Source organism: Zootoca vivipara, chromosome 5 (genome assembly GCF_963506605.1).
Source record: "Zootoca vivipara chromosome 5, rZooViv1.1, whole genome shotgun sequence".
Lineage (NCBI taxonomy): Eukaryota > Metazoa > Chordata > Lepidosauria > Squamata > Lacertidae > Zootoca > Zootoca vivipara.
The window spans coordinates 30,803,875-30,948,053 of NC_083280.1; the positions used below are offsets into that span (position 1 = coordinate 30,803,875).

Genomic DNA, 144,179 nt, shown 5'->3' on the forward strand with positions numbered 1-144,179 from the left:
TTTACCTTTCAGGGCCTGGTTAGCGCTTTGTAACGTACAAAACCCACACATTAATACAGTGTTCTACATATGCGTCCGTCTTAAAAGTGGCTAATAATCTGCTGTACCTTTATCTGTTTACGAATTCTGTGATTTTGGAAGCCACCGGTCGGGAGACTTTTAACTAGGAAAGCATTAAGGCAATATAAACGCGCGCACCCGAGCGCGCACCTACCCAAATAATAATGACTAGACTCGCATTGGCTTCAGTACTTTAAAAAAACAAAAACCCACCGTATACTGGACTCCTTTTGCACATGGACTCCTTTTAAGTTATCACTGGGGGAGAAACTGACCCGCCTTTTAAAGACTTCTACCAGCTTTTACTTTATTCCATATTTACGGGTAACTTTTCATTGTATGACTGGAAGAAAACCGGGCAAACATTGTCCGCCCCTCAGAATTATAAAATGTATCATAAGTTGGGGGAGTAGGGTGGGGAGGGACTTGAAGCCTAAAACTCATTGTTTCCTTTATTTCAAAGGGGGAGAAACCTGAACGATTCTCATCCTTTTGATTGATTAAGGTCTTGAATAACTTGAGGCTCGAGAGTGACAGTTACTGAATAGACTATTGCAAATAAAAAAAAAGCCCTGTGGAAAGCCGGGCTGGCACTTCAGAGTGCAAAGGAGGCGAGTTTGCTGGCACTTACTAAGTTATAAATAAAAGGACATGCACAATAGTACCTTCTTTAAAGACAGACAGTCTTTACAACACTCCTGGCGTCATATCCTGCTGTGGTCACTTCAGCGCCTAGTCAGTCTTTTCTCTCCCTCTTTCTTTTTCTTTCTTTTTTTTAAAAAAGCAACCCTTCCCCTCCCCCCAGCAGTTTAGTTTCAATGCTATAATAAATTCCTGGGAAGAACTGCTTCTTAGCAAAGTTCACTTTGGCAAACATATATAGAAGTGTGCAGTGTGTGTGTGTGTGTACTGTATACATACAGCACACGGGCCGGATATATGCACAAAGATCGACTCCTACCTATCTTTTCAGTCTTTAAAAGCAACAATCCGTTTGGGGGATCTAGAAAGATTCCTGTTGCCGCCGTCGCCGTCTTGGTTTTTGTTTTGTTTTTAAAAATACGATTGCACCAAACGCTGGATTTCCACTCGCTCCAAATGCTGCTTTGAAAAGTTTGAAAACCGAAGGGAGGGGGGTTGAGTGGGGGCAGAGAGAGAGAGAGAGAGAGAGAGAGAGAGAGAGAGAGAGAGAGAGAGAGAGAGAGAGAGAGAGAGAGAGAGAGTTTTGCTGGATGCCAGACACACGCCCAGGGGAATCTAGTCTGGAGTTTGAAAGGACAAAGAATAGTCTCGAGAGAAACGCTGGAGTTACTCTTGAGTTTCTCTCGGGCTAACGCTTACAGCTGCGCATTTACAACCTCCCCGCAGAAGAAAGAAAAGGTGGCCCAGAAAGAGAGAGGCAGAGAGGCAGAGAAAGACACTGACTTCAAGCCATACAAGAGGTTGGCCACTTCCTCATTGTAATCTCTCGCACAGTGGCATTGTGCCAAGAGGAGTTGTAAAAAAAAAAAAAGAGCAGAAAAAAGGAAGGGACCGTCCTTCTCCTCCTCCTCCTCCCTCCTCCGCCGCTTCCCTCCCCTGCTCCCCTTGCATTTTCTCCTGTCCAGCCATACTCTAAAAGAAAAGACACTTCATCAAGGGGAGAGAGAGGCAAATCCCGGGTCACCCTCCTAAGCCGGAGCCCTTCGATTGTCAGGAGGAGAAGAGAAAGTTGGCGCTGTCGTCCAATCAGCTCGTGTCTTCTCCAGACGGGACAGTCTCCAGGCTGGCCAATCGCGGCGCAGAGATCCTAAGGAAGCTTGGGGTGAAAGAACTAATAAATACTCCGGAGCGGAGTTTCCTTTCACTTCGTATCAACAACAGGAAGAAATCATTCCTGCCACTCAAGCCCAGTTCGTAGCAAAGTGAGCTCATCCCACCGCAGGGACCAGGCACCTCGCGGCTTCCTCGGCAGCCTTTTTCTCCGGGCAAAACTTTTCCCACCTCCTTTTCCTTGCTCACTCTCTCTTTCCCTCGCTCTCACTTTCTCCCTCGGCCACATCTTTGCCTCGAGATACCACGTTTGATTGAGAAACAGACCAGGGACAACGACCCCCCTTCCCCCCTTCCTATAGCTTTGTCCCTTCCCCCTTTTCTCCTTCCCCTCCTTTTTATTAATATCTTTTTTAACAACAACAAGAACAACAACAACAAATCTACTCGATTCATTCTCTGCGGATCTTTTTCCAGAGCTGATCTGCGTTTGCCCTTTCCTCTTAACCTCCGCCATACCTGGATATAATACGTTGAGAGTCAAGCTGCCTTCAAAATGACAAGTCTGGGCGGAGCTGTCCCAAGGATGATGCGACCAGCTCCCGGACAGAATTATCCTCGCAGCGGGTTCCCATTAGAAGGTAAGACCGTGGAGCAGGAAAATTGGATGTTGGGGTGGGGGTGGGGGGAATCTGTGGCCTACTTTGGTGCCAATGAGGCCGACTTGGATACGCCTGGCTGTGGACCTGAACTCCTGAGTTCGTGGAGTTAAGGAAAAAGAAGCTGATGTGCACACGCTTAAAAAGGAGCGGGTCGAGAGCAAGAGAGAAGGTTTCAGCTGCAATTGTAGGCACGCTTCCTTGGAAGTAGGTGCCAGCGAAATTAACAGGGATTCCTTTCAAAGGAGACTGGATTGGAGTGTAGCCTAGTTTCAACAGCATGGAAAAGCGCAGACAGGAATACCACCCCCCTCGACACACCCACGAATTATACGCATTACCTTTTCGTCAACTTTAATAAAAAAAAATGGGGGGGGGGAGAAGATAGGAAAAGCCAGGAAGGCCACTGGAGAAAGCGGAGGCAGCGCAGATCCCAAACGAGTTTATTTCCCTCTTTGCTTTTCATGTCGGTTTCACTTGGAGGGTGGAATTGTCACCTGGCTGGGCGACGGTAAGCGTTGTAGGTGAGCGAGTCACTAAACCTGGTCGCAGTGTCAGAGCCGGAGGACACCCCAAATTTCTAACTCCGCCAGAAACTCCCTTGCATAAGGGAAGTTTACAGGACTTTCGCCCGGCTCTGCCTTGCTTCCTTTACAAGCACAAGCCGGTAATGCCACCACAAAACTAGCAATTCCAACGACTACTGTTTAGGGACAGTAATAGGTAGAAAAACGCCTTAACTGCTGTCAAGCAACTCAGCTCCAACTCTCACTTTCTTGCATGTGGGCACCGCGCAACACACAGCAGGATTCGTGTGGACATTCGCAATTTGTCCAAAACATGTCAAGAAACTTCCTTCCATTAATTGAATCTTAAGAGCTTTCCAACTAGGATTTCATTATTAAATGTGGGGGACTTTTCTGTTCCCTCTTGCAAGAGAGAGTGAAAACAGGTGGGATCTTTTCCTAGCCTGTTGATTTTCGTATAATCAACTCAGACAGGATGCAAGGAAGTTGGCAACTCTTCAGCGAGTTTATGAAAACGTTAAAGCAAGCGATGAAACAATACTGTACAAATTGTTTCAGGTCAAAACGACTCAGTGTGATCTGGAGAAGGGATGCACAAACAGGTGGGGAAGAAAGCGGACTGATCGGAAACAAGCAAACAAATAAACAAACAAAACACTCAAACATCTTTCGAAATCGGGTTTTCGTGTGACTCTAATATTATTACTAACATTTCTATTCCTCAAATGCATGGTACGCACCACTTCCCTTCCAAAACTGCCCCGACATATGAAACGCTAACAGTATAAGTAAATATAAAAGTTGTGGGTTGTTGTTGTTGGTTTTTTTTAAAAAAGACTGTGTTTATTCAAAATGGGGCAGATTGTCACATTCTAGCAGACTTCAGGAGACCCGTGGTCAAATGTCTAAGATGCTTAGCTTTTTCCTGCAGTGAGAAGGAGGAGCACCAGTTGCAGGAAAGTTGCTGTTACTTGTATTTACCCTCTTTTCTGGATCTTTTTGAATTATAAATTGCTTCTTTTGAGGGGCAATACTCCGATTACTTAGAACACTTGTCAACACTGTATGTTTTCCTTCCGAGGAGAAGAAAGAGCGATTTAAAAGAAGGAAAATACTCGCTGTAGCCAAAGACTTCCAAACGTCAACCACTGCTTGGATTGGGGAGTTTTCAACCTAGGAAGAAATATTTATTGAACTGAAACCCAAAGCACTTTTTCTCGGAAGAAAATTCCGTGGAAGCCGACCGAGAATAAATATAACCTTCGCGGTTCGGTTTTTAAAACAGATTAAAATGCCTTGCACTTCGTCCAGAACAATGTATCTCTTACAGATATAAGAAAGTTCACAGTTTTGCAACGCCTTAGCCTCTGTTTGCTACGACAGAGACAACAAACGGTATCGGGGAGTAACTAACCCGTTTGCTAACCAATCCTGAACACGTGCGCGAAAAGTTCCAAGCAAAAATGTTTCAGGACCCGTGTGCCAGGCTCAAACGATGCCACCAACCGCAAGGGGAAGGGGGAGGTGTCTGGAACGCGCGTCTCTGTGTGTCGTGTGTAACTGTTGCTGTATCTTGCGTGTACGTGAGGAAGGCCGCTCGGATACCTAAGGAGCCTTCTCTTCTTTGTCCCCCCCCCCCTATGTCCAGTGTCGACTCCGCTGGGCCAAGGCCGAGTCAACCAGCTCGGGGGCGTCTTCATCAACGGCCGGCCTCTGCCCAACCACATCCGCCACAAGATCGTGGAGATGGCTCACCACGGGATCAGGCCGTGCGTCATCTCTCGCCAGCTGCGAGTCTCGCACGGCTGCGTCTCCAAGATCCTCTGCAGGTACCAGGAGACCGGCTCCATCCGGCCAGGGGCAATCGGAGGCAGCAAACCCAAGGTGAGGAAGGCGCAGCGCCGCCGGATCAGGCGAGGGGGTTGGGGGGAATTGGCTGGGCAGCTTCGGGCCGCGGACCTGAAGTTGCGCTTTTATTCAGAATCCGGTCAATCCAAAGGCCTACAAAATGGGGCAACCGCCTCTCCGTCCCTTCCAGTGCATGCTCTCTCGCGCTTGGGATCTTGTAGCAAGACATCCGGATTGGGATTATATGGAACAAGAAAGGACTGGGTGGTTCTGTTAATTAAGAGGGGGGTGGGGGGGAGAGGCGTGCAGAACTTCAGCTCTAAAGTTCCAACCAGTTCTAACCCCCCTTGGCTAGCGCACAGGTCCCCGCAGGTCCAGGTTGGTGCACTTCCTTCGCGATCCTGTGTCTGGGATTTGCAGCGCCGACTGCTCCCTGCTTCAAATGGGCCTGGCAACGCTCAGGAGCGCTAGGCTCTGAACGCATTTCTCTCCTCGTTGGAACGCTCTTGGTTTTCCTTGCTTGCACCCCTTTACAACCACCCTAGCCCTGCGGAGATACAGATCCCAACCCCCTTCTAGCGTGTGCATATTGCTGCACACTTACCCGGCCACCCTCAAGAAGCATGCGCCGTCTTTTCTAAATAGGATCTAGAAAAGTAACCCCTGCACTAGTTCAACTCTCTCCTGGCCAGAGTAACTTTCAGACAGACAGTTGTTAGACCTTGCGGATCCCTCGGAGCAGTGGCGGGTGATGGGGGGGGGAGGGAGGGGACTATAGCCCCAAACCGAGACCAGCTAGGGAAGGCTGGGATCCTAAGCGACTTTCCTTAACCATGGCAGGAATCCGCAAGGCTGATAATGGCTTTGGGACAAGTGTGCCAATAAACGCGGAGGTCTAATTGATTTTGGATTACACCACTAACGAGAGTGGACTGTATCCAAGAGAAACTTGAATTTCAGTAATTTACCTTTCCATCTACCCGTCTTTGTAGTCCAACTTCTGCTACTACAAACGTTGCATTCTCATCTCACCCCTAAATATACTTCCTCCTCCCTCTCTGGAAACTAATTATCACTGAATTCAATGTAATCCGGGTAAATGAATTTTGGAGCCAAGCGCTTTTCTCCTTCCTTAGCCTTCTCCTCCGAGGTGCATTGCGCAATCTAGCATATAAATTGCTAGTTTCCCAAACTGTTCATATACAAACGTTAAGAGGTTAGAAAGATACTAAATCTAACAGTCACGTCCCCCGTTTCCAGTCTGATTTCAATGTTAATAAAAGTTTGTCTGCGAAACCGTTTCCCAACTTTGAATTAATTTATTCTGACACTGGGGTTGTATTTTTTGCCCCGTCCTCGCCATTCCCCCTCCCCCCCATCTCCATCTTAAATGGCAAAGGAACAGATAGGTTTGAAACCTCAACGCGAATACACATCATGTGTGTGTGTGTGTGTGTGTTTGTGTGTGTGTGTGTGTGTGTGTATTTATACATAAAATTAAATGTAATCTTATTTCATCTTTCAACGGAAGGGGATAATTCGCGCTTAATAAAAGGCTTCATGCATGCAGAAAATTTTCGTAGATCTTTAGAAATAGGACGTTGGATGCCGTAGCTTCTCGTCTATGTTTTCCGGGATTTGGCTGTTTTTGTTTGGCAAAAGTTTCTATGAACTTTCAGGACTTTTTTTTAAAAATGATATTTTGTTCTAATCATAAAGTGAATGGGACCCCCCTTCCCTTCTCCCCCCTCTTCTCCCTTGTTGGCATTTCATTTTAACACCCCAATACATTACTTGGAAAGGAGTCCTATTCGATTCCGACCGACCTTGATTGCCAACCTTTTAGGAAGCTACCGGAGGGTTTCCTGTCTAATTCTGCTCTGAATCCTTTTGCAAGCCTGTTTCATGTCACACAGAAGGCAGTGTTTCTGGGTTCTCAATTTTCTTTTTCAAACGTGAGTCCTGATTCTTTAGCCCCCCTCCCCCTCCCCCCTCCCCCCATAGCTGCCAAGTTTTCCCTTTTCTCGCGAGGAAGCCTATTCAGCATAAGGGAAAATCCCTTAAAATAAGGGATAACTTGGCAGCTATGCCTCCCCCATGATCAATTCCTTTTATGGGGACTGCTGCTAATTTTAAAAACCCATGTTCGAGTCATTTCACATCTTTGCTTCAGCTGTTTTCTGTCAAATTGGCACCCCAGGGTCTGCAAAGCCGAGGAGATGAAGGACTTGTTCAGGAAGGATCCGGGATTGGTCCTGACTTTCAGCAGCATCAGTCTGAAGGGATTCCATCCCTCCCTAGGCTGAGCCCTCGGTGTTCATTCTTTCTCGTGGGGCGCCAGGTTCTCCCCCCCTTTCTTTGCCATCTCTCTCCACGCAAAGTGTCCCAACTTTTGTTCCTTTCTGGGTCGTTTCTATTAAAGCAGGTGACGACGCCGGATGTCGAGAAGAAGATCGAGGAATATAAACGAGACAACGCGGGCATGTTCAGCTGGGAGATCCGGGACAAGCTGCTGAAGGACGGCGTGTGCGACAGAAACACCGTGCCTTCAGGTAAGTCCGGAGGGGACTCATTCAAAATGCCCTGGGGGTTCACCAGCTTCCGGATCCTGTACCCACTTAAGCCGATTCTACAGATCGATGACGGTCTGATCATTGCAGGAAAGGGCCGTAGCTCAACTGCATCTGCTTGCCATCTCCAAGGAAGGGTTGAGAGCCTCTGCCGGCCAGTGTAGACCATAGGCTACTGAGCTACCAAGGGTCTGCCTAAGGCGATCTATCTTCCTAAAATATATTGATAGGGAAGTTGATTCAGTTGATTCTGGTACACCAGCTCCCAGGTAAGTGCACGAAAGGTGCCATCGAAATTAAGGTAACGCTTCTAAGGAAAGAGGCTAGTGTCCTCGAAAACTTCGCTGGAATTGTCAACCCAGCCCTGAAAATACTTCCTTACAGCCTTACAAATCCTAAGCGGCTTTACTCGCAAGCAAGCCGCACTTAGTTCAGTGGACGAAAGGTCTAAGAAAAGGACCGGAGCTCTCACTCCCATGGATTTCATTGGAACTTCCCCTCACCAAATAGATGCAGACCGGATCGAGGTCGGTTTAAACACCAAATATATATAATTGTTTTAGAAGCTCGCCCTGCCTTCCCCCCAACCCCCGCCCTGAGTTCCCATCAGAGACATCAAACGACGCTGCTCTCGACAGACTGCAGGCTTTCACGGGCCCTGTGGGGCCTTGCGCGACTTGCTGGATGAGTGTCCATGATCTGGCTTTATCTTATAGGCACTGGATGAAAGAAACCGAGGGAAAGAGATCGCCTAGCGTTGGGGGAAAGGCTGCGAGCCGGGTTAGGTAGTGGGACGTAGTAAAAGAAGACTAGCAATCTTCGTGGCTTGTCATTTCCTTGAGTTCTCATAAATCCGGGTGATCCGATTAACCACCATTGAAGCACATGTAGCGTCGAAACATCGGGCTAGGAAGGTTTGTTTTTAATTAACATCCTAGAGCATCTCTTTCCGCCTGCCCCCCCCCTTTCCTCCCAGAGCAACAATCCGGGACGGGAATGTTTAGCAGGCCAGGGATCGGAAAAAATAATCCCGTATTTTTATTTTTTTTAAATGGATCAATGTATAAGAAGCACAAGGACATTCTTTATTTATTTATTTTGCTCATTGGGAATGGGAAAGGGCTTTTGCAAACGGTGCGACGCGCATCCTCTGAGAAAGAAAAGGGGATGGGATCACTCTTCCGAGGAAGAATTCCAGAACTAGTCTATCGAGGCGTTTCGCGCTGAACCGTCGCAAGAAGTGGATTGTAAACTGTCTAAGATCAGGAAGGGGTGGCGGGGAGTAGGTGGGCGAGAAGCCCGTGGGAACGTGGAAGGACTGATTGGTGGTGGCCCCCCGAAATAGTCAAGACCGTTCCTTGGAAGGAATTAGTTCTTAGATGGTTCCAGCGCGGAAAAAATGCGGTGCGCTGAGTTAAAATATCCAACTTTCCTTCCCCAGGCAAGTTCCTGCTTATAGGAAAGAGAAAGGAATTGAATCCGCAACCAGTTTTGGGAAGCGAAAATTTTGGATTTGAACTCAAACCCCAAAACCTTTACAAAGTTCCATTGAGATCGATGGTAGTGAAAATCCATGGGAGGAGAAGGACTTTCACTCCACCCAGCCAGATGTACCCGAGGCATGTACGGTTAAAGTACTGTACATGTATTCTGTTCGCTGCTGTTTTGCAACAAAGGTTGAACCTAACTCGAAATGGCTTCGACGTGAGGATGCATTTCTATGCACGCCTTTTTGGGATGGGAGGTTAAGCCCTAACGAACGCTTTCTTCCAAGTAAACTTGCAGAGGAAAAGGCTGCAAAGCTTCTAGAGCTCCAAGATCCGGATCCTCCACAAGTTTATTCGGAAGTCAATCCGCATTGCGCATTCAGCAGTGTGCTCAGTGTTTCCTCCTCCTAAGGCAGCATTCACACAATTACAACCTTTTACATGATTATTATTATTATTTTTAATGTTGGGTACCAACCTCTCTTCAAATCTTTCGTTTAGTTGGATTGGAGATCCTGATTTCCTAGCGCTTCAGCTGTTGATCTTATTAACGCTTTTAAATGCGCACGGGGTCCTTCCTATTTATTTCTTCGTTTGTTTGTATTGGGGGTAGGTAGGAAGAATTATACATTCACTCCTTCATTTTTTAAAAATTATATGTCAATACTGTTTACAACAGAATCGTAAAAATGCAATAAACGACCAAGCAGTCGTAATCCTTTAAACTACAAATCAGAAGGAGCGCCAAACTTTTCTGTGATGAGCAGGGGATCCGAAAGGATTCGCCCCGAGACTGCCAAACGCCACTAGTCCCGAAGGAGGTTCATTGCCAACCCCTCAGCATATAAGCAAAGGATGCTCTCCATAGTTAGATGCAGCTGCCGCCGCCTCCTTCCAGCTTCTGCCTTCAGTTATATTTCCCCCTCTTTCCCCAAGTGAGCTCCATCAGCCGTATTCTGAGAAGCAAATTTGGGAAGGGAGAAGAAGAAGAAGCCGAGCTGGAGAGGAAGGAAGTGGAGGAGAGCGAGAAGAAAGCCAAGCACAGCATCGACGGCATCCTCAGCGAACGAGGTAAAGGGCGGCCGGCTTCTTCTTCTTTGAGGGGATCGAGGCGCAGTTAGAGAGTGCAAAGATGATTGATTAGGGCCTATAGCTTTATGGGACAGAGGAAGATGTAGAAAGGCCGGACTCTTTGGCTAGGGGAGCCGCCGAGCATGTTGATCGAAGGGGGATGTCGAAGGGGGGCGTCGAAAGGGTAGATTTGGCTGCTCCGTTTCTTTTTAGCGTTGGGAGAATTTCCGGGAGAGACTCTTCGGTGGTGTTTGGCTTTGGAGGGGGAGGGATGGAGATGGGCTTACCCAGGTGTCGGCGGAGAAGCGCTCGTTCGCGATTGTGAAAAGAGGACCCTTTAAGGGTGAGACTTTTGGGCGGCAGCTTTAGGTAGATTCAGGAAAGAGAGAACCACGGACAGGTCCCTAGCCTCTGAAAGGTTTCCTGGTTGAAGAGAAGTTGGTTTAGATGACTGCTCTCCTTGTCTGCCTATCTATTGGTGGTGTATCTCAGTTTCAGCGAGATACTGTGACTCTGTCTGCCAACAAGTGGTGCAGTTGGGTAAATTTTGATTCTGAACTTAAGGGCCTTCGTCACTCCAGCACTTACTTAAAAACATGGTGAGCCCCTTGCTGCGTTTCCCTTGTCTACCAGCTCATTCCACTGTGCGGGGACCCTGAACGTCTGCCCCAAAGTCCCATCCTGGCGGTACAACTGTCCTAAATAGGTTTATTGGGAGTTTTGCTGGATGGAATTATGTATATGGGTTTAGGCCTTGCGTTTAGACAGACTCTAGTCTGGGCCTAACTGTATTTGTGCTACCTTTTGTCTGGGGGTCGCAGTACTCTCTTTGGCGACATCTCCGTCAGGAAGAGGACACCCCCAATGAAGGAACATGTCTTCCGTGGTCATGTCTTCCGCGGTTCCAACAGTAGACAATGATACTTGTTGTACTCCTCTTGTCCTTTTCTTGTGTCTGGCGCCTGACACAGGCAGAAATAAAAGCAGGTACAGATTCTTCCTAGAATGTAGAAAGAGCAGTGATCAAAGCTTCACTTCTGTGTGAGGCGGCTGCCCAAGGCAGGGCCGGGAAGAAAGGTGCCTGATCGACCATCTAGTCAACCTGTAACCTGTAGCCGGGTTGCCCCCTTCAAATGTAAACACATTGACTACAACTCATTTTGATATTTCACATCGGCTTGAAGTCCCACACCCATTCGGTGTGTTCAAAATCTCGGGCTGAAATCTTGAGCACAGTTGCCCAGGGGAAAGCACCTGATGAACTCTATGGGACTTACTTCTGAGGAAACAGGGAGTTGAGATCGGGCCCTAAATGTACTTGGCAGACAAACAAGAAACAAAGTCCCATCCTTTCCGATAGCTCGGGGCATGGGCGTACCCAGGATTTTTTTTTGGGGGGGGGAGGCATGGGGGTGCGTTGTAGGCCTCCCGGTTCTAGTAACGTTTACGCGCAAGGAAGTAACAGGGCGATCCTATCTACGTTTACTCAGAAGAAAGTCCCCCGGCGTTCGGTAGGGCTTTACTCCCTAGTAAGTGCGCCTGGGATTGCAGCCCAAGGGAGTCCCACGGAATCCCAGGGGCGCTTTATTTCCAAGCTGGAGGGCTGAGCATCTTTGCCAGAGAGACAGCGCGATCCTGCGCCCAGAAAGCAAGTAAGCAAGCGAGCAAGATTGAATTTAGCGGGTGAGCAGCATAGCTGCCAAGTTATCCCTTTTTTAAAGGGATTTTCCCTTATGCTGAATAGGCTTCCTCGCGAGAAAAGGGAAAACTTGGCAGCTATGGTGAGCAGGCATAGGAAAGCTTTTCTCTGACTAAAATTTGGAACAGGCATGAATGGACGGAACCGGAGGTTACAACAACAACAACAAAGTTATCGGCATGTGTGGGTTATGGAATGGGCTGCCAGAAACGCTCGATTCAATTCTGTGTATTTCTGGGTGAGACGGAGAAAGAGAAAGAGAGAGAGAGAGAGAGAGAGAGAGAGAGAGAGAGAGGGAGAGGGAGAGAGAGGGAGAGGGAGAGAGATGGATGGAAGGAGACCCAGTTGTGTGAATTCCATGGTCTCTAAACAGCCCCGTTGGAGAGTTCTAGTCTCTTATTCATATTAATTTCATGTTATTAAACAACTTGCGATCTCGCAAATTCGACCCAGAAGTGGGAAGAGTTCTGAGCCTGATGTTCCGATCAGCAAGCGTATGTATGAAATCTAGAAGCAGATAAGGATGCACGTCCAAGACTTCTTTCCCCTCCCCCACAAAGCAAGGCTCCCTCCTCCGCCTTTTAAATCGCACAGTATTCAATTGGCGTTATTTATGAAGAGTTCGCAATCTGGTGGGGGGGGGAGGGAGAGGCTCCCAGTAGGGGTAGGAGTGGGGGGGGGGGGGGAAAGAGAGGAGGTTCGTTGTCTGAACTCGTTGTGAAAAGCTAGTTGCTCAATCGTGTGGCCAGAGCCGTTTAGTCCCTTCCCCCCTGTGTCCTTAAATTTGAACAGTATTTTGGGTTAGTCAAGCTGAAGTCATTAAATAAAAAGGGACAGGGGAGGGAGAGGGAGGGGGGAGGAGGAGGAGGAGGGAGAGAGGTCCTTGAGAGAAAGTCGCGATCCTGCCCGTCCCTCCCTCCCTGGGCTTCACGTCAAACGAGAGATCCTGCCCGTTAAAGTAGGATAGTAGCCTGCTTAAGCCGTCTTGGGCTTTGCCTACTCTGAAGTAAAAATAAATAGGCTTGAGGTGCCAGGAATGCAGGAAGAAAGATACTACCGGTATATCTATATATCAATATCTATATGCTGCTCTCCTCCAAAGGCTACCTGGGTTGTTGATTTATAGAACTTCCAAGTTTTATTTTAGCAACAGCTAGAGGGAAGAAAGTGAAAGGACTAAAGAGTTTTTTTTTATAAAAAAGGAACTCTCTTTCTCCGTGTGTGTGTGTGTGTGTGTGTATAATGTGAAAAACAAACCATAGCTAGATTAAACCACAGTCTGGGGCTATGATTCTGAGTCTATTTTGAACCTCTGTTGTGCATGCTTAGTCTATTGCAAATCCTGCTTCAGTCAGAAAGCTTTGCATGAACACAGTAACAGCAATCAATGGAGCTTACTTCCAAGTAAGTGTATTTTGGATCAGGGTGCAAGATAGATTTCCATCTGCTCCGGTAGGGTTCTTCTTCCCCACCCCCACCCCCACATTAAGAGTCTGTTGCAGTTGCCATCTAAAACAGGGGAGGATGCTTAATCCACTTCTCTACAGGTTGTCTGTTGTTGATGTTGGAGCTGGTTTTCCAAGACCTTGTGGCTTGAGTAGACGGGGCTGTTGCCAGTGCCAGGATGACTTGTTGTTTGAGGTTCCCCTCGCACTCCTCCTCCTCCAAAGCTTGCCCCTTGCACATCCACCCTAGGCCCTGGAGAACAGGAGACAAAAAGTACCAAATGAGCTGGTCAAACATTTGTACAACTTTTCCAGCTTTTACAAAGAAGGCCTTCTATACACAATCTACACTTGGAGATGAACTTGGAAAACAAAGAGGGGAGAGTCCATTGAAACTCGCACTTTAGCTCTGGCCAGACAAAGGTTTAGCTCGCAGCAGCTTGATGTGGACAAAAGAAGGCAACCTTTTTATAATTCAAGGAGAAAAGAAGAGAAAACAGGCCCTACAATAGGGCCAGAAAAGACATTATGGGCTTGCAATGAGGGATGAATTATTCAATGAGCCCCAATAGCCAATGCTCTGAGGAGTTTTATGGACTCTCCACCGTGGAAAAAGTGGCTATTTTCACCTACAAAATGTCTCTAGCCTTTCTAGACGGCTAGAGATGCCGACAGCCATTCAGGAAGGACAACTGAAACCATTCTTTAAGACTATAGCATCCCTCCACATTGTAAAAGGAGAGGGGAGGGGGGGAGGTGACACCCTCAAGCCTACTAGAGATTTAAGGAGAGCTGCATCTTCACAGTGTTCAAATGTATATGTCAAGAAAGAGAGGCACAAATGGAGAAAAACAATGCCGGCAGGTTCATGGGTTTAATTTTTTTTTTAAAAAAAAAGGCAGATTGGTCACTGAACTGGAGGCCTCTGCACTGAATGTAGATTTCCACTCTCTTAAATCTTAGCAGCGGAATAAAATGTGGGGTGAAGAAAGGATGGCTAGGGAAGAAATAGCTAATGTTAATGGCCAGCACATTTTTATTGATGATAATGCCTGTTTTCATTGCATTGTGCCCAGTCTTGAGCTCATTTATTTGAAAATGAACCTTGTTGATTTAAATTTAGGTATGGATCTTTGGATGGAGATGTCTTGGTTCTGGGCTAAGTCATGGTGCCAAACCTCAAGAACACTGAATAACTGTTATTTATTTTATTCAGTCCTTAACAAAACCATCTCAGATCATTTTTGGCAATTCAGAACACATATCCCCCAAAATGGAGGCACTCCAAGTGACAAACTTTTTGTTTTGTTTTGAATTGAACTAGGAAGCTTAATCATAAACATATTCAGAATGGCTATTGGAAGTCTTGCTATTTGTTCCTTCAATATCTGTGAAATAATTGGATGTCTTTTTGTCAGAGCAAAACTTAAAGGATAATCTGTTTTTTCCCTTTTAACTCAAAATGTGTCTTTAATAAGCTGATAACTACTGCAACTAACAACTGTGAGAAAAATGGAATATGGTTAATTTTCTGAGCCTCAAGAACTGGAGATTTATTGTTGCCATTATTTAATATTAATGGCTCTTTCTAAATGCTCAAAAGAATCGGTATCAGTGGATTTGTTTTGAAAACATTATGTATGAAATGAATCTTTAAGACACTTGCCGGAATCTGAACATGTTTGTGCAGAAGTAATTGTTATTATTAAGTTGGAGCTCAGATAACCTTACGAACTGCATCATAAGCTTTCTTTTAGATTTCCTTTATGAAGGCTTTGCTTTATGACTGGTCTTACTCTTGGTTCTGTGTTGGAAACTTTAGAATTATGAACAGAAACTTCTGTGGTAGAAACTCCGTGGTTATGAATGGTGCAATGACCTCTCATGAAATGTTTGTCCAGCGACCTCTATGAAATGTAGGCTTCACAAATTTCAGAAAGAGCTGGCTTTCTGCATCTCCAACTTTTAAAAAAACAAACCAGTTCTGGGAAAATGTAGAGAACTTTGCATAATTCACAGATCAGTTTTTCACTATAACTTTCTGTTCTCAGACATGTTGACATCTAGGGATGAGAGGCGTTAAGACAGAATTTGATTACATATTTTCTTGAAATTTTAAAAGAGTATTATGGTACTCTTCAGTGCTGGGTGTGGTTGAAATATTTTACTAGCAGCACACTAAGAGATTTTGCTGTACACTAGTAGTATTATCCAATCCCAGCTTTAATCTCGAAGGAAGAAGGTATTTGTTAATGTAAGCAGCTGCTAATTTGGGAAAGATTCTTACGATTATGAGTAATTTAAGAAGAATAAATAACAACTCCCGTTCCCAGAAAGCCGGTTTGCCCTAGTGGAGTTGTGATATTTGTTGTGTTGCTTGTTGCAGGAAACTCAGGCTCAAATCTCTGATATGCCAGTTTGGGCATGCTGGCATTACTTTGCATATCCCACCCTGTAGGGTTTTTATGCAAGTAAAATAAAAAAACAATAGGACAGATTTCAAAATTATTTCAAAATACAAGTATTCAGATGCTCCCAGTGAAGTGGACCAGATTATCTGATTATGTGTGAGCCTTCCTAGCTACATTTTTAAAAATGAACACTAGTTGTTGCTGTTGTTACAAGTTTCAGTAGCACCCTTCATCCAAGGATCACAGGGTGATTTACATTATAAAAAATACAAAAATACATAACATAGTAACAAACAAAACAATAACACCCTCCCCCCCAGTTTAAAGTGCCATAGATTGTTTAATTAGCCACAGGCCTGAGAGAAGAGGAATGTTTTTGTCTGGTGCCTAAAGATATGTAATAAAGATGCCATGTAGGTCTTCCTGGGGAGAGCATGCCACAAGTGGGGAGCCACCACAGAAAAGGCCTGTTCTTGTGTTGCCACCCTGCGGATCTTTTGCAGAGGAAGCACACGAAGAAGGGCCTCAGACAATGATCCCAGGGTAGCTGCCTGTGTATTGCAAATAACATTTATTGTTCCCAATCAGACCATCTCATATATAGTTCTAGAACAGGAATGGCTACCTTTATTGGACCTGAGGGCCACATTCACCTTTGCCAAACCCTCCCTTCGAGGGCCACATGTCAGCGTTAGGTGTTGCCACCTCCAGTCTGCACACACAACACTGGGGACGCACATTGTGGACACACACAGTAGAAACACACACACACAGTCTCAGATGTTCCCTCTGCAGCTGAGGTTTAAACCTATTCACTTAGTGCAGCACAATAACAACTTAATTTATTTCCTTTTTGCCAAAAATCAATGGATTCTTGGGGGGCAAGAGGAAAATAAGTTGCCTGAGGGGTCGAATCAGGCCTGTGGACTGGGTTCTCTCCCTACCCCTTCACCAACCTGTTTGAAGGATCCCTGTTCATGAATCGTGTTCTGTGGATAACAGTGCTGCTTCCATCCCATGATTTGTGTTTCTTCGACTTTGCAGTTGAAAGTCTACCCAGGGACCTTTGGGTGTTCTTTCTATAATTGTCTCCTCAAGAAAAATAGTTCTGTGGTATTCTTGGTTGAAATTCTTGCTTTTTTGAAATGCACTCCGCAAATCCTATTTCCTGCAGTTACAGTGTATGAATACATTTCGTTCCTTGGAGGGTTGCAATGTTTCTTGTGGCAGCATCTAAAATTAGATTTCAGTGTCTTCAAACTAATGCTATTGATTGTGAAGGATATGACTAAGATGCCTTACCTAATTATTTGTGTGGACCAGTGTATAGTCTCTTTTTTTAAGCGTATAAGCGTATAACTTTTTTTTTTGAATTGTTATCACTTTTGGCAAAACAGAAGTTCTGATTGATTTCGAGTCAGTTTGTTTAGGGTCTCCATTTGAGACTGCTGCTTATTGGAAGGCCTATCCTATCCCTCTAAACCAGTTGTCCCTAACATGGTGCCTTCCAGATGTTTTGGATAACTCACTGGGGTGATGGGAGTTGTGGTCCAAAGCATCTGGAAGGCAGCAATCTGGGGGTGGCTCCTCTGAACAAAAGCCCCTCCAGCCTGCCTTAGTTCAGGGTGCCAACAGCCTGCAAGGCTTACCCTTGTCTCTTGTTCTGCATGTACTGGGAGGGAGGGGCTGTATACTGGCAATCTACTGGAAGACAAGGCAATTGAATATCCAAGATGGGCAGTCCCCAGCTCCCAATATGTGAAATGTGAGTCACTGGACATGCATGTATGTAAAGTTCCTTTTCAGCAACAATACATGGCTTCATTTCAAATGGCCGCCATACCATTTGCAGGCCTGGGATCGATCAATCTAGATATTTCCTGCCCACTCATTGCTCTTGGCTGGGTAAGGATTGGTGTGGGATCTATAGCAGAATTCTGCTGTAGAAATGTGAAGTGAGTCCCAAATAAGTGGCTGCCATGCTGGTGTTGGTACTGCAAGAATGGCACCTGTGTCAGGGCTGGAAACCTGCTTGTCGGAGTCTAGAGTGGTTATGAAGAAAACTTCATAGCAGCACATAGGCAGGGATGGGGAAGACCCCTGAAGATGTCACTGTGAATTGGTTTACTGCTCATGCATTTCTTTCTGCACCTCTGCAATACATTGCGAACCTGCACATTTTAAACAGATCACCACTAAGATCTCAAAATCCATTGCAATAAGTTTCTAGTGCCCTGCCCCAAAATGTACCACTGTTAGAAAAGGGATGGGGCGGGATCAGCATCACTGCCACCTATGACAATTACGGAGAGTTGCACCATACTAGAATATGCAACCATGGGCACATGTGGTGGTGCATTTGAGGGACACATTGATAGTCTTCTTGCAATTGCTAAGAGTCTCTAAAGAAATAAAGTGGAAGAGAAGCCTTTGTGTTGACCTGAGAAGCATTCAGTGACACATAGTGGTGTTTTTTTTAAAAATGAAAAATTGCTTGACCCTGTGGGATATCTCACTTGTCTGTTTCCAAGTTTGGGGAATGATGTGGTTTTAGCCTGGAATGGAAGCTCTGGTCAAGTGAAAAGGAGAAAGACAACCATCCTCTCTAGGCCTTCTCCTGGCTCCTTCTGAAGCATGTGCTCGGGAGACATTGCTGTTTCTTTTACTGCTGCACTGGGGGACTCCTCCTGCTCAGTGCTTGAATGGCACTCTGTTCTCTGACCCAGTGGAATTGGCCTCTAGGCATGGTCACAATGAATTGTTCCCTAGTCATGTGCACTATTCCAAAGAGCTCTACTCATCCCAACCCTCTACCCTTGGCTTCAGTGAGAGAGCAATTCAGGCTGGAGCAGACTAAATTGCCTCCTTTCTTTCTCTCTTACTTTCATCTCGGCCAAGCCCTCCCTCCCTTCTCTTTATTTCTTCTTTGCCTGAGGCACACATTAGTGCAATTTCTTCAGCCACCGCTATTTTGAAGGGGTGTGTGTTGTGGAGTGGAGGGTTCTTTCTTTCTTTTTGGGAGAGAGAGAGAGAAAAAAGATGCGAACACAAAAGGCCCGCTCAGTAACTAAAAAGCTTAGACCAATGCGGCTTCTCTAGCTGGGTGATGCTTTTCCTGTTTGTGAGTTTGGGGAAACATTTTTTGCTTTGTGCTCTAACAGAACCAGAGGACAGATGCTGACTGTAAATGGGACACGCGACAACCGGCCTCTAGCTTAAATATTTTGAAGCAGCATTACAATTACTGACTTGATACGCCAACTTTGAAGTGGTTGCACATGATCTAAGAGGCTGTTGGGTCTCTATGGATGATCAGCTGTTTAGGGTTTTGTTGCTAGGCATGGGTTTTTAAGGATATTTTTTGGATCATTAAAGCATATAAATATTTTGCAATGACCAGTCAAAGCTGAGATAATGTTGTCACATCCAGATCCCAGACTGTCATTAATCATTTTCTTTATTATCACAGAATAGCTTACTGGTCCTGAATAGCGGAATAGATCATTTTCATTTTCTACTGCTTCCTCTTTAAGGATTGATTCATGTGTACTCCATTCAAGTGGCAGAAGTGATCAAGTGACAAGAGGGGAAGCATATTTCTAGGTGGGAGAGTTGTGTCCCACATGCTAAGATCGCAGAAAGAAAAATAACAGTACAGTCACACCTCAGTTTAAGTATGCTTCGGTTTGAGTACTTTCAGTTTAAGTACTCCGCGGACCCATCTGGAACGGATTAATCCACTTTCCATTACTTTCAATGGGAAAGTTCGCTTCAGGTTAAGTACGCTTCAGGTTAAGTACAGGCTTCCGGAACCAATTGTGTACTTAAACTGAGGTACCACTGTATTTGCTAATGACAGGAGTCCAGAAATAGGGGAACAAGTGGGGAACTGATGGGGTGTGGGTGTGTTTGTCCTTCTGCAAATATGCTGGTAGACCTTCCTTGATACATAAGAAGATCCTGTTGGATCAGACCAAAGGCCCATCTAGTCCAGCAGACTCTTCTCACACTGCCAACCAGATACCTGTGGGAAGCCTGCAAGTGAAACCCAAGTGCAACAGAGTTCTTCCTACCTGCGATTCCAAGCAACTTTTTATAAGAAAGCTCTCTGTCTCTGTGTGTGTGTTGTTACAGGGTAAATCAGCTATATTCTTGACATGAACATCTTCAGAGAAACCAGGGCTGACCCAAAGCATATTGCTGTCTGACTGAGGCTAAGGACAAAACGGTGTCCTGCCGCAGAAGCCGATCCGACTAGCAGTCGAATCCTGTTTCAGCACTGGTGGAAGGTCTGTGTTGTCTTGAGGGTGGCAGTCTAGCCTAGTGGGGATAGGGCACCCTTAGCTCTGTCCTCCGGCACCTTGCTGCCACCCCCTGTTCCTCAGCGTCGGCTGCCTGAGGGGGCTACCTCACTCTGCCTAATCGAGTGAATAAAACTATTTCACAGATCTTCTTTGATAATCTTGGCAACTTTGCTGAACAGGGAGGATTTAAACAAAGCAACACCACTGCTGGAATCGACAGTCTTGACTGTATGAATGATTTTTTTTTTTAAAAAAAAGTTTCTCTACTCCTGATAGAAAGGTACACTCAATGGTCACAACTCCTTGGAGAAATGGCCTTGGTCCAGTATACCACCTCCATCATTTTGCCCGGACACTGAGGTCCAGCACCGAGGGCCTTCTGGCGGTTCCCTCGTTGCGAGAAGCCAAGTTGCAGGGAACCAGGCAGAGGGCCTTCTCGGTGGTGGCGCCTGCCCTGTGGAATGCCCTCCCAACAGATGTCAAAAAGGAAAACAACTACCAGACTTTTAGAAGACATCTGAAGGCAGCCCTGTTCAGGGAGGCTTTTAATGTTTAATAGACTATTGTGTTGTATTTTTCTGTTGGAAGCCGCCCAGAGTGGCTGGGGAGACCCGGCCAGATGGGTGGGGTATAAATAATAAATTATTATTATTATTATTATTATTATTAGAGAGTGTAAATGCTGAGGCAAATCTGTTTTTGCTGCAATGTGAATACCCACCAAGTATTCCATTCAAAGCATTCTAAAGTATTTAAACATTTGCTGTATTTCATTCTAAACATTTTTTGTAAATTCAGCAGTACACAGGATGTAATGTTTTAGGAGTCTGATCAGACTTACACATCAAATCCATTGCAAAACTAAAGGGGTGTGTGTGTGTGTAATTCTAGGAGGTTTCTGAGATGCATTGAAAGATTGAGATATTTCCAGTACCTAGAATACTGTAGGCTTGGCAAGGGCCTTTTCCACCTTAGATTGGGTTTACTTTAGTGTTTAATATTGTAATATGCTTTAGGGAGAAGAGATCAAGCAAAGTTGAGCTTGATAGATCGTCAGGAGTCCCCCCAGGGGCAGTTTATAAAGCAGCAGTGGGAAATGAAGCAGAACTACAAAGTACTCAATGGTTAATTTAAGAAGAAATTGAGTGAAACACCAAGCAATAAATCAGAGCGACCTTGTCAGTGTAGGCTTCTCGTTGTAAAATGCCATCTTCTATTGCACGGAACAAAAGTAAGGACTGAGCAGACAAGCAATCCAATTTGCAAGATTTCGAAATTGCTTGCCAAATTCAGGGATCATTTTGTTAGGAAACATGATATACAGCAAGACAGTGTGTCCCGCAAGGCTTTGTTTAATAGCCAGTGGGGCATCCCTTTCTTGTCTTTGCCCTGAGGTACTCTGTCCTATCACATGCTGTTTCCCTAATTCAGTTTTGAAATTCATGTTACTAGAGAAAAATCAAAGTGAAATATTGTGAAATCAACATTAAAAACTCACCACAGACCTATTACAGTTTAATAGGGTGGTGTGAGATGCCTGTTTAATTGGTTGCACATCAAGATGCCCCATGAAAGGCTAAATGATAATCTTAAGGGTGTGAAAGTTTTCAGAGTGATCCAGAGTTTACACCTGTAACTAAGGAGGCGGTAAAATGCAATTAAGCAGTCAGTTGGATATCTTATCTTTCTGGGTGCTCCTCTTGTTATTTACAAGTAAGAATTATAATCTGAAAACGAAGTTCTGGCATCCCTGGCAAATATTAATTATGTACTAATTTGGGGATAACTTTAAGTGCTACTAACATGGTAGTAGCTCACTCTCTCCTGGCTGTTGATGCTCTATTGTAATTCCTGAGATCAAAGAAGGGTCATTTCGATTTATCTGTCTTGGAAAATCCTTCTTTGTGTCCTTAACCCTCCATGGATTAATGACTGCATTGCCTATGGCGATCCATGAGATTAAAGAGAGTCTGTATACATATCCTTCATTTTAACAGTCAATGTAATTATACATATTTGAGGTTATTCTATTTATATCCAATTCATTTTGGGTATAGATGCAGGGCAACCCAATTAATCTTCAGTTAAAACAAAGTTTCATTGTTACTTATTTTGAAATTACATGAGCAGGCATTTTGTGTGTGTGTATTAGTAGAGTTCTTACAGGAATAACAATGCTTTTAAAATTTACTTTTAACTGATTTAAGCCAGTAATAACGGTAGCCTATAAGTTCAAGAGCCTGATCTTAAAAATGCAGTGAGACTTACTTATTGAGCAAACGTGTTTAGAACTGAGCTGCAAGAAGCTAATGTAATTTTATATTAAAGTAGGTTTGGCATATCATGTGATTAATCCTGGAAGCCAATGAAGCTGCAGATGGCCATAACCACATCATGTGTCCTTTCCATATTGGTTTTGCATTTAGAATGTCAGTAGAGCAGTGTGCGATGAAACCATGTGGTAGGGACAGCAACAGTGCTCAAGCAACTTAAAAACTAACCCTAAGTACAATGTAATGCCCCAAAGCTCCAGGTTTGATCTAATGTGCACCAAGAAAAAGCATCCCTCACGTGTCCAGCAAAGTGCATCCTCGGCCCAATTCTTAGCACATCATGCTGGTAGGGTTGTATCTATGTATGCATTGTGTCTCAGATTAAATAGTGTTCAAGTTCCAGGGCCTTAGAAAGTGCCTGTAATGGATTGACACAGTTTTGAAATATTTATTTCTACCTGGCTGGAAAAGAGTTAATCCACCTCCAGCCTGACTGACATAACATTCTGGTGGGGCGGGACTGTTCCCAGTTTAAAAGGAGGGAGCAGCGGTTTTGTCAGTGGAGGAGAGGGAGTGGGAGTGGGTAGGTGTGAAGAAGAAAGTTGAGAGGCCAGGATAGTGGGGATCTAGATGAGGTTTAGGATGGCTCGATGTTAAATGTTTGACAGAGATTATCTACAACCGAAACGTAGCTTATAAACACATGAACCGTTAAAGAAACAACTATGTTCTAAGGTTAATAAAATTCTTCTCTTTTGTGCCAAGAAGTATCGTCATTATTTTTCCAGCAAGGTATCGGGACTCACAGAAGTGGTAACTCATTAGAGGACAAAACTTACCTCAGGAGAAGAGGTGAAAGTTTGTGTCTTAGAGTAACACTGAGGAGGCTTAGAAAGATAACCTGGGGTGTCAACAAGTTGCCACCGTGGAAAGGGCAAACATTTGCAGTAGGGGGAATCAAGCTGAGTGAGACCCTTTACTGGTGGCAGGAGGTTATTCTATCAAACAGCCTAGAGTTTTTTTGTTTTTGATATCAGGCCACGTGAGCTGGAAGGAGAGTCTCTTTACTTATAAACCCACAAGAATAAAGGGGTTTATTTGGAGGCGGCGGGAGAAGAGGGTGGGTGGCTTCACCTCGGGATTCCTGTGTCGCATTTTAGAGGGGGACATTCGTTGCAGTGCCCATCAGATTCTGACCCTGAGCAAGCAGTGATGATCAAGCAGGTTTCAGGTTTACACTGGGTGGTTCGGAACAGTCAATGCAACTGCTCTAGCATAAGTAGGTTGATTAACTACTGTACTTTTGCAAGTGGACATTAAAAATGGTCTCAGAAGATATAAGCATTTAGAAGTTGGCCTACTAGCCTGCATCCATGATGCTTATTCCTGGGTTAGATGGGGTCATGCAGCTTGCATATACTGGGCGAGGCAGCCCAGATTAGTCTCTTGCTTGCCGTGTTGGGGGCAAGTGCAGAACTGCACACAGGAAGGCTGTGGTTTGCATGTCTAGCATCTTTGTGTGTGGTGTCTTGGCAGGAAGCTCTGCTGCTTTTTCCTAGGGACTTCCAGCATTTCCAATTGTACTCAATGTGACATTCAGGTGGGAATACGAGCACCTGGGTGGTGGATGCGGTCTCAGTGGAATTTTGTCAATGCAACATTCAATACATCCACTTATGTGCTTATGCGTCATTTCCTGAGGATTCATGTACTGCCCCCTTGCAGAATTCTGTGCCACAGCTAATAGGAGCAGTCGTGTGGAAAACAAACAGGTTTCAGCACTGGAAAGTAAGCAATTTCTGAGCTGTGTAACTCAAACAAGCATTTGTCTTATGAAGGATGAAGGATGTGCCTTATGCAATCAAACTGTAAATCTACAGCCTTACACAATGTGTACAGCTTGACTCGTATTTTTGGAAACAATGACACAGAAGCTTTTTATCAGATGGCATCATGTTCATAGCTTCGAGAACACTGTCCAACCATCTCGTCCTCTGTCGTCCCCTTCTCCTAGTGCCCTCAATCTTTCCCAACATCAGGGTCTTTTCCAGGGAGAAAAGACCTTCTCACCTCTTCTCACGAGGTGGCCAGCTTCAGGATCTGTCCTTCCAGTGAGCACTCAGGGCTGATTTTCTTCAGAATTTCTTAGGATGTCCATCTTCAGGGCGGGGCGGCGTGGGAACACAGCAAAACACAGGGTCAAAAAGGATCAGAAAATATGGAGATCAGTTTTTGGTAGTATCTAATAGTGTAGAGAAGTTAGGTTCTAGACAAGTCTGCTTTTACAAACATGACTTTTAAATGTCGTGGTTTTCCATTTGCTTTACTTCAAGCAATTCCTTCAGTGGAATAACACTCCTTACAAACATTTGTTGTGTACGTTTGTGTTCAGATTTAATGCAATCATTAGTTCTTTTCTTGAAACAAAGTATTTATACAACAGAAGGTTTTGAGTGAGGGCCTTCAGTTCCCAAAGTGCTGGATACATCACTGGGATTCACTGGTATGTCTCATTTCCTGATTAAAAATTAGTTAAAGATTCAATCCTCTTATCTGGGAGTAAACACAATTGAATATAGTTTAAACATGAAATACACACTGGAAAATACTTGGGACACAATCCAGTCAAACACAATTTTTTTCCAGTCCCATTTGGATAGATTATGCCATTTTGATTTTATGTTGATGTGCAACATACTTACGTCAATTGGATTTCCTTCTAAGTAAGTGTGCATTGGACTTCAGCGGTGATCCTTAGTCACTTTCCTAGAAATCAATTTAAATAGTTATGCAGAAGCGAAGAGAATGAAATGGCTTCCATCTAGACTTTAGCACAGTTTAACAACTTCATGGATTGAGTTTCCTTTATTTCTCTTTCCCAGATGGATAGGTAATGCATGGTTTCGTTTCTATATTTATTTATTTGCAGTCCTGCACATTACAGTTACAGAGGGCCTTGTTAAGAATTTGTATATCCATTGTGTGTCACTGTGGTGGTTTTCTTTTATAAAAAAAACTTCAAAAATGGATATGCAGCTATCTCTCTGTGAGACTTGTAGTAGCTCATCAGGGTGTTGTGAATATCACATGAAAAGTAAACAATGGGCAATAGACATTCTGGAATTCAGACAGCTTGCTGACTTGATACAGAACAAAGTCTGCTGACTATGACTGTTTTTACAAATGCACTACAAAACACTTTTTATGCTCCCTCTTCATCTTTGTGCCCTGTCTGAATGTTGTTGATACAGGACAGAGAAGAGAACCATTTTATATACATTCTTTTTCAACATAAATTTTACTTTCCACTCCATAATTAATGAATAAATAATAAAAATATAGTAAAAATGCCTTAGGTCAGTTATAGTGAGCAACCTATTTGGATTACTTACATCGGAACATGGATGGAATGAAGGTGGAAGGACCCGTTATTGCCAACAATGGAAGAATGGCTGTTAAAACTAACAGACTTAGCTGAGATGACAAAATCGAATTTAATCAGAGAAAAGTCATTGTTAACTTCTGTTAAATATTGATAACCTCTCATAGACTTTTTGTGTGAAAAAGAAAATAAAAAAAATGACATTTGGATTTGAGGATTGACGATAGTGTTTGCTTATAGAAAGTCACTTTGTTGGGTGTTATATTGGAGTCTACAAAGTGAATACTGTGTATATATAGTGGACAGATGAAGAATCGGAGGTCCCTTACCTTCTGAATTTTATTTGCGCTCCCCCTCTTTTAACCTCTTTTCTATTTCTTTTTCCTTCTTTCTCTCTCTCTCATTCTTTATTCCTTTCTCTCATCTCTTCTTATCTTTTTATCGTATTTAGATCAAAGTCTTAGTTTGGACAAAAATGGGAAAATATATTTGATAATGTTTTGTAGTTTTCTCTATAAACCCTAATAAAATTTATTTTTTTAAAAAAATGGAAAATGGGAAAGTGCTTTATACTGGGTGCATTTGGCTGGAGACCCAGGGTTTCACCAAGGGTCTCCCCCAGTGATATCTGAAGACACTGGGAGCCGAATGTGGGCCCTTTTGTGTGAAAAAACATATCCTTTACCCCTGAACTCCAAGTCTTCTCCCCAAAGCACCAGCCTTAATTCTTCTCCAAGCATTGTCTGATTATCTGAATATAATTTGTTAAGAAACCAACCAGCCAACCAACCAACCATGGTACTTCAAGTATATTAGTACATTTTCTTGGTGTTTTTAGATTACCCATAAGCCCTTGTCCTGCTCCTTTTGAAGATCTATGGAGCAGTCATGCAGAAAGAATGGAGTTTGTACTTCCACCCACATGTGTGCATTTGCCATTTGACGTTCAATGCACAACATATCTACCAGTCAAATTCTGTCCCCCACCCCTGTTTTAAATTCAAAGGGAGATCATTTTCTGCTGTGGTTCAATCTTGACCTCGCACTGGATGTTTCACAAGTATGCCGAGATTGTGGGTGTTATCTCTTGAGAGGCAATATTTCCTGATAAAGTAAAAGCTAATTGGTTCCGTTAGTTGTAAGATGCAAACGCGCCTGACTGTAATGCTACGTCTGAAATAATACTTTATCTATGTGAATGATCCTGGCATATCTACTGTATATGATATCAGCACATTAAGGTTACTCTGCCTGCCTCCCGAAGATGTATTAAGGATAATGTCCTGCTTTCCATTTTTAAAGGGCAGGATGAGAAGCCTGAGGCTCTGCACTTGGCCAGATGAGCAAGTGGAAAGAGGGGGTTGGCCTTTTTTCTTTCCTTGCCAACTCAGCAGTGGAGACCTTTGGGAAAAGTCTACCATTTTCTCTCTCTTCCACTTTTGTCCCGTTTACTGTCCACACACGAAGACATTAATAAAGGACTACAAAGTAAAGTTAGTCTAAATGAGATTGATTTGAAGAAACAGTAACTGCAGGCTCTTCAAATGTCCCTATTTTCCAGTCTCGGATTTGCAGAAACTGTCCCCGTTTATGATTTGATCCCAGAATTTCTTAGGATGTCCCTATTTTCATCTGAGAAATATTGGAGGGTATGGAGTTATGCGACCCCTGAGCCAAGGCGATAAGTAACTATACAACCTTTTGAAGGCAACCCTGTATAGGAATGATTTTAATGTTTAATGGGTGGTGTATAAATAATAAAATTATTATTATAATTATGGAATAGGATGTCCCTATTTTCATCAGAGAAATGTTGGAGGGTATGTAAATGTGATCAGCCATGGATCATGTGAAGTAATAAACAAACTAGGGTGCCTTTGAGCATACTTAAAGTGGTTTCATGATATATTTATTTTGTCAGCTCTGCTGAATGTGGCGGAAGTGTAGCGCCATTGTCCTTTTCACAGTCTGCCTATTGTTCTTCCTCCATAACAACCTTGGGCAGATGGATAGAACCAATGTCGGGTCTGGTCAGGCTGGCATTTCAACTTCTAGCCCTTCTCCTAAGACACTAGCTGCAATGTCACCCCAAGAATAGGGCAATGGACTGAAATGGAAGAGATGTCATTTTTCACTAGGCCTCTGGGCTGCTGAATGAGGATGGAAAGATTCTTTCCCTCCCCCACTGGCAGAGGAAAGGATTGTGGGGTGAGTGCATAGCCCCCGGCAGCACGATCCCGGTGGGGTGCCATCGCAGCTGCCCCCTGCCCGCGCTGGGTCCCACACCCTCACAGGCACCACACCACGCCCCTAGGATGCGCGCCACACCCCTTGGATGCGTGCCATGCCCACGGGATGCACACCAGCCCCACCCCCACCTGCTCTCTGCCCCCCCCCCAGTGCTGGAGCATGAAGCTCTGCCACTGCCCTCCCCTCCTCTGCTGAGCTTGATGCAATGGCTTCTGTGAGATATTGGTTGATGGAAGGAGGAGTTGGGCTTCTCAGCAGTGCTGATGAAAGCCATGCACCCCTTCTCTTCCCACACGTATTTCACATAATTGGGAAATAATTCTTCTGCTAGGGGTTCCACTTACTGTATGTTTTCCACAGGCATCTGGTGGACGCTGATAGGATGCTGGACTAGATGGGTCATCATAGGGCTAATTCAGCAGTCTCTTCTTTAAGGTTCCTATCACATCTCTATGGACCAAAATAGAAATCATGTGATCATTTTCATATTATGGGTTTTTGGAATGCTTTTTTATGTAGATGTGAATAAATCTCTGTACACAAAAAAGGAACTGTTCAGAACGGGGTGTGGTGGGAACACAGAGGTGCTGTTTATGCTTGTTGAATTGCCATGGGAACATATCTGAATCTTCTCTGATGTTGTGATAATGCTCTAACCAAGAACACTAGAAAAAATTTGTGGGGTGGCTTGGGAAATGAGTAAAATCTGTGAGCCTCCAGAATGGAGATGGATATGTACCTGCTCATTTATCAAACACATGTGATAGGCGATCTGTGCATCTAACTACACAACTTAATAGCAAACATTGTGTGCCCCAAAAGACTAAGACTTGTGCTGCATCCAGGGGTTTTTTTTGGTCATTCTCTACCATCAGTGTACAAAATCAAATAGTTTGTTGGTCAGGACAAGCCACAAATTGCCAGAGATCTGCCCACAGTTTACTATGCCCTAAAACGAGGTGTGATTTTTTTTTTTAAAAAAAAGTAGCCTAGGAATCTTTTGTGTTGAGAATAATACACTTGGTACAATGGAATGCTTTTCTTCCAGTTATGTATGGGTGAGTGTCAATCAGTTCCAGAAGAACCTCAAAGACTCACAGGAGAGTCACTAGGCACTTCCATGAATTTCTGTAACTTTGAAAGAGATGCAGGCATGTAACTCTTCCAATGTGAAGAAGGAATAATGCTAAGAAGGAACAATACCCCAAATATTCAACTTCAAGTTCATGCTATTCTCCCCAATTAGATTCAAAATTGAATCCAAACATTTAAACCATTTAATTATGTATTTTATTAGATTTTCTTTTTACTTGCCCTTTACCATAAGGCCCCTGTGATGGGTTGCCACAATAAAATATAAAAATTATTAAACAGTTTAGCCCCTTCCCGAAAACAAGAACTGATTAAAAACATTTCCATATATTAAGAAAGTGCAAACATTTAAAAATGACTCCACATATATATGCAGTTGAAAACAGCTCCAATACAGATGTAGAACAGAATAATGAACTCCACTCAAAAGGCTCGTTGGAGTAGGAAGATCTTCAGTAGGTAGTGAGAAGAAACAGCACAAGCATCTGTTCTAAACCAAGTATCCAATCTAAAGTTGAATGTGTAGTCATTCATTCATAAATGTGGTGGCAAAACTGGAACACAGCAGCAAATATCCATGCTCTTGAACATGGAGTCTTCTTTATGGTATTGGTCTTGAACAGTTTTAACTATCCCCACCCCCGAGGATGCTGTGAATTAGCCTATGCTGTGGGATCTTTGGATGAGAAAGTCAGGATAGAAACGAGCAAACAAATGTCCAGTTATGACTGACTGCATGTTGATAGCAAACTCCCAGAATTTGAAAGCCCAACTTTCTAAAATGGCATTAAAATGGAATTGTATTTTTGTAGCTGGAAATGTGAATTTGGTGGTTTCCAACCTGTGACATTTAATTGAGCTTCACAGGAGGCCCATCCCCACCCCAGTATGCTGATGTCTCATTGGATGAATCAGTAGCTATGACATGCCCCATGCCCCAACTCCTTCTCAAAATTCCATAGGGTGTTCACTTTTACTCATAAAGTGAGACTCCCCTATGGTATGTGGCTGGAAAGAGAAACCACAGTTCAAAAAGGCAGGGAGAAAGGAATTCAATGTGCGTCGACATCCCGGTTTTCACACTCATGCATTTTGCAATATGGGTTGGGGCAACAAGGCAGCATTGGGTAATGCTAAAAGGAGAAGCTGTGGCAAGCAAGGCTCACCCACTGCAACTGCTATGCCATATTATACATAGCACTTCTGACTTGCATATATACCTAGAACACATTAAGGGACAATCTTATGGCAAGATCTGCCAGGATGAGCAGCTTAGGATACAGCAGATCTCTGGCTCAGCCAGCTGTTTCCCAGCTCAGCTGGTGTTACATCCCCAATCTCAGCTCAGCTGAAAATACATCAGTATAACTTGCTCAGCTGGGGCTCAGCCAGCTGAGACAAAGCTATTCGAGCAGAGGCCAGTGCATGTCCTCCCAAAAGGCTGATCATGGGCACGGTGGTGTGGAACAAGAACGAGGGGGGCTTGGGCTGGAAACTAAATCCGTTTAGCTTGGTCACATCACTTGGTGTCATTGCTGGTCCAGAAGCAGGAAACAGAATCATAGGTGCCAAGTTCCGGATTGAAAAATCCGGGATCAGCAGCACTGCGGCACCGGAAGTCGCTTCTACGCACTTCCGGACATGCATAGAAGTGACTTCTGGCACTGCGGACATTTTGGAAATGGGCACAGCGGCATCGGAAGTCACTTCTACGCATGTCCGGAAGTGCGTAGAAGCGACTTCCGATGCCGGCGTGGCACCAGACGAACATGGCCGCTGGCAGGAGCTCCGTAATCTGGGGGAATACGGGGTATTTTGCCATTAGGGACACCTGTGGGAAACAGTAAGAAAATACGGGGGTTTCCCGGGGAAAACGGGGTACTTGGCAGCTATGAACAGAATACAGACAGAAACCTATGGGTAATACTGGCCCTGGTAAAACACTTGCTGGACCTGATTATCTGTGCCTTCCACTTCCCCCTAAGTCTTCTCCCCATCAGCAGTCTTAAACTCCATCAGAGAGGGGCTCCATGCGCTCTCTTAGCTCTTTGATCTGCTGTGTGCAAAGCTCTCCATGCCCTTGGATAAAAGGGAGATGAATACAGTAGGACCGGCTGTGAATCTGTTGAAGCCTCAGCCCCCACTTCCTCCCCAGCTGCCTGTCCTACATCTGCACTGCTTTCTGCCTCTTCTTCTCCTCTGTTACTCAAGCCCATTGCTTGTTCAGCATCCAGCCATTCTGCACTCCCCTGTCATCCTCTGACCTGTCTTCCATCTGCTGCCGCCACCACTCTCCTGGCTCTGAGCCTTCCTCTTCCAAGGCTTTCCTAGGGGAGTTCTCCAGCTAGCGCCTCCCACCACTCCTCTTCATCCAGCCAGTCCCTGACACTTTGCAACTGAGCACAGAACACTGTTTTCAAGGCTTGTTTCCTCTCTGCCAGGCTTTGAACCTGGTGTAACTTTGTGCTGGCTTAACTTACATTGGCTTTCTTTATGCCAGTTTCTTGTGCATAAGTTTGCTCCTTACGTAGAAGGTGTTACATATTTTTCAAGTTGCATTCTTAGTGTATATAATTCACGATTCTCCTAAAATTCATTCTGTTGTCTCACCCACCCCAATAGCTAGTTAGTGAAAGTAGGGAAGTTTGCTCACATCAAAATCTTAAAACGCATTTACTTAGACACTTAGTATAATTACTTATTTTGTTTCATTTATAAATCACTTCCTACAAGGCATCTTGAAGCAATTTCAGAGCACAATAAAAATAAAGAAAACAACTGCATGTGTAAAAAATAAATTACATATATAACAACTGTTAAAACAATTGCATAAAGAAAAACAACCCAAATCCAATCCCACTAATTTTATTGGTTTCAATAAAACTTGCTTCCATGTCCGTATGCATCATAAGTCCTTTATATAATAATATCATGTGTAGCAAACATGCATTGAGATAGTGTTTAGATTTGCCCAGTATATACATAATATGGGTAGGGAAAACACTTCCATAATGTGAAGAGGAAGCTTTCAGCTAGGGGCGTACCCAGGATCAAAACTGGGGGGGGGGCAAGAGAGGGGAAGAGGGAAGGAAGGAAGGAAAGAAGGGGTGAGAGAGAGAGAGAGAAGGGAGGGAGGGAGGGGGAGAGAGAGAGAGAAAGGAAGAAAGAAAGAGGGGGGGGAGGAAGGATGGAAGGAAGGATGGAGCTCCCATCCCCCTCCAGCTCAGGCTGCTCCGTCACCCCTCCCACGTTCCTGTCGCTGGCTGCAGCCGCAGAAGGGGGGGAAACAGCCCAATTTCCATAACCCGCAGTGACTTTTCCCCTTCAGTTTTCAGAGGGAAAAAGTGCGGGTTATGGTCTGTAAAATACGGTATTTTTTTGCTTCTGGGGGGCAGCTGCCCCCCTGCCCCTCACTGGGTACGCCCATGCTTTCAGCAGACTCCTGTTAAATTTGAGAGAGATCACAGAACGCCATGTTAATACTTTACAAGAAAGTAAAGATGATCACATATGGGATTTCATTTACTGATTGTGCTTCTGTTTCAAAGTGCATGTATACATGAGCGCATGCCAGTGGGGGCTGATGCCCAGTGGGACTAGTAGCAGGGAAGGGAGGGAGGCCAACAGGAGATGGAGCCAGAGACAATAACAAGCAACTGATGATTGAGTGCTACTTCCTTGTGAGTTCTACAAAGGCAGCACTGAGACCGAGGAGGAAGTTACGGTAATAGCCAGTGCTGCCCTCTGGACTGGTTGTAAGGGGGCTGGGGGAAGGTTAGTGGGGCAGTGCCCCATTCACCCTAGTGGACCACCCTCCACTGACACATGCATATATATGGGATGTGTACATGTATGATCTTCTGCACTGGTTAACCAAAAATGAGTTGTCTTTGAGGTAAATCCCACACAGCTCATTGGAGACATTGGAGATGCCCCAAAGGTCAGGAAAAAAAAATGATGCTTCCTTTCTCTGAACTGTTTTTAAGCATTTCACTTCTGAACTAGACATTGAAAATGACTGAGCTGAAGTTATTGACTCTGCAACAGAACCTTGCAAAGTAAAGCTATTTACCTGCAAGTCAGTGGTTCAAATCTGCCTGGAGAGTGAACACTGCCGCATTGGCAGAATAAAGACACTTTGCAGCCAAGTAGTTTGGGAACGCAATCCAGCCCTGAACTGTAGCCCTGGTGGGTTCCAAAAGAGGCCACAGACAGACAAACCAGTTTTGAGACACAGCTGCCATTCACGACTAGCCAAAACTGTTATGAAATGCCCTTCGCTGTTTCCTGATGGGTCTGAAACACTTGTTTCACTCACAGTATTAAGGACGGCTTGGCTCTGGCTTTGCACTAGTGACCCAACTGCCTGAGGCGTTGGCTATGTTCTTATTTTGCAACATGTGTTAGGTGTGTCACAGAACTGACTGACTGTGGGTGTGCTTCTTCTAAGGTATTTTTTCTTATTAAAGAAGGCGGATTGCTTGGTTATCGGGAAAAGCCCATCCAAACTATGTTAGTCACCCTTTCCCCCCATTGAAATAAATGGGAGTAGTTAGTCATTATTAACTTAAATCCATCTGCACCATACATTTAAAGCATTATCATACCACTGAAAACAGTCATGGCTTTCCCAAAGAATCCAGGGAAATGTAGTTTAAGAGTGCTGATCATTGTTAGGAGATCCCCATTCCCCTCACAGAGCTATAGTTCCCAAAGTTCCCTGGAAAGAGAGATTGGCTGTTAAATCGCGGTGGAAAAATCTGGGCTCTAATCTAAACCCCTTATTATTTACCATATCAGCCCAGATATGAGACTTCTTCCAACTCCATGGAAATGGCAGGTTTCAGAACTCTTGTTAAGGCAACTGGCAGACTAATTTCATGTATATGTATTTATTCAGAAGTCAGTTTTCACTGAGGACTTACTTTGAAGTAAGTACACAGGGATTGTAGCTTTCGGTTGCAAGACAGAAGTGCAGAAATGGGACATCAGCAAGTTCAAAAAAGATAGTCAACCTTGTTCTTTGCATTGCATATTCAGATTTCATCAGATTTGTGCACTGAAATACAGGAATTGGGAGTCCCAAACTGCATTTCCAGCAGTTACTGATTGCACATAATTAACTCACATATGAATCAGTCATCTGAATGGGAAGCAGAATTACTATTTTCTCTTTATTTTACACTGCAAACTGCAAACCCTAGACTCAATCTAAGTGACATTCCACCACAGCTATATAAAAAAGTATGCATACACAGAGGAAAACTATATTTGCACCTGGAACCATATATTTCTTTGTCATGACAGCAGTGACAGCTGAAGAGACAAACTGCATTTTAAACTGAACGGCGGCTTGCCTCTTTTGTGGTTGAAACTGCAATAGTGTGAGCATCAAACAAAGTTTCAGCCGCATGTATCTTTCTCCCCTGAATCTTGCTTCTGTCAGTCTTGCTGCTACAGCAGAAAAGCTTGAAAATGCTGCATCAAATAAAACGATTGTGCTGTAGCTTAATATAGTGAATTTGTTGTTCATCCCAATACCTTTCACAGGTCCTGAAATATGATTCCTAATGAATTTACTCTTTTTATTTTATCACTCTCATCACCACTGTTTCTCTCACAGATATAAATTTCCAGGTAGGTAGCTGTGTCGGTCTGATGTAGTTGAAACAAACAAACAAACAAACAAACAAACAAACAAACACAAACAAACAAACAACTAAATAGTCCAGTAGTACCTTAGAGACCAAATAAGTTTGTTCTGGGTATAGGCTTCTTCAGGTAGCCTATCTGAAGAAGTGTGCATGCACATGAAAGCTTATACCCAGAACAAACTTAGTTGGTCTCGAAGGTGCTACTGGACATTTTTTTATTTTTTAGATATAAATATATTTATGAAACCTAATTAGGCTATCAGTTAGTGGGATTATATGTAAAAATGACCTTAACAGCTTTATTACAAAAGAGGTTCTCAGCTGCTTTTCAACAAATTACCAGGAGAAACCAGTTCTGAATCATGCTAGAAAACTAATATTAATGGCCACACCCTGGCTTTAGTTACACCATTTTGAATTTGCTGTTGAATCCATTGCTGCATATCTCCGATTTACTCGTATTGTGAGTTAGGTCAGAATAATCTCCTGATATTTGTGTTTGATATAGATTGGACAAGAGAAGTAATTCAGGCACCTTTCCCTAGGGGAGGTCGTATAGCCAAGTTTGAAAACATCCATTACAGGATTTTGTTTCCTGTAATTATTCCTCTTTGGTGTCTCTTATTTTCTTCCTTCAACAAAATGCTGGTAGAGGTTTGAGGATGACTTAATATTCTATTTAACTCCAGAATACATTAAATCAAGTTGTGTACTGGAGCTTCACATGTGTTTTCTGTTAAAATATTTAGAGTTCTTTGTCGTTACAATGCAGATTATATTTGTAAAGTGGTAAAGCCTACTTTAATAGTCTAGAAAGTTACATTTACTGATTAGAGGCTTCGGAAAATTCTGACTACGTACATCAGATCCCTACTGGGAAAGTGTTTTGCCTCGTGATTAAAAGAGGTTACTTTGCGTATAAATAGACAGTCAGAGATTTCAGTAAAATTACACCAGGAATAAATCTGAGTTGATATTAAGTCAGAAGAAAAGAAATAATGAAAAGTAGGATCCAATGATCATATAGGCTGGTGCAACCCTATTGGTATCAATACAACTACTTTGGTGTAATTCGTCACTTAATAGTCCCCTAGGCCTGCTTCAAAGCTTTTAAAAAGATTGTAGACTTTTGCCAAGATCCAAAAGATTTAACAATGCCTCCACAAAAGACAGCAGGCGCACACTCTTGTTGTTGTCTTTGATTTCACTGTGTCTGCTCCTAGACCCGGAATGCAAAAATTCTTTATTCTGCAAGCGTAAAGAGCAGTTGGCTGACGGGATTGGGTGCTGCTGCGTAATGGAAAGCCAAACATAGCACAGATCTGGAGCGTGGGGCTGTGTGGAGGGTTGCAGTTTTGTGATCGCATGCCCGACAAAGTGAACTTGTACATGTTGCACTGAAATCAATGGAATCTAAGTACAGTACAGAACTATGCTTCAAAATTCCCTTGTTTTCGGTTGCACTTAAGTGAGCATTTCTTTGGATGGCAATCACTGCACACCCTGTGCCCTCTTTACTTAATATGTGTTGCATCTTAAAGCGAGACCCATGGAGATGAATGGCTTTCGTAAAGCAGCAGCTGTTAATTGATCGACTGCATCAATACTTGTGGATATTATAATGGCTGTAACAGATATTTTCAGAGGATGCTGCAAGAAAGCAACATAAAAATAAGTTACATATGTATATGCACATCTAAAAGGCACTGACCCTCAAAATCTCTAAAGAATTGACATTTTTGAAAAAGTTGTTAAATACATTTTTGAGTCGTCAGGTTTTTGCAATTAGTAGTATCTTTTTATCGGCCCGCTGATGTTGGGGGTTTGAAATTTTGCGTGTTTCATTTGTGTAGTTGTCTCTTCTCTGTCCATGGATCATTTTGTTTCTCCTCTTCAAACTTTCTTTTATGTGGGACCAATAGATCTTTAAGTGGCAGAGGGGTGAGGCAACAACCAAACTGGGGGGTGGGGGAGAATTCTTGTCAAATGTGAGCATTTTCAGATTTGCATTGATTTCCATTTTAAATCCTTTGCTGCAGAAGGGATCGTTTTCAAATTAAATGCACTCCACTAGAGCCCTAGGTTCAACTAAATGGAGGGGGAAGGAAAGTCCCAAAACTTCCTCTTTTAAAACATTTTGAATTACTACAGTAAAGACAGAAAACAACACTTTATTCTGTTTTTGCATCCCAAAGGATGCATTTAAATATGAATATTAGAGACTTTTAAACAAGGTAAGCTACAATATGAGCAAACTCAGAGGCCACATTTCAGAACCCCTAAACACCTGTGAGTTCTCACAAGAATGTATAGGACTACTCTGAATTAAATAGTTTATAGATTGCAGCCAAAGTATAACACTTAGCAGGTTTGTATAACTTTGCAGGTCTACTCAGGACAAAAAGAGATTCATGAAATACTTCTAAAACATCCATTTACTTCTGAGATTTCTTGGTTTCTTAAAGGCCTGTCAAGATTTATTTAAAAAAAAAGGGGGGGGGAAGGAAACTAAAATTGTTAAGAAGGGACCAGCTCTACAACATTAGTTACATCTAGTTAAATAACATTGTGAAATGACATGTTAATATTAATTCCCTCTGAACTGGTGAACAAAAGTAACATTCGATTAGCAGTTTCTGCCTTTTCTTCTTTAATTCCTTCCTTTAACTCTCTCTTGCCCTCAGAGTTTCTGTAGCGTATCTTTGCGGGAACCTCTTCGGATGATCTCTGAAGAGTCAGGAATTTAATTAAATGCTGTCTGTACAAAGTATTTCAAACAGCTGAAGAAATAGCTGTTGGCATCCTTGTACCAAGTTCCAGGGCAGAGATGCTTTCTGGGGTTAATAAAGAAAAGCACTTCAGAGGGGTGGTGAGGTGGGCCTGAATCTTACATGTACCCCCCCCCAAAAAAACTTTTCTGAATGATGCATATCAGTAAAGTTAAGTTTGGGGCTGGGGGGGGCGGGGAATCGGGATGGAATTCTTTTCTTTATTAGCTTATTATATGCACCATTAGTATGGGGGGGGGAGAGGAAAGCAAGGTGTAACTTTTAAGCACACACTGATTTGTTCTTGTTACAGAACAAAAAGTCTATTTCTTTATCATGTTATCATTCAGTTAATAAAAATTAGCTACACTAACAGCAACTTCTTTTATTTCTTCTTCTTCTCCCCCCTTTTCCTTTTTTTAAAAAATAAAAAACCCCTCAAAGTCCCAGGGATTTTCTTTCACAATGAACATGAATACTGTTCAGAAATACAAACAGTCAAAGGATAACTTTAGCTCTGAAAGAGAAACCTGGCAAGGGTAATTGAATAAGCCTGGATCCCCTGAATATGTCATGGTGAGTGCAGTCAACATGTCATAATTAGGTTTATTGAGGGCCACTCCAACAATCTGCTTCCATTCTTCCTGCCTTATTGTCCACAGCTAGGCAAATAGCCAGGGGACAAAAGGAATCAAGTGCTGACAAAACATGAAAGCGGGAAAAGATTTAGCTGCTTTTATCAAAGAAACTGAGAAGGACTTTGTGTAAATAAAGTAAGTAACTGGCCATCCTGCATTTAAGCAATACCGTTTTCATTAGAATTAATTCTTGACATATTGGAAGGCTTCCAAGGGAAGGATTTCTACTTCTGACAAGTTTAATTTGCAAATTAAAAACAGTCGGTTCAACATGAGGCTCCATCAACAAACCTTAACCAAAGCCATGCACGGCAAAGGCCCAAGCAGGTGAAAAGAGAATGACTCTGAAAACAACAACAACAACAACAACCACAAAGTCTACTTCAAAATGATGCAAATGCTTATTACTTCATGCCAAATGTTTTTCCATGAAGCTTCTAGCGGGATGCCTTTTTGGAAAGCTTTGTATGGTGGATATTTATCTTTTCCTTTAAAGCCCATTAGCTGACCTAACATGAGCTCTGCATTCTGTTTGGTAACTAGGAAAAGGAGCATTACGTCCAGACTAAGGATTTGTTAAAAGAAAGACGGAAGAGTTTGCATAGTATAGAACAATTGCTTTTCTCCATTCTCTCTCTCTCTCTCTCTCTCTCTCTCTCTCTCTCTCTCTCTCTCTCTCTCTCTCTCTCTGTGTGTGTGTGTGTGTGTGTGTGTGTGTGTGTGTGTGTGAACTGTGGCTCTTTCAGTGACTGTGCATTGCTATCTCAGGGGCTACAATTATTCCACCAGATCACTCTGGTGAGCATCTTCTTCCAAGATTTTACCAGATAATTACTCATCGCCATTCTGTTTGCATGGTTTGTTAATTACATTTAGGATATTTGTTTGGATATGGGATCAATACTTTCCATTAATACTACTGTACTAGAGAAGTGAATGAAAGGATGTTAGACACTTATTATAGTCTGTCTACAAGCCAATCTGCTCCCACGGGAGTATGCCTCCCTAAGAGAGGGACTCTATGCAGTGAATTAATGCTGTAAAGTGCATTACATCAGAGCATGCTTTTCCAAGGTTGCACAAAGCTTCCCTTAACGATTTAAGCATGACCGCCTTCAAAATGCGTCTTCTGATTTTCCGTGCTAAAGATCGGGATGTGTGACAATGAGGCTTAGCAGAAGGCACCCAGTATCCACATTCAATATTGTGAAGTTGCACAAATAGCCTTGTATTCAAAATTAGTGTAACTGGTGTGTGTTTTTAAGTATGCATGTCTCACTTCCTTGATTACACTAAAGCAAGTACCTTAGCTGGTCTAGAGGCTAAGAAGAAGCACTAATTCTCCAATATTAAAGGTGTGTGGGCTTGCCCATCTCTCCCATTTGGTTGTTGTAGAACTGACTCCTTTTAGTGAAATTAGCATGAATGAATTTTGCATAACTTTAGAACTGATCAAAACAAAATAAAAAAATCCTTCCAGCAGCACCTTAGAGACCAACTAAGTTTGTCATTGGTATGAGCTTTCGTGTGCATGCACACTTCTTCAGATACCTGTGCATGCACACAAAAGCTCATACCAATGACAAACTTAGTTGGTCTCTAAGGTGCTGCTGGAAGGAATTTTTTTATTTTGTTTTGACTACGTCAGTCCAACACGGCTACCTACCTGTATTTTGAACTGATGTACACCAGGCCACAGAAACCCCACCATCTTTAAAGAGGCACTCTTGATCCACAACAGGTAGGTTGCACAACAAGTAAGATCATGAAAATAAAGCCAGGATTTGGTGATCTACTGAAGAAATGCTTAGTGCACAGGTAGACACATTTCCACCCCCTGCCATAATTGGTTCATAACATATGCAGGTAGAGTCGGTGGCTATATATAAACAATGTCTGCTGCAGCAGTTAGACAGAATGAGAGTGTGTGTTGTCAAGCATGGGTCCTCTTTCCAGGAAGCCATCCAGATGGATTTCTGATGTTTGAGGAGCAGGGCTGCTCTCCATAGCCACAAAACATCATGCACTTCTCCATGTTCATTCTACTTCAGTCTTGAAACTGAAGAAAGGCTTTTTGGCAACAATGCTTGACTATACAAAATTAATGAAGCCACCACTCTACACAATGCAATCATAATATTAATCACGTTTACATTTTATTGCTGCAAAATGGAGATGAAATCTAATTACTTGTGATGAAATGACTGCACGCTGTGGGTTACAATGAACTCTAGGGGAGTGTGCAGGTTGAAAGATTGGCACTATTTTGGCATTTGTACATTTTTAAATATTCAGATGTGTTTCTGAGCCAGTTTGTGCTCTCTCTGCTTCAGTTTGTGTTTTAGGGTCTGAGCCTCTCTCTATGAAACACTTTGTTCCTCAGTCATTATAAATGGGAAATACAAAAATGGATATCATTTTTATCTCTTCTGACCAAAGTGGATGAAATTTACAGACACAAAGCCTCTCTAGAGTGGAGTAATGGCGGAGAATAAGGTCCAGGGACTTTTGTAGGGGACGTAAAAGGGATTCGCTTTCCTCCACAATCCATAGTAGTTTCATGCTTTTGAGGGGGTGGGGAATGAGTACGGTATTTGTCTCTCCATCCTTCTTACCTTAAAAATTTGTGCAAGAGTATATTCTTACCTGTACATTTTCACAATTTTGCATTTTCACACTAGACTTTCTGGTGCTCAGCCTGATAATGCGAGACTGTCTAGGATGCCACCTGTGCAGTTCGTTTGTCCAATGGTTGACTGATGGATTGCATTTGTATTCCACCTTTTCCTCCAAGGACCGCAAGGTGGTATACATGGTTCTCCCCCTTCTCATTTAATCCCCACAACACTGTGAGGGAAGTTAGGCTGAGAGGCAGTGACTGGTCTAAGATCATCCACTGAACTTCATGGCCAAATAGGGATTGAATCCCACTTTCTTTGCTTAATCTCTGGTTTTGCTATGAAGTACTTGATACAACAGGTGAATTATTATTATTATTATTATTATTATTATTATTATTATTATTATTATTATTATTATTATGTTTTCCATTTAGGTTCACCAAGCAGGAGGACAAACATGATTTCCTGATTTATTATTAAAAAAAAAGTAACAATATATAGCAATGTATTTCAAGCAAGGCTCATATTTGAAACCGGGGAATATTTTAGTGATGTAGTCAAAGTGGGGCAATATTTCTACCGTGTTTGATTACCTGCTTTGTTGTGGGAAGAACCAGATGCACAAATATAGGATGGGGGACACCTGGCTTACTAGCAGTGCATAGGGGTCTTGGTGGACCACAAGCGTAAGACGAATCAACCATGTGATGCAGCAGCAAAAAAAGCGAACGCTGCATCAACAGAAGTCTAGTGTCCTCCAGATCAAGGGAAGTAATAGTACCCTTCTATTCTGCCTTGGTCAGACCACACCTGGAATACTGTGTCCAGTTCTGGGCACCACAATTTAAAAAGGGTGTCGACAAGCTGGAACATGTGCAGAGGTAGGCAACCAAGATGATTAAGGGTCTGGAAACTAAGCCTTATGAGGAATGGTTGAAGGAGTTATGTATGTTTAGCCTGGAAAAGAGGAGACTGAGAGGAGATATGATAGCCATCTTCAAATATCTGAAGGGCTGTCACATGGAGGATGGTGCAAGCTTGTTTTCTCCTGCTCTGGAAGGCATGACTCGAACCAATGGCTTCAAGTGGCAGGGAAGGAGATTTCAGTTAGACATATGGGGGGGAAATTCAGACAGGAACCATCTGTCATGGTTGCTTTAGCTGAGGTTCCTGCATTGCAGGGGGTTAGACTAGATGACCCTTGATCATGAATCAACTGCTCCAATGGACGTTTTCTTTTAGAAGATCAAGAAGTGTGAATAGCTAGGGAGGCTACAGGGTGGCTGGAGAGTTTGTCATTGGGAAGAAAAACACACACACTCCCAGTGACCACCTCACAATGGTAAGGGAAGTTCAAAACCCTGTACCAGCCAAAATCCTAAAAAAACATTCTCAAGCACCCAGAGAATGAGGCAGAAAAATGGAAGTCTCTTTCACATTGTGGGGTGGCCATAGGTCTTACTGATTTCAATGGAAGGTGTGTGCTTAACTGCCCATTAATTCCAAAGGGACACAGGTACGTGAGATACACTGTGTTTTATATGGAAGCTCTATGAAATAAGGATCAACCTAATGAGTGGATTCTAAGTTTTGTTGCATGATGATGGAACAAGCATGATTTCTGCTGCTCCAGAGGGCAGGAACCAAACCAATGGGTTTAAACTACAAGAAAGAAGGTTCCAACTAAAGATTGGGAAGAGCTTTCTGATGGTAAGAGCTGTTTGGCAGGGAATGGGCCATCTCAGAAGATGAAGGGCTCTCCTTTGTTGGAGGTTTTTAAGCAGAGGTTGGATGGCCATCTGTCAGAGGTTGTTTAGCTCCGATTCTTTCATTGGACTAGATGACACTCGGGGCACCTTCCAATTCTTCAGTTTTATGATTAAATGAAAAGACTCAAGATACATACCTCTGTACCGATAGGCATAGCTGCCAAGTTTTCCCTTTTCTCGCGAGGAAGCCTATTCAGCATAAGGGAAAATCCCTTTAAAAAAGGGATAACTCGGCAGCTATGCCGATAGGAATGACTCATCCAGGATAATAGAAGCTATGGTAGTTGCATTGGTGTTGCAGTGCTAAACTGCTAGTGCAAATGTTTATGATTGGAATGTTAGTAGCCACTTTCAAATTCTCACAAATTTCTCTTCTGTATTTGTTAAATTCTACATTTTAAAGCAAGCATGCTCAACGGTGGTGCTATACAAGTACCGTAATATAATCTTAGTAACGGTAGGAGTAAGAGTAAGTAAAAGAAAAGATACATGCAGGAAATATTGTATGACATGCACTGGGTTCTACTGATGAAATAATTACAGCCTCCTGGGGTGAAATCTCCAAATCTATTCAAGTATAGCCATTTCTGCACAGTCTAAATAAGTATGCAATGGATTTTTAAAATATATTTTAGTGCACATTGTGTGCTATGATGTGCCCATGAGGACAAGTAAAATGATGCTGAAGATATTTGCTAACGTTGGATTTTTTTTGCTGTCCTGAGGTATGGACCAACTGTTTAGATTCAGAGTGTGCAGGAAGAAGGCAGTGAATGTACTGGGAAAGCTGTATCCATTACTGTGTTTCCCTGTGTTACACAAATGCTTAAAAATGCACATACTCTATAGAACTTGAAAAAGAATGGTTTTGCCTTTTTAGAATTGTTAGTGGATTTATTGCTGGTAGAATGGCAATATATACTGTTCTCATTTTACTGGTAACACAGTATTTCTTCTGATATTCTATCCATTCTGTGTATCTCAACACATAATAATGACTAGCATATAGGAGCCAGATGCAATGTGGTTTCGAGAAGTGCATGTTTAGGGAAGTTTTTAATGTGTGACATTTTAATGTATTTTTAATCTTTGTTGGAAGCTGCCCAGAGTGGCTGGGGAAACCCAGCCAGATGGGCAGGGTACAAGTAATCAATTATTATTATTATTATTATTAATCAGTTAGGGCTGCCATGCATCCAGATTTTTCCAGAGATCACATTTTTTTGCTCAACAACTTTTGGGTTTTTCAAAAAAAAGGGGGGGAGGAAAGGAAAGGGGGGAAAAGTGGTTTCCTAAAAATATATATTTGAAAAATGGCATCAGTCCAAAGGTGGAGGTGCTCATTTTTCATTTACCTGTCTACTCATATATAAGTCCCAGAAAGGTCAATGGGAGTTACTCTGATGTAAGAGAATATAGGATTGCAGCCTTGAAAGTAAGAGCTGTTCAGCCACAAGGACCTCTATGTAGCAATGAGCTGCATTTATTCATCTCAAGCTATTTCACAATGTCTAGAGTTAATGGTGTGTGCATAGAATGCAATTATATCCAAACTTCCTGTATCTATTAATTTAGGGTTGGAGTGATTTTGTGTAAGTAAACATATAGGCTGCTATCCTAAGTACACTTTGTTGGGAATAAGCACCGCTGAACATACGTAATCATGCATAGGATTGCATTGTAAGGATCAGAGAGCAAGACTTTTGGAGTCTACATACACTCACCTTTATGTTGTACACTGCAATTACACTGCAATATCCACCCTAAGAAGTGGATATACTGTGGATACACTCCCCTGAATCACAGCAATTCCACATAATTAACTACTACAGTGGTATCTTGGGTTACAGACGCTTCAGGTTACAGACGCTTCAGGTTACAGACTCCGCTAACCCAGAAATAGTATCTTGGGTTAAGAACTTTGCTTCAGGATGAGAACAGAAATCACACGGTAGTGGCGACGCGGCGGCAGCGGGACCCCCCCCCCCCATTTGCTAAAGTGGTACCTCAGGTTAAGAACAGTTTCAGGTTAAGAACGGACCTCCAGAACAAATTAAGTTCTTAACCTGAGGTACCACTGTACTGAAAATCAGTGCAATATTGCTTGATTGAATGAATTTATGTCTATCTCTTCCTCCTCAAGATGCCCAGGATGCCAAACAGATATACATTTGAAAAATGAAAACATTCCAAAATGGATTAAAACATTCTAAAAATTATTACAATTAGAATCATCTAAAAGCATTTACTACAACAACAACATTAATAATAATAATAATAATGTCAGATAGTTGTTTATTTCCTTGACATCCGGTGGGAGGATGTTCTACAGGATGGGCGTCACTACCAAGAAGGCCCTCTGCCTTGTTCCCTGTAACTTCACTTCTTGCAGTGAGGGAACCGCCAGAAGGCCCTCGGCACTGGACCTCAGTTGCCCGGGCAGAATGATGGGGGTGGAGTCATTCCTTCAGGTATACTGGGTCGAGGCCGTTTAGGCCTAGGGCTTTAAAGGTCAGCACCAACACTTTGAATTGTGCTCAGAAACATACTGAAAATGTTATAAAAGTGGTGTATTCAAATTCCTCCTGCAAGTTAACAATGATGGAGACAGTCAGATCTCACTAGGAAGGACATTCCACAGCTGGGGAACTACCACTGAAAAGGCCCTGTCACAGATCAACACACCAACGGGGCAGCCTCTGGCACTACCAATAAGGCCTCACCTGCCGCATCATAGGGTCTAATATAGGTCTGAGATGGTTTAAGATTAAAGTTTAGTGATCATTTTCTGGCATCACAATCAATATAACTTAATGCACACTTTACTGATCATCAGCTACAGAATTCCTGTTACTTTTCTGTTCTTCTGGTTTTAAAAAGGGTGATAATGAGCAGAGAAACACATTGGAGCTAGATCCAAATTCTTCCAGTTGCAATGCACCCACTTAAATCTGCATGCGCCACCATAACTAGCAGCTGTTGATTAGACAAAATTGTAAAGTCTTAATCCCATCTAAATTAGGGTTATCACCACAGTTTGTGGCAGTGAATTCCACTAATTTCATGGTGTGCTATGCACACAAGTCCTTTTTTTATTTTGGTCGGCTCTGCATTACCTGCCAATCAGTTTCGTTGGATGTCTCCAAGCCTAAGTAATAACATTATGAGAGAGGGAGAAATGTGTCCATCCACCTTCTCTCACACTGTGGATCATTTTATACTTCTCTAGTGTACCTTCTTTTCCAGATGCCAGTACAGACAATAGTGAACTGGCTAGACCAATGGCCTGACTCAATATAAAGCAGCTTCCTAGGTTCTGCTGACAATTGAAAGCAAAACTATTTCCTGGAGCTTTCCCAGACTGTTAACACAGGTTCCCAGCATTGTAATTGATACCGGTGTTTTATTGCCATTTTATTGATATGGTTTGTATAGTTACATTTTGTTATATGATTGCTTTATTGGTCTCTAAACCCCCTTGGTATTTCTTTGAAATGAAGGTGGTATACAAATGATTTTAATAATACTAATGAATTTAATAAGGAAAGTGAGTCAGCCTCCTGAACAATTTGGGCTGCTTTTTATCCATACCTTCCCTAACAATGCATTATATGGGTGGCATGTTTTGGGGACTTAAACCTTTGGCTTTAACCCTAAGTGCACACTCAAGTGAATGTGTTCAAAGTTAGGGTATCTCTATTTGTGTCAGGGGTTTACCCTATATGGAAGTTGAGTTTTATCCATGATGCTTCTAATTTTAATGGTAGAAATCTTGGCCTCTCACTTCCTTAACTCAAGAATCTGAAGGCAACATATCGAAGTCCTGTAATTCAACGTATTTGATACCAGAGTCCCATTTAATTAAGTGACATTTAACTTTCATGTAAACAAGCAAATAGCTGGGTGAGAACTCCCAGCTCAAATCTCATTACTAGAGTTAACTTTTCCTAATTTGGAGCCACTATAATATAATCATTAAAATATTATGTCCTTGCACCTGTTTCTTATTGAAGAAACAAAACAAGGAAAAAAACTTATCATTACATTGTGGCTGAACAGCTTTTAACATTTTGCCCCAAACAACTACCCAGACGCACTTGAAAAGAAAACCCCAGATTTGAACAGAAGCAAATCCTCTGTGTTGCAACGTTTTGCAACAATGCCATTAAGAACATTACAAAGAAACTAAACAAGCACAGTATAAATATTGCCCCACTTGCACTACATCACTAAAATATTCCCCGCTTTCAGATATGAGCTTTGCTTAAAATGCATTGATAGTACATGTTTACTTTTAATTTTATAATAAAACAGGAAACTACTTTTGTGGCTGGTGAACCAAAAGGAAAAAAACCCAAATTCTTTTTTTTTTAAAAAAAATTCACCTGTTGTATCAGGTACCAGATTAAGCATAGAAAGTCCCAGCTGAATAAGAGAAAATTTGAGATAGCTGTGAACAAGGAGGACAAGAGTCAATAAACAAACAGGAACAAGAGAACAGGAGCAGAACTGTAACCCCATGAAGCTATTGAAGGAATTTCAGAGGGTGTGTGTGTGTGTGTGTGTGTGTGTGTGTGTGTGTTTTCTTTGCAAAGGGCTAACAGATTGGCCCCTAGGAGCTACTGTTGTGGTGATTTTTTAACACACCCCGCCATATTAAATTATTTTCTCTTGTCAGAGATGTTTGTTTTCTTTTCTTTTCTTTTTCTTTTAAAAAATGTTTACTCTTGTTTGTTTGAACTAATCGCCACTTAAGCAAGAGTCCCTTTTGCCTTGGCCTGCCTTCTCTTAACGAAGCGTTTAGCCGTGGTGACCACTCAGGCATAAAAACGTGCTTATCTGCAAATGAATGGCAGCTCTTTGCTTCATTAAAGCCTCTTTCTCTGTTGGCACTCGCATTGTGACCCTTTGATATTAATTCAAAGGGCAATTAAAGAATGCGGCCCATCTTTGAAGTCAGGCATTCAGGGCAACGGAGGGGATGAACCTGGGACTCTGATGGACTGTGCACATTCAACAGGCCTTTTCAAGGCAGCTTGAAGTGACTCAAAGAAAATGGGCAGGAGAAGGTCAAAGAGAAAAAAGCGGCTAAAGAAACAGTCTGTATTTGTTCGAAGTATTAGCCGAGCAAACTGCAAATAGCAACAAAATGAAACAGTTAATAGAGCAGCCAGACAGAGGCATGTCAATCACTTAACTTGAAAAGCATTGGGCTAACCAAGGCTTCAGTTCACTGTGTTATCTAATTATCTTGGGAAAGCCACTAGCTGGAAGTAATAGTATTGTATTTCTTTCTGCTTAGTGCTCCGAAAAGGTGATAAATACTCGCGTCTTCATAATTATGCAACATATATACATAAAGGGTTGTGTACTGCCATATTGTAGGCTACTTTGGAGGGGTGGGGGGAGAAGAAAATCCGACCCCAAACAAAGCCGACAAACCAACTGGAAAGCAAATAATCCGAGGCTCTGCAGAGGGGCATTAGCATGTTTGAAATTCTTGCAGCGTTTTCCCTACGTAGCAGAGCAGGGCTTCCAATGGAGCGAGCCTTAAAGGGAAACACATTTTGCAAAGTCGAAGGAAAGTTTGCTAGGGACACGGTTTGAACACCGCATGTAAAGCCAAGGCTTAGATTTTAACCCACATCAAACAATGAGCCCTGGGAGTTTACATGGAGAAGTCCCTTCTGCATACTGATTCCACGGGTGCCATGTTATTGCTCTGCACATATGGTCCGAGATCTCCCTTCTTCTATATATGACCACAACCTGGTAAAATTCCTTTCACAATTTCCATTGGTTTCGCAGATTAAATAAGGGCCCCACGGGACTAGTTTCCCCACCGGCCTCTGTTAGCACATGCGCAAGCTACTATACTATATATAGGTAGGCCCCACAAGAGTCTGATGGGTGATCAATGCTGGCTTTAAAAAAAATAGGCGACTCATGAGATCATTAGTGTTTAAATGTGGCTGGCATGATTCTAAAAACCAATAAGCAACCACTGAGAGCCAGTCTAGATATCTTCTTTGCCACAATGGAGCTACTTCCTTGCAATGAGTTCATTTCTCTGGCAGAACATCTATAAAGGCCCAAGCCCTATGGCATCATCCGGGAAGGACGGAGCAGAGGGTTAGTTAGACATTAAGATGAGCTCCCAGGTCCTTTCCAGCTCTTTGGTTCTACATAGCAATTTTCCTTGCTCCCACCAGTGGCAGCTTTTGTCACAGAGTGAGGGTGGTCAAACCTGACTTACAGGCATTTTGTTCTGAGGTGTATATGCTGGAGAGGCGGTAACTCATTACAGAAAGATGCTAGGGTTTGGGAAAGCTTGTGTCCCAATCTTAACTGCAGCAGCAAAGCATGGCTAGCTCAAGGTACCTTCAGGTGGATCCTCACCCCTTACTTGGGGTGTTAGTGGTATGGCGAGACTTATTCCTTTGTTCCGTCAGGTGCTGCAGCGCCATTGGCTCCCCCACAGTGTCCAATTTATGGAATCCAGGGTCACAGGTTGTGGTGGTGTTATATGGTCTTCAAAGGGGATTAGGAAAAAATCATGGAAGATTGGGCTAGCAGTGGCTATCTGTATGGCTATCTATATCCTCCAAGTTCAGAGGCAGTACGTTCTGCAGAATTGATGTGAACTAATAATGGAGGGCTTAAAATGATATAAGGTATATATGTTTATATTCTTAAATATAAGTTGCTTTGATGTTTGGGTGACAAATGACCAAATAACAGGAGAGAGTGATTGTGCTCATGCCCTGTATGTTGGCTTCCCAGGGGAATCTGGTTGGTTAGAAACAGGAGGACTTAGATGGACATTTGGGCTCTACTTATGTTCTTATGAGACTCTTAACCAGGCACCCCCAAACTTCGGCCCTCCAGATGTTTTGGACTACAATTCCCATCTTCCCCGACCACTGGTCCTGTTAGCTAGAGATCATGGGAGTTGTAGGCCAAAACATCTGGAGGGCCACAGTTATGGGATGCCTGCTCTTAACCCTTCAAAATCTGAGGTGGTATCTGCTCAGAGTTTCAGCCCTTCATGGGGTAAGAACGGCAGTGACCTAGCTCAAGGTTTCTCAGTGATGATGAGAATGTTTCAGATCAATTGCCAGGTATTATCTGACACTGGCTACAGCCAAATTCTGACCTTAGCCAAATGAGCTTCCAGTTGAGATAAGCTCTTACCTGATACATAGTTTCCAAGTACTGACATTCTGTTTTTGAGATTTACAGTTGTGATTTATATAAATTTAAATGCCTTTAATTTGGTATTTGATGTTGAACTTCCTGGAGGCATTTGGAGGATAAGATGGGATGGAAATTCTTAAATTAAGTAATGTTTGTTTAGAAAATTATTTAGAAGAGGAGACATACAGCATACTCATATCAGAGCCAGTGGATTAAATGGAATTTGATTTCTAGTTGTTTCAATGGGTCTCCTCTAAGTATGTTGTAGTTGGACATTGCTCAATATTTCCAAATGATGAATATGCAAGCCTTTTCTTTTTAATTTTTAAAAGAGCAGTGCTGGTTGTTAATACATTTTTTTAATTAGAGTAAAGTCAAAAGTGTGGGGAGGGGGAAGTCATTAACATAGCACTCATGGGCTTGAGGATGATAACTTTACCTGATAAATATTAGCAGTGTGTGTATAAGAGTGGGATTGGGGGCTGGGTAAGTGAACCCGCAGCTGTTTAAAGAACAGGTTTGTAAGTAACAGAGCACAATAGTACTCTGCTATAATTTATGTGGGCTAATAAATGTCAACATCCTTTTTATATAGCCACTGGAATATCAAGAAAGGAATTCCTATATTCATGAGACACACAGGACAATTTCAAAGCTTGTTACAAGATCATTTTACTGTAGCAATGCATGCACACTTCACTGTCTAGGAATTCCAGCTGGGCTAATTATACAAAGCCACTGAATTTGTATGTGTGTGTATGCACGGTTGAGCATGTATTTATCCAGAGCTCTGCAAGGGCCTGATCCAGACCTGTTCAATTCAAAGGTCAAATCTGCACTGGCAATGCCTGTTCTGTAGGAGCAAACAGCACCTCAAAGACAAGACAGTACTATCATGTAATGTTTTGTGTATCCTTTCCTTGTGTAGATGGAATCATCCCCATTATTCCCCCAGCCTGCAATGTTTAGGATTAGAGTTAAGAGGGACCCCTGACCATTAGGTCCAGTCATGACCGACTCTGGGGTTGTGGCGCTCATCTCGCATTATTGGCCGAGGGAGCTGGCGTACAGCTTCCAGGTCATGTGGCCAGCATAATTAAGCCACTTCTGGTGAACCAGAGCAGCACATGGAAACGCTGTTTACCTTCCCGCTGTAGCGGTACCTATTTAGCTACTTGCACTTTGACGTGCTTTCGAACTGCTAGGTTGGCAGTAGCTGGGACCGAGCAATGGGAGCTCACCCTGTCGCGGGGATTCGAACCGCTGACCTTCTGATCAGCAAGCCCTAGGTTCTGTGGTTTAACCCACCCACGTCCCAAGGATCAGAGTTAGTTCTGCACAAATGCTGTGTGGTTTTCAGAGGTTGGATACACAGAATCAGTTGACTGCAGTTCTGAGAACACACATTAGCCTGGCATGCCCAAAGAGAACCTCTCTCCCTCGCCACCCCCAGTGCACTTGGGAGAAATAAACCACTGGCACTGATCAAGCTGGAAAAAAAGGGGGGGCGGATAGCAGATAATTAAGGAATTTTCATGCAAAATACATTGTCCAGGGATTGATAGGTTGTTGGACTTTCAGGGGTATTGGGGCACTTATTATAGTCTTGTCCCTACCAGCCCCAAAGAAGCCTCATGTGGGCTGTAGTAGGATACTCTTTCTGTCGCTCACCTGAGCCTTCTGTACGCTTGCCTTATCGCTGCCTCATTTTAAGTAAGAGCCAAGAGGGTTATTCTTTCAAGCAAGGCATTCTGGGTGAGGTGGAATGGAATATGCCTGTCCTGTTGCTTTGTTGTGGGAAATAAAAGGAGGAAGAGGGGTTGGTGGTGGCAGCTCCCACAAGCCACCTCACCTGACACACTTGCGCTGGGTGTGATCCTGACCTGTACAATTTGTAGTGACCCTTAGATTGATATACATAACTCTCTCCTCCTCCAGCAAAGCCAGAAGGCAGCTTTGCTTTCAGTTTTCGTAAATCATAGCTTTCTGATTCATCTGAATTAGGGATTGTGGTTTGTACTATGGTTAGTTTAAGCAAACCACCAGAATGGAGAGATCCAAGAGGAATGAAAAGTCCTGTGCCCTTTGGGGGGGGGTTAGCACAGTAGGATTTTTGTGTGTGTTTCTCTTCCTGTTCCACTGACAAACACCTTAGTGTCAAGCGTCAGCTGAGCAACAGTGTTGGATACAGCCCATAGTGTTGGAGCTTGACATATCACATCTGGAAGGGCATGCCACAAGGTTGGTGCCACCACAGAGAAGACCTTGCTAACTGCCACTTCCCACTTTGCCTCAAATGGCTGAGAAATCAAGCAGAAGCTGAATAAAAAGCTGAACTAAAGCCCACGGAGAGAAACAAATTTTTCATTGGTCCCCAAACAGTGAAGATGTGAATGAAGCTATCAGAAGGAGGAATTTTAGAGGCATAGTGCCACAGTCAAGAACGTCCTATCTCTATTGATGACCTTTTTCACTTAAGAAGAGGGAAGGGGACCTAGAGAAGGTTTCCTGTTAATGTCCCAGGCAAACAGCCACCAGGGCCCTCATATCCGGAATGGCTTTTTTTAAAAAAGTACCGGTACTTAGAAAGAAAGTCATGAAGCAAGCAGCAGCAGCAGCAGCAGCAGCAGCAACAACAACAACCTGCAGGTAGACTTCTAGGGGATTTATCTGAAACGATCTGTTCGGGGTGCTCCAATCTTTCAGAATTTTAGCCAATGAGTGAAGTCAGTGAGTTATTTGGACACCAGGCAATAGGAATCCCTAGAGTCCTAAAGGGCTGCTGTTTCACCCTCTCTTTTAGCATACTGTACTTTCTCTGCTTCTGTCTCATTTTCTAGCCATTGAAATCTCTGTAGTTTGCCTTTTCTTTTTTCCTAGCACCCGGGATGCATCTTTCCTGTGGTGGGCTCATCTGAGATCAGGTACTCCCTAAAAGATCCAGGCCCTCATTAAGAATTTACTGTATAGCTAACTTATAATACAATGGTATTATACAAAGTCCCTTTGTATTTAATGAAGCTTACTCCCAGGTAAATGGGTACATGATTGCAACCTAGTCTTGGGTTTAGGGTGTCATTGGGGGAAGGAGGGTTCTTGTGCCTTTAACAGCTGTGCAGCAGGCAGAAATTCACCAGGTTAAGCATATTCTAGTATGGAAATGCAGTTATGGGGAAGGCTCACCTGCTCATATTGTGTCTGTCAGACATTTCATTAGATGTGTGGCTGCTGATTTATTTTTGGGCCTTCCACAAAGCATATGCACATTTTATGCAAAGCTATATCCTTTGTTGGCATTCTACTACAACCAAAATAGGTTAGATGACTGGTACTGGTGTGCTTTAGATAGATTTTGTATGCAGCAGGTACAATGTGTGAGTTCGAGATGAGAATGAAATACAATTTTGCTGTCTAGTGGCTTTCAAACTAGACACTTAAGTAAGTGACACTAAAGTAATAAGTCCCTAGTTTTGGCTTTCAAAACTAGGGACTTATTCCTGATCATGTTTTTAAAAAGTTTCCCACCCTTCACCCCTTGCATCTAAGTTTCAGTCTTCTGAGGACACATTTTCCAGCTGTTTTCTATAAAAAAAATGCTCCAGAATTGTATGAGTCGAGGCTTCCAAACACAAAAGTGGGATTTATAAGTGAACTGGAGTTTGTACAAGAATTCCAAACATCATGAGCCTTCCAGTTTCAACACAGCGAATTCTCAACTGAAGCCCTTGAATGTAGCTCCGTAACTAAGGAAACAAATACACCAAAACAATGCTGAATCAGACCAGATGGTAAAAGATAGAGATCAATACATCTTTTAAAAAGAGTGACCATTAGCCAGTATGCATATCCTATGAACGGCAGGGATTTCCACTCAAAGTCCATGGCTCAGAGGTCATGACCAACCAATGAAGAGAGAGCAGCATATTGCCTTATAAGGCAGGCACTTAACCTGCAACACACAGAGTAGTTCATAAGTAGCAGCCCCCACCCTCAAGGCTTCACAGTGTGTGAGTAGGGTTTTTGGGTGTGCACTTTATAGTTATGTTACACTGTGCAGTTATCTATTCCACACTATTGTTATTTCTCAGTGTGGGATTTTTTTTTTACCATATCATTGGATTCCGTATCATTTATCAATCACATTTGACAGGTCCAAAGTGGGTTTGGAAGGATGGAAGGCTAGGCTACCCTAGAAAGCAAGATGAGGCATCCTAAGCACACCTCCAAGTAATTTTTCCCTGCTGACCGGCCTCAAAGGATATTAGGAGAAACTGCCCTTGGACCATGGTGACACCATCACATTTAATAATAATAATAATAATAATAATAATAATAATAATAATAATAAAATAAATAAATGAATTTATTTATTTATTTATACACACCCCTCCTATCTGGCTGGATTTCCCCAGCCACTCTGGGTGGCTCCCAACAGAATATTAAAAACACAATAAAACATCAAACATTAAAAACTTCCCTAAACAGGGTTGCCTTCAGATGTCTTCTTAAAGTGAGATAGTTGTTTATTTCCTTGACATCTGATGGGAGGGCATTCCACAGGGCAGGTGCCACTACTGTGAAGGCTCTCTGCCTGGTTCCCTGTAACCTCACTTCTCACAGTGAGGGAACCGCCAGAAGGCCCTTGGCACTGGACCTGAGTGTCTGGGCTGAACGATGGGGGTGGAGATGCTCTTTCAGGTAAACTGGGCCAAGGCCGTTTAGAGCTTCAAAGGTCAGCAACAACACACTGAATTGTGCTCGGAAACTGCTAGGATAGTGGGGACATGGGCTGGTCAATAATGAGAAATTCTAATCAATTTATGGACTTATGCAGTACTTTGAGTCAGGGTGAAGTTGTCCATCTCTGGGAGATGCTGCCTCCTAGCCCTCTCATGAAGTTGCAGGGACCTGCATTCAGCAAAGTTATACAAGTTGCTATGCTTTGCTGATCCTTTCAGATAATAAGAGATCTCTTTAGCGATCCCACATCTGTCTCATGTCTTCACTCCAGGTGCATGGACAATGCTGGGGTCAGATGGTAGTTCATCAAAGAAGGAAGCAAGGCACCTTAAGAAGGAGCAGCATCAGTAAACACAAAGTAAAAGTTTGGGTCAGTGTGTTCTGGAGTCACCTATTCATTGCGAGGAGCAAAACTCAACCTGTAAATTGGTCTTGGTGCAAGTTGTTCAAGAGAAGACCATTATATTTATCCACACACAGAGAGAAAGAGAGAGGGGAGGGAAGATTAGCTGTATGAAAGTGCTTTGGAGAACTATGGTTGATATCTGATATTGCACTAGTAGAGTTCCACTCGAGTGATAAGACTTCCCATTCCTCTTCTCTCCCTGAAACCCTTTGTGCCCCCATTCTGTTCCATAGGGTCCCCCAACCCTCCAGAGCAGATTTTGGCAGTGCGGCGGATGTTGCAGTGGGGAGGTCCACGGTGCCCATTCCAGTGGTGGACAGACACCATTGGATTTCACCCTGTGACTCAAAGGTGGCACAGCAAGCTTTAAGAAAAGGTTTAGTACCAGGAATGCTTTGTGGCATCTTCCTAGCTGAGGAAGTAAAATTAAGGTGTGCCTTTTTCAAATCAACCGATGCAAATTATCATCCAGTTACAAATATCAAGCCTTTGATGCGCTGACACAGTGCAACTCCTTTTGCGTGATCTTACTGCAAGCACTGCTGCGCCTGAGAAGTAGGCTTGCCAGCTCACCTCGCCTGACAATGCTGCGTCTCCCAATTCCCACAGCCTTTAGTGTGGGAACCCCTGAATTCAGGGTAATGGTGATCGGCAAAGGAGGCCTGGCAGAACTCCCTGCTGTGCAGCAGCCCACAAAGGCCTCCAGCTTGACAAGCCTGTCCTGCAGAAAATCCTCACTCTCTTTTGTGCTCTCTGGTTAGATTCTCTCCATTGAAAATAATAATAGTAATATGAACAACCACCACCACAGGATCCTAACTCCTTTTCAATCATTTTTATTCCAGTCACTTTAACAAAATATTTATTTAGCTTTGGAAAGCTTAAGTTTAAAAGATTATCTCACGTTGCATTTAATTTTTAAAATAATTGTAATTGTTTAATCAAATCATTGCTTTGGGAGAAATGTGAATGGAGAGCATATAATAAGCAGTGCTTAGCACATCCTTGATAACAAGGAGTTTGATATAAAAATCAGCTTCCATTGAAACTTATTTAAAGGCTGATGAATACACCATTCGCTGCTGCTTATTTAGCATTTAACATGATGCTCTGAGAAAACCTGCATTCCAGAGATGACTATTAGCATAATGGAAGCTTCACGGTGCTCATAAAAATGGTAATGTCCTCTGTTGATTTTCAGCAACAGCAGTTGCTACCATAATAACTCCTACTTCTTCAGGGCTCAATTTAGCCGAAGTTAAGCACCTTTAAGTCCAACGCTGATATCAATGGAATAGATTTATGCACGTGCTTAACTTTCCGCATCAACATGAATGAAACTTTAAAATGCTTAACTTTTGGTCTCTTTCAAGGCTGGCCCTGCTAGATTGTGCTCTCTATCCTAGTTATGTGTGTCTGTTTGTCTATCTATCTGTCTATCTATCTATCTATCTATCTATCTATCTATCTATCTATCTATCTATCTTCTATCATCTATCATCTGACTCTTAATCTTAGGATCATCACTTCAAGCCCCACATTGGCCAAATGATTCCTGCATTGCAGGGGATTGTAGTAGATAACCCTTATGGTCCCTTCCAACTTTATGGTTCTATGATTCTGTGTATCTAAAAAGCAGAAAAGGCAATGTAAAAACAAAGTAGCATCCAGACTTTAAGCAAATTAACAATTCGTTATAAAATGGCCTGTAGACGAAATTCTATTTTTCCCTCCTGGATATGTGTTTCTTTCATTCTGATGTTGCCAACAGGATCACACCTATGAATGTAATGGCCCCCGTGATCTGGTAGTTTTCAGCACTGCTGTGAAACAAAAACAAGGATTGCTTGTATGGATTCTTTATTATTATTATTATTATTATTATTATTATTATTATTATTATTATTATTATTATAAAAGGGATATCATCAAAATCACCATCAACTCATAGGCCACCTCTAGATCCACAAATGTGTTCTGTGAGTTGTTGGTTTCATTGTCTTCCTGTATAAATATCATGAGATTCATGATGATCCTTGCCTTGGATCAATGTTTATGTGAGGACAGCAAGCACTGGATCTGTGGTTTTTACCATCCATTTATGCCTATGTAAATTTTAATTTGGGGTAGTGGTGGTGGGACGAGCTGTAAATTCATGCCAATTCAAGAAGATCTATTTTAATTCTTCTGAATCCAACTTTTACCCAGATCTCTGGGCTCAGAGGTCTGGGTAAAAGTCTTGCTGCCAATACTTTGTTGTGGAGCAACAAAATTGCTGTGTGTGTGTGGTGCATTCTGCTTCTATTATAAAACAAAACAAATTACAGTGGGCCAGTTTATATCTTGCTGAGCCTGCCCCTTTTATAATATGGCACAATTTTCTGACAAGGATGCTCATGTTGAATAATATATTGTTATCAAAATATTATGCTTTGAAATGTAGAACTCTAAAAAAAAACAAACCATAGCAGTTTTCTGAAACCCACCAGCAGTTTCCCAGTGGTCCATTGGAGGCAGGGGATTGAGAGCCACATGCCAATATAAAATTTAAAATTACAAGCCTGTTCTGAAGCTATTTTTACCTGCTATTTCTGCTGCTTTTGCCACTACCTGGAGCAATTGCTGCCCCAATATTACTACTGTATCAAAGGTATTTAACTCTAGCAACTCATTTCCACTGCACCCCCCCCCAACTTGTTGTCTCTAGATGTTTTGTACTACAAAAGCCATGCTGGATGAGGCTGATAGGATTTGTAGTTCAAAATGGCCGGGTCTGATGCAACTTAAAGTCCAAAACATGGGAGATCAGTTTGGGAAAGGCTGCCATATACTTTCTTAGGATGGCAATAACTAGACCTGAATGCTGCAATTCAGATCACTCATTTCTTATTCTCCGAACATCTCTCTCTCTCTCCCTCTCTCTCTCTCTCTCTCTCTCTCTCTCTCTCTCTCTCTCTCTTGCCCAAAGTTCCCTCTAAATCATTACCTTGCAATCACAAAAACCAGTTCCACTCTGCATTTCAGTCTCACTTGCTCTTTCACTTCCTTCCATAACAGTGCTTAGACCACTGCATGCCCTGGTTGTTCTTTGAGGTCTGTCTGTGCTAAGGGGTGCCTGTCAAAATACTTTGCCCACTTTCCGAAGGGTAGGAATGGAAGATGCCAACTCGTTTGCATGCCTGGAGGCCTCTGGGGTGGTGGAAAGGAGCCAATCAGCTTGGTGGAATGAAAAGTTTACTTTTCAGGCTTCATGTTTGACTTTGTATTATGGTAAAAGCTTCAACGGGACCCCTTGTGTTTTTAGGCTAAATGCAGAAACCACGACATTCATTTTGATTTTTATCTTTCCCGTAAGAGGAGTTCTTCATTAATGTGTACGTTTTTGAAGCTGCTGAAGCCTGACCCTTGTGGGCTACTATCTTCGCAAATGACGAACTTGTTGAACAAAAAGCATGCAATGCCATTTTTTAAAAGCTGCCCAGCTAGCATCCTTATCTTACCTCACTCCTTACCTATTTTGGAGATCTACAATTTGTGCAAAATATTGTTTTTCTATAAACCAGTTAAGCTAGAATGCTTACATTATGCTGGTTGGTCCCACCTTCCTAGCCATGTTGACTTCTGCTTCCAAATAAGTATGTTTAGGATTATAACTGAAGGCTAAGCACACTGGCGACAGATCCTACTCCAAACTAAATTAACATGGTTAGGGTTGCCCAGTAAGTCAGTCAAGATTTAAATCCGAGTCCTTACTCTGTAGATCAGTGAGAGCAAATGGTGCTAAACTACAATTCCCATCAACCACAACCAGTGGCCATGCTCAGTGAGGCTGATGAGAGTCTAGCAACCCCCTGGGGGGGCCTTTAGGTTCCCCAGACCATCACCCCAATCCAAATATTTCTTATGGAAGTATTTTTGAATCATGGACAGAAGAAAGTAGCTGTAAGAACCCCCCTCCCAAAAAAAAACCCGCCCCCACCAAAATCCCAGCCCCCTACTCCCTGTGTGCAGAACATGGTGCTGGACTTGAGTAAACTGAGGGTAAGTCAGCCCTGTGTTAGGTTGCTGAGACAGAACTGGAGAATCCTGCTATTTTTAAAACCCTCCCCCAAATGTTCTGCAGCCAGAAGGGAGGATGCAAAACAACCCCTTCTGCTCTGTTCCTCCTTTGGTCCAATTACACACTCTCCCCTCCTCCTTTCTGTAGGAGACAGGATACTCATTTTAACCCGATAGGTGGACTACAACTCCCTAACCATTGGCCATGCTGGCCTGGGCTGATGAGAGTTGGAGTTCAACAACATCTGGAGGGGCACAACCCCCCCCACCCTGGTTTCAGATAAATTGTTTGTGCTTCCAGTTTAGATATAAAGTGTGGGTTGGTGGATATGTAAACAGGGCAAAATTTATAGCTAACCTGTGGAAGGTAATACCATTTAAAAGAGAGAGTGCATTCTTATATGATTTGGTCAGTTGGATACCGACATGGAAACATAGGAAGTGAAATAGGATATATAGATCTTTAATGGATTGATAAAGAAAGTAATGTCCTTTAAAGCATTTCAAATCATTAGTTGTTGCAACAATTTAAAATACAACATTGCAAACAGTTTAAAAACTTATAATTAAAAATGCAATCTCAGAAAATAGGTTGGATCCAGAAAATATCTCAGGTGTCAAAAGGCATTGCCATGGGGAAAATATATTACTAATATTTGGGAGGAATTGAACGAGCTGGCAAGAATGTTCTTCTAAATGCTCTGGCTGTCTCTTGAAGCATAATCAACCTCACTTTCTAAGCACTTGGCATGTTAAAACATTATCCCTATTTTGGCTTTGGGAGAGAATCGACTCTGTTGAGGTTATTCCAATGTAAGCAGAATACCCTGAATTCTCTGCCTGTTGACTTTAGGAGTTTTCTGATTCTACTGCAGTAGCTCCTGTAATAAGATTCTGATGATTCATTCAGAATCATGTTTGCTATTTATTTGATTTTACTTGATTGTGTGTACGTTGATTTTTTATAAATTAAAAGCAGTAATGAAGTTTTTAAAATAAATAAAGTGTGAGTGAGGCTGAAGCCAAGATTACTTATCCCAGAATAAAAGGGTGAAGAGACAAGTCTTGCTTTTCCAAAGGTTGCACTCCTATGGACACTTACTTATGAGAAAACTTCTCTTGGATCAAGCTGCAAGCATTCATTCTATGAAAGGTTACCTGAGGGACTACATTGCCCCATATATCACAGTCCATATATTGCAGTGGCCTGGCAACTTCATCCTTCAGGTGGGGCATTGCTGAAAGTATTGCATGCCACGGAGGTGTGCTTAGTTTGTACTAGAAATGAGGTTTTTTAGTGTTGCATCTCCAACTACCAGCCAAAATTAATCAACTACCAGCCAAAATTAGACAGACACCTATGGAATATGTTTTTGTTTAAGAAGGCTTTCCCTGAGGTGTGACCCAGTCATTTATGAAACATTATTGTACATCTGCAAGAATGGTTTTATTGTTTTTAGTGTTTGTAGGAAAGGTTTATAAATTTGTTCAATGAATGAAGAAATAATCTTCAGGTTTTTAAAACTTCTACTGTTAGTCTATCTCGCAGCATACCCTGCTTCCAAATCCAATCCAAACAAGCTATTGTAGGTCAAATTAATACAGCACAGATACACATGGCGGGGTGGGGTGGGTGGAGATGGGGAAGCATTCGACAGCAATATATACCGTAATTGGCAAAGGGATGACTAACTCGGCAGTGATCCTTGGTGTAAGGATAGGGGAGTTGAAAGTGTGCCTAGCATCCTTGTTTAGTGTCTGAGATGTTGGAGAATATGCACTTATATCAAGTTATAGGTTTGCTACTTCTTCATTAATTATAGCCATTCATTCACCTGCTTTTAATTTTCCTTGAGGATTACAAAGATTAGATTTCAAACAAAGGGAAAGAACAGCTCGTAGCATCTGTTTACAAAATGCAAATAAATGGAAGGAAAGCAAAACAGGGATATTAACATTGAAAATGAAGGAAGGAAAGCTCTAAATTTGGGGAGAGAGAGGGGGGGAGAGGGAGAGGTGTGGTTATATTTAATCCAAGTGAGGTTTGATATATTCTTAGCAAAACATTTTTTTTAAAAAAAACTTTTTGATGGAGAAGGGGAGCACATACACAGCACAGTGGCTTAATTCAATTTCTTTGTTTGTTTATCAAAAAGTAAACTTAGAAATGTTGGCATGTCCAACCATCACAACAAAAATCAAAATACCAAACCATTATAATCACCATTAACAATCAAGTAAGACACAGTTCAAAACATTTTAAATACCACCTAGCAGTTCGAAAGCACATCAAAGTGCAAGTAGATAAGTAGGTACCGGTCCGGCGGGAAGGTAAACGGCTTTTCCGTGTGCTGCTCTGCTTCACCAGAAATGGCTTAGTCATGCTGGCCACATGACCCGGAAGCTGTCTGCGGATAAACACCGGCTCCCTCGGCCTATAGAATGAGATGAGCCCCAGAGTCATCTGCGACTGGACCTAACGGTCAGGGGTATCTTTGCCTTTACCTTTTTACCCAACCAATACTTCCATCACCCCAGACCCCATGGTCTTCATCACAGGTCCTTCTCTGTGCCCCAAGCAGAGGGTAACCACACAAACAGGCCTTTTCAGTGGTGACCCCCTCATCTATGGAATGATCCCTGCAGGGAAATGTGCTTAGCAGTATCATTGTCCATTTCTATATGCCAAGCTAACAGATCTTCATTTACCCAAGTCTTTGGTAGTTATGAAAGTTAGCCTCTGCTGTGGTGCTCATCTTTTAGTGGGGTGGTGGTATAGGACCTGCTATTTGATGAGCGTTTTAGGAATTCTGTTTTCAATGTGCACAGTTTTAAATGTTCTGGCTTGTAAGTTATTTTATCTGACGAAATTGCGTTGAGGCTTCTTCTTCTTCTTCTTCTTCTTCTTCTTCTTCTTCTTCTTCTTCTTCTTCTTCTTCTTCTTCTTGTAAAGTAACTAACAAATGTTGCTGCTACTACTAAAAATGCTCAAGATGTCTAGGCAAATAAAAAAAAATTCTAAATACTTTAAAATCCCAATCTAAAGTTAATCATGTAGCTTAGTCGAGATGTTAAACCTGTGTGTGAGTGTTATCATTTCAGGGTGTAGGCCAGGCTTCTGATATCATTCCAGTAACCTGATCATAAGCCACTTAGAGCTTTAAAGTGTTGTAGGTATAAGTTACAAGGGGGCTGAAGAACCTGTGGCCCTCCAGATGTTGTTGAACTACAACTCATGTGATCCTCGAGCATTTTCCATGCTGTCTGCTGCTGACCAGAGGCAGAGTTCAGCAGCTTTGGTTCTTCATCTCTGGTTTACAGTGTGCATGGGACAGAAAAAAAAATAGACTTCTGCACTGATAGACATGAAAGCTAATGTCAGATGTGAGACTGTCATAGTGAAATAGATTCACATACCATACCCTGAGATACTTAAAAAAACCTATTATTCCACCAAACATTGCAGAGCTGAGTCTGGTACTGAACTCACATGCCAGGCTAAGCAGTGGTAAGAGGCAGCTCAAACTCTGTGCTGTAAGCATTTTGTATGGTAGTTTTTTGATGCTTTAATATGGCTGTGTAGCCTTTTAGAAATAAAAACAAAGTTGAGTAGAAGGAAGGAGGCAATCTAGAACATCAGTTTCCTCCAAGAGTGCACCCACTCCAGAACCTTGCTCAGGAAGTATTTAATTAAAACACTTGGGGGATTCCTAGTACAGTAGGGAAAGGAATACAAAACTAGGCCTTTTTCTGTCACTTAGTAAATGCAGCTTAATTGATATGATATAGACAATTGCTAAGAAATGTAAAATAAAAGCTAGATGTCCCTAAGGCAGTAAAAGCAGTTGTTGGGGAGGAGCAAACTCCCCCTCTTCTTCTAGGACAATTCTTATGTGTATATTTATTCAACCAGAAGACATGGTGCTGGTCTTATGTTTATGTCAGGTGTGCCTCTCCACTTGTGTGAATTGATTGGTGGTGATGGGGTATGACATGCTTTTCTGTTGAGGTCCTTTTGCTTCCCTTGAGTTCTTCCCCCAACAATGCTGAAAATGCGCCATGGCTAGCTTTCCACCTTTGCTTCCCATTGGTCTTAGTCTGAAGATGAGTATTGCTGATGAAACCTCTTGTCTCCATTATGGTTAAGGAAACTAAGCATTGAATACATCTGAGAACCTCTGGTCTCTCTCAGTGGGATGATTTCTTTGGCGACCTTCTCTGTTTTTGTGGGAAAACATGCAATTGTGTTTAATTGGGTCAAATAACAAGTGCTTTTAAAATAAAGTTTGTTTTGACATTTTGGAATTCTCGCTCAGCTGCAACAACATCTGAAATCCCATCTAGGCAGGATGACATCAATCATGTATTTCATCCAGACTGTGGGAGAGGACGAAAGAGATCCATCCCAACTATGTACCTCTTCTGGCTGGCAGCACTGCATAAAGGGGAGAGGGAAGGACAGGGCAGCAGTGGTGTGATCACAAGGATAGAGTGTAGCAAGGTAGAGCTAAAAGCAGAGGCACCTGAAGGGCCACTGCACACCTAGAGCTTCCCGAACCTTGGTGCTACCTCCCCCAACCCCATTCCTGTCCTGGCAACCACAGCACCACCAAGTCTCTGTCCAATGTAATGCTGCTGCTTCTGACATCTCAACTATACCTATGTTCTATTCCCCCCCCCCCCATGGCAAAGGCCTTGGGCACTCCAGATGTTGCTGGACTCCAACTCCCAACATCCCTGATCATTGGCAATGTTGGCTGGAGTTGGAGACCAGCAACATAAGGAAGACCATAGGTTCCCTACCCTTCATGTCCAGCTAGACCAGGGGGTCCCAAACTAAGGCCCGGGGGCCGGATGCGGCCCAATCGTCTTCTCAATCCGGCCTGCGGACGGTCCGGGAATCAGCACATTTTTACATGAGTAGAATGTGTTCTTTTATTTAAAATGCATCTCTGGGTTATTTGTGGGGCCTGCCTGGTATTTTTACATGAATAGAATGTGTCCTTTTATTTAAAATGCATCTCTGGGTTATTTGTGGGGCATAGGAATTCGTTCATCCCCCCCCCCCAAAAAAATATAGTCCGGCCCTCCACAAGGTCTGAGGGACAGTGGACCGGCCCCCTGCTGAAAAGGTTTGCTGACCCCTGAGCTAGACCATGTTTCTCAGTGAAATCTACTTGTTTGCTCCCTGCCACCCAACATTACAAACCATTTTCTCATCAATTGATATTGATGTTGAAATGGTCTACTTTCTTGGAGATGCTGTGGAAATAACCCAGAACCTTTTGCATGCAAAATGCATGTTCTCTTATTGAGCCACATGCCGTACTTTTATATACAGTAGTCAGACTTATATTAACAAATGTTACCTGAGAGTTCACGTGGATACAAGAGTTCTAGACAGAACTACCAGTATTGCTGCTACTATTGATACATCAGCATGAGTAGAAATGTATCCTGCTTTGGATTTTTTAAATTGTTTCATTCATTCATTAGGTCCATTTCTCCCTTTCTCGTGTGCTTTGAGGCACACAGAGCAGCACACTTTACATGGCAGGTGAATGTGAGTTTCCTGCAACAATCTCATAAAGTATGAATAATATTTGCACCTCTTTAATCCCCGTTTCAAATCTTTATTAGCAGTAGTGTTTTCTAGTGGAGTTCCAAGAAGTATGAATCATTCATGCTTTTCTTTCTTGGCTATCAGAGTTAACAACAGTGTAGCAATGGCAGTTTTGTTTGCCATGAAGCATATGGAGCCGCTGTTCTGATAGCAGAAAACTAGCTTGCAGATTGGGCTTGTCCTTTGCCATAGCTAAGAACTAGAGATGGGGAAAAAATAATTTCAGTTTGTGTTTGTAGGTGAACCTATCCAAGTCACATTTCCCAAAACAAAGTGCAACCAGAAACAGAGCCATAAACCCACACTCCTCTGAATTTTGCAATGCCGTTTGCCAGCCAATTGATGTGCACAAAAATGCATATACTAGGCAGTGTGCAAAGAAATGCATTACTGAAAATAGCACACAATAATGAATTATATAAGGGGGAAATGCTTTGCAAAAATGTGTACTGTATATCTGTTGGAGAAAGAATTATTATTTTTATTATCTCCTTTAACTTATCATTATTTTAATTGTCAAGATGCTATTGTTTTTTTAAAATAAAAATTATATAAGCTAACTTGAGATTTTTTTTTAAATAACAGAAACACATTGGGTTATTAAGAATAATAAATAAATAAATCTGTTTGTTATTGGCATTTGGTCATCACTGTATAAAATGTGTAGCAAAGCATTCATACAGAAGCAGCCTGTGGATTGCTGAGAGGGTGAGAAATTATTAGAATCTTGCAGTTATCATTTTCTTCTTGTTCAGAATTCTCTTCTGTCGCTGAGCAGACCTCTTCCACAGTTCTTTTATCTAAAACAGAATGTCTTTCTTTTGATGATCTCTGCTGTTTGAATAAAGTGCACACAAGCTGATTGTTGACCCAGAATATTAGGTGAAACTGTTTCGTTTTTATTTTTTACCTTTGCATATGATTTCAGTACTTGAACTGATTTTATTCGATGCTGCATTTCCAAGAAAAACAAAGTTGTGCTCAAGGCAGCTCTCGACAGTTACAAAGCATTACAATTTAGCAAGCGACGTTTCTACCAATATAAGAAATCCAATTAATAATAATCATGTAACAAACGCCATAAGTAAAGCAAAAACTAGCATTTCGGCAAACCATTAATGTGGTCCAGGGCAAACTCATAACATATAAAAAACCGACATGCTTCACGTGGTGATCCAAAGACAATAATGTGAGTGGTCTCTCGTTGTCAGCTAAGTTAAACTGTTTTGCGTTGTGCTGCCCTTCTAATTTCTAAGCCACAAGCGACTATTTTTTTTTAATGGTACATTGTCGCTGCCTTAAACCTCATGACCAAATGTCCCCGCATAACTGTTAATATGCACAGTCATTTTAAGCATGAAATGGTTTAGCTAATGATTTATCTCTTCCACTGCTGTGCTTTGGGCAGCTGTACGATTGGCCTCTTTAGCAAGTCAAGTAATTTCTTTAACAAAATGTTAACGCGCAGATGGGCCGTAAGCTGTCAGTTAAGCATTATTGTGTGCGCATCTGCTTGCTTTCAATGTACTGCTTGATGTATTCAGTCACTTACTTAGCCGCAGACCTCTGAAAAGCAGAGCCCACTCTGATTGGCAAATAAAATGTTCATTTGTCTCTTCTTCCTATTGTTTTGTTTTGGTAACACATGTCAGCAGCTCAATTACCCAGTTCATTAACAGCTCCCAACGGTCACGATGGCCGGCCCATATGGGGAATAATAGCCAGTCTCTTGGCAATTGTAAATAATAACAATAATAAAAATCACTCTTGCCCCAGCCACTGTTTCCCTGTAACACTGCAGCATATGATATTTATTGGTTAAAGGCCTCTTCTCCAGAAAAAAAAACATTTACAACCAAGTCATCTATTACTCTTCCCATTAAATTGTATTCTGTTTTAGGCCAAAGTGTAGAGCTTTCAATAACCGGACTTATTCTTGAAGGTACTGATAAGTGAATAATAATTAATCACGGTATTCAATTAAAAGCAACACATTTCCTTACCTCTTGAGCTTCGTTCTCTCCGAGAAAACATTGTCAGTGGCATATTAAAACATTTAGAATGTTGCAAGTAAGCTCTTTTTGAAGGAGAATAAGGGAGCTTCATTTCAGGTTGTTCAGAGAGAGAGAGATACTTATGCTTGGGACAGGAGTGGTGATTTTTTTAAGAACCAACTAGCAAATTGATGCTTATACTTACAAAGGGTTCACATTGTTTCCAGCCAAATCCCTATTCATTAAGCTAAAGTGTTTGGAGTGAATCAAATTTAGTGTCACTGATATCTGTTATACGTAATTCTGGCTACTTTGATTAGGAAGCTTCTGAAGCAAATTATTTGCACATCACCATTTTATTCTGAAATAGGGTCTGAGATTTGAGATGCTATATAAAAGCAAATGATTTCCTGTTCTTTCTCCAAAGTATGAAATTGAGGGAAATGGCCAATTTTTAGTTAAATCTTTAAACTGATATATAAAAAATGGGGTACTTTCTAAAAAGAACAAGATGTAGTTCCCTCCACCCTCAGTGCCCTTCAGCCTCAGACTGCTAAAGGCTGTCACAGTGGGACAGTTTAAAACAGCAGTGTCAATTTTTCATCAATTTATGTTAACTGGGCAATAATGCTTCATTTGTCAACCCCCTGTCCCCCAACCTCTCTTCCCAAACCCTCCCCCACCAAGCTCCCCTCCCTTAAGCCACTCCTCCTTGTGCATTGAGCCGCCTTCAGCTCATCCATGTCCCTGTGCCACCACCCACTCAATGTGCCACATCACCACAAGACCGGCTCACTTACCCACTCTGCCCCAACTTGTGCCCCCACAACACTCCTTTTGCTCAACGGCTGCACAATTAGCTCATTTCCCAACTACAGTCCTGCCCCTGCCGCTGCAGCACCAACCCACCCACTGCCCCAAGTCCATCTCATGTGCCCCTTTCAACCTCATGCCAGAAGCCCTACAAACTCACTTGCACACACTGTTGCTCACCCACTCTGCCCTCGCTTCTCTCGCTTGCCCCCGCTGCTGCAAGCCCAGCTCACTCACCTGCTTTAAGCCACCCACCATGAACTCGGTTCACTTGCTTACCCTGCCACCCCACTTGTTCATCCTTCCATCCAGGTTTCCCTCACCCTGGAGCATGCACAGTCCATTGCCACATGACGATGGACCAGTACAAATACAGTGTAGAGAGACATATTAACTGCAAAATGTAAAAACTGAAAGTGGGCATCTGTTCATGCAACAGGGCTTCCCCTTCCTCTCGTCCTCACTGCAGCTTCCTGTACCCTTCTAAATCTACTTAAGAGGGACATCCTCCTTTAATTTATGTGAACCTTGTTTCCTAAGTATACTTAGGAATAACAGCCCTAGTCATATTTATATGCAGCCCCCCTGCTTTTAGGGGCACTTCAGTGGCAGTAGTTTTTCAAGAGGAAATAGAGTTCCTGATGTTTGAGATCAAGAAATTCCATAAAGATCTTCTAAATTTAAATGCCTCAATCCTTCAGTGACAATGAAGCTGTGCCAATTATGGCAGCGATACAACAGCAATATTGTGTTTTGACATCACAATACAAAAAACAAGGGTTCATTTAGACGCCATCCATCTAAGTCATCATCATCTGATTATGATCCTGGGGAAGTTGAAAACCTTGATCATATCTTAATGAAGGCTTTCCAGATTATGAATATGAGATAGATCTTATTCCTTCCCAAATGATGTAACTCACACTATGGAGAAGTCGAAACAGAATCAAGGAAAAGGCCTTACTTTGGGCCAGGAATACAGGACGAAGCATGGGAAGCATAGAAAATGCGTCCTTTCTGTGTTGGCCCAAGGCATTTGTTGACCAGAGTGGAGTGTAAATGGCACCCATCCCTTGGTAGGACCAGTAGTTTAAGAAGTCTTGTTCTACCATTCAGACCCTCATTCTGCCTTCAGCATATTTCCCCCCCCCATAGTTCTACCTGAAGCAGAGCCTGAAGTTATGCCCCCAAAACATGATAGCATATTCTGACAGAACTGCATGATCACATCTAGAAACTGAACTGGTGTAGGTTTGGGCTTGCAGCTATGTTTGGTGAATAAAGCAGTCTTGGAAAGTGCAGATTAGAACTGTCTCCAATGTCAAGAACAGCTACAGTCTCTAGTACTGGGACATCTTCATCCACAGCACTGTACAAGACAACTGTGGGACAGCAGTAGACGAATCGTCAAAAATGTAAGATCCTACTCCTAGGGGCCCAAGAGGTCTTCGGCCCCCCAATAAAATATTTGAGGGGGCAGCCCCCCAGTTGATTGGCATTGCCATTCAAATGGTGAGCATGCATCACATCATGTGATTGATTATGCAGGGCAGGGCTTACCTGACCCCCCCCCCCCAAGATTTTATTCAAGTTGGCACCCCTGCTTCAAAATGGCTGGAAGTGCAGTCCGTGAATCCAACCATCACAGCAGTGAGCTGTGAAAAACAATAGACCTTTACCAAACATGGTGTGCCCATAGCCCATATTTTATAAACCATTAATTATAGAATATTACCATATTAACATTCTGTTAACACTTCCATTCAGCTTGTAATGCTTTAGCAGAAAGAGAAATAAGAATTGTCAGAACAGGACTGAAAAACTTGACTACTGGGAGTTTGGAGACAAGCTGGCTGGAGTTCTTTTGAAACATTGAAACTCTACAGTATCTCCGAAGCACCATGGGTGTGAGTCCAGACCTGTTATTGTTGAGTTGGATAAAGAATCATTTGTATTTAGTATGGAACAAAAATACAAGCAATATTAAATACAGGATCACATCTATACCACAGGTTTTAATTCCAGCCAACACACCTGGATTTTGCAGGTATAAGTGCCATGGATGTGACAGATGGTACTATCTCATCTACACATGGTGTTACTTATGTTGATAAGAGGACATCATGGACATTTAGGTCTGCAGCAAGATGTTTTGCTTTGTTGTGACTCCAGGGAGTTGTACTTGCCACTGGTAAGTAGTAGTTAAATTTAGGTGACTGTCTATACACAAGCGGTGGACTGCCTTCTATGGCTTTTTGGAGGTACAGTACAGTTGGGTTGCGAATACGGCAGACCCGAAAGTGTTTACTTCCGGGTTCTGCCATGCGTGCATGCGCAGAAGCGTTCTGTGCTCTTCATGCATGCACAGAAGCGCTCTATCATGCTTTCGCGCATGTGCTCTATCTCCGCTCGGGTTGCGGACTTTTTGGGGTGCGAACGGCACCCCAGAACGGATTGGGTCCACAACCCGAGGTACCACTGTATGGGTCATTCTCAAAGATAGGTTGCAGTTCCCTTATGATACGTTGCAGTATCCTGAATTATGTGTTGTAGGTAATAACCAGAGATGTTGCTTGTGCGGTTTATGTTGCAAGTATTCTGTTCTGGGTATTCACTTGGTAATCACCAACACAGGGAAGTTACTTAAGATTTAAGAGAGCCTGTTTCAAACTGCTCATGATCAAGCGAATTTAATCAAAAACAGCTGCAAAGTAAGACTGGGCTGAAAGCAATAGATTTTTTTGATGTAGTCAGAATGGTAACTGCTAGCATTGGTGATGTGTGTATCAATCAGTTTCCTATAAAAGGAGGTCTGAAGGTGCGCTGTTGCTTCTTTCTATAAACAGTGGTATCTAGAAAATTAGTATTAGTGGTAGAATAGGAAAGGCTTGGGTTTATGCTGGGATGGAAAGAAATGAAGATCTAACATGAATGATTTTCCACTAGTCCAACAACATAAGGAGGGCCAAGATTCCCCATCCCTTTCAGTGGTGTCTGAAAACAACTAGCCAGGAAACATTGATCTGAGTCTAGTGTTAAATGATTAGACTATTGCCATGTATTGCCATGTAAACTATTGCCTTTGCAGTTCTATGGATCTGCAGGTATAGTTCATGAATTCAAGTAGTAGTTGTGTAATGATAGTGGCAGAACTGCTTTGTCAGGAACAGAGTTGGATATTGGTTGCAACCTGCATTCATGTGGAATGGGATCAGTGCTTTTTCAGGGGGTACTCAAGGGTACACAGTACCAACACCTCTTTTTTGTTGTTAAAAAGTGTGGCACTTACTGTAACAATTTCATGGTGAGTACCAGAACCTATTTTTCTAGAAAAAAACCCCGCTGGGTGGGATGTCAAGTGATTCACCCTCCAAGGCTGCCAGATGCTTCCTTCTAGGAGATTCTTAAGATCCTAAGCTTCTCTAATTTAAGGAGGAAATAAGTAGTGTGCTGTGGCTGTGGACATGACATACAATCTTAGGGTGGTGTAAGCATGAAAGGAATTTCCTCTGTTAAGGTGTTGAATGATGAAGATGGATGGGTTTTCCCTACATTGCTGCTACTACTAAATTTACTACAAATTGGTGGCATCCCCTGATTTGAATCAGGACCACAACAAGGAGCAAATGGTTAAAGGCCTCCTTACAACTCTCCACCCCCACCCCCAAGCTAGTATCCTGATCCAAATTGGGTCCCAGGCTGGCAGCTTGGTTTTGTTTTGTTTTGTTTTTGTTTTTTTTTAAAAAATGTTGCACTCAGTGGCACAGAGATGGAGTTGACATTTCATCTAGCTTGGACCTCAGTTGTATCTGAGCGGGGTCAGCAATTTCCTGTTGTTGTTTTGTTCTTGTTTAAGAAAGTCTCCTCCCTGCCCATTGACAGCCCTATATTGCTGTGGGCCATCCAACTTGTTTGATACCCAAATCCCTCCAAATAGCTGACTTGGGTTGGCTTGGGCCTCAGCTAAATCTGGTCCACATGGCATTGTTCTCATCAAAGTGTCAACCCCATATTTACCCTTCACATTTAATACAGATTTATTGTTTCCACAGGGTTTCCCCCCCTTTACCAAAATAGGTAAATTCAGCTTAAATGGGAAAACAAAATTATTTTGATGAGGACGATTTTATGTGGATGCTGCGCAAAAAATTTGCGCGTGAAGGTTCACAAGAAGGTGAAGGGGTGTTCAAATATATAAAAGGATGTCATATAGAGGAGGGTGAAAGGTTGCTTTCTGCTGCTCCAGAGAAGCGGACATGGAACAATGGATTCAAGCTACAAGAAAGAAGATTCCACCTAAACATTAGAAAGAACTTCCTGACAGTAAGAGCTGTTTGGCAGTGGAATTTGCTACCAAGGAGTGTGGTGGAGTCTCCTTCTTTGAAGGTCTTTAAGCAGAGGCTTGACAGCCATATGTCAAGAATGCTTTGATGGTGTTTCCTGCTTGGCAGGGGGTTGGACCGGATGGCCCTTGTGGTCTCTTCCAACTCTATGATTCTAAGAAACTGGCACATATGTCTGTCTGTCTGTCTGTCTGTCTGTCTATCTGTCTATCTGTCTATCTGTCTATCTGTCTATCTGTCTGGTATATCACCCTTCATCTGCAGATCTCAGGGAAGTTCACAACATAAGTGCACATGGAAGCTCACCTAGAAATCAAAACTTTCTAAAGACCCTGAAAATTACTTATGTAAGCTGTTATGAAGTAGATCCTCTAATAAATATTTTACGATATTTATGTCTTCCCCCTTTGTTGCTACACAAAATCACTGCAGAGATTATAAATAACTGTTTTACATCTATGGGCTGACTTTAGTGTGTGTTATATGTAGGAAGGTATGAATATGCCGGTAGACCTCTGGAACAGAAGGTGCATAGAGGCTGAAGAGAAGAGGAGAAGTTCTGTTGCTCATATATATTACTAGACTCTTTGTGGTTTGTGAACATTCTTGCTTAAATGTATAAAGCAAGACAGGATCTCTTGATAGCTAAGACAAACCTAACCAGTTTCTGCAGCTTGCTAGAAAGCCTAAGACTTGTCTTACTGGACCTCCGCAAAGTCCCAGATCTGCATTCTGTGGGAGAATTTGAACAACTCACTGTTGGCAAGTGGTCCAGTAGAAATTGGCCAGGAGCCACCCGTGATCTTGAGTGGATCCTCTGCCCACCCTTGTTTTACTGTAGATTGCCTTTTCGATAAAAACTGCCCAGGGTGGGGTAAAATAAAACACATAATGGCACTACAATTCAATGGTGATTATGATGATACTAAGTCTTTAGCAGCAGAGAATTAAACAACAGAACAAAAACCAGGATTGCCAATTTTTAGAAGCCAAATGCATGAAATATTTCAGTGATTAATACCAACATTTCACGTTAGTTAAATGAATATTATACAGGTACTGGATGGCACAATGTCAAGAGCCGCTCAAAAGGCCCACGCTATTCCCTTACATTAAAGTGCGTGCTGGGTATTACACTCTGAGTTCGTAGGTCCTTATCTTAAACAAATCTGCAATAATGCATGTAGGGCACTTTACTCCATGCACAGGTGGCAGCGTACTGACATTAGACCTTCTGAACTTGTCTCCTGCTGCCTAGCATATTCATAAGTAATCTGTACACCCCTCCCAGGGTTGTGAGCACTTGGGGAGTTGCTAAGTGTCAGAATTTATTTGCACCATTTTGATTAGCCCAGACCTGGCAGGGGTTTATTTTCTTTCTAATGACCCCCTGCTGTGAAGCTGAGTATTCAAAAGGAGGGAGGAGAACTGCACAGTGTTACTGGTGGGAGGAGGGGGGAGATGGAGAGAGAGAGAGAGAGAGAGAGAGAGAGAGAGAGAGAGAGAGAGAGAGAGAGAGAGAGAATAGAAAAGAAGAAGAAACTCTGCCTGTGCTAGAAGGAAGCTGTGGGGAGTAGCTGGGTCTAAATTCTTAATTATGTTTAAGATTCCAATGGGAATGTTTCCTTAAATGGAAATGCTTGGGGAAAACAAATCGAAGTGAAGGAGAGAGGCACTCCATTTTCCTTGAGACGTTTTCCCACATCCTCCGCTGACAATAAAGGACTCCCTTACCCTACCCCCCCCCAGTTAAAATAGCAGCTGCTGAAGCCTTTTGGTTAAAGCAAACAAGGATCTAAGAACAACATCTCACTGTGTGCCGTGTGTACAACTGTGATTTACTGGGAAGCTCCTGAAATGGCTAAACAGATTTTTTTTTCCCTCAGAGTTTTTATTTTATTTTAATGTTAAGGTCACGTATTTAACATTTTAAAACTCCCCTGCCTTCCCTAGAGGAGATAAAAAATTAATAATTGAAAGGGAGCTTCCAGGTGCTGAAGTCTCTGGACTGAAGAGACATGGATTAACCCCTACAGAGCATCTATTTCAATCTCATCTTAAAAAAATAAAAATCCACACCATCTCCCCCCTTCTCATCCACTTCAGCTTTCTTTGTTGTCTCCTGCATCCTGCTAGGCAGGTGTCAGAGCCCTGAATGCGGGTAAAAAGGCCCTGTTGATGGATACCACAGATGGAGCGTGGAAATTGGCAGAATAGGCCTCGGCCACAGGCCATTTCTAAGGACTCAACAAAAGCCGCCAAATAAGTCAACAAAAATCCCAAAGTTCACAAAAGGGAAAGTGTCATTTGTCATTTACTATGAGCTCAAGGAGGGGTATCGGCCTTCCTTGCACTCCTCCTCCTCCTCCTGCCTTGCACCCGAGTAAACATGGTAGAGGTCAGTCTCGTAGATTTTGCCACAGAAAGGATACTTCAGATCAGAGAGCAGGCAGCAGACCTGCTATACACCCTCCAACGTCTGACGAGGGAAAATAGGTGTTTATTTGGCTTATGGTACGTGAAGAAGGGGTGCAGGGGATCATTGGAAGGAGCTAAAATGAGCCAGTTGCCTCAATGTGGCCTAGTGGTATGCTCTTAAACACACACACACCCCACAACATTACTCTCAAATATTACTCTCAAAATGTAAGTTGCCTTGCGACCTAGTAATGTATCGCTGTGGCTGCATTGCACGACTAACCCACAATGTTATCATCATAATTATAAAATTCAGCAAATTTGTGTGATCCAGGCAGGCTGCATTTTGTTAGATAAGTTGCAGCTTTAGTTACAATCCAGTGCGTGCCATACATTTAAAGAACACCCCCCTCAACACATTCCCCTCAAAGAACTGACGTTTACCCCTCACAGAGCTAAAATTCCCAGCACCTATAGCAACCCATCATTCCCAGGGTTCTTTGTTTTCTTGTGAGGAGGGGAATGTCTTTTAAATATGTTTTAAATGTATGGTGTCCAATATGGTGTGCAGCTTAAGCCACAAATACAGTGGAAAATGGGTAGGGATTAGGTCCAGACTTAAAACATGCCACTGCATCTTCTGTGTTGAATGAAAAATAGTGCAGGCTTTAGAGCATTCTGCAGTTAGTTGTGGGGTGGGGTAGGGTAGGCCAAATATTGCATTGCCTCATCCAGTTGTGTATGACCCCACCCCCTAGCAATTTACAGGAAACCCAGCTCTGTGTGACTCCAGAGGTGTAATTAAATTGAAATTTGATGCTACATTTGAATCAGCCCCGGTTTTCTAGCAATGCTCAGCTAGTTGAAAGGGCTTTAAAATATAACTCAACATTATGGTATTAAAGAATAGGAGGCGGGCATCCCATTGCTAATGAAGCCATGTGCTCTTGCAACTCTTGAGCGGAAAGTCTCTGTATTCAGATACTGTAATTGTAAAGTGCACTGTATTGCATTTGTAAGAAATATATGGCTTTTAAATGGTTGTCATGTTTTGCTCCTTTAATTATTCAAATGAAATATCCCACTGAGAGGACAAACAATGAACAGAATGGGTGTTTGTGTGTATTTATTGTTGTTCAGTGTTTCGCGCCTAGGCATGTCTGTTTATGATGTTCCTTGGGGAACTGATAATTACAGAATTCCATGTGACCAAATCCCTATGAAATTGTGCAGAGATTTTTTGTATAAGAGTGTTAACTTGGATGAAGTATTTCCCGGGGCCACCAAACAGGTCGTGAGGGTTCAAGGGACAAAGAACCACTCTATAATTCTGTAATTCCTTCTTTAATTAAACTTCATGGCTATTCCACTGGCCTTTGGTGCTTATGGGTTTTCTCCTCCCATTCTTTAAGAAGGAATTTGTAATCCTGTGGAGTCTGACTGTTGTTCTGTACTTGATCTTTTTGGAGACTGATTTACACTCCTCCCTTTTTCATCTACTTTGGGATAGTTTGGATTCAAAGATCTCTGGGGGAGGAGTATGTGTCAGTGAACATTTTGAAAAGTGTAAGGTTAGGATTCCAGCCAAAAGGTAAGTATTTTTAAGACCGATAGGATTCAATGGGACAGATTTAAGCATGTGTTTAAATGTCTTCCACTGAGATTTTTGGGACTAAAGGATTGGCAGTGGGCTGGACTGTTCCCACAGATATTTTGTATAAGTGAAATTAGGGGAAATGTTACCAATGCAGAAATTCAGTTCTGTCCTACTCCATGTAGTATCCAAGGCAACATCCATTCAAAGAAAGTGTCATACATTCTCTATTATTTTGTACTGAGGCAGTTTTCAGATGATTATTCTCTAGCCCAGAGAATGCAGTTGATATTATACTATCTTACTCAAGGTCTTTCCCACCAATATATATCTGATGGAGAGATGTCATATTTGATGAGTAATTGATATTTTGGAGGGAGGGGAGGAATAAGTGTACTTCTTTTCCCTAGTGATGCCATGGGGCATTACCCATGATGCTAGCATGATGAAATAACACACACAGTTAGTGATAGCTTTTGCTTCTCTCTGTGTGTGTATAGATCAGGTTGAATTACAGGAAAACACAATCCCTCCATCACAGAAGTACTACTATGGGGAGAGATGCCTGGATCCATGGTAACAACTGTGACATTCTTGTGCTAACAAAAAAACAGCATCTGGAAAGGCGCTAAGGCCTCCAAGAACAACCTACATTTGCTCAATGTTGAGACTTTTACCCGCCTTGTGTTTTGACTGCGTTTCATAGACCAGATGCTTTTCTCCCAAAACACACAATTTGGAATCCATTCTGTTTCCATTTATTTAGCTCTTCTGTAACAAGTTGGAAGCAGCTATTAACTTCTCTGGGAAGAATGCTCTCTCTCTGTATTTTTGTATTTATTTGGAGATTGAAGGTTACTCTTGAACCCAGCTTCCTCTCCTGCAATGATTATTTACGGTATTTATTACGAAAACTCCATTCATACAAAAAAGGATACAGAGAAATTTAAAAGTTACTGTACAAAAGCATTATAAACTAAAGCAACAATGTAACGAACTTTCTCCTCTATCACCGTATAGCAAATAACCAGAATGTGCCCCTGTGGTGAAATGGATAGTTTACTGGACTGAGATCTGGGTTCAAACCTCCTCTCGGCTATGAGAGTTGCTGGCAGTGCTGGTCGAAGGCGTTTTCGATGCTAGAGGCAAAATAGAAAATGACACCCTGCTCCAGGCCCACATGCTGCCCTCTCCTCTTGCTGCTGCATGCCCACCACTCACCTCTGCCCCCAACCTCCTTCTCCGCTGGTCTTTCCTCCTGTGTTGAGGTTTAGTAAAGAAGATATACAAGGAAGAAGGAGGAGGAGGAGGAGGGGGCTGCAATCCTGTATCCATTTCCCTGGAAATAAGCTTCATTGACTTACGCTTGTACAGGATTACATTGGTGTATTCACTATATCAGAAAAATTGAGCCAAATATAACATTTTAAATAGCAATATTTGTGTGTGTGTGTGTGTGAGAGAGAGAGAGAGAGAGAGAGAGAGAGAGAGAGAGAGAGACCAGGGCCTTCATACCCTTTTTAATTCCTTCCCACAGGTGGTGTTTCTGATTTACATTGCCCTTCTGAAGCAATGTTCCCCATGGGTGGACTATAGAGGCACCATATGTAAATGCTGCTTATTTAGGACATGCTGTTAAATCATCTTTCTACCTTTCTACATGAGGACATGGGTGGCGCTGTGGTCTAAACCACAGAACCTAGGGCTTGCCAATCAGAATGTTGGTGGTTCGAATCCCCGTGACAGCGTGAGCTCCCGTTGTTCAGTCCCAGCTCCTGCCAACCTAGCAGTTTGAAAGCACATCAAAGTGCAAGTAGATAAATAGGTACCGCTACAGCGGAAAGGTAAACGGCGTTTCCATGCACTGCTCTGGTTCGCCAGAAGCAGCTTGGTCATGCTGGCCACATGACCCGGAAGCTGTCTGCGGACAAACGCCGGCTCCCTCGGCCTATAGAGCGAGATGAGCGCTGCAACCCCAGAGTCTTCCGCTACTGGACCTAATGGTCAGGGGTACCTTTACCTTTCTACATATTTATTGTATTGTATTGGAGGAGGAGGTCAGAAGTGACATTTGCTGGGGCAACTGGGGCATCTCTGACTCATTGGTTACTAATAAGCCACCAGACCCTGTTTACTCCTCTAATAGGTAACCCTTAGGCACCAAAGACTTCGTTGCCTACAGATCCTATTGGCAGTTCCATGGCCTTCAGAAACTCTGGGAGAGGGCATTGTCTTCAGCAGCCCCTAAATTGTGGAATTCCCTCCCCACAGGGGAGTGCATCTGGCACCTTCATTATACAGTTTTCAGTGAATGCTGAAGATGTACTGGGCCCATTTCTTGGCTTTTGACACCTGAGATGTGTATTTTTAAGGACCTATCCTCTGTTGTAGCTGTCATTTGTTTTAAATTGTTTTTAATGCTGTATTGTAAGTTGTTGTGTCTTGGGACCTTAATATGAAGGGTGGGTAATGCATAAAAATATGAAGAATAAGAATATGGATGGTAGAGAAATTCAGTTTGTTTTGCATTATGATGCAAGCCTCTCTACTACACACTTCTTGAAATAATCAACAGAACAGAATGCAGCTAGAAAGAATCTCTTCTCTGAATTTTTGATGCACTTCTCCAACCAAACGATGTCTATATATGTATTTGAGGAAAGTATGCCCCAAAATGCACATGCCAGTGAAGATAAAATGCATTTTATTAGGGAAAATACTATAAAATGTGTATATTAGGCAAAATTGCACACAAAATGTTCATATTAGGAGAAATGTGCATATTCAACGCTGGCAGATCTCCATGAGGACTTTTTCTGGTAATGCAAACTGTTGTGAAAATGTGAGGTATTGGAAAAACGGAAAGAAATGGAAATTGATGAATTTGTCCTCCATCAGTGTGGTCTCTACCAGTCATGGCAAAACCATAGAAACCCTCCACCCTTGTAATTAATTGGAAGAGCAGTTTGAGCATTTAAATTAATGAACATTTTTCTTTACCTGTTTCGAGACCAAGGCATTGTGATTTTACTGGACCAATTACAGTACCGTGACGCTGCATGGCTTTTGATTTCACAAATGCACAGTCATTGGGAAACCAGAGCTGAATATATTTGAAGAAATAATGCAGGCAAGCAAATTGGTATCAGCCTACAGATATTTCAAAAGGCAAGAAGTGACTAGACTAACTGAAGGAAATACTGATAATTATTCATTCATTACGGTAGAATTAAATATGCTGTAGCATTCTCTCCCAAGACTGTTTAGTTCGTAGGACGATCCTGGCTTATTCCTAGAAAGCATTTTTATTCAATGTCCCTCCCCTCCTGTTAATTCTTGATTCTTCCCTCACCCACCTACCCCCATTCTCTAGCCATAGATTAATTGTTCCATTCTTTATTTCTTCTCAGCTTCAGCACCACAGTCAGATGAAGGTTCTGACATAGATTCTGAACCAGATCTGCCATTAAAGAGAAAGCAACGCCGCAGTAGAACAACCTTCACTGCAGAACAATTAGAGGAGCTGGAAAGAGCTTTTGAGAGGACCCACTACCCTGATATATACACCCGAGAGGAACTTGCGCAACGAGCTAAACTCACTGAAGCTCGGGTTCAGGTGAATATCCTTATTGAAAGATTTTCAAGATTTCCAGCCACTTTGGTCTATAGACAGAAACACTATTGCTGTTTTATAATACAGTGGTACCTCTACTTACGAATTTAATGCGTTCCGAACGCACATTCGTAAGTCGATTTTTAAAAAAAGTCAAATCCCACAGGAATGCGTTGGGAGAAAAAATTCGTAAGTTGAAGCAACCCTATCTAAAAATTCGTAAGTAGAAAAAATCCTATCTAAACCACATCCAAGATGGCGGACGGAGCTCCATTCGTAAGTGGAAACATTCGTAAGTAGAGTTATACGTAAGTAGAGGTACCACTGTACAAATCAATTTGCTTGGTGAAGAAACTAAGTTTATTGGTTTGTAACTAACAAAGAGTTCCTGAGCTTCCTTTTCCTTTTCCTTTTCCTTTTCCTTTTCCTTTTCCTTTTCCTTCTCCTTCTCCTTCTCCTTCTCCTCCCTCCCAATCCCATTTCCTTTTGTGTTGTGTCTTTTAGAACTGTAGGGTAGGGCAGGGATTGTCTTTTCACTGCAAGCCACCCTGCAAGTCTTTTTTTTTATTGGATGAAGAACAGGATAAAGTAGATTTTAAATGAATGAATGAAATATGAACGGTGAATTATCAGGCTATTTCAAAGTTAGTAGTGAAAGCAGCAGGAATTCTGCCACTTTTAACTTGAGGTTTGTTCCACTGGTCACTTATGTCCACTATTAGGCATGCGTAATCCTCTTGGAAGCATAATTCTCAGTGGGAGGCTGGCCAGTGGCAGGAAACTACCACTAATGGAAAGGCTAGGTAGGCTGTGATGAGTGACTGACTCAGCCCCTTGGTCTTCAGGTTATTTTGGAAATTGCAGGTCATTTCATGGGGCTCACAACTTGATGTTCAGTTGTTTTCCTTGCCATGATTTCCAGTCACACAGAGAGACTCTACCCTACACCCATACAATTTATATTGAATTTATATTACAAAGCAACATTGAATGGGAAGAACATGCATAATTCCATCCTCCTTGTGCCCAGGGTCCCAGATATAATATGAAACGGGCTTAAGAAAAACAAGGTTGTGTGCTTTAGAAAAAACAACAACCGGATGAGATTTTTTTTGGGGGGGGGCAGAGTGCTGCCCTCCAACCACAGATCATGTAGATTCCATTTGAAAAAGTAGACCTAAAGTCACCCTGCAAAAGTATTGGAAAGAGAAGTTTCTGACCTGTTAAGAATCATTTTGCCCGTACAAGTAAAAGGGAAAATTTCAATATCTTGGAATTTGTAAGAGATGAATGTTTCATAATGATAATAACCTTAAAAGATGAAAAGAGAATAGAAATCAAAAACATACTCTGGGTATCAAAACTGTGGAGAAGTTGTGAATACGGTAACATTTTGAAAAGTCAAACCTAAAGATGGTTGAGAATTTTCAAAGCCTGACTCCCAATTTTCCTCACAGTTTTGCTGCTGAGTACATTTGATAACCTAGAGAAAATATTTTGTTTTGTTCATTTATCATCTTTTCACAATTCTCCTACTTGAGACTAGGAAAAGGCTGTAGTACTACAATAACCGGTTGTGGAGGATAATCTAAAGTAGGTATGAGCTACTGTTTTAAAATAGATTCCATTATTGAAAAAGAGATTGGTTGAAAAACAAATGATATAAAAACAGGGGAGCCCCCCAAAAGGAATTGTACTGAATATGGGTGCTGAATCACTATTTGAAGATTTTATAAAAACTCAGTTAATCAGAAGAAGACTCTTTAATTTCTTTAGATGCAGTGTTGGGGCCTGTGAGCTTTAAAGGCAACAATGAATATTTTTCTAAAGCAGTGACCCACAGTTACAAGAAAAGCAGAAGTCTCATTAACATAACAGCTGTCTTAATGTGGCTTTAACCCTGTGACTTTTTACATTCCTTATGGCTTCCTTGGGTTCCCTTGAGACGCATCTTGTCTCATACTCACTTCTGTGATCTACAGCCCAGCAAATTCCCTACTATGTTGAACATATGGACTTTTTGCTTAGAACAACATGGGGGGGGGGGCAGAAACCTCAGTCAATCAATGATTAAAATACGGGGGGGGGGAGAGAGAAACCTTCTGGGAATTAAAGATGAACAGGAGTTTAAGTGGCCCAAGTTGTGAATACTTGTTAAAGTTAGGCCATATTTTACATAACTGACACAGAGGGCTCCAGGGAGATTGTTCTGAGTTTTGTCATTCCAGCAATCACTGCTTCTCAACATCTATGGTTGGGCTGAGTGCCACTGTGTATATATTATTATGGGATAAAGTAGAGCTCCACCCTTAGTCTCTTCTTAGCAGTTCATTTCAGTTCATGTCCAGTCTTAATCAAGCTGTAAGAAAGAAAGAAAAAGGAACTTGATACAAGAAGTTACTCCTTATACAATGGGGTTTTGAGCCCCCAAATGATAATAGCAACATGCTGAAAGACTGGGACACTATTTTATGGTAAAAATGAGATAGCAGATCAGGGAAAGCAGATCTTAATATCCACAGATCTTAATATTCTGGAATCATCCCTACTTGGATTCCGGGAACTGAGCCTGGGACCTGAAGAATTTCAAGGAGGATCATGTACCATAAAGGAGACTTAAAGCAAAGATATTCTAGCAAAGAACAAGTCAAAATATTTTAAAGCTGGATCTGTTACATAGGCTGCCATAGAGAAGACTGTGGTAAAATTCAACATTTGGGAAAAGAAAGATAATGATCTCAGTAGGGTTTTCAGACTGGGCAATATCCACAGTACAAATAGCTACTTCAGATGGAACCACCCACATTAATGGAATTATGGAGTTGCGATACATCAAGCATCCAATTACTACATTCTGTATACAGTGGTACCTCGGGTTAAGTAATTAATTGGTTCCGGAAGTCCGTTCTTAACATGGGCGTAGGCAGGGGGGGCAGGAGGGGGCAGCTGCCCCCCCTAGAAGCAAAAAAATTAATGTATTTTACAGACCATAACCAGCACTTTTCCCCTCCAAAAACTGAAGTGGAAAGGGCTTTGCTTTAGCAAGAGCAGCTAAGTCTCCGCTTGCTGGGGGGGGGGACACACAGCAGTAACAAAAACACATCAAATAAATAAAGCAAAGTGGCTACCAGTAGTTAAGCAGTTAAGACAATGGAGCATATATCCCCAGGCAAGATTCGATAGCTGACCATTTCACCCTATTGTTCTTAAGTGGGAGCTGTTAATGAGCATTCAGGAGCATTAAGAGTTCTATTGGCGATTTAATGAGGGTGCAGACTCAGGGGATTCAATTTGACTAAGGTGGCTCTGCAAGGCTAAAAAGAAGTGAATAAGAAAGGGGGGGCTGTAGCTTTGACAGACACAGTGATGTTTATAAAAAGCATTGGTGTTCCAGTCTGCCCCTCCTCCTGCATCTGTATACTGTAAATCAGGGGTGGCCACCTCCCAAGAGACTCTGATCTACTCAGAGTTTAAAACTGGGGGTGATCTACCCCCTTTTGGGGGGTTCAGGTCAAAGCTGTTGAGTTTTTTTAAAAGGAAGGGAAGCCCTGTTTTTTGGGGTTTAGGTCAAACTTGTTGAGCTTCTTTTAGGAGGGAGGGAGGTCCATTTTTGTTTAGGGCTTCAGGTCATAGTTCAACTTTTTTGAGGGAGGAGGAAAATTTTGGGTGAGCTTTTTTTAGGGGTGCCAGTGACCTACCAGTGATCTACCACAGACATCCAGTGATCTACTGGTAGATCACAATCTACCTGTTGGACGTGCCTGCTGTAAATCAAGCAGAGAGAAAGCTGCTTACAAGGCTCCTGTACATGTTCCAGCATCCCAGCGTCACCCAGAGGCACCCACAAATATGAGTTATCCCTCTCTCTATTTCTTCCTTCCTTCCCTCCCTCTTCCATCTTTAATAAAATATGGGGGGGGGGCAGATAAGCCCCACATAGAAAGCCCATCAACATGGGGGGATGACTCTTTCAAATACGGTATTTACCAGTAATTGGGGGGGGGGAGGGGCACCTAGGCCTCTAGGAGTTGGCTGCTATGCCTAGGAGTAGGGCAATTCAAGAAAGCAGAACGATGCATATGGTATGGTAATATATCAATAGAATCGTAGAATTGTACTCGGAAGGGACCACAAGGGTCATCTAGTCCAACCTGCTGCAATGCAGGACTTTTTTCCTAAGGTGGGGCTTGAACCATGGTTGAAATATTATGCTGATATGCAGCAACGCCTCGGAGCCGTCGTGGCTGCGGCCATGCCTTGCCCCGCCCTCGCCCGCCCTTCCACCCCCTCTCGCCTGCCCGACCCTCCTGTCCTCTTGCTGCAGAGTTCCAGCATCACAGCGTCATCCAGAGACACCCACAAATATGAGTTATCTCTCTCTCTCTATTTCTTCCTTCCTTCCCTCCCTCTTCCATCCTTAATAAAATACGGGGGGGGGGGCAGATAAGCCCCACATAGAAAGCCCATCAACATGGGGGGATGACTCTTTCAAATACGGTATTTACCAGTAATGGAGGGGGCACCTAGGCCTCTAGGAGTTGGATGCTATGCCTAGGAGTAGGACAATTCAAGAAAGCAGAATGATGCATATGCTATGGTAATATATCAATAGAATCATAGAATTGTAGTCGGAAGGGACCACAAGGGTCATCTAGTCCAACCCCCTGCAATGCAGGATTTTTTCCTAAGGTGGGGCTTGAACCATGGTTGAAATATTATGCTGATATGCAGCAACGCCTCGGAGCCGTCGTGGCTGTGGCCGTGTCTTGCCTCGCCCTCGCCCGCCCTGCCACCCCCTCTCGCCTGCCCGACCCTCCCGTCCTCTCCAGCCAAGCAGGGTAGCCGCCAACGCTACCAGCCCCAGAAGCACAAGGTGGCCGCTGCTGCCACCGCCACGATGTCATCAGGCCCGTTGGCCCTTTAGCCCCGCCCACTTTGTGGCCCCTCCCTTTCTGTGCCTTGGCCCCGCCCCTGAACGACCATGGCTTGCCCCCCCTAGTTTTGATCCTGGCTACGCCCCTGGTTCTTAACCCGAAGCGTACTTAACCTGAAGCGAACTTTCCCATTGAAAGTAATGGAAAGTGGATTAATCCGTTCCAGACGATGAAAAACACCCCCTAAAACAGCAATTTAACATGAATTTTACTGTCTAATGAGACCATTGATCCATAAAATGAAGGCAATAATCAATGTACTGTACTATAAAATAAATAAGACAGTATTTTAGATGAAAAAAATTAGCATTTTTTTCCTTATGTGCACTGATGATAGTCAGTTTGGATGGGGGGCTTTTATCCATTTCTGCAGACACACAATCAACCAGTAGCTGAACTGGGTTCCGCACAGTCACAAAAATGAAGTCACAAGCCACAGTCACAAAAGTGAAAAACAAAACCTCCAAATACACTGGTACCTCAGGTTAAGTACTTAATTGGTTCAGGGGTGCCATTCGCACCCTGAAAAGTACTTAATCCGAGCGGCGATGGCACGCGTGTGTGAAGCACTGATAGAGCGTTTCTGCACATGCGCGAAGCATGCAGATTGCTTCTGCACATGCGCACGCGGCAGAACCCGGAAGTAAACACTTCCGGGTCCGCGGAGTACTTAAACTGAAAGTACTCAAACTGAAGCGTACTTAAACCGAGGTATGACTGTATAGAGAACCAGTCTGAAGTACTTAGGGAAGGTTACAGGTAGGTAGCCGTGTTGGTCTGGATCGAAGTAAAATAAAAAAATTCCTTCAGTAGCACCTTAAAGACCAACTAAGTTTTTATTTTGGTATGAGCTTTCGTGTGCATGCACACTTCTTCAGATACCTGAAGAAGGTATCTGAAGTGTGCATGAAGAAGGTATCTGAAGAAGTGTGCATGCACACGAAAGCTCATACCAAAATAAAAACTTAGTTGGTCTGGTATCTGAAGAAGTGTGCATGCACACGAAAGCTCATACCAAAATAAAAACTTAGTTGGTCTTTAAGGTGCTACTGAAGGAATTTTTTTATTGTACTTAGGGAAGGTCATTATGTCAGTAAGTTTGACGTGTCCCATGCCTAGCAGCAGGTGGAACTGGAGGAGGACTGCAAGGAATATGTCAAAAGAAACACCCAAATGGTTTTTAGAAGAGCGTATATATATCAGGGATGGAGAATCTGCAGCCCTCCAGTTGCTGTTGGACTCCACCTCTCATCAGCCCCAGCCAACATGGCCAGTTCTCAGGGACGATGGGCGTTGTTGTTCAGCAACATCAGAAGGGTCAACAGATATTCAAATTGTGCTGTTTTAAGAAGCTCCTCTGGTATCAAGTTTCACTACCAGCTCATGTGGAGAAACATAATGGCAGAATCCCCATCTCTGGAAATAAAGCAACCCACTGTTGCTCAGTCCTGTCTTTATCCTTAATAAAACACATAGTGTCTTGGTACATGAAAAACAGGGATAAACAGCAAGTAGTCAGTCCTTTATATTAACAGAGGTAGAGATAAATTTTATTTTAAGGGCTAAATAGAAGCCATATTGGGTAGTTTCCCCTAACAGTTGAAGGAATGTTACCTCAGAAAATCAAGTCCATTTATTTAAGACTTCACTTAAAAATAAAAAAGAGAGAACAATGAACATCTACCAGGCGTATAGGAGGCAGATTCCCCATTCTCCTGGGCTTACAGCAAAGCCCAGCCAAGGATGTTATGGGTTCTTTTTTAAGGAAGTGTAGGCACCTAGGGAGGCTGCAGAATGCAGACCACTGGAGAGATGGATTGTAAAATGAAAGGGCAGTCAGAAAATTCCTTTATTACATCAAACGTAAGACAAGTGCAACAAAAACCCTGCATCCCACCCATGAGAATTTCACCTAAATTTTCTCTTCCCTTTGAGCATTTTTAATGCAATTTCTTTTCTTGGTAATTGCTGCAGAATAGCTGGAAGTGGGGTTTTGAAGGACTTTTCAGAACAGCTTAATTCAGGTGCTAGCCAATGTGTTGTTGTTGTTGTTTGTTGTTTAGTTGTGTCCGACTCTTTGTGACCCCATGGAGCAGTGCACGCCAGGCACTCCTGTCTTCCACTGCCTCCCGCAGCTAGCCAATGTACTGTAGATGCAGTCAAAGTTTCCCCACTGAAAGATAATATTGGTATTAGAGATCTATCAGCCTTTGTGGGAAAATATTTCTTTGTAGCCTAAAGATACATGATAAAGTGAAGTCTTATTACACAGATATATTTTCTTAACAATTAATCATATCAGGCCGCAGTATAGTCTCTTGTGGGAGAAAGTACAGACTATCACTTGAGGCACTTCAAATTAAATTGGACAAATCAGTCAAGTATGTTCAGCTCTGGCAAGGATTCGACTGGATGACCTTGTAGACCTTTCCCATCTCTGATTCCTAATATTTACGTCTTGCCTTTTTTGTTATCATTTTTCCCTTAAGTAGTTTGTAACCGAACAAGGCAACATCCTATTTCCTTGACGCTGGCTGGGTATCCTTTCAAAGCTGCAGTTCTTCCTCAAGGCTTGCCGTAGCGAAATTGGCCTTGACAGTTCAACTGCCTTATCCTAAACAGAGAGTTTCCAATGTGCTTTTAAGGCAACGAGATCTCTTATTCAAATAGGCAAAATGTTTGAAAAGGGAATTCAGAAAGACAATAGAGGATAGTTTCTTCTAAACAGAGTCTGGGCTTTACAAGGATGAATGCCAAATACGTATCAAATCAAAAGAATGGCACATTGATAAAGACACGTCTAATTTAAGCCAGAGAATGTATTCCCTTCGCTGCACTGCTGTACATCAGAAATATTTATGTGTTTTTTGGTTAGTTTCAGTGGCCATGAAGGAAAGGAAAGGGGGGAAAGCAGGAGAGAGAGAGGAATGGTATGGGGTGGGGAGTTCGAAGATGGAAGGATATGAATTAAAAGTGAAGTAGAGGCAGAACCTCAGTTAAGGGACAAGAAGAAAGCCAGGAAGGTCTGCTACTGCAACAACACCGCAAAGGAGATGACGGGAAATACATAGGGCTGTAGTGGTTAGAGTGTTGGACTAGGACAGGCACCCCCAAACTTCGGCCCTCCAGATGTTTTGGACTACAGTTCCCATCTTCCCTGACCACTGGTCCTGTTAGCTAGGGATCATGAGAGTTGTAGGCCAAAACATCTGGAGGGCCGCAGTTTGGGGATGCCTGGACTAGGACCTGGGAAACCAGGGTTCAGATCCCCACCAATCCATGAAGCTCATTGTGTGACCATGGGCCAGTGGCCATCTCTCCACTAAATTAACACCACAGGGTTGCTGCGAGGATGACATGGGAGCAGGGAAGCTGTGGACACTTTCTTTAGCCTGGATAAAAGGTGGGATATGAATGAAATAAATGATACATTGTGTTGTTCTCTCTGTATGTGTCTATCTTTTGCTGCCTCCATTATGACACAGCTACAGTGACACCCATCTCATTTTGTTCTGCATGATGTCTATATCATTTTTAGGTGTGTGTGTGCATCAGCAAATATATACATAGCTAATATAGCAATATATTGGCAAAAACTAACATTGCAATCCTATACAAGTCCATTCAGAAATTCCATTGAGTTGAGTGTGGCTTAATCCCAGGTAAATAGGTATAGGGTTGCAGCCTAAAGGGATGAAATATGTATGCATACCTAGCCTAGGGATGGCTGAGAGGTTAAGATGGAGTTTGTGACTCTTGGACACCTTTCTGCTGCTGCTTTGTCCTGTAGCCAAAGCCACTCCTTGTAAACCTCTCAATCTCTCTCTCTCTCTCTCTCTCTCTCTCTCTCTCTCTCTCTCTCTCTCTCTCTCTCTCTCTGCTTTGTTACCGGTAGCTGTTCACATTCATTTTAGGAAGATAGCAAGCTTGCCTTAGGCTAAGTCAGGCTGCTGACCCATCTCTAGCTCAATATGGTCTGACTGTCAGCAGCTCTCCATGATTTCAAGCAGGCATCTCTCCCAGACTTGCCTGGAGAGGCCAGAGATTGAACCTGGGATCTTTAGCATGCAAAGCAGATACTTCACCCCCACCCCCTGCTTCCTTGCAAGAGGCCTTTAAATTCTCCTGACTGCTTTTGCACAAATGAAAAGCGGTATTTTTAAAAAACAGAAGTTATAAAAAGTTATAAGTTCAGTGTGCATAAAATGCCATGTTTGTGTGCATAGTGTATGAAATTTACTGGAGGTTTGCATTTGCAGAATATAGATATAGCAAATGCAAAAAGGTGCTTCTACAGCTAAAGCTGCAAACAAAAGGGTGGAGTCTTTGATTCAATCTTTATGCTAATTGATGACTCATCCCTGGCAATCTGGGTCTCAGAAGCTACCAGCACACTGAAGAAGCTTATTTGAATCTCTCTCTGGATATGAATCTCTCTCTCTATCTCTTCTGGGATTAGATTAACAAGTAAAAGAAAATTGGACGACATTGCTAGTTGTTTAAGAACAATGTGTTGATTTGTATTTACTGTACAACTTTTTTGTAACAAGTTTAAAGACAGTTTGCAGTAAAATTTTGGAGCTCTTTCTTTGTTTGCAGAGCTTATTGATTCATACTCTGCACCAGGCATGTCAAACTTGCGGCCCTCCAGATGTTTTGGACTACAATTCCCATCTTCCCCAACCACTGGTCCTGCTAGCTAGGGATCATGGGAGTTGTAGGCCAAAACATCTGGAGGGCCGCAGGTTTGACATGCCTGCTCTGCACAATGTCTGGATCATGGAATTCTGCTCCCACAACTAACAAAATGGTGATGGTAGGCCTGGAGGTGCTCAGGAGAATCCCTGCAGCAAGCCTAGAAGTTCCAACTTTTTTATCCCACCTGCTACCTGTCATAAATTTCAGAAGGGTACATGAATGGTCATATTTGAGAAGGGGACATGAATGGCCTTAAATTGGGTTGCCATATGTCCAGAATTTCCTGCACACAGCTGAAATACTGCAGTTGAAAGCAGTGTCTGGGTGGAAATTGCAAAAAAAATTGTCCAGGAAAATCTGGGCGTATGGCAACCCATGTTGGCGGTTTGATTTTCCTTTAAAATAGCTCAACAACTTTGGCCAAAAGAAAAAAGAACAAAAAGGCAACCCTACTTAAACCGAGTCAGGCCCTTGTTCCATCCAGCTCAGTACAGTCATACCTCCGTTTAAGTACGCTTTGGTTTGAGAACTTTCAGTTTAAGTACTCCGCAGACTTGAGTGGAACGGATTAATCCACGTTCCATTACTTTCAATTGGAAAGTTCACTTCAGGTTAAGTACGCTTCAGGTTAAGTACGGACTTCCAGAACCAATTACACTCATATCTCGGGTTAAGTACGCTTCAGGTTGAGTACTCTGTAGACCCGTCTGGAACGGATTAATCCACTTTCCATTACTTTCAATGGAAAGTTCACTTCAGGTTAAGTACAGAATTCCAGAACCAATTGTGCACTTAAACCGAGGTACCACTGTATTGTCTATCCTGACTCTGCAGGGTTTCAGGCAAAAGTCTTGATGTGATCTACATGTAGATACAGTAGTTTGCTCTTAAGAATTATATTGCTATGAATTCAAGCCTCATGAAAACAAGGTGGGTAGACAAGTAGCTGTTCACTGCAAGCAGCACACCTGGGGCAAATAGCAGCTGGAGGGGGATGATTTCCATGAAGAAACTGATGGAGGAATGTGCTGAAAAGTATGGGTTGAACAAATGATTAACAGAAAGACATGTACATGCTCGGCAAGCAAATAAGGATGAATGCTTATTATAACCCTCTAAAAATGTATCAGAACAAATGGTCAGAAAAGACCAGGCACAGTCTTTATGCAAGCAAATCAGGAAAAATGGCCAATAGATGGGTTATTTGGAGGAGCCCTTAATTAATTAAAATATCTGATAGTGCACATTTTCCTATAAGAGAGCACTCATGGTGACTAATTCCATTCCAAACAATCCAATGAAATAAACACAACCGAAGAGTCGGAACAATTTCAAATATGAGAGCTTAGTCACATTTCTGCTTGTGTCATGCCTAGAAAGCATGGATCGGAGTGGTTTTCCCCTTGTCCCACTCCTTTCCAAGGAAAAGCCCACTCTTTAGCGATAGGTCTGAACAAATGGAAATCAGGGGAAAATTTGAATTGCTGTTTGCTCCAATTGAGCGCTAAAGAGTGGTTTTTCCCAGGGGAAAGCAGCAGAACAAGGGGACGTGGGGATAAGCCCAGAAAAAGAGACAGCATGGAAGATAAAGCCACCCAGCAGCAAAGAAATGAGGGCTGATGAAAAGCTTGCAGTGGTTGCTAAAAAGGGGTGCTACCACAGATAAGGCCTTCCAACACATCCTGGCATGTTAGGTTTGACATTACTCCACAACAGGATGCAAAGAGGGACTTCTCCATCTTTGGTTATGCGAGGAAGTTGTCCTTTAGACACCCTCAGCTCAAGCCACTGAGGGCTTGGCTATAATAACCAGCACTTTGAATTTTAGCCAGAAATGTTTTGGTAGCCTGTGCAGCTGTTCTAAAATACTGTAGATGCAATATTTGTGGCCATCTACTTTCCCACGAGTTGCTGCATTTTGCACCTGTTGGATCTTTCTTAGGCTCATCAGCGGCAGCTCAATGTTGGGACTGTGTATTACAGTAATCCAGTTAAGGAGGGCATGTACCACTGTGCATAGTTTATTGTGCCAAGTGGTATGGCGAACACTGAATGGACATAAAATTGATTGTAGCACCATCTCAAATGCCTCTTTCCCCTTCCAACCATTTGTAGGTGTGGTTTAGTAATCGTCGAGCTAGATGGAGGAAGCAAGCTGGGGCCAATCAACTGATGGCTTTCAATCACTTGATCCCAGGTGGATTCCCACCCAGTGCCATGCCAACTCTGCCAACGTACCAGCTATCAGAATCTTCCTACCAGCCCACTTCTATTCCACAAGGTACAGTAGGAAACAGAACGTTCTCTTGACTGGTATTTTCAGTTGTTTTCTATCCCTGTGCAGTATTAGAAATATTAACACAACTTCTTAAGAGATATTTTCAGTATAGAAACCTAGGGAGCCAACTTATATTAAATCAGACCAACAGTCCATCTAGCGTCTGAAAACCAAGATATAGCTGATTTGAATTGGTCCCCTTAGTTAAAACCTTACTTTTAATTTATGACATAGTATGTGTAAGCCCTAGAATGGTACAAATGGGAAGAAGTTAAATAAAGCAGCCAGATTCTGTTTTATCAGTGTAGTTAGCTTTTAAAAATGTAGCACAATGGATTAGTCCACATCAAGGTGTGTGTGCCTGAGCAAGAATATTCATTGAATTTATGAGTGATAACTACTTCTCAGTTTCTTTCTAGAAGATAAGTGGAACCTTCTGTTGGAGCTTTCTGTTGCTGTGTTAGACAAGTTCAGGCACCCCCAAACTTCGGCCCTCCAGATGTTTTGGACTACAATCCCCATCATCCCTGACCACTGGTCCTGTTAGCTAGGGATCATGGGAGTTGTAGGCCAAAGCATCTGGAGGGCCGCTGTTTGGGGATGCCTGGACAAGTTTCTTTTAATGACTCATTTTAAACATATAAGCCATGGTTTTGCTATTGGGACCATGCTTTGAGCTTATGGGCTTTCTCTTCTCCTTGCATTGATTGATTCACTCCTTCACTCACTTTCTTGTTTGCTAAACCCATAGTTTACCTGCTTTCAAAATAACACAGAACTGGGGTTTTCCTGAACCAGGCTATGAGGGAGACAGCTGAAGTGTGAGATGATGAGAGGGAACATTGAAGGCCAGGAAGATGGGCATATGAACTGAATAATAGCATGGTTTATTGTTTTCTTGAGTAAGCTTTCTCGGCGTAGAATTTTGCATGAAAATGTGGATGATTTGCAAAACGTATTCCCTCTTCCTTGCAGCTGTGTCAGACCCAAGCAGTACAGTCCACAGACCTCAGCCTCTGCCACCAAGCACTGTGCACCAAAGCAGCCTGCCATCAAACCCAGAAAGCAGCTCAGCGTACTGCCTCCCGAGCACAAGGCATGGGTTTTCCAGCTATACAGACAGCTTTGTGCCTCCATCCGGGCCTTCAAATCCTATGAACCCTGCCATTGGCAACGGCCTTTCACCCCAGGTCAGTCCTGCTTTTTCAGACACAGGATTTTTTGTATACCCAAACTAAATTGTCTGTTCCCCAAGGCCATAGTACAATGATTTGCCAAATTTAAACCATAAAGTATTCTTTATATAAGCCACATGATTTCAGTTTGCTGGTTTCCTCCCTCCCTGCCCCCCCTTCCTACTGACTGAATCAAAAGTCATAGCTTATATTTAGTTTTAGGCAATGTTTTTTAATGTAATCATGAAAACTTTCTGCGTGCAGTCAATTGTCAAGCATTTCTGATGTGCTGCTTTTCAATTTTATTTTATTTTTTAAAATTAGTCCATTTCTATCTTTAAAAATAATGAAACAAAAACAGAGACAATGATTTGGGTTTTAATTCTTTGTCAACTTATAGAGAAAATAATGAATAGAAAATCACATACACAACCTTAAAAGTAGAAGGCAAGTTAGTCCTGGCTCAGCTGATGAGCAATGCAGATCAGGCTGAGCCATAATCGAGTTGTAAATGCATAAATTAAGAGCATTACTGCACCCAGGAAGCCTATAACTACTTGAAGGACATAATTGTTTTCCTAATTTGCATGAGCTTTCCCTGGATGATCGTGTTAATAAATTGCCTTGATAATTGAGTGTCAAGAAGGTTGGTTAAATTTCCTACTTCTGGCATCTGCCTTGGGGTTGACATTATTAGCAATTGCTAAAATGTTCGGTAGTTTATTTTATTAGTGTGGATTTAGCACAGGTGTTGGGAGAGCTGTCCACTGAATCCTGAGCAAATTTCACAAAGGGGGGGAATGCAATCTATAATTACAATCAAGGATCTCTTCAGGGCTGAGAGTGAGAGTTTTAATGGCTTTATCTTCTCTCTGCTTTTCTTCCTCTATGTGTGTGTGTGGTTTTTTTTAAATAAAAAAACAAACAGAGGGAAGCTTGGAATGACACAAATGAAAAGTGAAAAGACAATTATACTCAATTACACACTAATCACTGACTATCACCACTGCCTAAGCAGTGAGAGGGCAGTCTAACAGGCAGAAAATGAGATTTTAATAGCACAAAGGGTGGCCAAACTAACGGCTCCTATATCTTTGCCTCCTTTGCTTGCTTCAACTTGTGGTTTCTATCTTGGGAGTACACTTCCTGGTTTCTGCACCACGGTGATAACTCTGTGCAGCTGAAGAGTTCAAAGGCAACCAAGTTGAAAAGAATGAATAGCAAAGGCAATGAAATAAACATTTTTGCCTAAAGGCAAGAGTTCATAAACCCTTTTTTGTAACAGTAAATGTAATTAAGTTTCAGATATCCCTATAGCACATAGTGGGATGCAAAACTTTATGGCTTTAGACCTTAGCAGAAAAAGAAACCAATAGGAAAACAAGTGGATGTAGCTCCAGTAAGACTTTAATTAATATCGGTTTTGAAGAATCTCCATTTTCAAGTGCAGTTCTCAACAAAAGGCTTGACATTTCATTATGCTGTTAGACTCACAGTGTGCAATGTTCTCATGACTTAAATATAAAACATTTCCAAGTTAATCCATCAAAACTAAGCAAATGCCATTGTCAGCAACAGGGAATGTTTTCTTGGATGAAAACAAAATTATTACATTGTGCAAATAAAATTAAGAGCAATGGCAGATATGTTCTGTGACATTTGGATCAAGTAGTTTCTTGGACTGACATAGCTGCTTATGCCACAGTCATCTTCCCGCTAAATAAGCCAACCTCACTTATTCAGCACTGAGATTATCAAGTTGAGATCCTTGAACTGATACCATTAGTTCGGGTTGTGGCTCATTGCTAAGCAAGCTCGGTTTCTTACAAAAGGTATAGAGCCTAAGGATTCATTGCCGTGGATCAGGGATGCCATTTCAGATTCCAGTTGTGGAATGGTGTGGAGAAGGAGACAGTGTTCAGGGAACAGAAGGTTCAGAACAAAGTTCAAAGACTGGTGCTTGTAGATATTCTAATATGCAGTAGTAAAAAAAGGAAAAAGAGGGTGTTCTAAGAGAATTTGTTGTGGCTCTCTTCTTGTTTTAGAAAAACAACTAATTAAAAACTAAATCTATGTTTCAAAGCAGAAACAGATTTTGGAACATCAAGATCAGTTAGTCAAAGTTCTTATTTCAGAACTTCCATAATGCCAAGCAGTTGCTATTTTAGAAATTATAACTTCTCAACATGCTGGGGGGGGGGGAATCAAACGTTTCAATCAAAACTTTCAGTCAAAACTGGGAGTTTTGAATTATGTATTCACAATGAATTTGAAGACAAGAGATCTGGATTCATTGTGTAACTGGTTTATCTGGAGTGTGCCCCAATTCAAATTTAAAGTCAAGCACTATTAAATTCCACTTGTTTCACTGAGAGATATTGAAGCATGTGCTTAGATCTCCTGTTGAAATCAATGTGACTTCAATCTGTCTTACTTTGGCTGATTCATTATCATGATGTGTCAGCAGTAGTCCTTTTGACCATGTTAAGTCTGAGTTGCTATTTGGACTGTTTAGAGTTCAGAGAATTTGCCAGACATATCCAGAATATTGCATTTGGCAGCAGTGTCCAGGCTGAAATCGCCCAGGAAAATCTGCTCAGAAACAGCATTTTTTTTTGCAATTTCCCCCAAAAAGCTGAACAACTTTTCTGTCTGAATTTTCACTGTTTGAAATATGGCAACCCTACATAATCTTCCACTTGTGCAGTTCATGTGCCCTATGTATGTCTACTCAGAAGTAAGTCCTAAGAATTTAACCAGTCTTACTCCTAGGCAAATGTGCATAGGATTGTTGCCTAGGATTGGGTAAAGCTTTAAAGAAGGTTGTCTTTCCGTGTACTTTGTTTACATTTCAGTTAGATGTAGACATTTCCAACTCACTAATGCATAACTGTCCTTTGGCGTGTCTGGAGTTCACAACTTCATATCTTCCAGATTTGATTGGTTAATGGGGGGGGGGATGTTTTGGCCCAGTAAATGGAGGAATGGGGAATGAGACTTTTTGAAACCAAGAGGGGTTTAGAATTCATGGTTCACTTCAATGGCACATATTGCCATATGAAAGAATTTTAGAAATTAAATGCGTCTGTCAAACCTAATGTGGATCTGAGCTATGTTTTCCAGACACCAGAATCTCCCAAGCATGTTTTACTCACCTATGACTTTTTAAAAATGCAGAATCCGTATTTTTGTTCCCATCTAATTAGTTCTGCTGAGCGACTAATCATTCTGAGATTTTGGAAGGAAAATAAACATAAATCCATGGCTCTGGCTGTGGTAAAAAATCAGTACCACCTAACAGTTCGGTAAAACAGTGGTTCCCAATTAGCTAAGCACTGTGGACCTGCTGTTTTTTCAACAGCCAATCCGTGGACACATTACTTTGGAAAAGTTTGCTATTTTTGTTATGTGGATGGTGCCATGGACCCCCCTGGTGGGTTACATGGACCCCCTGGGGTCTGCGGACCACCAATTGTGAACCAATTGCTGTAAAAGATTGCTTAGATACCATTATAACTTGAAAGGCACACTTTGCAACTGATTCACTTACATGGGATTGTGTATCCATGTCCATTAAAAGGATACTATTGAAGATACCTCTTTAGAAACTTTTGATGGAATGAATTCTCCTGGAAAAGAATCCATTGTATAAAGACTTGAATTGCTACAATATAAATAAATTGAAATAGATACACACATATTTTTGATGGAAAAGATAATTGTAAGTGGCTGGCAGTGGCTGTTCAGAGTCTCAGGTGAGAGAATCTTGCCAGGGATAGATGTTAGGAGCTTCTGCATTTAAAGCATGTGTTCTATCAATCAGCTACTGTTCCTCCTCAGTTTTGCCTCTTATTGAACATTTATGTCTGTGTGATCCTTGTCATCAATTACATCCCTTTGGCAAACACCACAGGAGTATGATATACACGACACCAGCTGGATTTATGGCAAATTCTTCAGCATAGTATGCAATAGGAGAGACAATGTCTTGCTTTAAGATTCACGTGAAACCTTCTCAGCTGCTGTAAATCAACTCCCTTCTGATGTTGATTCTCATCATAGGCCCATAATTCCTGTGGCTTTTTCTTATCATAGGCCCATAATTCCTGTAGCATTTTTGCTAGTTGGTTCAGTTTCATTCTACTCCGGCACTTTTTCGAGAGGACTTCTTACACACCTTTCTGCTGATTAAATGGACCATTATAAAATTACAAAAAATAGAAATTCTTATATATAAACTTTTTTTATATAAAAGGTATAAGCAAATACCTTATATGTATTGTATGTGGGGGTTTTGTGACTGGATCTTCCAGTACCTTTCTCTCCGTCTCTGAAATACTGTGGATGGCTGTAAATATATTTAGAAGAGTAGTAGTGCAGAGAGACTGTTTGCTTTCCCCTACACTATTTCTGTTATTTGTCCTTTGAAGGAATACGGTTGCAGTGGGAGATATTGTGATCGCTGACTAGTACTGTACTTCTCTGGGTGCTGTGCTAGCATGCTGTCTGTGCTATGTATTATGGCCAGTGTGCATTGCATTGTATAATCTATGTATCTTGTTTAAGAAGGTCCTTAACATGTGTTTTTTTTCCCAAAAAACCCCCACATACAATACATAAAAGGTGTTTGCTTATACCTTTTATATAAAAAAAGTTTATATATAAAGACCCTGATGTTGGGAAAGATTGAGGGCACTAGGAGAAGGGGACGACAGAGGACAAGATGGTTGGACAGTGTTCTCGAAGCTACGAACATGAGTTTGACCAAGCTGCGGGAGGCAGTGGAAGACAGGAGTGCCTGGCGTGCTCTGGTCCATGGGGTCACGAAGAGTCGGACACAACTAAACAACAACATAACATGTGTGTAGTTTTCTGGTCCCTGGAGTGGGAAGGAAAGGGGAGAATGAGGGCATTATCAATATATGCACATGCATGCGCACACCCCCCCCCCCACTTAATGCGTGGCACTGGGAAATAATTAAATAATTCAATTCATACCCAGAAATGGTGGGGAGAGACCTGGAGAGTCCTTGTGACTTGCAAGGAGACCATCCACAGGGCCCGAAGACGATGTCAGTGAGGGCAGAGGAAGCCGCAAAGAGGCTGGAGATGCAGTGGGGCTTGTTTTGGCTGCTCAGCCTCCCCGTCTAACAGCTGACATGCAGCAGCAGCAATAGGAGTATAGCATCTAGATCAAGGGAAGTAATAGTACCACTGTATTCTGCTCTGGTCAGACCTCACCTGGAGTACTGTGTCCAGTTCTGGGCACCACAGTTCAAGAAGGATACTGACAAGCTGGAGGGCAACCAAAATGGTTAAAGGCCTGGAAATGATGCCTTATGAGGAACAGCTTAGGGAGCTGGGTATGTTTAGCCTGGAGAAGAGAAGGTTAAGGGGTGATATGATAGCCATGTTCAAATATATAAAAGGATGTCATATAGAGGATGGAGAAAGGTTGTTTTCTGCTGCTCCAGAGAAGCGGACACGGAACAATGGATTCAAACTACAAGAAAGAAGATTCCAACATTAGGAAGAACTTCTTGACAGTAAGAGCTGTTTGACAGTGGAATTTGCTGCTAAGGAGTGTGGTGGAGTCTCCTTCTTTGGAGGTCTTTAAGCAGAGGCTTGACAGGCATATGTCAAGAATGCTTTGATGGTGTTTCCTGCTTGGCAGGGGGTTGGACTGGATGGCCCTTGTGGTCTCTTCCAACTGCATGATTCTATGATTCTATGATTCTATGTCCCGCTTTTTCCAGCCTCCTGCCAGCCCCAGAGCTTCAATTCTACTTGTGCATATTTTTGGATATAGTGTATTTCAGTGCTTTTTTTTCTGGGGGGATGCATGGGTACGCATACCCCTAAACATTTTGTGAATCTATGTTTGGCCTCATTGAGGGGCAGTATTTCAATATGAGTAGGAAAATGCGAGTACCCCTAAACATTTTAGGGGGGGGGAAGCACTGGTATTTTTGGTACGGATTGAAGAGACAGCGGGGGAGGGGGTGTTTCGTGGGTGCTCCCATTTTACACGGTCTCACTTATGTGTGCGGGGGCCCAGAATGTAACCCCTGCATGGGGAATTGCCTGTAGCTGCAAACTGTCAAAACATTACAAAAACCTTTTTTTAAAAAAACAGCACTGAATCTGAAACAGCAAGGGGAAGGTTCATGGGAGAAGAACGGAGCTGGAAAATGAAAATGTAGTGACAGGCCACTGTAGAAAGACTCTAGTAGTGGGTAGGCAGGCAGAGATTCTTTCGAAGGCAAGCTGTTGGAGGCTGAGGAGAGTATTTTGGGGAATTTACAGGTAGGATTTTGGCATGTCAGTTCTGCAGTCCTTCGATGGGAGAAAGATGGCAGAGTGGTTTGTGTGGCCTGTGCTGCCCTAAATGGCACATGATTGTGGAATAAGGGCTACAGTGTCTTTATTGAGAGTGTGGGTGGAAGAGCTGTGGCAAAAGCCCCATAACTGCTGGTAAATTGTGTGTTGGAGAAGCTGCAGTGAGGTGAACATTCTTGCCTCTGTTCTGGGGATCTGAGGTGCCTTTGCCATGAGGGACTTTTGGGAGAGATGCCTACACACACACACACACACACACACACACACACACACACACACACACACACACACACTGCTTTGCTCAAACGCACCCTCCTTACTTTATTATTGATCAGGTTTGTAATTGACTATAATGCTTGGCTACAGAGAGCCATTCAGAGTGCCAAATGCACTAATGAGGTGCTCTGCGGCCAGTCTTCTGAGAGTGACAACCAGAGCAGAGCCACATGCAGCTGCCAGGAGAAGCAGGAGCAACTGGTTAGATCAGTGCTGGAATGTATCGGCAGCAGACATGGAAGGCAATCTTTAAACACTGGCAGCAACCTTTGGGTTGCAAGGGACATTTTGAGGTGGGGTGGAAGAACTGCATAAAGGACTGACCAGAGCTGCATGTAGCCCATAGGCTGCCTGCATGTAGTTTAGAGGGTGGGGGATTGAATCCAGCCTCTAAACGCTAAATTGTTTCACAGTAATACCTCCGCAAACACCCGCCACGTCTAGCGTCCATTCCAGCGAAAGTCTGCGGCAAACCCAGAAGTACCGGCGGGCACCGGAGCGATCTTCGCACCACAGCGCCAGGGCGCCCAAAATGCTTAAGATGGCCCTGATGCTTATATTAGTAAATCATAAATGGAATTATATTAGCAAAACAGGGGCCAGGGATCTCAGACCCAGGGGTTTAATGTGGCCCTCCAGTCCTCTCTCTCTGGCCCCTGGAGCTGTCTCCAGGTCATCCCCCCCCTCCTGGCTGCAATGTGTCTTGAACTTTGAGAACACCTGATGTTTGACTGGATGGAGAATAGAGAGCAGGGTCTGAGTGTGTGTAGAAACTAGCCTACTGTCCAAAGGTAAAATTTACACATGTTGCTCCTCCCAATTTTGTCTCTAGTCCTGGCCCACTGGCATATGGCCCCTGCAAGGTTTCTCAGGAGGCAATATGGGCCCTTGGGCTGGAATGGGTTCCACAGATGTGCTCAAAATAAGTGATCAGTACTCTCCAATTTGATCTCTTCACATCCTATCGTGGGCCCTATACAGTTGGTTTCCATCTCTATGCACCAAAATGGAATTCGTACCCTATGATGAAGGCCCAGCAGCTCCTTAATTTAGAGCTGTTCCAAATGGGTCCTAAAAACATCCTTCTCCAGTCTTGGCTTCTCTCACAACTCAGAGAAGGCCTGTGTTTCTCATCAGGCTGATTGACTATTTATTTGCTGTCTGCTTTGCTCATTATTACCAATACTCGGTGGTGAGAGTTCTTCTGTCACAAATGGCCAATCTTTACAGGAACAAGGAAGTGATTAATGGTGTCAAGATCTAATGTCAAGCATTGCCTATGTTTGTATTTTTTTAAAAGAAATCCTCCCCATCTCAGCGTGTGAGCCAATGAAACAATGCTTTTAAAGACTTGTCATATTGGAATGGCAATTGGTGATGTGCAATGTATGTAAATAGTATGTTTTGTGATAACGCTGTCTATTTTGATTTCTGTGCACATACTTTACAGGCTATTTCCGTTTTCCTGCAAATGAGATTGAGGTATATTAGTGCTGTTTCTTTTTGGCAAACACTTGTAAAGCCTGAAATTTGTAGGCAAGAGGTGCTAAGTCTTAATGGCCCTGCAGTCAATGCAATAAGGGTGCTGATTCGGCATGTCATTATTAGATCAGAATGTTAAGACTTTACTCTTCGGAAGTCTGAAATAGGATACAGGGCAATTTTTATGTCCTTGCATCCTACTCCCAGCCATTCCCCTTGCCGCTTTGCTCTGTTGCAGAAGGTCTGGCTTACTTTAAAGATTTAAAATCTAAAATAATCTAGGAAAATCACCCTAGCTACAGCCTGCACTATCATGTCCTGTAGCTAAAGAAGTCAATATTCTTCTTTTTAAATGAAGTTTCATGATTTTGGCATTTCCTTGTCATTTTTGACTGTTTGGGATTGTGGTGTGTCTGTGTGTGTGTGTTGTAAGCTGCTTGGAGATCTTTGGGTAACAAGTCTAAACAGTAGTAGTAGTAGTAATAATAATAATAATAATAATAATAATAATAATAATAATAATTCCTAAAGCTGCCATTTTGAAACATTCATTTAAATGAAAGTTCAGGATCTTATTGGAGCAACTAATAGTTTCAGGAGCCACTGAGGTTCTTGGAAAACATTCAGTGTTTCTGGAAAGACACCTAGCCAGATTTGGGAGTATCAAGTACAGACCTACAGACTAAGCTGAAATATGAAACACGTTTGGTAGCATATGTGCAGTAGTGCACAATTCCTTCCATTATTACCATTCCTCTTTCTAAGGAAGCAAGGAAAGAAGCTTGTTTTGGCTAACACAGACAAAGGAGACCATATATCTGATGTGTAGCATTGTAACAGGCCCCTAAGAACTGCTATTGTGGTATGCTTTCAGACTAGATAGTTTGGATTGAGAAACAGCATTGCCCACCAGGACAACCTGCACCCAGTGAAGGTCTTTGGATATAGTATGTTAGTTGCTTAATCATCCTAACTCTAAAACCAAGTATTCCCCATTGACTTTAGTAGGACTGGCAACACTTCATCGCGTTTCAATATCCCCACATACTCACTTTAGTGAGAGACTTCTCTGTTGCGACAGTTAATCAGTGATATGTTTAAAAGAAGTTTCAAACTCTTGCGTATCTTTCATGACGCTTGTGAAAAGCGGAGAAAGAAAGAGAGAGGGAAGGGAAGGAAAACTGTTGCTGAATTTTAACAGGGGAATGATACGTTCACCTATTATTTGCTCTTCATTTATTTCCTATTGCATTTATATCCCAGCTCAAGGTGAGGTATATGGTCCCCCCGTCTCCATCTTATTCTCACAGCAGCCCTGTGATTAGGCTCAGAGACTGTGACTAGCACAAGCTTACCCATCTGCAAGGCTAAGTGGGGCTTTAAATCCAGGCTTCCCAGATCCTACTACTGTACAACACTCTAACCACTAGGCTTCACTGACTTTTCCTCCTATGGTAGCTTTGCAACACGAGGCGGCAAATCTAAACACAGAGCTGGATAAGCAGTCTTAAAGGATCATGTAGGAAACATGCAGCCCGGTCTTATGTTATTTCTGCTAAAGGCATTCCCTGTTCCTGAGAGGTGCAGGAATTCCCTGGGCTCCATGTCCTTAACTGAGTTGCCAAAAATGTGAGGGTGTGACTAGGGACAATAGTCACTGAGCAAAGGATGGCAGCTGTGGCTTTTAATATTGATGATGGTGATGATAAGAACACAGATAAGTAATTACATAGTGCCTATCAAGTCATTCACACGCATTATTTCTGCAATCCTCTTCTTCATAATTTTTTATTAGTTTTCAAACAATTTAACAAATTCAATTCAGTTTCAATACAGTATTCCTTTAAGATTTTGACTTCCCATCCTTACTTCCTTGGTGTTTCTATTCCAATCATTCATTTACCACCATATATGTAAGGCTGAAAGAGAACTCCTAAGCGAGCTCGTGGTTGAGGTGAGACGATCACTTTAAAGGCTGTAGTCCTTGACACGTGTTCAAGGCCCGTGAGAATTGAAGAGGTGGGCTGCAGAATGTGAATTTTTTTTTTGAGGGGCGTAATTTTTGCGGGGGGGGGGGAAGAAGGGGAGGTGGTTTCCTAGTGAAAAGAGTGCACAGCAGGTAATGCCATCCATCTTAGCAGCAGTTTGAAATGTTCAGTGTAGTGATGAATGAGGGTATCTGACCCACATCTGTTTTACATTAGAATGGAACACTGCCCTGACATCGTTAGGAGCATTTGTCAAGATTCCCTGGACAGAGCTTCTGTAAATTACATGCCGCAAATGTGTCAGGGTCAGATAAGAGGATATCATTAACTCCACCAAAGTTTACTCATGATCCTGTCAGTTCAACTTAATACGTTAACAGCCAACAATTTTCTTTGTGCTGTTTCATTAAATCTTTCAATCAGGGTGAGAGAGGAGGGAGGGAGGGGGAAAAGTATAACTGTAACCCCAAAATATAGAACGTGTTTGCCTCCCATAAATCATATTAATTGCAGACATGGTCACAGAGCATATTAGATGCAGGCATGCGTAAATGAATTAAAACATGTGAGGATTTTATGATGCCTATGGTAGGTCCGACTTGCTATAATACTAATCATGTTAAGTGGCATCGCATTTCATTTCAATGAAATAACCTTTTTCTCAGATTAGCGGGATTTACATTATTGAGGATAGATGGACCTGCCATAATAACCTAATACGTAATAAACCAGATGTTGCCTACATATATTTAAGCTTTCATCACTCACCTCAGCTTAAATACAGAGGGCCGGCTCTTCAGCTGTTGTGGGGATGGGGCATTTATACCAGATGAGCTTCTTTGTTATTTCTGGAAATGACAGCATCTCTGTATATTATTGGATGTGTCTTGGTTCAATGCATTTAGCGTCAGGCTAAATTCTATGCTTGGGAGCCGGCGCTCAAGGTACAAAGTGGGACCCACAGTGTATTCTTAGAGAGATAGACGAAACATATTTGATAATGGGCAATGGCAGCTGAAAGTATGAAACCATTCGGCATATAGGAAGCGAGTTTTCTTGCATAATGTGATCCCAAGTCCACATCAGTTTCTCTCAGAAGATCAGGACACTATTTTGCCTGGCTTTTTGGAAGTAACAGAATTTTGTTGAAAACGAGTATTAACAAATGGGTTTTCAGTATCATAAAATTTACTTGTTCGACCTCTCCACATTATGTTCTGCATCTACTATGTCTGGAGGGGCCAAACATCCATTGTATCCCCAGGAAAACTAGGGGTGAGTAAACAGGGTGCTTTTGAATCATATATGCAGGGCTTGTTTTCAGCCAGAACTCACAGGAACTCAGTTCTGGCACCTCTCTGGTGGATGGCATTGCCATTATAAGAGAATAAAGGAAGTGTTCATGGTGAGTTCTGGTGTCTCTTTTTCTAGAAAAATAGCATTGCATATATGTATATTGCAAATTTGAGCCCTTATGAAACTTTGGCAGGAAAAGGCAACATGGATTCAGCAGGGCTGAAAGGCCACATGTTTAGCCCTGCCCCAAAGGTCACATGGTTCTATCAGCCTCTCTTATAGAGAGAGGAAACTTCTGCAGCAAAGGAGGGACCTTCTGAATTAGTGGAGGCTCCCATGCAACTGAGAATCCAGGGCTATAGGTGTGTGCAAATAAAACATGCAATCATTTGTTGTGGAAACACAAAGGTTATGCACCAGTTGGAGGGCATCTATTCCTTCTGAAGTAAATATTGAAGTTAGGTAAAACATAGGAAATACTTTATTTTCCTCCTATGCTTTAATAATGTAAAATATGTAGCATATTCAACATCTGGTTTGACCTTTGGCTTCAATGGAAGGGTGTTAGATTTTAATTCTAAAGGGAGTGGAACCCAGTTTAGCAATATGCTGGATGCAACCGAATTCTATGCAAGTGGTCTTGTATATCTTGACCAAGATCACTGAATGAATCCCATCAGGAGGAAATAAACCCTCAACTGAACTGCTGGGCTTTTTCTTGCTGGCTTTCGGAAACCATTTAGCAGGAATGGATCTATATCCCAAAACAGCTAACATTTTTTGTATCTCATATTCAAGTTTCCCTTTCCCATTCATTCTTGGAAGCTCAGAGAAAAAGATCCTTAAAACACATAATGCCTAAAATAAACATTTAAATAAAACAACAATGTCACAAAGAAGGACAAAACAACTTTCCCTACCCTTTCTAACAGCTTGTTAAAATGTCACGTTAGCACAACAGAGAATGCAAAATAGAATTATTTTTTCCTGAAATAGATTTAGCTTCTTTAAAAAAATGAAGAAAACAGTATATATTATAGAGAAGCAATCATTTCTCTTTTTACAGTTCATTGTTTCTTTAATGCCACCATATATTTGTTCTCCTTTTATAGTTTTTTTATTTATTCATATATGTATATATGGAAAACTTTCAGAAAAGCCACAAAACTGTAGCTGGAAAAATCTCTACTGCAAGTCAGTCCACATCTGTAGAAATTTAGATCTAGGTGTATTACATCCATATTTTAATTCTAAAGGGAGTGGAACCCAGTTTTAGCAATATGCTGGATGTAACTGAATTCTATGCAAGTGGTCAAGCTATATATACTGCTTATCTTTGCCTGTCCATCAGGAGGGGCTCCAGAAGTTGATGGACTCCAACTCCCATCAGCCCCAGCCAGCATGGCCAATGGTCAAGGATGGCAGGAGTTGTAGTTAAACAACATCTGCAGGTCTATAGGTTAACTGGCCTGCTGTGCATCATTTACTTCTAAAATGCTTGGGAAGTAGAGGTGCTCAACATGTCTCAGGATAAGTCTTTTAATTGCTTTCCTAACAGAGCGATTAGGGTGAAGCCAGCCATGCCCTTCCTGTAACTCCTTGTACTGGTGCTATAAGGTCACGACACATACCACAAGAGAGAGTTTCTGCCTTTAGGCTACTTCCCTTATAGCTTTCAAAGAGAAAGGGCCCAAAATCTAATTACCTAGATGCTAATCAACTGCAGCACGAATCCAAAAGACTCTGGAAGTATTTCCAATATGACAATTTTTGCTCTGATTCTATATTATTGGTTTTCCATCCATGAAGATTAGTTATTTACGACTGTTGTGTGGTTGGATATGTTAGGTAGTGCCCTAACACTTGACAGAGATGACGGAAACAAACATTGGTTGAAATGGAGGGGGGGGAATGAAATTAATTCACCTCGCAAGTCCACTTTTACCATGTGGGCATGGCAAAATGAGTGCCTTTCAGTGAACATTCAGAATTTGGTGAATGCTGATTATTCATAAAAAATGAAACCTGAAATTCTTTATTACATTTGTATCCCACCTTTCCTCCAAGGTGCTCAGGGTAGCACACATAGCTCTCTTTCTCTCCATTTCCCTCCTTACAACAACCCTGTGAGGTAGGTTAGATGGTGAGACAGTGAGCTGCCCAAGGTTACCTAGAGCTTCATCACTGAGTGGAGATTAGAACCCCAATTTCCCAGGGATCCATCTAACACTTTAATTCCTATACCACTCTGGCATTCAGAATTTCAGATAAAACATTGGTAGAGCACTGCCTGGGTTTTATCTCTGGTATATCCAGGTGAGAGCTGCTGCCAGTCAGCCTAATTTTCCTCAAAAACAATGGAGAGTAGTGCCAGCATCTCCTGTTGAAATGAAATGGCTTCCACTGGTCCTGATGCCAATAATGCCTGAAAATTGTTAGAGTCATGGGCTTAAACACCACTTGGAGCTCCTTAGAAGAAGTGTGGGATACAAAGGCAGCATATCATAAGAGAGCTTCTCTAGATCTACTCAGGATTAATGGCGGGTGGTTTAACCCACAGAGCTGATCAGAAGGTTGGCAGTTTGAATCCCCGCGATGGGGTGAGCTCCCGTTGCTCGGTCCCAGCTCCTGCCAACCTAACAGTTCGAAAGCACATCAAAGTGCAAGTAGATAAATAGGTACTGCTACAAGCGGGAAGGTAAACGGCGTTTCCGTGTGCTGCTCTGGTTCGCCAGAAGCGGCTTTGTCATGTTGACCACATGACCTGGAAGCTGTACATGGGCTCCCTCGGCCAATAACACAAGATGAGTGCTGCAACCCCAGAGTCGGTCACGACTGGACCTAATGGTCAGGGGTCCCTTTACCTTTACCTTTAATCTTGCCTATGTAATTTCTACAGTGGGAATAGATTTCCACCTGCCCATGTGATTGCAATTAAAAACACTTTCCTGGCAGTCGTAATCTTATGAAGTGCCCTGACGATAATGGTGATCTCAGCACCACCACATCCACTGTTTCTCTGAAGCATGGTAATTCTGGGTTGATCTCACAGACAGAGCCAACAGACAGGTAATTCATGGAGTATGAGGCCATCAGTGACTACCAGCTATGATTGCTATGTTCTACCGCCACTGTTGGAGGCAGAATGCTTCTGAATGCCACTTGCTGGGAATCTCATGTGAGGAGAGTGCTCATGTTCTTGACCCAGTATACCTGAAGGAGCATCTCCACTCCCATCATTCAGCCTGGACATTGAGGTCCAGTTCTGAGGGCCTTCTGGCGGTTCCCTCGCTGCAAGAGGTGAAGTTACAAGGAACTAGGCAGAGGGCCTTCTCAGCAGTGGCGCCTGCGCTGTGGAACCCCCTCCCATCAGATGTCAAGGAAATAAACAACTATCTGACTTTTATAAGACAACTGAAGGCAACCCTGTTTAGGGAAGTTTTTAATGTTTGATGTTTTATCGTGTTTTTTATACTCTGTTGGGAGCGGCTCAGAGTGGCTGGGGAAACCCAGCCAGATGGGCGGGGTATAAATTATTTTATTTTATTTTGCTTGTGGGTTTCCCATGGGCATCTGGTTGGCCACTGTGAGACTAGAGTGATGAACTAGATGGGTCAGATCCAAACAGCTCTTCTTATGTTCTTAACTACCCTGAGTAGGGAATGTTTCTTAGTGCATCCAAATTATGAGTGCCAGTGTTCCTATAAACATTCAGTTGGGAGCAGGTCCCATTATTGGAACTTGTATATGAGTAAACATGGATTGAATAGAGTTGCACAAGGTTGGCATACAGCTTTCAAAGACAAAACAGACTGTTCCAAATAACTGCAAAGACATGTAGAAGTGCCATTTTTGCCCTAAGAAAATCAACCCCAAGAAACTTGCAACTGTGTTGATATGGGGTGGTTGCAATGGGTTTTGTGGGTGATGCTGGAATCCTCATATCTCAGTTTTAAAACAACCCAACAACTGGATTTAGCTGGGATCTTGCACAGTCAGATGAAGTGTTTTGCAAAACTGCAGAGCTGAAGATGAGCAGGATTTGACCTATTATGCTAACTACAGCAAATAGGCAAACCTGTCTCCAAATAGCTAATCAAGTTAACAATCTTATCGTTATGCAGTTCATTGAATAATTTTAACTTTCTGATAAATAATTTGTACTTTAGTCTCTAATCAAATCATGAAGGTTGTGCCAAAATAAATATCTTCTAGGTTTACTGTTTTCAACATAACTCAGGCCCAAAATGAAGTCCTCCCCTCCCACCACAATCCATTATTTCTGAGTCTTGAAAAGACAAATCTCACAACTCCAAACATTCCTCAGAAGGAGGCTTCACCAAGTTCAGTGGATCTGAATTCCTAGTAAACAGATTGCCGTTGAATTCAAATACAATTATCCTCAAAATACTTATGCTAGCAGACGGAGAACTTGTGTTACATTCCATTTCCCATCAGTCCTAGCCAGCTCAGAGATGGTGGAGTTGCAGTCCAACAACACCTGAAGACCACGAGTTCCTTCAGAAGGAGATTGGGGGTAATAACAACAACAATAAAATCTTCTGATAGGAAAACCAACTTTTTGAATTATTAGGCCAAAGTTGGTTATCCATTTGGGAGCACTAGTTTAGGAGGGCCAGTGTGGTATAATGGTTTGTGTGTCAGACTAGGCCAAGTGAGACCAGGGAAAAATCTTCACTTGGCTGGTCACCAACTCTCAGCCTATGAGGAGGAAATGGAGAGTGGCGGGGAATGATGTATGCCAACTTGAGCTCATTAGAAGAACAGTAGGGTATAAAATATAATAAATAGCAAATGAAAAATAACAATTGCAATGAAACTAGTCTCAGTGTGTGTGTTTTCACAGAGCTTAAAGTGGGTAAAACCATTGTGGGATGTGACCAGTCATTACAGAGTCAAATAAATGGTATTCCTATACACTACAGATACTATTTTATTTGGGTGGTGGTGATGCAGCAGGGATGCCAGACAATCTGTTTAAACATATGCCATATCTATTTCTTTTTGAAATTAGAATGTCAAGAATTAGAGAATTAATATTCTTGTGGATTGCTTAATGTATAGTTTTGCATGTCTATTAACCTTTCCCCCCTTTTTGTTTTAGGTAATGGGCCTCTTAACTAACCATGGTGGTGTACCTCACCAGCCCCAAACTGACTATGCCTTGTCCCCATTAACTGGGGGTTTAGAACCAACCACTACAGTATCGGCTAGCTGTAGTCAAAGACTAGATCATATGAAAAGTTTAGATAGCCTGCCTACATCCCAGTCGTACTGCCCACCAACATACAGCACCACTGGTTATAGTATGGACCCTGTCACGGGATATCAGTATGGACAATATGGACAAAGTGAGTATTAGGTCATGATCAATCTATATAAAAGCCAGTTTTGGGGTTCTGTCTTTTTCAGATGGTTTGGACTACAATTATCATCTGACTGGAGGGCACCAGGTTGGGAAAGGCTGCTCTAGCATTGCAGAACAACGGGTCTTATTTAAGACATCATTGAGTTGTGCCAGTTCCATGCAATATGTCAATTGGGACCACCCTGGTACTGTCCGAACTGGTCCATCCTCTAGCATGAGCCAAAAACCGTACCCAGGGTGGAATTATGAAGCTTCAAGGGTGGAGTTATGAGGCTCATTTCTCAATAGTGTCTACTGAGTTCAGTGATACAGCTGGAAGAACCTGTCTCCTGTTGAAGACAAAACTTTAAAGGCTCTCTTAATGCACAGACCCCTTCTTTCATGACGACTTGTGCTATTTCATGCTGTTTTATTTTATGTATTTTTAATGGTTTATCATGGCTTTTTATGGATTGTATTTTGCTGATATCGTTAAGCTGTATAGTGTGTGTGTGTGTGTGTGTGTGTTCAAAAGGGGATTAGACATTTTATAATAAATAAATGATGGGAAATTTGTAAGTTTATGAAAAACATTTTTTCATCATCATAGTTCTTGCAAGTCCAAACCTGTGTTTAGCCTAAGTGGTTGTTATATCAGAGGAATGAATGAATGAATGTTATATCAGAGGTAAGGAACCTTTAGCATTTGAGATGCTACTGGACTCTGTTCCCATCAGCCCAAGCCAGTGTGGCCAATAGTCAGGGTTAATGAGAGTTGTAGTCCCAACAACATCTGGTGGGCCACAGATTCCCCTGATTACTTTGGCAAAGTAAATTTCATTTAGGCTGCAACCCCATTAAAATCAATGGGGCTTATGTTGAACAAACAGGCAGAGGATTGCACTATAAGCTTCCATTCTGCATTTGTAAAACAGAGATTATAATAGCCTGTATAAATTGACATGATAAATTATACCTTAATCTAACTCTTCTTGACTTAAGTATGGAGTTGGCAAATATCAGTATTCCCAGGGGCCATGTTATTCCTAGAGTGATCTGGGCAGCAAAACCATATTTCAGTGCACAACTTAACAGGTAGGCAGGCCCTATAATAAAGTTAGTGCTATTTAATAATAAAAACTTTATAGTTATGAAATTCATGCACTCCTGCCAAGGGGAATGGCCAAAGGGGTTGTATACAACCCCTCCAAAAGAGATACTAACATTTAGGTGTGAATTGTCATTCTCTCTTCTTCTGGGACAAAAATATTTTCCTTAGAAATGAAACGATGGTCATTTTAAATTGGGTAAGATCATTGGGGTGCTCAAACCATTAACACCTCCTCCAAAACAATAGGAGTCTTATTTTGACCATTAAAAGCGATGCATACATCTGTAATAACAAAGCAAGGCGAAAATGTTTGCCCATAAGAAGAAAGAACAAGAATACATGTAAGTCAAGAGCGATGGCGAAGCACATTTATTTTCTTCCTTTCATAGTAGAGCTACATTTGCTGCTAAGACAGTGGATTGTTCCAGCAAGATTTCTGCTGCATAATTATTTTCTAAAGTGATGTCAACAACATCTTGATGTTATTAATTGTTGAGACATGAAACCTGATTGCCATTAGGTAAAACAGAGGGGTTGTCCAAAATGAAATAACCACTGGCATTCCACTATTAGAAACACATGTTCTTAATGAGGTCAGCTCAAGAATCATTATAGTATATAATCCCAGATACATAGAGTTTTGTCAAACTTGTCCTAAAAATAAAAATATTAGGCCCTTTCCTTTGATATATCAGTATTAAATATGACAATGTCAACCTGTAGTTGACACTGCCCCTTGCTGTGAGGTTGTCACAGCATGACTTAAAAAGCTTCTTTTGCTATTTTCTTTTCTTACAGGTGCCTTTCATTATCTGAAGCCAGATATTGCATAAATGAACTGCCCACTCCAAGTTAAAGCCAGTCTTGTTCCTGGTCTCACTCCAGTATTTGGAATGGAGCGATCTTCTCACCAAAATGAGGCCCAGAACGGAGTGATCATACAAGAGATAATGGGACTGTTATGTTTTTTCCTCCAATCAATGCTTTCAATAAGACATTTGGACATGTTGGGTAAAGCAGCTCGGAAGACAAAGACCATGAGCCATAACACAAATAAAAAACAGCACAGTTCAGCACTGATTTGTATAAAGAAGGAAAAAAATGGCAGAATGTTTCAAACTGCTGGGCTGCAGTAAACATTCCATTTTTAGGTTGACGAAGAGGCATGGATTCCTTTGGACACACCATGTTCTAGAATATGGCATGGGATATTCTGCAAATTCAAACCATTTTCGACATTTGATGCTGACTTTTGACTCTGCTCGGTTTGCAAAGCACGGGCAGGAGAACACTGTTTTACACACTGGAAACTCAAAAGGAAATGTTAAGGTCCGTAGGAAGCTAGACTAGATGTTTGAAGACTTCCAGAAATAAGTTATTGGCTATCTTCTTGTTCTTTGTAATCATATTGTTGATAAATGTCACATGCGAGGGTTTTCTTTTTCTTCATTGCAGCAAATGAAATAATTGTGTAACATGAAGAAAAGTTTTGCAAAGTTTTTTGTGCGTGTGAAGTTTTCCTAGTCCATGATACCTCCTGGAAGAACCAAGCAACAACAAACAATACAGAATACCTTTGATTTCCATGACTGCTTAACAAAGTGCAATATGGCGTACCTCACCAAGCTTTGGTAACATCCAAGGCCTTATATAAAGAATCAAAATTATATTTTTCCATGTACTTTTATTTTTTCAGTACATAGTTCACTCTTTTAATATGCTGAGGTGTCACAGTCTCTTTAAATGATCTCCAGCTTCTTAGTTTTGACAGGTGACCATTCTGGGGAGACAATACATTTAAAAATTCTTATGTTTACATTTATTATTATTATTAGCAAAATGCAGGACATAAATCACAATGTCTCTGTAGGTGACATGTAATTTTAAATTATACAGTGGCATCCAATATATAAAGGAAAATCCAATGGAAACCAAGGTTTACATACATTTTTGTGTTGTGACATTTTCAAATGTCAATAAATTTGTGTTTTGAAATGTTAGGAGGGACAGGAAGATGGAAGGCAGTGTTATTTATTTTTCTTTATTCTTGGAACAATGAGTGAGGTAGGGCACAAATACATTCCTTTTAGAATTCAACTCAATGAAATTAGTGAGTTACTGTAGTAAGACTAGGTTATAGTACAGAGATTAGTTTACAGAATGGTCTTAGAGGGTGATGGAACAAAAGAAATACTATCTTTGTGTTACAGCCTCTACCAACAACACACGTGTTGTAAAAAAAGAGAAAAAGTCTCATATTAAAAAGTGCAGTAAATATTTACTATTTATAATGAATAAACAGCTATGAAAACTTGCCAAGCACTCACTGCTTTTGGTCATAAATTGTGCAAGCAGCAATGATATAGCATCAATGGGCTTTCAGGAAGTATTGTCGTCGTTAGTGTTATTGGTGCTTCTCCCCACCCCCACCCCCAAAGCACCACCAATGTACAATCCACTCTACAGAGTAATGGGAGTAAAATGACAGTCATACAGGGAGCTGCCTTGTACCGACTCAGGCCATTGGTCCATCTAGCTCAGTTTTGTCAACCCTGATTGGCAGCAGTCCTCCATGTCTTTCCTAGTCCCACCAAAAGATGCCACAGATTGAACCTGGGACCTTCTGTGGATGCACTTACGCTGTACCACTAAACTATAACCCTTTCCCCAAGAAACTTCTTATGGCAGCATCACTCACAAGGAACCTAGAATCCAAGGTCAGAAATACAAGTTCCATGCAGTTCCAGCCTTGTTTGATTTATAAAATGCTGTGCCTTGGACCACAACTTGAAGGGAAAAGAGAGAAAATCTCCAGGCACACACACAAGAGAAAAGTTTAATTGGTCCTAGGATGTGTACATATTATTCTTTATTCCAGCATGCTCCCACCACTGGTGTTTGAAGCCATGTCGACATGATATTAGCCAGAATCCATATATTTCCTTGTAGTTTCTTGAACAATACTATGGTTCAGTGTGTTTTCCCTCAAACTGGCTTCCATCCGAGTTGAAAATATAAGCCATGTTCACATCACACTTAAGCATGGTTCAGAATGACATGTCCAATGGAATTTATGAAAAATGCTAATTGGTATATCTGACGGCGTCTGCATGGGTTCTTTCGGAGCATCTATCAATCTACCGTTTGGTGTATCTTGCTTGTGTTTTCCCTGTTGTGACAACCCACATGCTCACATCAGGGAAAGATCAGTTTGCCCTTGCTTTATTGCGGAGCAATTCTGCTATGCTCTCAAACAGGAATGAGTGAGCCTCAGCTCAGGGCTGTTTGAAAGGCCTGCTCTGGGAGCTGGTTGTGGCTACTAACGGTGACAGAATATGCTTAAAGGTGTTTTCTGCTTTGTCGTTACTTTACGGGCCCAGTCTTGGTAAGACTGACGTTGCCAGGGTAGGGGCACAGGAAGCAATAAACGACATGACAATATTTGGGGGATTGAAATGGCCGCGACTTTACTGATTACAGGTGCAATAAGTCTTTGGCTTAGGCATTGGTTATGTATCCTGGATCAGCCAACCCAGTTGCTGGCTGATAAAGTTATCAGGGTCAATCCCGGGTTAAGGATCCCCATATAATGCACATCAAAGATGGGTGACTCCTCCAGGACACCAATTGGGAAGCTCCGATTGCCAACTGCGCTGCTGGAAGGAGACTCTGCTGGTTTTCAGAGATGGACCATGATTTAGATCTGGACCTGAGTGGAAAGACGCTTATCCAGGCCTATTTCCAAATTCCCACCTCACAGCCTGACCTCTGATTGGCTGATTCAAAACAGGTAGAGAAGTTCTGACACTGGCCAGCCAGCCACATGGAGTTTATTTTCCCTCCACAGCTTGCCAGGACGCAACTGCTGCCACCATCAAGAACCACAAGCGGTCTTTATATGCCTGAGGGAGGCTTGTGCTAAGGCCCACCTCCCCCATCAACCTCTACTCAATTTAAGCCTTGAAGCTTTGATCCTATGGTACAGAAAGGAAAATGAGAAGAAACTAAAATGCATTTGTTAAACACATGTACACACACACACACACCCCTCTGTTGTCAAGCGGTTTTTGCAAAGGTAAATGATCCTGTGAGCTTATGTCATTTCAAATGTCTGAAGCGCAAAACCATTGTGGTCAGGCATCATTTGTTATCAAACCTATCAGGCAATGTCAGGAAAAATCAAAATACAAGTGGGGAAGACATACTTCATTTGACCTTTACGGGCTAATTTAATCAAGTTAGCCCGATGCACAAATACGAAAGAACATCTGCTGATAAGGGCAAAACTATAGCTTCCTTGTCTTGAGCTTGGAAGCAGCTCAGAGGCTTCATTAACTATTCCGTGTCCTCAGCAGCTCTTATACTGTTTTCATATGGTGAGCATATTTCCCTGTTTCCCTGTTTCCATGCCTCTTTTCTTTGGGCAGCAAAAGAAATGCTGTACTTCTCTGTTCTGTGTGCAGTGAAGGGACTGTGATGGGTGTCCACCTTTGCCTACAATGTTATGCATTCTTTAAATGCACATAACACCCCCCAATGCCAGGCTGCTTTGCAAAGGGACAACAATCTTTAAACTACTTCTTTTTAAAGTGCACCACAAGTATCGATGAAGCAGAAGCAATGCTTAAAGTAGTTTTTATCTCATTTGTATTGAATTAAAGTTGATTTAGGCTGCAATCCTATGGTCCCTGGAGTAGTGTGGATCTTCCACTCTGCACGTAGAGCAGGAAGACTTTGGAGGTACATAGCTGCCAAGTTATCCCTTTTTTAAAGGGATTTTCCCTCATGCTGAATAGGCTTCCTCGCGAGAAAAGGGAAAACTTGGCAGCTATGTGGAGGTATCTTCCTTGCAGCTGCAGATACCTCTCTGGTTGCCTCTCTATTGTCTTGCAGTGGAGAAGGCAAAAGGAGGCATAGCAGGGGCAGATCAGGTTTTAGGAATGTAGCCAGCTCTATAGCAAATTAGTGCATTGGTACACCAGCTCAGCATTGTCCACACTGATTTACAGCAGCTCTTCAGGTTTTCAGACTGGGGATAATTCCCAGTCCTTATTGGATATGGCAGGTATTGAATCTGGAATCTTCTGCATGCAATGCAGATGCTCTACCCCTGAGCTATAGCCCTTCCTTGGTATCTGCTGGTTTCAAAGCAGGAGGATGAATAAGGACCAAGGAGTTGGAAAGGGCCCACGGGTGGAAAATGAATTTATGAAGCATGGCACAAAAAGTAGGAACGATGAGCTTCAGAACAGAAAGCATGGGCATATACAGAGTGCACTTCCTTTGCCATTGAAGAATCACTGTATTTAATAAGAGGATTCCACAACTCAAGAGTGTTCTCAGATCATGCTTCTTTATTGGAAAAAAATGTTTAGAGGTGGTATCTGTTGAATTTATTTCATTTACATTCCTAAGAATTTGGGTTAGGATCAACAGGAACCTTATGAACTCATGAAGGGGTCAATGAACAAAGGAGGTTTGGGAAACCTTGGACTAGGGATTCCTGAATGAATGGTCAGCTCCCTCTCAGCAGAACAAGGCTCTTCGAAGGACAACTTCATCTGGTTTAAATTACAGATAGGTGCAAATTCCTGGGTCTCCCCCCAGTAATGTGCATTTCAATTAATTTCTGATCCCATATCTATGGTCAAGGTTTTAAATGTTAGTGCGCCCTGCTCTGTGCCTCAACAGTAGCTTAAGCTGCACTACTAGCAGACAATAATGTTCATCTCAGCAGTTTGTAGTGCTTTCAATGCCTCAAGAACAGGCCGGACCAATTTTCTTTCTGGCGGCCCTTCTCCCAAGACATGCAGATGGAGAGGTGCAGTTAGGTGAAAAATTTGGAACATAACCCAGGTTTCACAATGAAGCTTGTTTGTTGGTTCACAAAAAATTAATGGTACAGTATTGTATCCGAATCTTGCTATTGATGGAGAATGATGCTCAACAGGGTCATTGATTTCAATGGGTCTGAGTTGGCTCTCTCTGTGTGCGCACGACAATTTTCAGCTTGTGGGAGCATGGAAACAGACTTTTTGGCTAGCATTGCTACTCTTGTGGAATGTGTTTCCTGCTGAAACATGAGAGGCCCATCAATGCTCATTCTGCTGGCTCTTGCAGACACCTACTTAAACAAGAATTCTCATGAACTGAACTTGGGGTTTTATTTTAAGTGTTTTGTTATGCTTTTCATTTGAGAAATTAGCATACACTTACCGGTATGTCATTGGCAAAACTCACCTCTGAGATCCTTTGTTTCTAGAGGAAAACAAGTTACCATCCTGCTAGGGAGGTCTCTGGTGAAGGGCTTCAAAGACCACTCAACAGATCTGCTCAAACAAGGTGTCCAAATGTTGCCCGCAAATCTTGGAATGTAGAATCATAAGCGTTCCAGTGTTGTGAAAATAATCAGCTGTAAGGCCTCAAGTCTTGCTGGGTGTATATGACACCATAGGCTGGGACATCACAGCTGCTGATGCAAAAGCCATGGAGGGCAAAACACTTCAGCAGCTGATACACTTGTGAAATATCTATGAAGATCCACTGTGATATCAGTGGCAAGTTGCAGATACCACATGACCTGGAAGAGCTGGGAAGTTTTATTGGCTTTGGGGACTTGGTAAGTTCAACCAAAGGCCATTTACAGTTCTGAGGGAACTAGGTTCCAAAATTTATAAAGAAGCTTAGGATGTTGCCCTGCTCAGCAGAAATGGTTAAAGAAGGTTGATATGTGAACAATCACATGTGATAATTGCCTTAGTTCTCTTTATTTCGGCTGTGATGAGCCCTGTTGTTAGGAGGTGGGACAATCAGACAGAACAGAGGCAGGAGGAACAGGAAGTCAAGTCATGCGGGCTTTTGACAGTCACTGTCCACCATATTGGCAGGACCTGGGCTAGCTCTTTGTTCACCCGTCTCCCCCTTTAACTTCTAACGGTCCTTCAGTAAGCAAGAACTTTCTTGGCCCAGGAGCTTCAGCTCATGGTAATGATAATCTACAAAAATACAGGGCGATTGCTTCTATTCTGATTTTGCTCAAATTCATCAGGGGAGATTAGCTGTGACAGTTTATTCAGTGACTAAATCTTGATACTTTTTCAGTCTTAATTCATAACATAACTGTAAGCTATTGCCCTGTGTTTATATTTCCCATCCATTTCTCACATTTCCAAAGCAGACTGATATGCGATCCCAGCAGTTTAGCTTCCATAATTGGCATTTTTCTAGGACCAAAAGGAAACAAATTCCTTATCCCCCATACTTATTTAATTTCTGGGAAACAACAAGTAAAATGGCTAATCCACTGTTTGATCTTGGTTCCCTCTGCTGAGTGTTCATTTCTCTTTTAATCTTATGCTTTCTTTTTAATCTTCATTCATTGTCTCTACCATCACTAGATGAATTTCTTATCCTTTAACAATCCTATGGAAATGATAATGTGGAATCCCAAACATTATTTTGTTTCATTTCTTTAAGACAAGTGATGGGCATCTACTTCTTAAACACACTCAGGACATATTCTCTGATAGCTTGTACATGAAGCGAATGTTGCCTTCATGTCAATGAAACATGGACCCAAGCTCCAAACTTTTGCACCGCCACATCTTTCTACAACAGTTTTTACACCATTTGTTACATCATTGCATTGCATGATCTGTCTTAAAAAGTAATTTCTGCTTCACACATAGGCAGTAAATGCAATTAAGCAAAGTCCATATCTAAAAATACCTTGAGAAATATTTTAAACTACCCCAAATGCTGATGCACAAAGTAATAACAACCCTTCACAACTTTTCCTGACTCATCCAACTTGTGGTTCTGGTCAACATTCAATTGCGCTAATGTATTTGGGTTTAACCTTCTGGAAATCTTAGTCCCACGCGAAGCCATAGCTTATATAGCACATCTTGTGTGATGTCCAATGGCGAATACTTCAGAAACATTACAAAGGATTACAAGGACCCATGCATTATATAAAGGACAAGAGTTTTAAGAATTGTTCTCCAACAGATATTGGAGAGGGTGCAATGAAATAATGAAATGTGCCCAATGTAATAGTCCAAAATTTAGCAAGAGCAGTGCTTTTTTTCTGGGGGTACTCAAGGGTACACAGTACCAGCACCTTTTTGCTGGAAAACACACACTGAGCAAGAGTACATGAAAAGCAGCACATGGGGATTAGGGATTGAATTTGAGGCAATTTATTATATCATGAATCAGCAGATGGCTAAAGATTCCTTACCCTGCTAGGAACATTCCGTACCAAAGTAATTAGTTGGTTTACATAAAGATTTAATACTGCATCTACTAATCAGAGCGGAGAAAATAGTAGCTATGATCCAGAAAGGACCCACAGGTCCCAATTTGACATTTTGAACTATTGGGGCATTTTATCATGGGAAAACATACACATCAGATTAAGATGTCTGAGAGCTACACCAATCATTAGTGTGGCCTCTTCTTGTAGGTAACAACGTATCCAGAATCTCACCTTCACCAGATCACTACAGGACACATTAAACCTGATGAATCAAAGTTGCAAGATTTCCTAACTGCTAATTCATTTCTATAAAGCAGTATCTTTTATTTCAACAATTCCTTTTTAAGAATATTTTTTTGCTATCAGTATATTCAGAATTTACAAAACGTTATTACAAATTTAAACAGCAAGCAATTCCTAACCTGGTTGTGCCATATTTTCCAAGTACTGAATTTCTTTTTAAAATCAGTTGGGTTGGATCCAGAGTACATCTGTCACACTTTATTCCCCCCCAAAAAATAATTTTTATTCGTTTTCCAATCTTGCCAAAATACAAAAACAACATTACAAAAGCAAAAACACAAACAAAACAAAACAAAAATAAAACATAAAAAGGAAAAACATCATTTGTTACATTTTTACTTAACATTTTTGACTTCCTCGATTCCCCTCTCACTGGGTCCATTTTAGAATTCCATTTAAGCAATTTCCATCTTATATCTTAATTCAATCTAATACCTTTTATCATTATCTTTCAATTATTCTATTCCAAAAACAACAACTATATTCCACCAATCATTAATCAATTAATCCCAGTCAAAAATTTATTTCCCATCCTTCAATCTTCTATTTCTCCCTTTAGCCTAAATTTTATTACCAAAGATTTCCCATAAATTCAAATAATAATTCTTATATCATAATAACATTTAACACTTAAGACTAATACAACCCCCCTTCCCCTGGGCTCAGGGTCTCCCAGATGTTTCAGCGAGTTCCATAAGTCGTTCCAGTTTCGGACCATTCAAATCCATCAATAAAAATCACATCCATTAATACCCCTCATCCCACTCCCACTCTGTCCCACCCTACCCACCATTCTTCCTTAATCCTCCCCTGCTGCCTCTCCTATTCTTTAAATATTGTAGCATAAAACCATCCAGTTATATTTCCACTTTCCAGCCCTATCTCAGTCCCCCCCCTTCTAAATTCTGGCCCAAGTATGGATCCTCACTGGGAGGACATTATTCCATACTGGTTCTTCTGTGAGGACTCCTTGAATCCAGGGCCGGCCCTATGGCCAGGCTGGGTGGCGCAGGGCACCACGGCGCCGGCCCACCAGGGAGCGCCGTGAGCTGTGCCTGCCCGCTGGCCGACCGGTCCACCGCGCAGCTGCGCTCACGGCAACCACGCTGTGCCTGCCCGCCCGCCCGCTGCGCAGCAGCGCCTGTGGCAGCCGCACTGCGTGCTGCGCCCGCCCGCCCACCGTGCTGGGAAACGGGGCGGGGCGGGGGCGCTGGAGGGATCCGTCGCACCACACCGCCAGGGGCGCTTAATACAGCCCTGCTTGAATCAAACAGATGTCCCCTCCCCCCCTCACTGGGGAAACAATAATCCATGTGTTATGTACTGAGCTGAATCCTAGAACAATAGGATTCAGAATCAGCGGGAGCTACCCAATCCAACTCCAGGTGGAAGTGAATCCGCAACCTGATTGGCCTGCTGGAGCAGCCAATCAGGCGGCTGGCAGAAGTGAATCTGCTACCTGATTGGCCTGTACCCTGTTTCTCATATTTTAAGACATACCCATAAAATAAGCCATAGCAGGATTTTTAAGCATTCAAGGAATATAAGCCATACCCCGAAAATAAGACATAGTGATAGGCGCAGCAGCAATGCCAGCCGCGGCAGGAGGAGGGAAAAAATAAGACATCCCTTGAAAATAAGCCATAGTGTGGTTTTTTGAGGAAAGAATAAATATAAGACATGTCTTATAATATGAGAAACACGGTAGGAGCAGCCAATCAGGCTGCAGGCAGAAGTCAATCCACAATATAATTGGCCCACAGGTGTAGCCCTGAAGTAGCCAATCACGCAAGGCCCATTGTGTAAATAATGTATATAAGCAGATGGTTTTGGGAAAAGAGCCATTCGTCTTCTCTTCTCCTCCTTGATGACTATGAGCTGAATAAAGAGCATGAAATTCACTCTCGACTCCGAGTATATTTCACTGGCGACGAAGGTGGGATCCTGCTGAGCTGACCGCCACCACGCACTGCACCGCAGCACCGCCACCTGCTGCACCGCTGCATCGCACCGTGCATCCAGGCTTCAGCTCCAGGACCCAAGGAACCCAGAATGGCAACCGACAGCAGCTTCTTGCCATTCAAACCAGCATCAGGAGACTGGGAAGGGTACGCCGCCCGTTTCAACTTCCTCCTGCAAGCGAAAGAAGTCACCAACGATGTCATGAAGAGGGCGACATTCTTCAGCGTCTGTGGAGAGGAGACGTTTGAAATCGCCCGGGCTCTCCTTGCACCTAGAGATGTCGCTACCGTCTCTTACAAAACAATAATGGAACGGCTGAAGGAGCACTTCTCACCACAGCCCTCGGTGGTAGCTTGCCGAAATGCCTTCTACGCAAAGCGGCAAGCCCCGGGGGAAACCATAACTGGGTTTGTGACCTCCCTCCGCCAAGCCGCCCGGTTATGCAACTTCTCAGAATTGGAGAACATGCTTCGTGACCGCCTCGTCGGTGGCCTGAGGGACGAGACGTTGCAACGACGCCTCTACGCCAAAAAAGACCTCACGTTCCAGATTGCTCTGGAGGAAGCCCTGGCAACCGAAGCCGCCGAGAGGTCAACGCAAGAGGCACGACCGGCCCCGCCATCCCAACCGAGGGTCTACCACGAAGACCTCACCGACGAATCCGAATCTGACAGGGAGGAAGTACACAGAGTACAGCGGCGCACTCAAGCAGCACACACACCACAGCAGCCTCAACGAGAAGGAGGGAACTGTGCAAGCTGCGGGGAGAACCACGAGAGGAGGACCTGTCGTTTCCGCAACGCAGAGTGCAGGCAGTGCAGAAAATTAGGACACATCGCCCGGGTGTGTCGGGCTCGACTCACACGTCGACAAGCATCAGATGACCGACCCAGGAGCCCCAGGTCACACGGCACCATGCACCAAGGCAACTCGACGGAGATCACGGACTACCAGGTATTCCAGTTGCCCCATCCCAGCACAGAGAAAATTTATATAGAGGTACAGATAGAGGGAGCCCCATGCCGCATGGAGCTGGACACGGGTTCAACTCTATCCATAATCTCTGCCCGAACATTAAGGGAACTGTGCCCTAATGGGGGTCCCAAACTAAGGCCGGCCCCATTCACCCTCCGGGACTTCCAGAAGCGTAAGGTCCCTACTATGGGGGTGGGGACCTTCAGGGTGCAATATCGAGGGCGAAAGCAACAATTGGACTTGCTGGTAGTTAAGGGCCCCTACGTTAGCTTACTGGGACTGGCATGGTTTGGACCTCTGGGGCTAGCCGTTACCGGGGTGAACCGCACTAGCTTACAAGTGGACGTGGACGCCATATGCAAAGAGTTTCCAGGGGTTTTCGATGGGGCATTGGGACGATATACAGGACCCCCCATTGCCCTACAGCTAGACCCCGCTGTACGACCCATCAGGCACAAGGCCCGCCGGGTCCCGTTCGCCCTGAAACCCCGCATAGACGAGGAATTGGACCGGCTCGTGGAGCAAGGAGTGCTGGAGCCGGTGCCCAACGCCCCCTGGGAAACTCCAATTGTCACACCCGTCAAGCCTAACGGTTCGGTCCGCATCTGTGCAGACTACAAATGCACCATAAACAAGGCTCTCACGGCCCATGCATACCCAGTGCCAGTGGTCAGCCATGTCCTCGCCACCCTGGCTGGGTCAAAAATCTTTGGCAAACTGGACTTGGCCCAAGCGTATCAACAGTTGCCTGTGGACGAAGCCACAGCAGAGGCTCAGACGATTGTGACGCACAGAGGGGCATTCAGAGTAAAGCGGCTGCAATTTGGCGTTAGCGTGGCACCAGGCATATTCCAGAATCTAATGGACTCTCTCCTTAAAGGGATTCCTGGCGTCACCCCCTTCTTCGATGATGTACTGATCGCCGGGCCCACACCAGAGGAATTTGAGGACCGCCTCCGCTCCGTCCTGCACCGTTTCCAGACGGCGGGCCTCAAGGTGAAGCGGGAAAAGTGTTTACTGGGAGTGCCGCAGGTGGACTTTTTGGGATTTAAGGTGGACGCAGAAGGGGTCCATCCAACCGGTGACAAGGTACGGGCCATTTGTGAGGCGCCAGCGCCCAAGAGCAAGCCCGAACTTCAGTCATTCTTGGGACTATTGAACTTTTACCATGCCTTCCTTCCCCATAAGGCAGCGGTAGCGGAGCCCCTACACAGACTCCTAGATAAAAGGGCCCCTTGGGTGTGGGGCCAGCGACAAAGGGCCGCATTCCAGGCAGTCAAGGACTTGCTCGTCTCGAACTCGGTCTTAGCACACTTCGACGAGAGGCTGCCAGTGGTGCTGGCATGCGACGCCTCTCCCTATGGCATCGGCGCTGTCCTGGGACACCAACTCCCGGATGGAAGAGAGGTGCCGGTGGCATACTTCTCCCAGACGCTTGCTGCAGCTGAACGAAACTACTCACAGATTGACAAGGAGGGTCTGGCAATCGTGAAGGGCGTAAAAAAATTCCATGATTTCTTGTACGGGCGGCCCTTTACCATAGTGACTGACCACAAGCCGTTGCTTGGCCTGTTTGCCCCTGAGAAGCAGACCCCCCAAGTGTTGTCTCCACGTGTCCTCAGGTGGTCAATTTTCCTTGCCGGCTACCAGTATGCACTAATCCACCGCCCTGGGAAGGCGATGGGCCACGCAGACGCCCTCAGCAGGCTACCACTACCAGAAACAGGCCCCGACCCAGCGCCTGCGCAAGAGGTTATGACCCTGGAGCTGCTTCCCGACCGACCCATTCAGGCACAAGAAGTTGCGCACCATTCCACAAAAGATAGGGTCATCTCCCGGGTCCTGGACTGGGTGTGGCGAGGATGGCCCAGCAGCAGCCCCGGGCCAGAATTCGCTGGCTACACAAACCGCAAACATGAACTGTCGGCCCACAAGGGGTGCCTGTTATGGGGAAGCAGGGTTGTTGTTCCCCAGCCCCTCCGCAAAAGGGTCCTCACAGCCCTACACGAGACACACCCAGGGGTAGTGAGGATGAAGGCCCTTGCCAGGAGTTATGTGTGGTGGCCGGGGATTGACAGAGAGATAGAGGCCTGGGTCCAACACTGCCAGACCTGCCAAGAATCCCGCCCGGATCCCCCAAGGGCCCCAGTCCAGCCCTGGGAGTCCGCCCGACATCCATGGTCACGCTTGCACGTGGACTTTGCTGGCCCCTTCCAGGGAAAAACATTCTTCATAGTGGTGGATTCCTACACCAAATGGCTGGAGGTCGCACTGGTGCCATCCACTTCTACGGCGGCAGCCATCCGGGTACTACGTAAGCTGTTTGCGACCCACGGGCTCCCTGACACCCTCGTCTCGGACAATGGAACCGCATTCACGTCAGAGGAGTTCCAGACCTTCACAGCGCAGAACGCCATCCGCCACATCCGCTCAGCACCATTCCACCCTGCCACCAATGGCCAAGCGGAGCGCATGGTGCGGACCACCAAGGACAGCCTCCGCCGCATGACACAAGGGGACTGGGAATACCGCCTTGCCGCATTTCTTCTAGCACAGCACAGCACCCCAAGCACAACGACGGGCCGGAGCCCAGCTGAATTACTAATGGGCCGGCGCCTTGCAACTAGACTGGACCGACTTCACCCCGACAGAGCTCAGGATGAGGTAGTGGTGGGGAAAGGCAGGAACCCCCGGACATTTGTGGCCCAGGACCCAGTGTATGCAAAGAATTTTGGGGCAGGCCCAGCATGGGTACCCGCCACAGTCACCAAGGTGACCGGTCCCGTGTCGTACGAGGTACTAACGGAAGGGGGGCAATGTTGGCGCCGCCACTGCGACCAGCTACGGCGACGATTCCCAGGAGGAACCCGGGAGGAGAGCGGGACAGAGGGGTCCCAAGGGGACAGCAGGGCAGTGAGGCCTGTAGAGCGAGAGGGGTGGGCAGGGGAAGCAGAAGCAGTAGGCACAGAGGGGCGCCCCGAGGCTGGAAGGACACCGGAACCAGAGCTACAACCTAGTGGTTCAGTGGCGCCAGACCAGACAGCCCCGGCACAGCCAGCAGCCTCGGAACACGAGCCAGAACCAGAACCCCTGACCAAGGAACACCCCAGGCCACAACGCACACGGAGGCGGCCAGCAGACCTTGGGGACTACGAATGCAACTTCCCGGGCAGGACTGGAACTTAGAGGGGAGGGGTGTTATGTACTGAGCTGAATCCTAGAACAATAGGATTCAGAATCAGCGGGAGCTACCCAATCCAACTCCAGGTGGAAGTGAATCCGCAACCTGATTGGCCGAGTATATTTCACCATGCATCTTCCTCTTCTTCTTTAAATTCAATTGCATTGTCCATGACTGATAATTGTTCATTTTGCATCTGTCACACTTTAGCCCAGTTGAAATCAGTGGAACTTAAGCTACTCATTACTATTTCGTCCCACTGATATTTCAATGACACTAGTGTGTGGAGAACCTAGCCTGCATTCAAGCCATCATTTTGCTAAAAGTATCACAAGGTTTGCCGGGTCCCCCTGGGACTATTAGGGTTGTGCTTATAAGAGATTGTACTTATTCCAAGATGAGTGTCTTCATGCACTATGAAGGTATGAACAGCCCCAGTATTTCTAAAAATGAAGAAAAAAAAAGCCATTCATATACTATGGCCCATGATTTGCAAGTGTACCTATCCCTGAGTTACTAAAAAACAAAACAAAAGCCTCCCAGTTCAAGAAAAGTCAGAAACACTTCCAGTACAAAAATAACCTAGTAAAAATCTGGAAAGCAAAACATTTAAATTAAAAAAGAAGACCAAAGATTTCTGTTGAAGTCAAAGGTGGAAGCCAGGTTTCTCTCAAGCAGGGCTTCTGATCCTGCGTAAGTCTATGTAAAGCCCTAAATGGCCTCGGCCCAGTATACCTGAAGGAGTATCTCCACCCCCACTGTTCAGCCCGGACACTGAGGTCCAGCTCCAACGGCCTTCTGGTGGTTCCCTCAATGTGAGAAGTGAGGTTACAGGGAACCAGGCAGAGGGTCTTCTTGGTAGTGGCGCCCACCCTGTGGAACGCCCTCCCATCAGATGTCAAGGAAATAAACAACTACCTATCTGACTTTTAGAAGACATCTGAAGGCAGCCTTCTTTAGGGAAGTTTTTAATGACGGATGTTTTATTGTGTTTTTAATATTCTGTTGGGAGCCACCCAGAGTGGCTGGGAAAACCCAGATAAATTTTTTTGGGGGGGGTATAAATGATAAGTTGTTGTTGTTGTTGTTCAAATAGAAGAAAATGGGAGGTGATTTCAACCACGGCCCTTCCTTCTGCCCTCCCCAGTACCCCCTGAAAATCATCTCAAGTGATTTGGAGGACTCTCCAGAGCAGTTGGAAGGCTGTGTGGGAGAGGGAGAATTGGTAAAAACTGCCTCTTTTGCTCTTCCATTAGTGGGCATCCTTGATGGATTAAAAACCCTTCTGTGAGTGCAAAGGGTCTCAGGCCCCATCTCATTTAATTATAAAATAAGTTGATTCTGATACGATTTGTGCCTATTTCAAGGCTTGCTTCCGCTCCAACTGAAATCACTCTGAGGAACCTTCTTTGGCTGCAGTCCTGCCCCCACTTCCCCCATTGAAGATTCATTGAAGCCCCATTGAAGATTCATTTCATTCTGAGCAGACATACATACGGTAAGCTTGTACTAGTGGATGGGGCAATACACACGGTTAGGATGAGTAGAACAGGGTCCTGGTTGAGAAACAACTGGAGAGACCAGACCCCTGGAGAGCTGCCGCCAGTCAGTATAGACCAGGCATCCCCAAACTTCGGCCCTCCAGATGTTTTGGACTACAATTCCCATCATCCCTGTTAGCTAGGGATCATGGGAGTTGTAGGCCAAAACATCTGGAGGGCCACAGTTTGGGGATGCCTGGTATAGACAGTATTGAGCTAGATGCACCAATGGTCTGACTCTGCTGAAGTCAGCTTCTTATGAATTCCTTCCGGACGTTTCCATTCTTTTTCTTTCAGCGTTTTTCTCTTTATGGGGATTTTTGCATCTTTTTAAAGGCTAATTTTAAAGCAAATAGTTAAAATGCAAGGCGGTGCATTTCTTCCATAAATCGTACAGTCTGCTCATATAGCGTTACAGGGCTTTGCTTTCATCTTTCTTTTTACAACAAACCCTTAATGACAAACGCAGGCTGCATAAGTGATACTGATATACCCCGCAATCTTAGCATGTGAATTAGTCATCATATAATCAGTTCAGGGGTCAGGCTTAGAGAAACAGTACGTGGTTGGCAAAGTGCTAGCCGGCTGAGGTGCTCCCCACTTCAAAGTCTCGGGGGCTGGCTCCCTAGAATTCAGATCACAGGAAGAAACAGCTGGCATAGTCATTTGTGGCAGCCAAGCTCTTTCCCCCCTTCCTTTCTGCAGCCAGATAAGGTTTCACTCCTTTGTAAAACAACAATTTACTTTAGAATGACTTAAGCCTGTAAAACACAATAGAAAGCAGGGATCCACAAAGGCCTCCTGCGCTTTGCCATTATCCTACAAGTAGCCATGACCTGTGACAGCCTGCAGTGAGCACAACTTAACCCTTTGCTCTTTCTCTCAAAATACTCCATGTCACCCACTTGTCGCTGACAGTCAAGGATTTAATTTCCACAGAAATATTTACAAGCACTTCTCCTGCAGGGTACTTCTTCCCTCCCCTGGTTCCATATTCCCAAGGCTCAAGGGATTGCGGTATTAAGCCGTTACTCTTGGGATGTAAGAGAAAACCTCCGCCTTTTCATCTGAGAGGCTTTCAGAGGTGGGTTGTTACTACAAAACTGGCTGGGTTTTGAGGTCCCACTCTTAGTAAGAGGAAACTACCATGTTTCTTGCCTAAGGAAAGCAGGCAGGCTTGTGAGTGGGAGGAAACAGACTTTTGTGTGTGTGTGTGTGTGATTCACATAAAGGAAATGTGGTATGTTCCTTGTGCAGTATCTCAGAGCAAAAAAAAACCAAGCCGCAATCTGGCTGGGCTTCCCCAGCCACTCTGGGTGGCTCCCAACAGAATGTTACATACATGATAATACATCAGTCATTAAAAACTTTCCTAAACAGGGTTGCCTTCAGACAGGCCCGTCTTAACCACATCCAGCACCGTGGCACAAAGGTCCCTCTGGCGCCCCCTCCCTTCCCAAAATTTAGCCTGGAGCGGAGGGCGCCATTGGGGCTGCTGCCGGCGCTCTCGCTGCTGCCCAGCGGTCGCGAGGAGCTGGGCTGGCCAGCGAGTCGCTTAGGAGAGGCACGCGAAGCTGGGTGAGGGAAGCGGCTCCACGGGGTGAGTGTGGCCCTCTTTGGCCCTGGCCGAGTGACAGCGGCGGCGCCTGCCGCAACCGGTCACCGCTGCCCGCTGGCTTTGTGCAGCCTCCGCCGCCTGCAGCAGGAAGGGAGGTGGTGCGGCGCAATGGCTGACGGGGACCCCGCCCAGCGGTGGCGAGCCTACCGCTGCCTGCCTGCCTGCCTGCTGGGCTCCCTGGGCGGGCGTTGGCTGGCGGCGCGGCTGGGGGAGCTCTGTCCGCGCAGTAGCGTCAGCGTGGGGCTGGTAGGAGCCGGAGTCCCACTCGCCTCCCCCGGAGAGAAGGCGCACCATGCTGCGCTTCCTGCGCAGGACCTTCGGCCGGCAGTCGATGCAGCGCTACGGGCGAGCAGCCGGCGAAGGAGAAGAGTGTGACGGGGCACCCCGAGTGGCCTCGGTGGGAGTATCGCTGGCAGCGCCTATCGCTGCACATCCCCTACCGAGCCGTGGCCCCCGGACCTCTTCCCTGGTGCCCTCCAGTGCCTCCCCACGCCACTAGCCTCTATGGCTAAGACGGGCCTGCTGGCGGGCGCAGTACGGCGCCCCCTGGCGGCCCGGCGCCCTGGCGCATTGCCCCACCCAGCCTTGCCTTAGGGATGGCCCTGCCTTCAGATGTCTTCTAAAAGTCAGATAGTTGTTTATTTTATTGGCATCTGGTGGGAGGGCATTCCACAGGACGGGCGCCACTACCGAGAAGGCCCTCTGCCTGGTTCCCTGTAACCTCACTTCTCGCAGTGAGGGAACTGGTGTCCGGGTTGAACGATGGGGGTGGAGATGCTCCTTCAGGGTGTTTGAATCTTACCTCTGCTGTGTACTCAATAGGCAGCCTTAGGAAAGTCACTGTATCTCAGCCTCAGCATCCCATTTGCAATATGAGGGATAATAATACCTGCAGGGTTGTTATATGGGTTGCAACTCGAAAATGCATTATAAAAGGATAATACATGGGATGCTTTGAACATTTGAAGCTGCTACATAAATGTATCATAATCACCATCTTAGTAAGACTGATTCACTTCAGGGGCAAAATTAACCTTATGCCTAAGGGTTTTTCACACATCTACTACATGGAGGCCAATGTGGTGTAGTGGTTAGAGTATTAGACAAGGACCAGGGAGAACCTGGTTCAAATCTCCACTTAGCCATTAAACTCACTGGGTGACCTTGGGGTAGTTCCATCTCTCTCAGCCTAACCTACCTCACAAGGTGGTTGTTGTGAGGATAAAATGGAAGGGGGTGGCCCTGTAGGCCACCTTGAGCTCTTTGGGGGAAAGGTGGGATATACATTCATTTTCTGTTTATTTATAAAAGTATACTGACCCAGAAACTCCAGCGGGTGCAGAATGCTGCGGTGAGGCTCCTTACGGGGTCCCTGCCGTGGGACCACATTCATCCAGTGCTTTACCAGCTGCACTAGCTCCTGGTAGAGTACAGGATCAGATTTAAGGTGCTGGTTTTGACCTTTAAAGCCCTATGCGGATTAGGCCCCTCGTACCTATGGGACCGCCTCTCCTGGTATGCCCCGCGGAGGACCTTAAGGTCCACAAATAACAACATTTTGGAGCTCCTGAGCCATAAGGTGGTTAGATTGGCCTCAACTAGGGCCAGGGCCTTTTCAGTACTGGCCCCGACTTGGTGGGGCGCTCTCTCACAGGAGACCAGGGCCCTGCGGGATTTGACCCCTATGCTGCGGGATTTGACCCCTATGCTTTCCTCTCTATGGTTTTGATTTGGGCTATTTTAAAATGAGGCTGCATTTTTAAAAAATTAAACTTAAATCGTATCTTAACCTGTATAGTGGTACCTCTACTTATGAATAACTCTACTTATACTTACGAATGTTTCTACTTACAAATGGAGCTCCATCCGCCATCTTGGATGCGGTTTAGATAGGATTTTTTCTACGTACGAATTTTTAGATAGGGTTGCTTCGACTTACGAATTTTTTCTCCCAATGCATTCCTATGGGATTCGACTTACAAATTTTTTCGACTTACTAATGTGCATTTGGAACGCATTAAATTCGTAAGTAGAGGTAGCACTGTATTTTAATTAATTGTTTTTCCTTTTATGTCTTATTGTAATTTTACTGTGTCAGCCGCCCTGAGCCCGGTTTTGACTGGGGACGGCAGGGTATAAATAAAATATCACTACTACTACTACTACTGCTAGCCCACATAAAATATCAAGTCAGTGTGCAATATTTACAAGTACAATAAAACACCATAAAAACAACACACTATAACCATTGAAATGACCAGCCAAAGAAGAAAAGTCAAACAGCTGCATAGGCCTGCTGGCACATAAGTCCATGGCAAGGATGCGTGCTGAATCTCTGCTAGAGGAGTGTTCCACAGCATGAGATCAGTGACACTAAATGCCCAACTTCCAGCTAAGGCCAGTTGGGTCTCTTTAACACCAGGCGACAACAAAAAATGGGTTATCGCAGGGATGGAGCTGGGATATATAAGGTCTCCAACATCCTTACATTATCCTGTTTAATATTAGCACAAGAACCTTGAACTTGGCCTGTTCAATAGAAGAATAAAAAGTAATAATTTAGTTAACAAGAATGATTTTTATTAATAATAGCAAAGCAATAATAATTAAATTAACAACAACAAAGCTTTTCAGTTTAACATGCTGTGTTAAGGGCTTTCCATGTTCATTCAAGTTCCAGAATGCCAGAAAATTGCAGCTGTTAAAGGTCATACATGTAAAAGTCGTGTTACTTAGGCAATATGGATATGGTATGGTATGTGGTTCGTTCCATCTTCACCACTGCCTTGGAGCTGGATAGCTGTCAGTGGCAGACCTGAGTTCCAGATTTGTCCATTCTTGTAGTAGACATATAGAGTCTATGCAACTGAAGCTATCACGCAACCGTAGCTACAATTCCATGTTTCAAGCAACCAACACCGTACACATGGAACCTATCTGTTCAGAAGTGTCACTGAGATATTGCACAATCCTCTACATAGTTAAAAGAAGAAAGTGGAGAAGGTTTGAGATGTCTGGGGAAATTGTTTGGAGGGAAAACCCAAGAGAGGCCTCGGTGGCAGGGAATAGACATTCTGCACATGTTCTGATATAGCAATAACTTCCTTATATTGAGCCAAAGGAGTGCCCCTTGTAGCTCAATGTTATCTGCACTGACTTTCAGCAGCTCTCAAGAGTTTTAGGCATGGGTCTCTCTGAAACCTGGAAGCTGAAAGAGCAGTGTGTGGCTGTTTGCAAAAGGGCTTTCAAACAGCCCTGCACTATATTTTGAAGTCCCAATATAGTTGGGGCTTCGAAGTGCAGTGTCACTTGTTGCGTGTTCAGACCCAGAGACCTCCCCCCTAAATAAATTCACACTTGATTCAAATTTTAGTTTGGTTTTTGGCAGAATTTAGGCCACAACTTTATTGATTACAGAAAGTGAGTGGTTGCATAGGCTCTGGTTTGACTAGCTCCCTGCACCCTTGCAGGTAGCGCTGACCCAGGGCATCAGCATAGGTCAGCCAAGGGTGAACACCTGGATAGGCAAAAAGCCGGGAACAAACTATGTCCGCCACCCAGATGTCCCCCTGGACTCAGGCATGGGCACAACCCCCTCTCAGGGGTTGACCAAACCATTTGAGTCCCTGGATTCCTTTAATGGAATACCCTTCACATAGGGATGGCAAGAGTGTTCTCCCATCCCTATCACCTGAACCAGTACCTATCCGCAACCTTACAAGTTGTGACGATTTGCTACGTGGAAGGCGAAACTCAAATGGCAACAGCCAATCAGCCAAGTGGGGAAAATTCCTGCCGTGCCCCTGTCCCAATGACAGACGACACACGACGGCATAGCAAGGTCAAGCAAAAAAAGCCCTAAAAGTAGGGAGAGGTGGGCAGATGTTCCGAATGCACGCGCCGAAAGAGGAAGCTCTGGGTCACGTGCATGGGTATATATAGGTCCCTCGATCCGTTTGGACTGAGCCCCATTGGCCAGATTGAACCCAAGATCGAGGGACCTGCCAATCGGGTGTTATGGCTGACCAATCTTACCCATCCAGGTCTCACCGCAACATGTGCCCTCTTTTAGGGAGGACACGGTATGTCATTCTGATGTCAAGTGAATGACAGATGAGTGGCCCTGCCCACCTGTCAAATTTGACCCTCCAGGGGGTGGGAGATAAGAATCTGGCCTACTGGCCAAAATATGTTCTTCACCCCTGATTTAAACAGGTTTCTCGGAGTATTACTTAGCTGGATGCAACCCAATTATCTGTGAGGTCTCCTAATCTGGATTGGGCCTAGTAAAACTGCTGATTACTAGTTGCTTCGCAGAGCCACTGCAAATGAAAAAAAAAAAGTGTATATGAAAGATGACTTCATATCCTCTTTGTTTTCATTACTAATATTTATTAGATTTGTATCTTTATTAGATTCACAAGAAAGATGCACATTAGGCTGAGCCTGAGACCCACTTGCCAAAGCAACGCAGCAGGTTTCCTAGCGACAGAGTTGAGTGTAGATTTTCAGTATCCAAATACACTGCTCTAGCCACTGGATTCCTGTACAATGGGGATCAACATACCAAGAGAATACTACCGCAGTGACCATCACATCTGGAGCACATGTGTGAAGCTGCCTCCAGTCTGAACACATGCATAATTACACTGAAAACAATGATAATATTAATACAGACTTCATTGCTGAATATATTTACTTGCAGATAAGTCCCACAGGATTGAGCCTTCTAAGCATGACTAAGCATGAATCCAACCCACTGACTCTGAAATTTCAAGCAACTCAGAGTTCAAATTTTATCAAGGTACAGATTTCCATGTATAATGGCTGTCTTCAAAGTCCCCCCCCCCCAGGCATCTAAGGGATTCCACAACTCTACACACACACACACACACACACACACACACTTTTGGGTGGGGCCTAATTTGAGCAGAGAATAGGATGAGTAGTTAACAATTTCCCTGGTGGTCATTTCCCCACTCCAAATATAACCCTGCAGTTCCTTTCCCAGGTTCTAAGTGCAGGTTTGTAAGGGATTTGAGTAGAGAGGGAAAAAAAGGCAGCATAGAAAAGGTTAAGCACTGATCACTTCTCCATTCAAAACTTTTCCTCTTGAGTCTGGTTTTCATTCATTTTTTTTTTTTTAAGTACAGCCATTGCGATTTTGCACTCACAGTAGGTTATAGCTAGGCCCTCTATTTATAGTGAAAGTTAGAAGAAGGCCAGTGCATGTGAGAACAGACTAATTTATTCTTTGGGGCTGATTTTACCATGAGCTTATTGAATGCTCCAACCTGTGTCAAGATCTCAACTGACCACATTCTGTCTCAACCAACTTTGGGACAAATATGCAGGATGTGGTAAGTTGCTCTTTCAACATTTGTCAGGGGGGAAAACACTTTCAGAAGACCAGTCCAAAACCAGTCCAACCTTATTTGTTTTTCAGCAGAATTCGACCCATTGAGTCTAGAACACAAATCCTTCATCTGACCTCATCTTCCTTCAGCCATAAATATTCATTTATGTTAGGAAGGCCTGGAGGTCAGCTTTGCTGGGCTGGTGATAGTTTACAACTGTCCACTTTAACTTTGGACTAGTGCCTATCTTGAGAAATGCCTGATTATCAGGCAACTGAGACCCACTAAGAGCTTCACAGCATTCCTTGCTAAAAGAGGAAACAATCAAGGGACTTATCCTGCTTCCAGCCAGGTCGACAGAGGGGATGGGAGGGGGAATGTGAATGGGATCAGGTCCCAAGTCCCTAAATATCCTGGTTGCTTTTTGTTTAATGCAAACTTTGAGAAAGCAGCAGCAACATGAACAACACAGCTTTAGCCTCTCTCATCTCTCAGTGTGTTCTGAAGCTTCTGGAAAAAGACCTGAATGCAGGGAAAAATGCCACGAAGGAGAAAACACCAAAATACAAACCATATGACAACGCCTATTTCTTCATTCTCTTTGTCATGTTGTTTTACTCTTTCCTGGCGTTGACTGTCTTTTTCGGTTATGTTCGCTCCAAGAAAGCCATTTCAAAGAAAGATCCTTACCAGGAGTTCCTTGAGGATAAGGATCGAAGCAAGAAGTGGAACACGAGCCGGCCAGTGGTGGTGAAATTTGACTTTGAAGAGGAGAGCATTCTTTGAAGTACTTAAAACCAAAATGCTTTGCAAACTGTACTGGACTGTCTGTGTCGTCTACATGTCAAAGGAAGGTCTGCACACATCTCCTTCGATGACGTCCAGCGCAATAAGTAAAACCACTGGCTAGAAGTAGGTAATGGAAAGAAGCAGGAGATGAAGAAGGGGAAAAAAGCTCGCCATTCATGGGAATTTGTTTGTTTTGTGGAATGCCGTTTTTCAGAGATAACGGAGTACGTGTATCTGTTTTTATGCCGCAGAAGGAAAGTGAGACTTGCCACCCTCGGCACAGCTTGTGGGTGCAGCTGGAAGAAGCGACCCTCCAGAGCCATCTCACTCTGTGATATTTATCACCATATCTAGAAAAGGGGGGGGGAAGAAACCGGTTTATTCACATCTGCATGATGCACGCACAGAAAGGACATGAAATCTTCCAATCGAGTTTTAGCACTTGTGAGTTTTACTTCTCTGGGAAGTCTGATCTACATCTTTGTAGAATAATGCATTAGACTTTCATAATTTAATTTAAGCATGCCATCAACACCTCTGCTATCTTCACTTTTTTATATTAAATACATATCATGGCAAAAAAAAGCAGCCAAACAATGCCTTAAAAAAGTATTTGGAGGGAACAATTGTCTTGGCTTTAAGTGCCTCTTTTTTTTCCAGGCTTTGTTAGTGGTCAATATATCTGATTGCATATAAAGCAGAAATGTCTGTCTAAAGCTGAATGCACCCCAAATGTTGTTTTATTTGCTGAGAATCCAACATGATGTTTCCTTTTAAGATTTATTGTGCATATTATTAAATATAATTTGATTTGCTTATTCAGATTTGTTGTCTTTGTTGCAAACATGTTGCTTATTAGCATGCCGAAGAATCCATGGAACACACAGATCTGCATGATAATTGCATTGTTTCGTGCTACGAAAACAAGAATTAATGCAGGATCATTTCCGGAAATATATTTTTGATCTTTGCTTAGCACTCACAGAGAATGCAAACCATATTACAAATAAAATAAATCTGAAATCAAAGCTGCTTTTTCTTTGTTTTGGATTACTTCTCGAAGGAGAAATAGGGCTGAATTTCTATACATTTAATGCCTAGCCTCACCCTCAGAGGAGTCAGGAAAGCAGAAAATGGTTCAGCTCATTTATGGTGGAATTTGTAAAGAGATTTCATAATGATTTTCTGTACAGATTTAGTTTTGTCAAGTGGAAATATTTATTAAACTCAAGGAAGTTAAAATTTCTTGGCTCCTACAACCTGCCCCCCCCCACTCCATATCATCATAATCATTTTATTTGTATGCCACCTTTCCATGGTTAAAATCATGCTCAAGGCCACTTACAGCAGGAAAAGATTTACATAATTACCAACTTAACAAAAGTAGTCATAAACAATAAATAAAAACATCAAAAGGTACACAACCAAGCTGAACAATTTTCACATAAATCATAAGCTCTAAAAAAAGATACAAAAGTTAATATCAATAGCAACAACAAAAGAGCCCTAACAAAAAAAACCCTAAACAATACCTTAGTTTAGTCCAGGGGTCAGCAAACTTTTTCAGCAGGGGGCCGGTCCACTGTCCCGCAGACCTTGTGGGGGGCCGGACTATATTTTGAAAAAAATATATGAATGAATTCCTATGCCCCACAAATAACCCAGAGATGCATTTTAAATAAAAGGACACATTCTACTCATGTTAAAACACCAGGCAGGCTCCACAAATAACCCAGAGATGCATTTTAAATAAAAGAACACATTCTACTCATGTAAAAACATGCTGATTCCCGGATCGTCCGCGGGCCGGATTTAGAAGGCGATTGGGCCGCATCCGGCCCCCGGGCCTTAGTTTGGGGACCCTGGTTTAGTCTATTAAGCAGCTTTTGTAGCTGGAGTCAGTCAGGGCTCCATGCTTCCAGGCTAGATGGAAAAATAAAGCATCTATGACTCCATGTGGGATAGATCCATAGCTGAGGCACCACTACAGACAAGGCCCTACACTGTGTCACTAAAGAACAAGCTGCCCTCATCTGGGAGATGAGTAGAACAGAAGCAGCTGACCCATTGGGGAGCAGCCACTATACTAGATTCCTGACAGGCAGGGTGGGAAGGCTGGCAATTTGGTGCTCCTGTTGGTTAGTTGCACTATGCTGGCTGCCCCACTGCCTTGCCCCTTCTGCTAAACTACGATGACTGACCATAGCTGCCAAGTATCCCGTTTTTCACGAGAAACCCCCGGATTTTAATCTGTTTCCCGCTGTTCTCCCGGATGGAGAAAAAATCCCAGAAATCCCCCAGATTTCCTACCTGCCAGGGAGCCTCCATTTTGGGTGCTGCTTTGCCCATGTGTGGGCACGGGAAATCGGGCAGAGTGGCACTGGAAGTCACTTCTACACATGCCCGGTGGCCATCTTGGTGGTGGCCGCATGGTGGTGGCCGTCACCAAGATGGCAGCCACCATGCGGCCACCACCAAGATGGCCGCTGGGCATGCATAGAAGCGACTTCCGGTGCCGCTCTGCTCTATTTCCCGTGCCCACACATGGTCAGAGAGGCCCCAGAAGTTGCCGGTGATTTTCCGGTGCCGCGCCGCTGCTGATCCCGCATTTTTCAGCGGGAGACTTGGCAGGTATGTGACTGACTTGCTGGAAAGGTAGTATAGCAGCTCTACTTGGCCTGCTAAGCCACTTCTGGAGAACAGCATTCTGTACTACTATCATTCGGTGCGCTGCTCTGGTTTGCCAGAAGCGGCTTAGTCATGCTGGCCACATGACCCAGAAGCTGTATGCTGGCTCCCTCGGCTAGTAAAGCGAGATGAGCGCCACAACCTCAGAGTCGTCCATAACTGGACCTACTGGTTAGGGGTCCCTTTACTACTATCATAGCCCAGGGAGAATGACACGCGGAGAGGTGCTCTGTCAGACGCCTGGGTCTCAAGTTGTTTGCATGTTAATGTTAACAGCTTAAATAGACAACCAGTGCAGTTCCTTCAGAATGGATGCTATATAAAGTCACTCAGAAGTTCTGGACAGGATGCTTGCAGTGGTGAGGCCACCTTCTTGATCCCTGCCCATCATGGTTGATAAAATCTAGGAGGTGGGGATTGACTGGGTGAGTCCAGGGAGTGGTCAAAAACTCATCGCAGGCGTCAGGTATGCTCACCACCTTGAAAGAGGCAGTGGTGTGATTCCTCCTGAAGAGGTCCTCAGAGGTTTGGGGAAATTACCACCCAGTCTGTAATATTCCTTTTCTCAGCAAGTTTATGAGGGTGGCAGCCAGCCAACAGCAGATAAGGCTGGAGGAAGTGGATTCTCTGGATCCATTGAAGTCAGGTTTCGGACTCAATTTTGGCACCAAAACAGCCTTGGTCACCCTGATTAATGATGCACCAGTCAGGAGAGGGTGGTGGAGGAGAGGAATACAATCCTGTTGGTTTCCCTTGACCTCTCAGGCTGGGAAGCAGAACTGATGGAAAATCCACTCTTGAAATTGTAGCTCTGTGAGGGGAATAGGGGTCTCCCAACAAACTACACTTCCCAATATTCTTCGGAAGAAGCCATGTCTGTTTAAAGCCACGTCTGCTTTAAGTACATATGGGGGCTCCTTCTTAGCAGCTACAAACATATAACATTTAAATAATAAAAAAAACTAACAAAAGCTTCTCAATAAACACACAATGAAATGAAACAATTCCCAAATAATTCACAACATGGTTTAGCAACAAGAATACAGTGGAACCTCAATTTATGAATTTTCGGTTTATGAACGCCGCGGACCCATCTGGAATGGATTAATCCACTTTCCATTACTTTCAATGGGAAAGTTCGCTTCAGTTTATGAACGCTTCAGTTTATGAACAGACTTCCGGAACCAATTACACCCATGCTTCAGGTTAAGTACGCTTCAGGTTGAGTACTCCGCCGACCCATCTGAAACGGATTAATCCACTTTCCATTACTTTCAATGGGAAAGTTCGCTTCAGTTTATGAACATACTTCTGGAACCAATTGTGTTCATAAACCGAGGTACCACTGTAATGAAAAATAATGCATTACTCAAATTAATTATTGACCCCTACAAGAACGCCTAAACAAAACCCCATTCCAATAGTCTCCATGTATCCTGAGTAGCAGGTCTTTCTGGACTAGTAACATGATGGTTTGGGCCCCTTCGGCCGTAGGAGCAGCTTTTGAAGCATGAGTAAGTCTGGTCTCCACCCTCCCAGGCCAGGTGGAAATAGGCCAACAAACCAGGGAGCAGACCTTATAGGAGTGATAGGTAAGATGGCCTCTCTTACCAGAGTTAGCAGAGTTCAGAGTCGCAATCCAGCCAGGCAAACACACTTGGGGTGCAAAGCAGGACCAGCAAAGGGTGTGGCCTAGGGAGACAGCATGTGGCCTGGACAGGGACATAAGTGTCAAATAGACAGTTCTGGAGGCCAACATTTGGCCCCTGACCTGAGGTGCCCTACTTTTGCATTAAACACAGAAGTGGACGTTCTTTCCCCAGGTCCAGGCTAAAAATGTACATGGGTGAGTTTCACTCCTGTGAAATTATGTTACTTTCAAAGCTATTAGCAAAGACGTGAACTGGAACTATTCCCTGTCTTAAAACACTTCCTTGCATGGAATTTGCTGTTTATGATTACCCTTGGTTTAAGGTCCCCCTGCCAGTTTTTTGTCCACATGAATGTTCCTGTTCAACCCAATTTGAATTCATTTCAAGAGTAAGATTTTATGAAACACTGGATCAAAGGCTTTACTAAAATCCAAATATGTATATCTACCACTTTCTCTTCATGCCCTAATTTCATAATTCAATCAAGGGATGTGTGTGTGTGTGTGTGTGCGCACACACACACACACACACACACACATCTATACATACATTGTGGTAAGATTTCTTGCTGATACACTATTGCTGCTGAAGGCATCTGGTGCCTGGTAGTGAAATGGGGCTGTTTCTTTTTCTCAACGCTATTGCTTTACAGTTTCTTCATAGCATAATGGCTCTCCATTTTAATTGAATGTTTTTTTATATTGCATATTCTGTTCCTTTCCCTAATGAAAGTAATTGAGTCTGTAGCATAATGTTGAACCACCTCTACAGCTTTGATCTTGGGAATACCTTATTTTGAATAACTTGTAGTTGCTGAGAGTATGGTTGGCATCTGTCTGTCTCTAGGGACAAAGGAGGAGTATTCCTTTGTGGGGGAAGTTAAACTAACAATTAAACTTTGCTTTAAAAACGTACAAATTTAAAAAATGAGATACAAACACCAAATTTTTCTATACTGATAACCAGACATATACAAAGAGACAATCAATTTTCATGATTTTTATCTTTAATCAGATACAGTGGTGCCTCGACTTACGAATTTAATCTGTTCCGAAGGCACCTTCGTAGGTCAAAAAATTCGTAAGTCGAAAAGCGCCATTGGAAACGTGATTTCCCATAGGAATGCATTGGAAACAGAAAAATTCGTAAGTCAAAAAATCCCTATCTAAAACCGCCGCGGTTTCCTTTCGGATGTCGATACATTTGTAAGCGTGCAGCCATTTGCCCCATTCGTAAGTCGAAAAATTCAGTTGTCGAGTCGTTCGTAAGTCGAGGTACCACTGTAATCTTCTTCTTCTTTGGTGATCACTCATAGCCAAGTAAGATTGTCTTCCATGAACACGGTCAGATAATGAGCTAACCCAAATTGAGCAAAACACCTTAAGGTTTCTTCATCTTCCTGTCCTAGAGAATGAGATGTCTCTCGCCAGGTGTCAGCAAAAGGTGGCAAGTGGAGCTCAGACAGAGACAGAGCCATGAGACATAGGCAGATGCAGGCAGAAGAAAAAGGATGGGCAGACACAGGCAGTTGCTGCAGATCCATTCCAGACTTTTTCTGCCGCCTTCATCTCTCTCTCTCTCTGCCTCATCCTTCTCCCACCTTTGTCTGTCCCTCACAGCCATTTCCTCACAGGCCTTGGCAGCTGAGGGAGGTGGGTCGCTGCTCTGTACTTTCTCGCCCTCACCATGATCCCTATTCCTTTTTTTTCAAAACAAGAACAACATTAGGATGTTCCTGGGCACACCGGTCACACCCTGTGCTATGATTGCGCCCCAACTTGTACAGAGACTCAGTTGCAATAGAACCTCAGCCTAGTTTTTTCCAACCCCAATATGCAATGACTTGGACAACACTTCAGGACTTTCTAAAAAGAAAATCTAAAACTACCTGGTGGTAAGTGATTATAATCTGCGCACAATGCACCACTGTAATACACCTGCACATTTCCCTGGTGTGTACACAGTGGCGAAGGAACCCTTTCTATCACCTGGGGCGGGACGCCGAGGGGCGGGCTGAACTGCCCGGTGACGCATGCATGACATCCATACGGACTGTGCATGCGAGGCAGCCTGTGCAGCCGCCACGCAAGCGGCAGCTCATATGGATGCTGTGCAGATGCGGCACGAGTGGCGCCCACACTGACTGTGTGTGCGCCCTCCGCCGCTCTATAGTGTGTGTGGGGGAAGGCAGGGGCCATCTTGTCAACCCCACCCCAGGGCGGTGCCCGGGGCAGCCCGCCCCCTCCACCCCCATACACCCCTGTGTGTACACACATGCTTTCATGTCACTTAGAAGCCTTCACAGTGTGTGTGGGGGGGGGGGGAGAAAATCCATAGATTTGGGAATTTGACAGCAGAAATGCAGAAGAGTGTTATAGTTCATTATACTAGAAACATTGGTGAATACCTGTAGAGAGGAGCAGTGGAGTCTGCAGGGACTGTCTGTGAGAAAATGGGTAAAAGGTAAAGGTAAAGGACCACTGGACAGTTAAGTCCAGTCAAAGGTGACTCTGGGGTTGCGGCGCTCATCTTGCTTTCAGGCCAAGGGAGCCGGCGTTTGTCCACAGACAGATTTCCGGGTCATGTGGCCAGCATGACTAAACTGCTTTTGGAGAAACCGAACACCATGACGGAAGCCAGAGCGCATGGAAACACTGTTTACCTCCCCCCTGCAGTGGTACCTACCACATTTATCAACTTGCTCTGCGTGCTTTTGAACTGCGAGGTTGGCAGAAGCTGGGACAGAACAATGGGAGCTCACCCTGTCATGGGGATTTGAACCTCCAACCTTCTGATCAGCAAGTGCAAGAGGCTTTTCAAATTGTTATCAAGATAACTTTTTGTATTGCCCAACTTTTCCAATAATTTTTGAAATGCAAGTTTTCTCCTTTAACTGTCCATCTGGCTGTATGGTTGTTGTGTTGTTGTTATTGCTTTTTTAAAGCCCTGCAACTCTAGATCTTAGTGTCATTCACGAGAAAACGAGAAAACCAGCTAACGGCCACACCACTGTTAGATAAGTGTATGTGAAGAAAAACAGTCTCTCAAAGATTGGCAAAGATATTAGCTTTGAGGCAGCAGCACCCTTTAATGTATTTCCATTCACCCCCCTCCCCTTTATGGACTCTTCCCTCTGGCCTCTTCTTTCAGATCCTCCCCACACACCAGAAACTCTTACATGATGGATATGAGTGGATACATGATGGAGATAGATATACCATGGGAACATATGGTAAACAAACAAAATTTTGGGATAATTTCGGGGGAAATGCTACACAGTTAATATGCACTCAAATCATTGCATTCCTTTTGCATGTTAATGTTTGAACCTTCTGAGCCTGTAGGTGACTTGCTCGCTTTTGTTTTGCACGATGAATAACATGCCACAAAATGCACACGAAGTTATTGTTTGAATGACTTTATTTTGCCTCGAAACAATTCAGATTCCTCTTCTGTTGGTGACACAGATCCTGAAACAGCCAGGCTTCTAAAGCCATTAAACGGAATTACTGAGCTAATTACTCAGGCTTGGAGAATTTTATAGTAATAACCATTACCGCAGCCTGTATAAATTAGGCTGCAATTTTAACCTCCACGCCACTGGAGGGGATTAGAATCCAGTGGACTGTCTCCACCTGATGACCTCCACTGAGCAGGGGCTTCTGCTGCTGCGGAAAACACAAAAACACCCACCCACTAGTGCACTGCAGCCACAAAACGTGTGACAGAGGCATGCTTCTGCTGGTGGTTTTTCCATTAGGGTAAGGCAGCTGAGGGCCCCAGAACATAGTGTTTCATATAGGGTAAAGCTGGGGTGGCCAAGTATTCTGGATCCTAAGCTGATCTAGGGATTCAGCTACATTGGCAAATAAAAAACGCTTTATACGCATTATAACACTGCGACACCAGATGGCACGGTGAAGTTCCGTTTTTGCCAAACCGATTTCTCATACAAAGTTTACAATGCATTTAACTGAAACGCTTCATAACCAGGCTAACAAACTAGTGCTGTATACATGAAGCTGCTGCTGCAAATGGGCAGACCAGAAGCTGTTTTCACTGAGCTTAATCTGCAAGAGAAGATAGTTTGCATGGCCAAAAAAATAAAAATAAAAATCCAACTGTTCATTCACAGCAGCCATATACTTGATTTTAGGTACAGCTGTGCACATCCTGAGTGTGACATCTATGAAAGGGTACTCCTGCCACTCACCACCTGGCCCAGGGCGGGGCCTGAGGCCTATAAGAACTGCTGCTGCTACCAGACAGGAGGACTCCCCTGCTCAGCGCCTGGAGGCCCCAGTCCTGCCACTCACCACCTGGCCTAGGGCGGGGCCTGATGGGCTTTATAAAGGACTGTTGCCGCCGCTGCTGCTGGGCAGAGAGGGCTCCATTTTGTTTTGTTTTTTGTTTACGGTAAATTCCTGTTATTTTTTACCTATGTTATTTTAAACTGTATTAAGGATGTATTAGTTTTAGATTTTGATTTATGTCAAAACTGTTTTCCATTCGGTTGTGTATTTTTTTGATGTGGTTTATGTATTGTTTGTGACTTTTGTAATTGTGTTATTGCTGTATTGTTTTGATATTCAATTGGAAGCCGCCCAGAGTGGCTGGGGAGACTCAGCCAGAAATTATTATTATTATTATTATTATTATTGAAAGTTACCCATGGTCTTGCAACCTTTGGTGAGGATGGCAGTGTGGTTTCACAGTTACGGAAGATTTGTTCAATAAACTATCTGCCTCATCCTCTTTCCAAGGACAGGATGCCTAACGCAATTGCCAGGGAGCTGTTTGGCTTTCAAAAGCAGCAGATATGTTGGCACTCACATAAACATGGCAAGTGGAAGGATGGTTGTGGAGGATCTAGCTACATATTCCTTTAATTGCACCTGCAGAGGTGAGTAGACATACTGCTTCATTTACAATCAGTGCAGGTCCCATAACATCTTGCTGATATCCTGTAGCTTTTCACACAAACGTTCTGTTGTTGTGTCCCTATCCCCAGGGGCATACGAAGTGGGGGGCGGGCGGAGGAGGGGGCGGGTCCCCCTGGGTGCCACTCTGGGTGTGTGGGTGACAAGATGGCCCCTGCCTCCCCCCAGCTGTAGAGCGGCCGAGGGCGTGCACAGTCAGTAGGGGAGCCGCTTGTGCGGCACCCGTACGGGCTGCTGCTCTCGCGCGCCGTCCATAGGGCTGTCGCGCGTGCACACTCCGTACGGGATGCCCGGGTGCCGGAGAGGGTTCCTCTGCCACTGCCTGTCCCCCATATTTGTTGCACTATAGCACAAGAGAGCCCTTCCAAATGATAAAATAATGCTAGCACATTTGCAAAGCTAAGCAGGGTCTGGTATGGTTTCAAATTGGATGGGGGACTGTGTGTTCCTCATTGCAGGGGGTTGGACTAGATGGCCCTTGGGGTTCCTTCCAACTCTACAATTCTATGATTCTGTAAAATAATTTACGCTGTCAGTGTGTCACCTAAAATCACAATATTATATATGTCATCTAATTTTGTGTATCATATGGTCCTATTCCTATCTTTTTTGCATTTTTTAGAATCTTGCATTTTTGGATCTTCTGTAACATATTATTTTGAGTCCAAGATAATCATTATTATTATAATTTAAGATTTCTGTTTTATGCACCATTTGTGTATTATTTATTTCACCAACATGTAATTCATTTTACTATAAAATAGCAATATCCAAAAGATTGTGATCCAAACTTTTAAACTTCTGAATAAAATGATTTTTTAAAAGTGAGTACATCCTTATCCTGCTTATTTTAATGGATTAAAAATCTACTTACATATGGTTTTTCTG

At 43.2% G+C, this 144,179-nt stretch overlaps 1 protein-coding gene across 1 annotated transcript; it reads left to right on the forward strand.

The window, feature by feature from the left end:
* Positions 1–1,930: 1,930 nt before the first annotated feature.
* Positions 1,931–111,398, forward strand: PAX3 (paired box 3). The gene is made up of 9 exons (XM_035133908.2): positions 1,931–2,453; positions 4,647–4,882; positions 7,269–7,398; positions 9,840–9,974; positions 78,878–79,083; positions 90,828–90,993; positions 91,966–92,180; positions 108,672–108,918; positions 110,824–111,398. Exons 1-9 carry the CDS (start codon positions 2,369–2,371, stop codon positions 110,856–110,858), a joined length of 1,455 nt encoding a protein of 484 aa, XP_034989799.1. The 5' UTR covers positions 1,931–2,368; the 3' UTR covers positions 110,859–111,398.
* The last annotated feature ends 32,781 nt before the right edge of the window (positions 111,399–144,179 follow it).

Bases quoted from the DNA above. Each gene is read 5' to 3' on its own strand.
- PAX3 (XM_035133908.2), top strand. From the start codon at position 2,369: ATGACAAGTCTGGGCGGAGCTGTCCCAAGGATGATGCGACCAGCTCCC. The intron at 4,883-7,268 runs GTGAGGAAGGCG...TTTCTATTAAAG, and splicing joins TCGGAGGCAGCAAACCCAAG to CAGGTGACGACGCCGGATGT. The intron at 7,399-9,839 runs GTAAGTCCGGAG...TCTTTCCCCAAG, and splicing joins CAGAAACACCGTGCCTTCAG to TGAGCTCCATCAGCCGTATT.